Below are 126,492 nucleotides of genomic sequence, written 5' to 3'. Positions count from 1 at the left end.
ACAGTACACTCTCAATGTCACTAGAGACATAGCCAGATCACAGAAATCTCAGGAGACAGAGATAGTTGAACTCAAATGTTTATCTGAGTCCACAAAAAAATGGGAGCATTTTGAAACTCTCAAAACTAAAAGAACGGCACTGGCTGATCTTCTGGGAATAACAGCACAGGGAACGCTGGTCCGTTCGCGTTTTTTCAAAATCATGGCCAGCTCACATGGGACTCTGCTGCGATGCTCGATACTGAGCTGTCTCTGGGGGTGCTGTACGAGGCTCTGCAGGGCATAGAGAATGGTCAGGCGCCGGGTATAGACGGTCTCCCTGTTGAATTTTACAAAGCTTTTTGGTCATTGTTGGGTCAGGATGTGCTGGCGGTTCGTCAAAACAGTATAAAGGAGGGGTTGCTTCCATTGAGCAGTCGGAGGGCTGTCTTGACTTTGTTACCTAAGAAGGGAGACCTGACTGAATTAAAGAACTGGCGCCTCGTCTCCTTGTTATGTACAGACTGCAAGTTGCTTTCGAAAACATTAGCCTTGAGATTGGGGAAGGTGTTGGAGCAGGTGGTCCACCTTGACCAGACGTACTGTGTGCCTGGAAGGTCAATTTTTGATAATATATATTTAATTCGTGATGTTTAAGAAGTCTCCAGATCATTGGACTTGAAGACTGGTCTGATTTTTCTAGATCAGGAAAAGGCTTTTGACCGGGTTGAACACGAGTACTGTGGAAAGTTCTGCAGGTTTTTGGGTTCAACCCAGGTTTCTTAGCTATGGTCAAGGTTTGTATAGTGACATTGAGAGTCTACTTAAAGTTAATGGTGGTTTATGTGCTCCTTTTAAGGGATATAGAGGTATCAGACAAGGATGTGCTCTCTCTGGCATGCTGTACTCAGTCGCCATTGATCCTCTGTTGGGTAAAATAAGAGACTGTATTTCTGGTTTGATCGTTCCTGCTTGTCCTACTCCTGTGTGTGTGTCAGCGCATGCTGATGACACTGTGGTAATAACAAGCACCCAGACCGATGTGGACATATTAGTTGGGCTTTAAATTATTTTAATGTTTAATCATCTGCGAAAGTAAACTGGAATAAGAGTGAAGCTGTTTTAGTGGGGGAGTGGGATGGTGGGGACCCGAGGCTCCCTGATGGATTGACATGGAGGCGGGTGGTTTTAAATATTTAGGAGTGTATTTGGGGGACAGTAACTGGGCTGAGAAGAATTGGGAAGGAATTGTTGAGTTAAAGGTCGTCTCAGTAGATGGAATTGGTTAGTCCCCAAAAGGGTAGGGTACTGGTTATTAATAATCTTGTTGCTTCATCCTTATGGCATGAACTAGCTTGTGTGGGCCCTCCACCCAATCTGCTGGCTAATTTGCAGGCCATACTCGTGGATTTTTTTTGGGATCGTCTGCATTGGATTCCAGAAGGAGTTCTACATCTGCAGAAGGAGGAAGGCGGTCATGGACTGGTTCATCTAGCTAGCAGGACTGCAGCATTTCCAGTATATCCAGAGACTCCTCAACGGTCCCAGACAACTTGTGTGGAAGGCGGTATCTTGTAAGATTTTACAAGCAGTAGGGGGTTGCACAGGGTTTTGTTTTTAGATGAACACTAGAGCTCTGGATGCTGCTCAGTTGCCTGTTTTTATCGTGAACTTTTTAGAATCTGGAACTTTTTAAAACAGAAATACAGACTGGTCCATCTTTACACTGGCTTTTAGAGGAACCTCTGATCTATGGCTCACGCTTGGGCTTAGCGGGTGGAAACACCCCTGCACTGAATTAAGTGTTGTTGTCCTCAGGTGTCATAACCCTCTGTCACTTGGTGGACATCGTGGGGCCAGACCTCAACAATGGCTATATATGTCAGTCGTAAAAACAAGGTGTCAGGTAGCACTGACTGTGATGCCATAGGGATTCTCTCTCGACTGGTTAAATCAAATATTTTAATTGACTTTAATTATTATAAGTGTATGAATGATGTGGATGCGTTTAAAGCAATGTGGTGTTATAGTGAGGCTGTGTGCTCAGTGGATGATAACAAGCTGGTTTTCTCTCCTGAGTTCAGCTGAGACACACAGTGATGTTGTGTATTATGACTTGTTTTCTATTGCGTCTTTTTATATGATTTATAGATTGCTTTTATTTAATTTAATGTGATTTATCACAGTGTCTTACTGTTTACAGGTAAAATTGTTTTAAATAAAAGACTGTTAAAAGTAAAAAAAAAAAAGTCTCTGTCTCTTTCTCTCTCCCTCTCCACCCCCCCTCCCCCTCCCCCCTCTCTCTTTCTCTCTTTCTCTCTATGGACGTTGTGTTTGTGAGAGCGGTTGAATTCTATATTCAACTTTGTTTCCTTCTTTTTTGTTAGTTATGTGCTGTAGGGCTGTTATGTGTGTAGTTTATTGAACTGTGCACCGTTCTGCTAGTGGAGGGTTAGCGCAGGAAGGTCTTTGCTCCGTCTCTGTGGCGGGGTGTGGGAATGGCGTCTCACCTGAGCGGTGAGTCCCCGTCCCTCTCGCTCCGTCACGGGGTTCGGTGCGAAGCGGACCCTGCTCTGTCTGTGGAGAATGTGCTGTTAGCGGTGGGGGAGCGGGTGCGTTGTGAGAACATTGTCTCGGCGTCGCGGATGAACAAGGCCGTGGTGGTGTTCGTGAGGGAGCAGGAGTTGGCCCACAAGCTAATCGAGTAGTGATGTGTCGGTCGCGAACGAACCGGTTCAAAGAGCCGGCTCTTTTAAGTGAACGATGAGAGCCGGTTCCCGTCTAAGACCGAGCCATTTTTTCTAATGATTGTCATTCAACCAATCAGAGAACAACAAGCAAAGGTACCAATCAGCGAAGGGTTATACCATCAAGCAGGGAGGGGAGGGGTGGGTGGCATAACAGAGAGAAGAAACCGGATCAACCCCTCCGAGCTGAGACACTTGGTTTTCCTGAATGCCAATCTGCCTTCCAAAAAATAGTTAAAGAATACGTTAAATCAGTTAAATGTTTGTTGACAGTTGTGGTTGTTTTAATCACTATCGTTGAATGCTGCTGTTTTGCACTTTGCAGAGTATTTGTTTATTTTATTTCCCAGAAATGGATGATTATTTAATTTAATAAGCTATTTTCTAAAACCTACCTTTTGGGTTCCATTGGCTATATTTCAGAGTTTACACGTGATTTTTTATTAAGGTGTTTAAATAAAAATCCAGTTATTTATACAATTGAATGTGTGAGTGCAATCAGTGAGTTATTACAAGACAGCCATAAAAACAATTGGCCATTGCAACACTATTTATTATTTTTAATATTGAATAATATTTTTTCATATAGTCATGTAAAATGTAGGTAATATTGTTCTGTACCAGTGGAAATAAGTGGTAAAACAAAGAGCCATTTAGGAGCCGGCTCCTCAAAAAGAGCCGAAATTCCCATCACTATAATCGTGTACGGTCTCACGGTGAATGGAGAGTTTTATGCGGTAACTGAATGAAACACACGTTGAAGCTCTGGACTGCCGTACAGCAGCTTTCCTCCGGACGTTCTCCTGGCATTGACGGCCTGCCAGCCGAGTTTTACAAGCGCTTCTGGAATGTCATTGGACCAGATTTACTTGCGGTTTTTAAGTGGTCCCTGCAGGTCGGGCGACTGCCCCTCAGTACTCAGTACAGCACTAGAGCTGTACTCTCTCTTCTCCCTAAGAAGGGGGACCTGGGGCTTTTAAAGAACTGGAGACTGGTGGCGTTGCTGTGCACGGACTATAAAATCTTGTCCAGGTGTCTGTCAAACAGACTGAATGAGTACATGCATGTGCTGGTGAACCCCAACCAGACTTACTGTGTCCCACAACGGACTATAATAGACAATTTGTTCCTGGTGTGGGATGTTATTGACTTATGTACTCTCTCCTCTTGTGATGTAGGTCTTCTCTCCATTGACCAGGAAAAGGCCTTTGATAGAGTTGACCACTTTTATCTTTTTGATGTGCTGCAGTGTTTTGGTTTGGGGAATGGTTTTTTATCCTGGGTTTGCCTGCTGTACACAGATGCCTCGGTCCTGCTGAAAGTGGGGGGTGGACTCAGTTGCCCAATTAGGATGGTACCAGGTTTGGAGGAGAAATTTGTGTTGTCTGCGTACGCAGACGATATAACTGTTTTTATTAGAGGGGAGGGGGGCATTCACGAACTGACTAAGGCTCTGTGCGTTTACGCGAGAGCATCCTCAGCCAGAGTTAACTGGGGCAAGTCAGAGAGCTTTATTTTGGGACGATGGCAGGGAAGGTGGTTCCCGATGTTGCCAGAAGGCTTACTGTGGGGGGTGCAGGGCTTCTGAGAGGTACAGAGAAAAGAACAAGGAGGGGGTATTGGAGAAGGTATGCGCTAGGTTATCTAAATGGACCTGGGTCCTGCCCCGGCTGTTAGAAGAACCTCTTATTCATGGAGCCCAGCTGGATATTTTTAACCACATCTCTAATGATTTGTCCAGAGTCCTGAACCTGTCAGGAATTACAAAGTGGAGACATCTTGTGGAGTTGGCTGGTCCAGGACTCACTGACGGGGAGACTTTAGCTGCACGGCTGGGAATGAGATCACTACGTGTGGTCTTTCAACTCTTACAGGGGTGGAGATCAGCCCTCACTGCTGAGGACTGGTTTCTCCTGAACAAGTCTACCACAGGAACTGAGCCAGAGAAGAAAAAAACATTCCCTACGTGCACCATCACTCGAAACTTGGGCGACTGTGGGGGCCCGCTCCTGGAGTGTAAGGGGGAGACCAGCATAGTCATGGGGGTGGCTAGTGGAAAAACCTTATACAAAGCTTGTGTAAAAGCCTTGAACAAGAAAAAGCTGGATGGTAGGTCTGACTCTCCGTGGCGCAGGGAGTTAGGTTTGGATAATGACATAAAGCCAGAGCGGAGGGTCTTATACAAACCACCTTTAACCAAAAAAACTGCTGACCTTCAATGGAGAATTCTCCATGGCATTGTCTCAGTAAACTCTTTTATTTCTGTTTTAAATCTTGGAGTTTCACACAAATGTCCATTCTGTGCACAAAGAGAAACAGTGTTTCATGCTTTTACACATTGTTTTAGGCTCCGTCGTCTTTTTAATGTTTTACAGAATGTTTTTATACATTTTAATGTTACCTTTACACCACAGCTAAAAAGCTGTTAAAAAGGGGTTAAATACGTCTGAAGACAGAAAGACAAATGCCAATTAATGAACTTTGTCCTGGGTCAAGCTAAACTCGCTATTTACTTGAGCAGAAAAAAACGAAGTCACACTGGATGAGGATTATGACAACGTGCAGATTTTCATGAGGCTAATTAGAACGAGAATAAAGATTGATTTTAACTTTTATAAAAGCATGAATAACTTAGACTCGTTCGAGTCAGAGTGGTGTTATGGGGACGCAGTCGCTCAGTGGAGGAAGGGGAACTCTTATTTGCACCTGATTTCATTTAAAATGGTTTCTGTTTTTTGCTGTTGCAGTGTTTTAATTTGTGCACTTTTACACATCTATTTATTTATTTAACCTTTTTGGTTAATTAATTATGGTATTTATTATTGTACAGTTTTGAAACGTGGACTGATTTAATAAATGTGTGTTAAAAGTAAAAAAAAAGTCTCTCTCTCTCTCTCCCTGTCTCTCTTTTCTCTTTCTCTCTCTCTCAGATGAGGATGAGTGTGAGGATAAAGGTCGGTGTGGAAATTATTCGATCTGTCACAACACATTCAGCAGCTACTATTGCACCTGTGAGGAGGGATATGAGTCCAGAACCACGACCAACTTTACATCAGGGACTGGCCAGTGTAAAGGTGAGACACACAAGGACACACTTAAAGAGGAATCCCACCGTTGTTTTTAAAGTCCTCCTGTAAGTCAGTGTGTTTCAGATGTTACTGTGGTGGTGAATGGAACCAGACGTCCTCATTTCTACAGAACAAACCCAGCATTTAATTTCCTCTCCACCATCATCAGAGACCTCCTCCAGTCCAATTCACTGTATATGGAATAACGATGATGATGGTGATGAAGATGATGATGATTTCTTTGGGACAGTTTTAAATTAAAGAGCTGTGTACTTCTTCAGTCATGAATGGTGTAAAATGAACACAGTGATGGTCAGGCATCAGCAGCGTGTTCATAACTATTTCATGTTCATTTCTGTGTGTAGCCTTTAGACAACGACCTCTGCTTCCATTCACCAACACTGAACCATTCTGACTCTCTACATTTCTCCACAGTGGAGCATCTACAAATGAATTCTACAGAAATATTGGAAACACAGTGGAATTCCTCTTTAATTTCTCTAATCACATGTTGAATCATCTGTAATGAAGAACACATGACCTGCTTCTCCTGACACTGTAAATGTCTAAGGCTTCCTCTCTCCCTGATTCCTCTCTTCCACCTTTCAGATTTAAACGAGTGTTTGAGAGGTGAGGCTTGTTCCAACGTCTCCAACAGCAAGTGTGTAAACACTCTGGGATCATATAAGTGTGTGTGTTTACCTGGTATCCAGAAAGAAGAAAACAATACCTGTTCAGGTAAGAATACCATTTAACTTCTTAGAAAGAGACTTCCACATCACTGTCCAACAATAGATCGAAAAATGAAAACTATTTAGAAATTAAGAAAGTAAACGTTTTACAACTCTTTTTAACGGTCCATTCTGGAGCTAGTTGTTTTCTCTTCAGACAGAAACAGTGTAGAACCGAGAGATTGCAGAATTTCACAGGAATCTGATTCAGATGAAGAAAAGTAGCCCCATGAGGAAGCGGTTCTCGTTGTTGTTTTTTTGAGCTGAAAAAGGCCAGAACAAACGAATGACCCCATTATCTGAATCCATTTAACCAGTTCAGGACTGCAGTGGGCCCTACCTGGAATCACTGAACGTGAGGCAGGAGCACACACCCTGGAGGGGGCACTACTCCATCAGTTAGACCAGATTCATGATGTAATACAGGTTCAAGTTTGTCATAATGTCACTTCAACACATTTTTAACACAGTGCAGATATAAGCTGCATTCTGACTGTTACAGTGATGATGATTTATTTATTTCATTATTTATTTTATTGTAATATTGAAATACTATTGAATACTGAATTGATATTTTTATTGTTATAGTAGTAATTTATCTTTGGGGTTATTTTAATGTTATCAGACGTTATTGTTATTTCTGTGGAAATACTGGAATATATATATTTTTAAGTGGAACCTTCAGGAAAAATATTATTTGTTTTGCATTTTGTAAAAATAACTTAGACTTTCACACTTCATTCAGAAACAAACAAAACTCAAACTAGCAACACACTGAGTGTTTAATGATACACACAACAAATGTTCAATAGAATATCGCTTCATGGCTTTGGACTAGAGGAGATTTTTGCCATTTAAACAGTGTGTGTTTGTCCATTTCAGATATTAATGAGTGTTTGAGGAATTCCTCTGTCTGTGGTTCCATTGGTTCATGCAAAAACACACCTGGGAGTTACACCTGCATTTGCCCCCAGGGCTACCAGAACCAAGGCAACCAGAGTGCCCCCTGCACCGGTGAGGGGCTGTAGGACTGGAGTTTAAAATGCACACATTGTGATCGCTGTGGAATTTAATCAATTTAAATTAAAATCATGTCTCTAATATTTCACATTGTGAGATTGTTGTCAAATACAGTAACACTATTCAGCTTGCTTCTATCCATGGCTTGCAGCTGTAACAGGGAAAAGACTGAGACAGAGGAATACAGCACTTGTGTCTGTCGTCTCTTACACACCACAACAACACAGGAGTGAAATAAGATGATCACAATAAGACGATGATCTGAGTGTGAATAACTCACTCAAATTCAAACAGAAGAGCAGAGAAACACATTAGAGTCTGACGCTAACAGTTTTCCATTAGATCCTATGATGAAAATACTAATGTGGCTAACTGTTTTACTACACTGTGGGATCCTTTACGCCCCTGACACAAAGAGGCAGTGGGCCCCTGTGATTCTGAGTGCTGTGAGACTCTCTCCAGTGCAGGGAGAGGAACTGTGTATGAGATAAATGTGTTTCCTCTCTGTTTACTTTAGTACTGTGCTCTGAAACCAGACACTCGTTCCCCAATATAGTGCCCACCCCAAAAAAAAAAAAAATCATGTGACTGCAGCTCACGGATACACTTCTATTTGTTTTAATTGATTTTATTCCGTGAAAGTTTCTCATTGCAGTTCTACTACAGAAAGATGTTGGAATACAGAAGAATTTTGCATTTTAATCTGTGTGTGTGTGTCCATTACAGATGTTAATGAGTGTTTGAGGAATTCCTCTATCTGTGGTTCCTTTGGTTCATGCAATAACACACCTGGTAGTTACACCTGCACTTGCCCCCGGGGCTTCTACAAGGAAGGTGACAAGAGTTCCCCCTGCACTGGTGAGGGCCTGTATGGCTGGAATTTAACACTAACACACTGCAGGGGTGATGTCTTGTGAAGTTAAATCATCTTAAATTCTATATATAAATAAATGTCTCTAATATTTCTCACTGTGAGACTGTGGTGAGATACTGTAACAAGATTTAACTTGTTTTATATATAAAGCCCCCCTCAGCTTATATCATCTTATAAGCCTCCCCTCCCCCCAACCCCCCTTTGTGAAGACAGGACAGAGGTGAGAACGAGTTTGTCCATGACGCATCCACACACCCTCATTAACCCTCTGTGTTCCAGCTCAGTCTTTATAGTGTCCGTAAGTTGGGGTCTGTCTCAGAAAACTGGGATAAATTTAGACCAGGTTCTGAAATGTTTCACCTTCACAAAACCAGGCTTAGAGTCATTCTCCTAAAGATCCATCAAAAATATTATCCCTCTGATCGTGGTTTTTGTTTTCTACATTATTTAAACACAGTGTTATTGTATTTACTTTGTGTTCTCTGTTTCTCTCTCTCTCTCTCTCTCTCAGACACTGATGAGTGTAACAGTAAGGAACTAATCTGTGGAGAATATGGATCCTGTATGAACTCACAAGGCAGCTACAGCTGTAAATGTGAACCTGGATACACTAACTACGGAAACAACCAGAGCAAATGCACGGGTAAGAGAAGTGGCAGAAGACTCTGGAGCACAGAGAATATTACAGAAAGATCCTTGACCTGGTTGCTTCAGATAGTGAGCTTCCTCTTTTGGCCTTGGGTCCGCCAATCCTCTTCCTCGTGCTTTGATCCTTGTCCTGCCTGCTTCCCCTGCCACTCTGGCTGCTCCAAGCTCTTCAGCTCGTTTTTCCTGTACCACCAGATCTGTGCACATCCACCACTTTTCAGCTTCTCTTCTTTCTGGCTGCAGTCCTCCTGCTGCGACAGATGTGCAGATTGAACCTTTGACTCTCCTTTACGCCATCTCTAGCTGAACAGGCCTCCAGAATGTCCTCCAGGACCACAGCAGCCCTTTCACTAGTCCTGCTACAAGAGAAACATACTCTTCATTTCTCATCTCCACCACTGATACACAGACATCCTGCACTGCAATGATATCACATTCTCCTGTGTCTCGACTCTGCACTCACTGTTCTCTCTCCCACTTCTTTCTCCTTTGTTTGATTTTTAATCTCTACCCATCAAACACTTCATCTACTCCTGCTCTACAATCACGTCTGAGCTTGCTTCCTGATTTCAGACTTCATGAGCATGGTCCACATAAACAAAATGCTCAAAAGCGTATGTATACCTAATAAAGAAAATTTGTGTGTGTGTTCATGTAGAGCTGAAATGTGATGAAGCCAACACCATACACATGCTGGTAAGTCATCACCTGTCTTTAATTACTCTTAGAAAAGTCAATATATTCAAACCCGTTTCACTCAAAAATGTGATCTCTCTCTCTCTCTCTCTCTCAGGCTGGAGTGGGTAAACTGTTGAGTCTGTTTGTGTCGAGTTGTGAGTCTCTGAGAAATCACACTGCTCCACAGCTCTCAGGAGAGTCTTTACTGCAGGTAACGAGCCTCATTATTTACTACAGACGAAGGCCATTTTTATAGAATACCTATGTGTTTTGTGTTCCTCGTGTTCATGAACACACACGATCAAACTCACCATCCTGCTGCTGTCTGAGCTGAAGTAGTTGTGATAAACCAGGAAATCACAGAAATTTGCAGGACAGAATCGTAACTTAGTGGACCACTGTGTGTGGTGTGATTCAGGACCTGATGAAGGTCAGTGGTGAGGTTGTGTCCAGTGGAAATATCAATGACAGCTCCACGCTGAGTGTGTTCCTCGGAGCAATGGAGGACACCCTCCATCTCATCGGACCCCAGCTCAACGAGTCTGTTACCAGAGTGGAAAACAACATCTCAGGTACACACTCACAGACACACACACACACACCTTTGCTCTGCTGCTTCTGATTTGGTGGGGTGGACATTTCTGTTGTCTGTGAAGCATGTAACACCTAGTTGTCATGGTGATTGTTACACACAGAGGCGTGGCTTGTGGTGAAAAAGGATGTGACTCCGCCCACTGGCAGTGTGACTCTGGGCACCGATGATGTCCATCTGAACATCAGCTGGAAAACTGTAGTGGGGGAACAGTATCCAGGTAAAACACACACACACACACACGTTCTTTTTAATTCACTGTAGGACCAATGCAAAGAACAGAAACAGAGTTAATATCTTTGTCCGGACGCTCTCTTCAGGTTTTGCCTACGTGGGTTTGGTCAGTTATAAAGCTCTGAACTCCACCAACACCTCAGTCGTGGAGGAACCGAACACTGAGAGTAGAACCGCTGAGTACTACCTCAACTCTCCAGTGGTGACAGTCTGTGTCAGCAACATAAAGACAGAACACTTGTCTGAGCCCATTACCTTCACCTTCAAGCACAAGCAGGTAAACACACACACACACACACACACACACACACACACACACACACACACACACACACACACACACTTGCATGTTTTGTATTCAATTTATTTAATTATTTATTATTTAAATTTAAATATTCTTGTAACTAAAAGTATAACAGAGAACAGGTTTGTTGAATTAGACAAATGATAAGTGTACCCATACTTTTAACAGGCTGTGCTTTATGCCTCTGTAATTAACTAATCAGTCATGATTAAAAGTGATTTCCATAGACGGATCTGTCCAGGGGTGGCATGGTGATGCAGCAGGTAGTGTCACAGTCACACAGCTCCAGGGACCTGGAGGTTGTGGGTTCGAGTCCCGCTCCGGGTGACTGTCTGTGAGGAGTGTGGTTCTCCCTGTGTCCGCGTGGGTTTCCTCTGGGTGCTCCGGTTTCCTCCCACAGTCCAAAAACACATGTTGGTAGGTGGATTGTTGCCCTGTGAAGGACTGGCAGGGTGTGTTCCTGCCTTGCACCCAATGATTCCGGCTAAGCTCCGGACCCACAGCGACCCTGAACTGGATAAGGGTTACAGACAATAAATGATTTTTCCAGTGTCCTCAGTGACTGTTTCTGTTTGTACTCATTCATTTTTAATGCTCTTGTTTTCATAGAATTAGCAAAGGCTTTGTCCATGTGCTTTTGTTTTGTTTTCTACCTCCTCCCCATTTCACCTGAGAGCAGTAATTTGTCATGTTTCTAATCACTCTCAGGTGTTTCTGTCTCTTGTCTTGGGTTTTTAAGCCCTATGTTTCCATCCTGTCCTCAGCCTGGTGTTACATGTATTACTCTGCACTGGTTCCCACACCTACCATCCCCATCACCCTACACACCATGTTTCTCCTCACATGCTTTGTTCACTCCACATCTGTGGCCCCTGTCGTCCTTATGCAGCAGGTCTGATCCACAAACACAATTGAACACAGATTCCTTGATTTACCAGCTGCTACAAGAATTCTGAAACATCTGTTTTAACACTGCATGGTATAAGAGTCTCAAACTCATAACTGTTCTCTTCTGTGTAGGAAGATGTCTCTGAGAGTAAACCCTCCTGTGTGTCCTGGAGCAACACTAAATGGACTAAAGATGGCTGTGACCTGCTCCAGTCCAACATCAGTCACAGTGTGTGTTCCTGTGTTCACCTGTCCACCTTCGCTCTCATCATGCAGACAAGACCACGTCCAGATGTTGAAGTAAGAGCAACTGTAGTTGTACGTACAGGAATATATTTTAGATCAATCAGAAGAAATAACATACTTTACAGAGAGATGAAGTGTGCAACAACACACACTAAAGGTAAATGTAACCTGTGTGACTTCTGAGCATTAAATTATAAGAACCTTAGAGCTACCCTGCACCACCAGACTAAGCTCCGAAAAAGTAGAGCAGGTGGAACATGCACCTTTACATTTCTGTCTGTACAGATGTTGGGTTAATGTTTAGAAATGTAAAGGTGCACTCTACACTGGTGAAACACAGAGAGACAAAAACATAAAGGCAGCAACTAAATTAATAAAAAACTAATCTTTCTCCATAATTAAGAGACTGAGTAGGAATCAAATGCTGGATTAAAGCAACAAAACAGCTTTTGTCAAAAATATGTTGAATCTTTGAGAATGTCACGCCACCCTCTCACTCTGTCTCTGAGTGTAACACAGTGTCTATCTCCCAGGATGCCCCGGGGAGTCAGGAGGACTGGAGTGAGAGTTCCTGCACTAATCAGGGACTTAGACTACACTGCCCCTCTCCAGAGTTCTGATACATGGCATGTTTTCATGTGTTATTTAAGTGGTGTGTGGAGAACACTTTCTGTTTGTTAAATATATTTTAGAAAACAAAAGGCTGTGTCACAGAAACATTCTCCAAACTACGACGGAGTTTTAGGGCCACGGCGTTGAAAAAAATAAAGATTCCGAGATTAAAGTCAGAATTCAGAGAAAAAATCTCTGAATAATTGAGTAAAAAGATCTGTATAATTCCGAGAATATAATCAGAATATGTAGAGAAACACTCTTTGGGTTATTATTGATTATAATATGTAGACAGACAGACATGAGTGAGTTGTGAAAGAAGCAGTCAGTGAAGTAACAGTTATTTATTAAACGCATCCACACGACATGACCCCGTCAGTGCAGCCCCTGACTGCGATGCATACGGCTGTAGTCTATTGTACGAGTCCGAGCCGTAACCCGATGGAGCCTCGAGGGCACGTCACAGATCCACTCGCTCTGGATCCAGCATTTTCATGATCATTAATTGTATCATGTGAAACTACATGCCATGGGTTCGTGCACCGATTCAGGGTTAAACACTAATCACACTGTGGTCCTGATGTGGAAGAGAACTGAGTGTTTATTCCTGAAATCTACACCATAGCACGACTTCAGCAACACACTGCATTTCACAGTTACACTGTGTCTGCTCCATTACCGTGCAGCGCATTAATCAGAGAATATTCTCAGAATTCTGACTGTTATCTCGCTCGTGTCAAACATAAAGAAGAGACGGATAAATAATACCTCAACAACGTCCACCACATTTCAGTTCGTGGCTCCAGTAAAACACGGAGGAGCGCTGAAACACCGCGAGTGTGTCCCAGTTCAGCTCTCAACACTGACCACTGGAACACACACATTTTAGGTCTCAAGAAGAAGACTTGTGCAGGGAAAAGAGGACCTCTGCTCTCCGCCGAATGGTTCCAAATTTAGTTCACGAACAGCAATGTGAAATAAGACTGAACTAACAACAGACGGTGTACTGGCGCCATCTTAATTTCTCGCTGTGAAATACGGCCGAATTAACAGCTCCTACTCTACTCCTTTCAACATTAGGAGTCAGTCAGTACGTGCAAATGCCTCTTCTAAGCCAATGCGGTAATAATAATAATAATTATAATTAATAATAATGATGATAATAATATAATAAATATTCCCAGACATGGAGCATATATCAGTCCACTGGCATAAAAAAGCTGGCACACCACTGACTGTAGACCATCATCGGACCACTCAGATTACTGTCCTGTACATGATATAACTCATTATTAATCTCCTCAAACAAATTTTGCATTCACAGAGACTTTTATTCTGGAAAATAAACTAATACAAATATTACCAACAACATTGAGAGATGTAATAATGAGAATAAGCCTGATATGAAATGGTTATGATAAAAAACCAAAGGGTTTGATTATGTTTCCCTGTATTTTTGTGGATAAGATATTCACAATATTTTAAAACACAATCCTTCAGCTGAGGGCCAAAATAAATCTCACTCTGCCTGCTACAATTCAGCTGACTAGTTCTGATACATCAACCCTTCTGGGACCAAACTGATATTAACACAGGACCCAACATTTCATCAGGAATTTTCCTCAGAGACATAGTGAATTAGTCAAATCTAAAACATCTGAGATTGGTTTGGGCTTGAGTGAATACATGAGCAGAAAAAGGTGTCACATCTGAATAAGACTACACTTATATATGTTTATTCATGATTTAAAATCTAATTATTAATGTGGTTCGTTAGGTTGTAAATACATTAAATGTCAAGATCAAGAGAGTTTTATTGTCAATTCTGCATATGTACAGGACATACAAAGGATGGACATTACATTACTCTCCTCTCCAAGATGCAGTAACATTTAACAAAAAATAGACTAAATTCAACTAAGCTAAGTATATAAATAAACAGAAGACAAGTGCAGGACATACGATACCAACAGCTCACTGATAGACATACATGAGACAATTGGACACTGACTGGAGACAATAACCTGATTTGGAGGTAGGATAATGGATGTACAAGGCAGAGTAGACAATAGTGCAAGATAAACGTATGACAACTAAATAATGTGAACAAATGTATACAGTTCTATTGAAAAAGTCACATGTCATTAGTAATCAGTTATAACACACAGAAGGGAAGGGTAACAGTGACCTGCTCTTTGCCAAATAGTGAACCCACATCAGTCTACAGTTAAACCTCAGATCTCGCTGAATACTGACCACACTTTATATTCTCCATCAGGTGAAATGAACCCATATTTGTTAATAAGTTTGGTTTGGTTGTAAATCTTGACACAAGCTTGTGGCGAATAAAGCTGTACCAATGTTTGCAAACGAGGATGAACACGTGTACCAACACAACATACAAATAAATATATGTAAATCATGCTTTATTTTGTATTTAAAAATATGATCTATTTGTTGGTTAAGTGCAATATATTAGACAAGAGTTCTGTATTTATCTGAAAGTGACTTATGCGTTTTATAACAATCACCTTTTTACTTTTAAAGCACACTGTATTAGTTGTGTTTTGGATTGTACACTATTTTTTGTTTTTTATTATTATTTATTTATTTTTATTTTACAAATATGACATTTAAAGAATATCCTAAGTTATGAAATTTTAGCAGTTAATTAGCTCCTGTGCTTTATTTTTCATGTAAATCAGCCTTAAGCTCTGACGAGGAGAGTTAGGGCTATAAAATAAATGATTTATCATCATCATCATCATCATCATCATTATTATTATTATTGTTAGTAGTAGTAGTAGTAATACTCACCATTAAAAATCTCTCAGATAAAGATTCATTCATTCATTATCTGCAACTGCTTATCCAATTCAGGGTCGCGGTGGGTCCAGAGCCTACCTGGAATCATTAGGCGCAAGGCGGGAATACACCCTGGAGGGGGCGCCAGTCCTTCACAGGGCAACACAGACACACACACATTCTCAGATAAAGATTCCTTCAGTTAATTTGTAAAGAAAAAAAAAAAAGAAAAAAAAATACAATCTTCACCACCAGCAGTAATCCACATGAGGAGGTTCTCGTCTGTTATAACAGTTTCCTGAGTGTTGTTTCTTCAGAACAATACCGTGATGATGGTGATTGGGATCCTAGCTGTATCAGTGGGGCTGGTGTTCCTGACCTTATCCCTGGTGACCTTTGTTAATTATCAACGGAGCCCAAGACTGACCAACACCGCTCTGATCAACCTGTGTTTAACCCTGCTGCTGGCTCACCTCCTCTTTCTGCTCACACAGATATTCCTGCGTTACATAAAACCTCTGCAGGTGAGTGGAATTACCCTTTTAACGGCAGGGGCAGCTTTCCAAAAATGTTTAGGCTGCTGGAGGGAAGGAATGGTACACATTGCCATATGAAGTAAGCTGTCATACTTTTGATAGATACTAACCACTGTAGACAAAGGACATCCCACAAGACCTGTCTTTTTGGAGACACTCTGTATACAGCAACACAAAGAGAGGCTGAAGGCTAAGAACATACCTCACTGTTGCTTATCCTCACTTACCAGCAACCAGCCATAAACATTATGTTCATTTATTGTAAGCTCTAAGACCTGCATTCTTCTAAATTTACCAGGCAGTATATCAAGCTCATAGTAAATAAATATTGGCCCCAATATCACTGTCAGGATCATGGGGGGTGGACTGACGGAGCGGACGCACACGCTAAAGCACAGAAAGTTTAATTATGAAAAATAACAAGACAAAGATACTTTTAACAAAAGACAAGAAACGGGGATCCAAGCAGGCTAAACGGGAAACGGGGAGCTAAACAGGACTAATGGGACAGACAGACTAAAGAACTAAACGACAGAGGAAATACAACGACAACGTGGAAACCAGTAACGGAGAAACTTTACAGAGACAGACTAGAGAACACGACAGACTTGACATGGTACAAAGAACGAGTGAGAACGAGGACGAAAACAATACAAAGAACGAATGACCAACAAACAGGAAGTGCAGGAAGGGGACACTGACGAGATGCACCTGAGACAGATAACAAGGGGGCAGGGTAACAAATGAGACGAGGAGGCGGAACAAAGGCGGAGACTAGAACATAAACAAACATAGCCATGTGCTAAAAGAGCACATGGCCGGGGGAAAACGGACTTGACGAGACGAGGGCGTGACAATCACTGTGCTTTATTATTAATAGTCAGTAATTATCAGCATCAGCCCTGAAAGTGCAGAGGTCGACCCCTACATTTAAAGGAACATTATGTAATATTTTTTACTTTAGAATTATAGTTTCAAAATGATGGTGATGCTCCACTGACCTGTAATAGCCAGAATAGAGTCTCACTTATTTCTACTCTGCGTTCAGCACTGCAGAAACTGCACTATGCAAATTTTGAAGGAGGGTGATCTCCAAAGAAAAACTCGGTTAATGTCTTTCCTCAAGTTCTCACGCCAGACAAAAATTTGTATTTTGAATATTGCCTGTCAGTTTTGTACGATGACATTATATCAGGTCGTACCACAGCCTGCTGGGCCGACATCGACTGTCACCAGCTGTTCCATTAGACTTACTTTAAATTACCTGCTTAGGTGCTCTGTTAGGTTCTTGCCACTAACTCTTTTCTGCTCTATGTCTCTCTCTCTCTCTCTCTCTCTCTCTCTCTCTCCAGGTGTTGTGTGCAGTGCTGGCAGGTGCTCTACACTTCCTCTTCCTCTCTGCTTTTGTGTGGATGTTCATTGAAGCTGTGCTGCTCTTCCTTCTTGTGAAGAACCTCACTAAGTTAAGATCAAAGAAGGAGGGGCTTAACTGGAAATACCTGGTTCTGATTGGATACATTATTCCTCTGTTGGTGGTGGGTGTGTCTGCTGGACTAGTTCCTAAAGGATACGGCAGTAAACAATGAGTGTGGACTGGGTGGGGTTCTCTTCTATAAGGGATGAAGCTCAGTTAATGGAGTTTAATTTTGAGAAAGACTTCATCAAAATAACTGAAGTAAAACGGGTATCACATCTGTGAATGTGTTTTTTTTTTCTTGTCATTGTAGGTGCTGGCTTAAGACAGATGAAGGCTTTGTGTGGAGTTTTCTGGGGCCTGTTTGTGTCATTCTCACTGTAACTAAATCATATCTAAACATTTTAATTTTCTTTTGGTTTTTGAGAGCAGGGGTCTATAATGAATCAGCCATGTATAAAGACATATGTGTCAAATCAAAACTGATTTTCTGAATCATTTTCATGAAAGAAGCAAGTACACAGATCACAATGGCAAGTGCATAACAAAAATTCAAATGACAAAAAGTAGAGGTGTATAAAATCATGAACACAGACAGGGAACACCTGGAGACAGTTACTGGGTGTGGCTAGAGGAAGATGAGTGACAAAGTGATTTAGTGCTTTAAGTCTTATTTGTGGGGGACACTCAGCATTGTTATTCTTCTCCTTATTTCATTGTCCAACGTGTGAAAAGGAAAACTCGACTAGACAGACAGCTATCCCAGAATAATAAGTGCTGGGGTGAGAACTTTAGGGTTAATCCCATTTCTTAGTTTTACACCTACCCTTTGTTTTCAAATGTCACCTTGCCCCTTATATAGTAGTTAAAAGATGAAGTGGTTAAAATCCTCCCCTATGGAACAAGCACATTAAACTAAGGTAATACACTGGTTGGTAGTTTATAAAAGAGAAAAGGAGAAAATGGTTTCTTTGGTCACTTGCACTACCATCTTTCCATTGATTCACAAGGGTCTCATAGCCCTTTGTTTGAAATGTGTTTGTGATTTTTTTCTCCTTTTCAGGCCAACACACTTCTCTTCCTGAGCATCTTGATCATCATGACCTCAACTCTGAAAAAAGTGACGAGTGAAAGTCTGAAAACCAAATGCACTGAGCGTGACCAGCGACTCTGTAAAAGTGTGTTGCTGAAAACCATGCTCCAGTTCATCATCCTCGGCTGCCCCTGGGTCCTGGGTCTCTTCATGGACGGCAGTAAGGTGTTGGAGATGATCTTCCTGCTCCTCAACTCCCAGCAGGGAACATTCATCTTCCTCATCCACTGTGTCTTCAACCAAGAGGTCTGTCTTTATCTGCTCCACCTTAGGGTCAATCCCACTGACCCACCATTTCCCAACAAACACCAGCATTACCCTGTTACCATCTGTGTGTTAGGATGATGAATGAGGAATGTAGAGTAATAATTCATCCAACAGTCACAAACATTATAGCGAAGGAATGAAATGAATTCATTTAAACACTTCCTAAAAGCCTCCAACATTATGTAATGTTACATTTATCAATATTATATTCATATCCCATTTACGTTATAGAACCTAGCAAAAGACTATAGTTGTGTCCCTAATACACCTGAGGTCACAAAAGATCAAATTTTTCCTTCATGATCAATTTTAAAATTTCCTCATTCTCACTCTGATGCCTCTCTGTTTTCTTCTACTTCCAGGTGAGGCTATTGTATGTGAAGTGGTGGCGAACTCTCTGTGCAACCCATACTCCAAAAACTGAAGATCCTGAAACCACAACATCACAGTTATAGATTTATTGAGCATATTCAGGTTTAATCTGTTTATTTCAGTGTAATTGGATTATTGAGAATCTTACTAGTTTTATATCAGAGTAAATTCATAATGTTTCATTGTCTGTGACCGCTTATCCCATTCAGGGTCGCATTGGGTCCAGAGCCTACCTGGAATCACTGGGTGCAATTTTTAATCATTATAATTCATAAACTGTTTTAACTGCTGAAGTCTTTTGAATAAAAATAAAACGGTTTTGAATTAGACCACATTATTCCATGATTTAAATCCAATTTTAAAACACTTTCAAGCATTCAATCATTGCAAGGTTTTGGTTGAATGGTTGAATTTTAGATTGTCAAGCTGCTGTCACTTAATGGTTGATGAGGCGTCTGGGATGGCTTTTAATGCTTTTACTTTTAATGCTTGGTATATGTAGCGTAGTAACAGTATTTAAGTTAGTTATGTTTAATGATGATTATCACTTATAATAATTACTATTGTTATTATTACTGAATTTAGATGACAACAATATTAATAATTTATCAGAGATTGAAATACTGTCAACGCTAGGGGTGAGTTTTCAGGATTTTCAGACTCTTAGGAATAGACTCCACACACCGTATCATTTCAAATAATGGAAACACTTTATTAAGAGGAATGATAATAAGTTGATAAACATAGCACACTCATCAAAATCTCACGCAATCAACGCAGGTGAAACCAGTTCGAATTTAATAATTGGCTAGGCTATATGATTTGTGAACAATAGGTGTTGTTAAATGATTTAATTAATATTTAAATTTATCAAGAAACTTCATTAGACATCAGCTTCTAAAAATGAGGAATTTTATGCTTGCTTACTTACTTTTGTCGCAACTCCACCAATCGATGGGTACAGCAGTACGTTGAGGTGATTGTAGAGAGGCCAGCCTGGCTCCTGCAGTTCTGTTAGTGGGAGCGTTGAGGCTGGGTCAGCGTAGGAGTCTCACTTACGAGGCAGGCCGCTTCAGGCGCCCTCAGAGTTGAAGAATTTCCTCTGGCTCGCTGTCCTGATTGGGATTCTCTTCCAGAAGGAAGAGGCATCAGAATAAAAGCTCGCTGTTTCCTTAATTCACAGAAGCGATGTCCTCCAAAGTAAATAACTAATACTAATTTCAAATTTCCAACTAATTTCAGCAGTGGCTCTTATTCTGGCCAAAATAAGTTTCACCTGCTTTATTAGTTTGTTCATTCCAGATCCTACCTGGAATCATTGGGCACAAGGCGGGAATACACCCTCGAGGGGGCGCCAGTTCTTCACGGGGGCAACACAGACACACACAGACATTCAAACCTACGGACACTTTTTGAGTCGCCAATCCACCTACCAACGTGTGTTTTTGGGCTGTGGGAGGAAACCCACGCGGACACGGGGAGAACACACCAACTCCTCACAGACAGTCACCCGGAGCGGGAATCGAACCCACAACCTCCAGGTCCCTGAAGCTGTGTGACTGTGACACTACCTGCTGCGCCACCGTGCCGCCCTTCACCTGCTTTATTATTTATAAAATTAAACTTGGATTGGGCTACAAAACAACGAACACAAATTAAAAGTTGAAAGTTACTGACAGAGCTAATCGACCTTTTCACCGTTTTAACTTCTGTATTGCAATGCTAACTGACACAAAGCATCCCCTGTTAGTTCACATGAAAAGTCTTTTAAGAGTCTTGGGAGAGTCGGCTCCGTCAGCGTAGAGGGGAAAAGCATAGAGAAACAGGGAAAAAAAACGAGAGAGAGGGAGTCCAAAAGCCGAGCGACTCATTTTTCATAGGTGGTGCGGTCACGCCCACTTGGGATGTCGCCGTTCTCCGATTGGTTCCTGGGTTTGGGGAGTCCATGTGACCGTCTCAAGTTCCAGAGAAATAAAAATCACTTATGGTTTGGCGAAAATAGAACATCCTAGAATTAATACTTCGTACATACCTGAATATAACATAATGGGTATACTGGAGTATATTATCATATATATATATATATATAGGTGGTAATATACTCGAGATATCTCGAGTATATTACCACCTATTGTAGATGTTAGAGATTAATTAATTCTTCTAAATTGAGACAGGAATCTTTCTTCGTGATTAAAACATTAATTCACATCACTCGATTAGTTAGTAGACAGTCACCTGAGAATAACAGAGGACAACATTAATAACACATTGCATAATACATGCTTAGCTTCAGCAGAAACATATGTCCAAGATGATTCTTTTTTGAGATAAGGAAATATGATTAGGGTGGCATATGATTTCACAAATGTCCACTTGGTGGCACTTTTGGTCCATGCTGTTTGTCTAGTTTGAACTCGACTCAAGGTCGACTCAAGGTCACCATTAGGCTGTGCTCAGGGCCATCTGCCGATCTTGCGATAAGAAATATTCAAAGAAACCTTGTCACGCCCTCGTCCTGTCATGTCTGTTTTCCCGGCCATGTGCTCGCTCTCAGCACATGGCTCTGTTTGTTGTTGCCCTAGTCCCGCCTTTGTTCCGCCTCCTCGTCTGTGTCTCATTTGTTACCCTGCCCTCTCATTAGCTGTCCCAGGTGTTTCTTGTCTGTGGTGTGCATTTAAGTTCCCTTGTCTCTGTGTGTGTTTGTTGGACATTCCGTGTTTGCATGTCTGTCTTGTTGGTGCTTTGATTCAGTCCATGTTTGTATGTCTGTCTTGGTTCTTTGATTGGTTCACCTCCATGTGTATCTGTCTGGTCTATCTGTTTCTCTGATGTACTTTTGTGTTCCCATTAGATTTGTCTGTTTTAGCTTTCTGTCTAGATTTGTCTGTTTAGCTCTCTGTCCAGTTTTTGTCTGTTTAGCTCTCTCTGTTCAGGTCTCTGTGTAAGCTCTCTTTATCAAGGTTTGTCTCTTTAGCTATCTGTCTGTCTAGCTCCCTCTGTTTAGGTTTAGTCTGTATCTGTCTCTTTAGTCTAGGTCTCTGTTTAAGTCTGCCTGTCTAGGTCCTTCTTTGTCTAAGTATGCTGTTGTGTGATCCAAGTCTGTCTGTCTTTGTTTTGGTATCTTTTGTTTAAATAAACATCACTGTGTTTTAGCAAGTGCGTCCGCCTTTGTCAGTCCGCCCCGTGATCCCTGACAAACTTGTGATGGAGAAAACACGGTTTAGAGGCTCAGTCTCCTCGTGCACATCATAAAGATGTCAGAGAAGATGATGATGGTGGTATGAAAAGAAAAGAATGCTTAAAACAGGTGAAACAAGCTTGCTGGTAAATTGGCATGGACCATACAAGGTCTTGTACCAAATCAACTAGACCACTCATGAACTGTTGGACACTATAAAAACTGTAGGATATCAGTCATTCCACATAAACATGCTTTGACCACAGAGAGAGAGCAAGAACAAAGCTGAGCAGTCGGAGGGGAGAGTGAGTGTGTGGAGCAGTGTCTAGACCACCTGAGATCAGAACCAAAGGAGGAGCTACAGAATATCATTCGCAAGAATCTCATCAAAGAGGAGCCTGGGAGTCCTTGAACAGCTATGTCTAAGCTTTCAATTATTCTGTATTTGTTTATTATCAGCAGCTGTTTCTCTCAAATTCACAACCATGCAAGACTCCACACTCTTTAACATCGATGAAGCAACAAACAAAACCATGATGTCCCCTGTGGTTTCTGTCACACTGCTGAGAACCAACATCACACAGTTCACCAAACCAGTCAATCTCACCCTGAAACATACTGCAGTGAGTTATTACTTTTCTAATGCACAGGTATCCAGCTTTATCCACAAAGGGCCAGTGCAGCTGCAGGTCTTCATTACAACACAGGATCTCAGCTGATCAGGTGTTTAGACAAAGACCAACTGGAAAGAAGTGTTGGGTTTGATGACCAAAAAGCTGCAGCAACCAGTGCAAACAAAATTTGTCATTTTAAAATTTACCTCTGCTTTGCTTTCTTTAAATTCTGACAACACACAGAAGACAAAAGCAGTAGATTCCTTAATCGATAAGCAAAGGCTTTTGAACTCACCTGTGCCTTAAACCCCTTACCTGTAGAAAGGAAGCATCACTCATGTTGAAGTTATCAGTTATATTGCAGACTCTGGATTGAAGGTATGCGTTCTCCAAATTCAGTTTACTTGTCTTCTCTGCTATCCTCAGATTCTTCTCCTTCTTTTCAGTGATATTCTTTATCTTCTTTACACCTGTTGCACACACTCATCCAGTCACTCACTCACACACACACAACTGTGGGTTTATCAGATCAAGTAGTATTGATGTTTTCAGCTGTGCATGAACTATTTAGATGTCATGATATGATAATTCTGCTTCACATGTTTAGTTATTGATTCAATAATAAATTGATTAAATATTCATTTATATTGTTGCAAATGCTTTACTGTAATGGAATAAATAAGTATTATATGTCTGCGTTGTGGGTGCTCCGGTTTCCTCCCACAGTCCAAAAACACACGTTGCAGGTGGATTGGCGACTCAAAAGTGTCCGTAGGTGTGAGTGAATGTGTGTGTGTGTGTGTGTCTGTGTTGCCCTGTGAAGGACTGGCGCACCCTCCAGGGTGTATTCCCGCCTTGCGCCCAATGATTCCAGGTAGGCTCTGGACTCACCGCGACCCTGAATTGGATAAGCGGTTACAGATAATGAATGAATGAATGAATGTCTGCATTGTGACTGCACATATGATTTATTTTGTTTGTTTAATCAATTTTTATTTTATTACTCTTCTCACTTTTTTCAAGAAAAATAGACAGAACACACAGACAATTCATTTTACATTATTTGGTCAAGTCTTTTTTATTGTGTCACATGAGGCCATCACTCAGAACAAACTGCCCATTCCATGTAATAAATATTAAAATTCTAATTAAAATCAGCACAAATCATTTATAATTACAAAAATCATTGTTTTCTTAAAAAAATAACTAAATTATGCATCCTCCGTGTGCAAGCACAGTGGCCAATAAAGTGATTCTAATTTTAAGTATTTTCTCATAAACTAAAAAAGGTGTGTGAGCTTATTAACAAATTTAATTAATTGGAAATATATTCAAAGAGATATGGATGTGGATGTGGATGAATATCCATTCAATAATCCTATAATGACTCTTATCTTCTGCACAACATTCTTGATTAATATCCCTGATTATTGGTTATTGTCAGCAATGTTCCTCAATAATGACACTAGGTTGTAATTCTGTCATTATATTATTTACATTCATTCAGGATTCAGGATTGAATTAAGTCTGGAGTCTACCCGGAATCACTGCGCACAAGGCGGGAACACACCCTGGAGGGGGAGCCAGTCCTTTACAGGGCAACACACACTCACACATTCACTCACTCACACACACACACACCTATGGACACTTTTGAGTCGCCAATCCACCTACCGATGTGTGTTTGGACCATGGGAGGAGACCGGAGCACCTGGAGGAAACCCATGCGGGCACGGGGAGAACACACCAACTCCTCACAGACAGTCACCCGGAGCGGGGCTGGAGGTATATATAATGAATGGTACAAATTTAAACTGTAAAAGTGACTTATGTTTTTAACTGATCTATTGCAGACTCAGTGTGGATTGTTTCTTCCAGAAATAAACATATTCCAGATTGTATCATAAAAAGAGAAAAAATTATCCACATCATAAAATTGTTTACATTTATTTGTAATAAATTTGTAATAAAATTTTACTGTGTAGCCCTGATTTTCATTCCTATTGGAAAAAGCTTGTATCTTTACATTTGAATCATATAAAAAATGTAACTAAATAAAATGATACCGCTTTAAAATAAGACTACAGTTTCATTCATTCTCTGTAAGCTTTAGCCAATTCAGGGTCGCGGTGGGTCTGGAGCCTACCCAGAATCACTGGGCGCAAGGCGGGAACACACCTTGGAGGGGGTGCCAGTCCTTCAGACTACAGTTTAATAAAATGTAATAATTGGCTTAAAACTTGTTTAAAACAAACATTTTTACAATTTTTGTCATTTTGGCCTTTTTCCTATTTCTTAATATGACTTTATACTTATCTATTACTATGATCCTTTCCCACACTCTGTATTTAATGTTCCCCAGATGTGTGTGAAAGTCCAGCTGTGGGTCCAGCACCCTGTAACGAGTTCTAAAGATCCAAACACAAACAGTCACACAGGGACACCAAATATACTGAACAAACATATAAACACAGCACTTTGTTTTGCTCCCATTTTTCATGAGCTCACCTTAAAGATTTAAGACTTTCTCTATGTTCACAACAGGCCTTTTTTCCCTTGAATATTGTTCACATATTTGTCTAAATCTGTGTTAGTGAGCACTTCTCCTTTTCTGAGGTAATCCATCCACCTCACAGGTGTGTCATATCAGGAAACTGATTGCATACATTTTACAGTAGAAACAATGACTACTTTAATATTACATAATGTCAGGACTGCGGGGCGGACGCAAATGCAATAACACAGACTTTTTATTTAAACAATAGATTACAAAACAGATAGACAAACTAGGACAACATGACAGGAACCTTAGATAAAGAAAGACCTAGACAAAGAGAGACTTTGAAATAATGACAGAGAGACATGGACAGAAAGAGAGAGAACTGGACAAACAGGGAGCTGGACAGAGAGAGCTAAACAGACAGAGGGAGCTAAAGAGGCTAAACTAGAACACAGAGAGCTAAACAAACTAAATTAGAACTAAACAGAGTAATGCAAATAGACAAACCAAACAAGCTCACAAAGCAAATGGCAGAAACAGACAGATACACAGGGATGTGAATCAAATAGAAAAACAGACAAGCAAACATGGAATGTCCAACTTAAATGCACACCACAGACAAGGAACACCTGGGACAGATAACGAGGAGGAGGAACAAAGGTGGGACTAGGGCAGAGACACGACAACAACAAAGAGCCATGTGCTATGTGAGCACTTGGTGGAAAAAACAGACAAGACAAGGCCAGGGCGTGACAGATGCCCCCTCCTAGACACGCAATTTCCGGGGTGCGTAAACCTAGAACCCCCAGGAGCAGGTGCAGGAGAGGAGCAACGAAAACAAGATGAACTTACGAATTTTCCACAAAGACACAAAGATAAGAGTCATCGCTCTGTCGATTTTTTGCTTTATGATGCAAGCTGAGATCTGAGTTACGAATCAGTGCGCTTATGCCACCTGCCACAAGGTGGGCCAGCAAGCGTTCAGTTCACCTGGTTACCTTGCCGTGCAAGCATCTCCGTTGTACCACTGTTCTTTGTAGCATTGTACCATTAAGTGTGTAACGAGTAAGTTATAGTAAGTGATAGAGCACAACATGAATAACTCCCCCAATCTCCTCCACCTCCACCAGCATCTTCATCTGATCTTCAAGGTAAATACACTTAATAGAACCAGTTTATTTCTTAACATTCTCTTTAATTATGTAATATATTTGTATGCATTTTGTTTTTTATAAAGTACATTTTTCGTATTTAAAAACAAAAAAATTGGTCTGGTTTTTGAGGGTCTGGAACAGATTAATCACATTTCAACTTATTGTAATAGGGGAAATTAATTTGATATACAAATTAAATTCGTAAGTTAAGGTTGTACTGTACACTACAGAAATTTACAACTAACTATTAGGTATCTTGAAATGTGACTTGATTAGGAAGGTTTGACAGTCGAAATATATTTAAGTTTTTAAATGTAAAATCACCACAGCATGGCACACTGGCAGCATTATTGTCTCTTTCATACAGCCCAAGGCTGTCCCTCATAAGTTGGTAGGTGAATTGGCTCAGTAAAATTGTCCACAGAGTGTGATGCCCTATGATGGGTTTTTACCCTTGCGTGGCTTGCAGCTCATGAAAACCAGAAGTCTTGTATCTCTTGCTTCGATTTTTATTTTGTTTAATTTTAGACGTGGCAATATATTGTGTCAATGTGGGACTGTTTTCATGTGCTTTTAGAGCTAAGTACTCAGTGCCGAATCTAAAGATGGATGTTGGAGTTGATGTGGACAAGCATATTGGGAACCTTAGATACAACGTGTGGGAGAAGATGAAGGACATCATAGAATGATCCAAATCGCATCAAGCGACACAATTAAAATAAAACCAAGGAAAAATAAACCTGACCTGTCAACGACAGCGTCATAAATCACAATGATTTTCAATTAATCACAACTTGTTAGCACTTATTAGCACTTTCTGTAACATTAACCATGTTTACAATTGAATGAAGAGTCGTTTAACGCTACTCTTTAGAGTTTAAACATTCACCATTTCACTCATATTCTTAATTTACAATATAAACAATTTCTTTAATCGCCCTTAGGAACATTTTACTCGCACTAAACTCATGGAACTGCAAATTAACTATAGACAGAGAAAACAGTTTGCTCATCGATCTCACAAGAGGACAGCGCAGCAGCACAAAAATGGCGCCGCCTCTAATCTAACTTTCTTTTTTCAGCAAATCTCTGTCTTCTTTGTTCAATAAGCCCGCTCAACACTGAAACTGCAGCCGGAAAAGAGAGAGCAAGGCCCGCAGTGGGTGGGACAATACGCCGTTTGACAGCAACCCATTGGCCAAGAGCGATACCCCTTTTCAGAACTTCAGTTAACTATTAACCAACAACTCTTTTTGTGTTTTACAAGATCAAAAATATTTTTTTAGTTACAACCATAGTTAACTGTGGGTTACATAATTGTGCCCTAGAAAGCACAATGCATACACCGACCACTTGAGGGAGCCTCTACAACACGTCTTCAACGTGTCGATCCTGCATCAAACTGAGACTTGATGTGGAGGTGGTCAGGACCTTCAAATATCTTAGAGTACATTTGAATGACAAGCTGGACTTGTCAGTGAATACTGACTTCCTCTACAGGAAGGGACAGAGCAGGCTTCACTTCCTGAGGAGACTCAGGTCCTTCAGAATCTACCAGAAACTCCTGCAGATGTTCTACCAGTCTGTGGTAGCCTGTGTTGTCTTCTGTGCATTAGTATGTTGGGGAAGCAGCATTAAGAAGAGGAATGCCAGGCGACTCGACAGACTGGTGAGGAAAGCTGCTTCTGTTCTGAAAACAGAGCTGGAGTCTCTTACATCAGCGACAGAGAGAAGGGTCCTCAGTAAACTGCTGACCATCATGGACAATGCTGACTATCCTCTGCACAGTTCCATCATCAGGCAGAGGAGCTCATTCAGTGGCAGAATGCTGTCCTAGTCCTGCTCCACACTGTAAAATTTTCACCTAAAATAAGAATTGGTTGCTGTCAAATTAATGATATGCTACTGTGGTAAAAATGTACAGCTAAATAATGTGAAACCCTTAAATTAATGACATCATACTATTGTAACAATGTAATTCATGACTTTTCTTGACAGGTAAATCTACAGATGTTACCTGTAAAACAATATAGTTTTCCTATGAAAATCTAACCAGGTATCCTACCACACTGAAGACAGTTAACATGGCATTTTCAGTCAGGACTTCAGCAATGAGACACAAACTGTACATATTGCAAAACACGTCATATATATACTTTTCTGTGAATATCATATAAAACCGTTTATTAAACATTTCAGCAACAGTAATTTCAGCATAGCAGTTCTCCAGTATCATCTATGCTCAGCTTCTATCAGACGCCCATCAGGAACAAAGGAAAGTGTAAGTGAAGAGGGGTGAAGAAGTTAAAGAGAGAATTATACAAAATAAAAAGGGAAATTTAATACAAATCAGATTACAGTGTGTACAGTAGAGAGATTCATTACTTAAACAATGTTTATCACAGTTAATGCACAATGCCCAAATTAATATTTTCTTTTCATGATTTTCTGAGTGTCTGAGCTCTGATCTATAGATCAGGCATCATCCAGTCTGATACAGAATATGTCCATGTTGGAAATGTATATGGCACGTAGTTGTATGAACTGTAGATTGTGGAAGGTTTGTCTACATTATCAGATCAATTTTCTTTGTGTTTGTTGCTCATACTTCAGACCCAACAAGAGGATCTGTCCAATCAGCTACAATGTAAACTCCAACACCAACCAATCAGATTCAGATATCACACCTCTACACCAATCAGCACAGGGCCACATTTGTGATGTGTACATCTCTGGGGTTTCAATGCACTGCTTAATATGGTCCTGTGGCAGTAGAGCTACACCACAAAGGGAGATGGCTTCACATCCTCTGTGATGAAGCTGGTGTGTGGTCAGTGAAACTAAAAGGAACTGTTCATTTTGATCAACTCTGATATATTTCAGAGGAAGGAGGCTCAGAGAGAGCAGAGGACATAGAGACGACAAAACATTTCAAAGAGAAGTAGAACTGAGGAGAACAACACTCACACAATCTTAAAGACAGTGGACTGGAGTTTGGGTGAACATCAGTGAAGCTGGAGCTCAGTTCAGGATGAAGACCCTCCTCATCTTCACCTTCTTCCTGATCTCAGGTCAGATGTTCTACTTCAGATTAAAAATCTTACACTAGTGTCACTCTCACACAGCTGCAGGGTCCTAGGGTTATGTGTTTAAGCCCTGCCTCTGGCCTCTCTCTGTCAGGAGCGTGGTGTGTTCTCTCTGTGCCTGTGTGGGTTTACGCCAGGTACTCTAATTTCTGCTGAAATAGTGTCCATAGATGCATGGATGTATGTGTGAGAGTGAAGGTGTGAGTGTGTGTGATGCCTTGTGAAGGACTGGTGCTCCCTCCAGTGTGTTCCTGCCTTGTGCCCAGTGATTTTGGGCAGGCTCCCACTGTGACCCTGAACTGGAGAAGCACTTACAGACAACGAATGTATGAATGGAAACTGTGCAGATCTATTCATGATTACATTTAATGAAGGTCATCTGGGACCCTGTGTGTTGATGTGTCTGATCACACTTTGTCTATCACCACTTTATTTTGAAGAACAGATTTATCCTAATAACAGTATAACAGAGAGGTTATTTCCATGGACCCCATCACCCCAGAGCTCAGTCTTAGAGGGGAAAAATGAGGGGAACTTATAACTCCTCTTAGAAACTCAGGTCTGATTCAGATGGAACTAAATGTCCATGGAGTCTGGAAATAGGTTCTTCTTTATATATATATTTACTTCAACCATGGATTGAGGCAGGAGGACAGCACTGTTCCTTCACTCCCACAGCCCCCAACTTACTTTCCATTCATAGGAATTGAACCAATGATTTTGCAGTCCCAAGCCCACAGACAGACGCTGAAGCTAACCTGGCTAGACGGGGTTTGAATGCCCCTTCAGGGGTGTGTGCTGAAATATGACTGAATATGAATCTATTCTGTTCTCCCATGACATTGTACTGAGAAACTAGTGTTGAAGTGTAGGATTCAACTGGAATTTTGGTGACTGCAGGTAGGAAGAGCGTGTGGTGGGCCCTGTGTGAAGCTCTAATGGATTGACACAGGATATTTTACATTTTATCCTGTGTATGATTATGATTACTACCAGAGGCTGAATGTTTTATTGAAGAGGAAAGCAATGGTGGAAGTATTGACAATTTGAAGTAATAATAAAGCTTTATAAATGTGTTTTTAAGTTTTTATGTCACTGATAGACTTCAAGAAGTTCATTCCCAGCTCACTGGTAACTGCAATGCTACAACACACTTTTTGCACCACTTTAAAATAAGACTCCTCTTATAAAGGCATATAAATTGTTTACAGGTTTGTTTATTACATGGTTATTAATTAGGTTGTAAACACATTCGCTAACAGTCATTAGTCATTAGTAACAATAATCATTTATAACACAGAGATAGTGAGTGTGAGAGGGAGTATTTATCTAATTTTTAAAGTGTGAGAGCACTTACTGATAATATCAAGGGAAAGAACAAGATCAGACATGAGAATGTGAATTTAGTCCTTTCACATATCAAGTTACAACACTGTGTGTGTGTGTGTTTGTGTGTGTGTGAGAGAGAGAGAGAGAGAGAGAGAGAGAGAGAGAGAGAGATATAAAGAAAGAAAGTGTGTGTGTGTGTGTGTGTATGAGAGAGAGAGAGAGAGAGTAAGTGGGTGAATGTGTGGAACTATCCACAGTGGGTGAGTGTGTGAGTGACTGGGTGAGTGAGTGAGTGACTGGGTGAGTGTGTGAGTGACTGGGTGAGTGAGTGAGTGACTGGGTGAGTGTGTGAGTGACTGGGTGAGTGAGTGACTGGGTGAGTGAGTGAGTAACTGGGTGAGTGAGTGAGTGACTGGGTGAGTGGGTGAGTGAGTGAGTGACTGGGTGAGAGTGTGAGTGACTGGGTGAGTGACCAGGTGACTGTGTGAGTGACCCGGTGAGTGTGTGAGTGACTGGGTGAGTTTGTGAGTGACTGGGTGAGTGTGTGAGTAACTGTGTGACTGTGTGAGTTTGTGAATGACTGGGTGAGTTTGTGAGTGACTGGGTGAGTGTGTGAGTGACTATGTGACTTGGTAAGTGTGTGAGTAACTGTGTGACTGTGTGAGTAACTGTGTGAGTGTGAGTGACTATGTGACTTGGTAAGTGTGTAACTGTGTGAGTTTGTGAGTGACTGGGTGAGTTTGTGAGTGACTGGGTGAGTAACTGTGTGAGTGACTATGTGACTTGGTAACTGTGTGACTGTGTGAGTTTGTGAGTGACTGGGTGAGTGTGTGAGTAACTGTGTGAGTGTGTGAGTGACTATGTGACTTGGTAAGTGTGTAACTGTGTGAGTTTGTGAGTGACTGGGTGAGTGTGTGAGTGACTGGGTGAGTAACTGTGTGAGTGACTATGTGACTTGGTAACTGTGTGACTGTGTGAGTTTGTGAGTGACTGGGTGAGTGTGTGAGTAACTGTGTGAGTGTGTGAGTGACTATGTGACTTGTTAAGTGTGTGAGTAACTGTGTGAGTGACTATGTGACTTGGTAAGTGTGTGAGTAATTGTGTGAGTGTGTGAGTAACTGTGTGAGTGGCTATGTGACTTGGTAAGTGTGTGAGTAACTGTGTGACTGTGTAAGTGTGTGAGTAATTGTGTGAGTGTGTGAGTAACTGTGTGAGTGACTATGTGACTTGGTAAGTGTGTGAGTAACTGTGTGACTGTGTAAGTGTGTGAGTAATTGTGTGAGTGACTATGTGACTTGGTAAGTGTGTGAGTAACTGTGTGACTGTGTAAGTGTGTGAGTAATTGTGTGAGTGTGTGAGTAACTGTGTGAGTGGCTATGTGACTTGGTAAGTGTGTGAGTAACTGTGTGACTGTGTGAGTAACTGTGTGAGTGACTATGTGACTTGGTAAGTGTGTGAGTAACTGTGTGACTGTGTGAGTTTGTGAGTGACTGGGTGAATGTGTGAGTGACTGGGTGAATGTGTGAGTGACTAGGTGAGTGGGTGAGTGTGTGAGTGACTGTGACTGGATGAGTGTGTGAGTGACTATGACTGGATGAGTGTGTGAGTGACTAGGTGAGTGGTATCATGTCCAGGGTGTTTTTTGGCCTTACTCCCACTGATTCTGGGAATGGACTGGACCCACTATGACCCTGATCTGCGTTCACAGAAGTTAAATGAAAGATGTAATCCAAAATCTAGCTTTGAATTTGTTTATTCTAAGGATAAATTAAAGGGAGTTTTCACCCATTCTTCAATCAGAACCAAAATAGCGGGTGTGAAATGTGCATCAGACCAGATCAAAGCACCAAGTCTGGATCAAACTAAACCCTGTTTCAGCTCGAGTTCAGAGTGAAAACACTTGTCTGGACGTCTGACCAATCATTCCAAAAGGAGTAGAAACCTTTAATGTAACTGAAAAGACAGATCCACACCTGCTCATTTCCAAAGGTAACATATTCTCTCTGTATTCTTTCAGGTCTGGCCCAGTTTGAGGTCTCTGTACAGGCTTGTTCCCCTGGGTTCATAAAAAATGGAACAACGTGTGCAGGTGAGTCTCTCCCTCCTCACTGTAATGTTATAAAGCCCCCAGCACTGAACTGTGGAAAAGAGGAAATACGTTTTCTGGAGAGATGGAGCCCCAGATCATTCCACATCCATGGGGTGGTGCTGTGTCACTCCTGAGAACACAGTTCCACTGCTCCACTGCCCAATGCTGGGGGCTTTATAGACCTCTGACCTAAGCTTGGTAATCAAATTAAGCTCATGGGCAGCTGTTCCAGAGTGTGTATCCATGCTCATCTCTTCAATCTCTCTCTCTCTCTTTCTCTCTCTGTTTCTCTTTCTGTCTCTCTCTCTGTGCGCATGTGCGAGTGTGAGCGGTTGAGTGACGTCAGTGCAGTGAATGAGGTCCGAGAGTGATGGCTCTCTGTCTGATTCGGGCTGGTCTGTGTGTTCACAGGAGGAAACTATGTCTGTGCTTTACTCAGTAGATGACATTAGAAAGTTTCTGAGGGTCACTAAGGGAGAGAAAGGTGTCTGAGTTGAAGAGCACTTTCCAGACAGCACACAGTTTATTCATGATGTTAAACATTGTAGGAGGGAGGGGGCTTTCACTGCGTTAGAGATTTTTAGACTGAAGAAATTACTGACCAAACTTAATAGAGCACACATTGAAGACAATGCCTGAATGTTTCTCTTTCCTGGGGGTTATAATGATGTCTGTGTTGAGTTTTGTTTTATTTCCTTTCTTGATGGCTGAGGTTAGAATTGCCACTGTGAATATTAACGGGGTGAAAGACTGTGTTAAGAGAACAGAGCTGTATGAGTTACTGAAACTGAAAGGGGTTTATGTTATTTTTTAAAGAAACTCACAGTGACGCTGGTAATGCAGCTGATTGGGGGAGAGAATGGGGAGGGGTGGCTTTTTTGAGCCATGGTTCCTCTCTTAGCGGTGGGGTTGCTGTTCTTTTAACACGTAATTTTAATCCCTACTCTTACACTGTGGAAGAGGTTATAAAGGGAAGGCTTTTAAGTGTCGGCGTGTTTTGAAAATGATGTTTTTGTTTTTTTAGTATTAGGGGGGATTTGAACTGCACTGCAGACAGTATGGACAGGAACCGCATGCTGCTTCACGTAAGCGATTGTGTGAGATGCTGGAGGCCCATGATTTGTGTGATATTTGGAGGAATTTTCACAGCAGACAGAGGCAATACACATGGGCTCATTCAAGGGATAATGCACTCCCTGGCGAGGTTAGATCGTTCTTATGGGTTTAGTTATCAGAGTTCTGCATTTACCAGCTGTTCCATTTCCCCAGTTGTTTTTTCTGATCACTCTACAGTAGAGTGTACAGTGAGGAGATGTAATGTAAAGCCACAGAGTGCGTACTGGCATTTTAATACTGTACTTTTAGATGATGCAAATTTTAAAGAATCCTTTGCTTTCTTTTGGAATGTTTTTAGTTTGAGGAAAAATGAATATATTTCTCTTCAACAATGGTGGGGTGTAGCTAAAATACAGATTAAGATTTTTTGTCAACAGTACACTCTCAATGTCACTAGAGACATAGCCAGATCACAGAAATCTCAGGAGACAGAGATAGTTGAACTCAAATGTTTATCTGAGTCCACAAAAAAACGGGAGCATTTTGAAACTCTCAAAACTAAAAGAACGGCACTGGCTGATCTTCTGGGAATAACAGCACAGGGAGCGCTGGTCCGTTCGCGTTTTTTCAAAATCATGGCCAGCTCGCACGGGACTCTGCTGCGATGCTCGCTACTGAGCTGTCTCTGGGGGTGCTGTACGAGGCTCTGCAGGGCATAGAGAATGGTCAGGCGCCGGGTATAGACGGTCTCCCTGTTGAATTTTACAAAGCTTTTTGGTCATTGTTGGGTCAGGATGTGCTGGCGGTCCTTCAAAACAGTATAAAGGAGGGGTTGCTTCCATTGAGCAGTCGGAGGGCTGTCTTGACTTTGTTACCTAAGAAGGGAGACCTGACTGAATTAAAGAACTGGCACCCCATCTCCTTGTTATGTACAGACTGCAAGTTGCTTTCGAAAACATTAGCCTTGAGACTGGGGAAGGTGTTGGAGCAGGTGGTCCACCTTGACCAGACGTACTGTGTGCCTGGAAGGTCAATTTTTGATAATATATATTTAATTTGTGATGTTTTGGAAGTCTCCAGATCATTGGACTTGAAGACTGGTCTGATTTTTCTAGATCAGGAAAAGGCTTTTGACCGGGTTGAACACGAGTACTGTGGAAAGTTCTGCAGGTTTTTGGGTTCAACCCAGGTTTCTTAGCTATGGTCAAGGTTTTGTATAGTGACATTGAGAGTCTACTTAAAGTTAATGGTGGTTTATGTGCTCCTTTTAAGGTATATAGAGGTATCAGACAAGGCTGTGCTCTCTCTGGCATGCTGTACTCAGTCGCCATTGATCCTCTGTTGGGTAAAATAACAGACTGTATTTCTGGTTTGATCGTTCCTGCTTGTCCTACTCCTGTGTGTGTGTCAGCGCATGCTGATGACACTGTGGTAATAACAAGCACCCAGACCGATGTGGACATATTAGTTGGGCTTTTAAATTATTTTAGGGTTCTATCATCTGCGAAAGTAAACTGGAATAAGAGTGAAGCTGTTTTAGTGGGGGAGTAGGATGGTGGGGACCCTAGACTCCCTGATGGATTGACATAGAGGCGGGTGGTTTTAAATATTTAGGAGTGTATTTGGGGGACAGTAACTGGGCTGAGAAGAATTGGGAAGGAATTGTTGAGTTAAAGGTCGTCTCAGTAAATGGAATTGGTTAGTCCCCAAAATGTCCTATCGGGTAAGGGTACTTGTTCTTAATTATTTTGTTGCTTCATCCTTATGGCACGGTTTAGCTTGTGTGGGCCCTCCACCCAGTCTGCTATCTAATTTGCAGGCCATACTCGTGGATTTTTTCTGGGATCGTCTGCACTGGATTCCAGAAGGAGTTCTACATTTGCAGAAGGAGGAAGGCGGTCATGGACTGGTTCATCTAGCTAGCAGGACTGCAGCGTTTCGTCTCCAGTACATCCATAGACTCCTCGACGTTCCCAAAGAACTTGTGTGGAGGGCGGTATCTTGTAAGATTTTACACGCAGTAGGGGGGTATGGGGTTGGACAGAGTTTTGTTTTTAGATGAACGCTAGAGCTCTAGATGCTGCTCAGTTGCCTGTTTTTTATCGTGGACTACTGGAGAAGAGAGTCAGACTGATAGTTGAACCTCAGATCCAGGAGGAACAATGCGGATTCCGCCCCGGTCGTGGAACACAGGACCAGCTCTTTACCCTCGCTAGGATCCTGGAGGGTGCATGGGAGTTTGCTCAACCAGTCTACATGTGTTTTGTGGATCTGGAGAAGGCATTCGACCGTGTCCCTCGGGGTATTCTGTGGGGGGTGCTCAGGGAGTATGGGGTACTGGGTTCTTTGCTACGAGCTATCCAGTCCCTGTATAAACAGAGCAGGAGTCTGGTTCATATGGCTGGCAGTAAGTCCGACTGGTTTCCAGTCGGAGTTGGACTCCGTCAGGGCTGCCCGTTGTCACCGGTTCTGTTCACAACTTTTATGGACAGAATTTCTCGGCGTAGCCAAGTGGCGGAGGGTGTCCGGTTTGGTGGTCTCAGGATTCCATGTCTGCTTTTTGCAGATGATGTGGTCTTGTTGGCTTCATCGAGCCGGGACCAGTTTGCAGCCGAGTGTGAAGCGGTAGGGATGAGGATCAGCACCTCCAAGTCCGAGTCCATGGTACTCAGTCGAAAAAGGGTGGAGTGCTCTCTCCAGGTTGGAAGTGAGATCCTGCCTCAAGTGGAGGAGTTTAAATATCTTGGGGTCTTGTTCACGAGTGAGGGAAAGATGGAGCGTGAGATTGACAGGCGGATCGGTGCAGCATCAGCAGTAATGCGGGCTCTGTACCAGTCCGTTGTGGTGAAGAGAGAGCTGAGCAGAAAAGCAAAGCTCTCGATTTACCGTTCAATCCTCCCAACCCTCACCTATGGTCACGAGCTTTGGGTAGTGACCAAAAGAACGAGATCACGGGTACAAGCGGCTGAAATGAGTTTTCTCTGCAGGATGTCTGGACTCTCCCTTAGAGACAGGGTTAGGAACTCGGACATCCGGGAGAGACTCAGAATGGAGCCGCTGCTCCTCCACATTGAGAGGAGCCAGTTGAGGTGGTTCGGGCATCTGGTCTGGATGCCTCCTGGACGTCTTCCTGGTGAGGTGTTCCGGGCATGTCCAACGGGGAGGAGGCCCCGGGGCAGACCAAGAACACGCTGAAGAGACTACATGTCTCGACTGGCCTGGGAACGCCTCGGTATACCCCCGGAGGAGCTGGAGGCAGTGGCTGGGGAGAGGGAGGTCTGGGTTTCTTTGCTCCGACTGCTTCCCCCGCGACCCGGACCCGGATAAGCGGTGGATAATGGATGGATGGATGGATTATAAGTGTATGAATGATGTGGATGCGTTTAAAGCAATGTGGTGTTATAGTGAGGCTGTGTGCTCAGTGGATGGTGGATGCTCAGCTGGTTTTCACTCCTGAGTTCAGCTGAGACACAGTGATGTTGTGTATTATGACTTGTTTTCTATTGCGTCTTTTTATATGATTTATAGATTGCTTTTATTTAATTTAATGTGATTTATCACAGTGTGTCTTACTGTTTACATGTAAAATTGTTTTAAATAAAAGACTGTTAAAAGTAAAAAAAAAAATGTCTCTGTCTCTTTCTCTCTCCCTCTCCACTCCCCCCCCTTCCCTCTCTCTCTCTCTATGGACATTGTGTTTGTGAGAGCGGTTGAATTCTATATTCAACTTTGTTTCCTTCTTTTTTGTTAGTTTTCTCTGGGTTTCTGGGCTGTTATGTGTGTAGTTTATTGAACTGTGCACCGTTCTGCTAGTGGAGGGTTAGCGCAGGAAGGTCTTTGCTCCGTCTCTGTGGCGGGGTGTGGGAATGGTGTCTTAAGAATTAAATGTTCTTTTTAGACCGTTCCCAAAGTAATTAAAATTTAGAAGATCTCCAAAAGATCCAAAATACAACCTTCCTCCTCAAGGAGGCGTGCTCGTTCCGGAAGTTTCACAAAGACCAGTCGAGTGAAGTTCGAAGCAAATCAAAGTATTTATTTTAATACTGGAACCAGGAGAACTAATACATAAGAAACGCAACCTAGTGCCCTTCCACGCAAAGTTCTGACCTTCCCTTGTGACTCCACAGTTTTTATACCCCAAATGACGAATACCCTGCTGGCAAGGCGTTTCTGGCTGATTAACATATATTAATATGCATAATTAGACATGTTAGTACTCAGGTTTCTCGCGTGCAAGTTTCACATGCACCTATGACCCCAAAACACTCATCATGCCCTTCTGATTCTGTAGGTTTTATTACCCACATTACTTTTCTGTCACCAAGATTCAGAGGGGTCACTAATGGACTTAAGGTCACTGATAGACTTAAGGTCACTGAGATGCCCTAAAGTTCAACTCCCCCTTTTGGCTAACAGTTGTAATTTATGCTAAAAGCCTTAGTGTAGATCTGTTCAATGTTAGAGGTCTAAGAATTTAGAAAGGTGGTAATACTGAGTCAACATGCCAGTTAGTGTGCAGATTCTAAACTGTTTAAATGCATAGTTAAAATACTGGTTAATCATTCATATGAATACAAGGTTTCATACAATGAATATGTAATTATACTTTCTAATTTTAACTAATCATCATTTAAGGATATTTGTCCACTAACACAAAGTAATAAAATTATTTTTCACAACAATTCCCCCTTTTGACCTGTCCAACTGACAGGTCAATACATTTAGATAAATGGTAAGCAATTAATGTTAAATTGGTCTGCCTAGGTCACCCCCGGCTTGGCGAGTGACTTAGGTAGAGCGTGATGGCAGATTGTGGTGGTAGCGGGCAATTACACCGCTCCTGTTAGGAGTGGACACCTCTGTCCTACCACTCACTCTCTGGACTAAGAGATTACAATGAGCCCTATATGTGTATGTGTTAAAGTGTATTCTTCATCCGCTGGTAGGGATCTGCGCTGGGGGCAAGGATAGACTTTCCTTGTCGTGCCCCTGCCTCAGGGGATTATTCTGCCCCTATGTTGGTTGAGGCTGCTTGATCAGCCTCTTCTGAGGTGTTGTTTTCCTTCAGTGAATGTTTGATGTTAGGTGTCAGTGCGGCTCTGCACTGTGTGAGGTGGTACCACTATAAGCCTTTACCCTTCAGCCGGACTGCACAACTGGTTCTCTCTGTCCCCTGGCAGGGTCCTGTCCAGCGAGGTTCATACCACTTCCGCTTGATAACCTTCAGGAGGACCCAAGGTGAGACTGTCACTTCTGGATCCTTCTCCTCCGTTTCTTCTCCTTCTCTCCTTTCCTGCACCTGTATAGAGAAATCTTTACAAACAGCTTTTAGTTCTTCATATAGCTGTCGGTACTCTGCTTGAGGTAGTTTCTGGGGGGACACAAGCGCGCTGGAGGGGCCTTGAAAAGGTATGCCCCTCCCTAATTCAAAAGGAGTGAACCCTGTATTTCTGTTCACTTAACTACGGACACTAATTAAAACAATTGGAAGGGCATCAAGCCAATTCATGCCCGTGGCCAGTTTGATCTTTGCTAATTTAGATTTCAAATTTTGATTCATCCTCTCCACCTGACCTTATGAGGCAGGATGATACACACAACCATAGCTATGGCGCAGCCCCAACGACTGCTCCACCCACTGCAGTGTTTTACTCGTGAAATGACTCCCGTTATCTGAAAAAATATAAAAAAAAATTAAAAAAATTTTCCTATGAAACCCATGGTTCGGAATCCAACAATTAATCAGAAACTTACAGACTGATTTTGCATCTTCCCTCAGAGTGGGAGTGCCTCTACCCACCCCGAGAATCTATCTACAACGACCAGGAGATATCTATATCTCCTAATGGGGTCAATCATATCTGTTTAATCCATTTTAATCTCATGTCCATGAGAATCTGGCAATGGAAACCTTCCTGGAGCTACTTTAAATGCTTTTGTTACGTTCTGAGTGTTACAAATCTGACATTTAGTGATGTAATCAACCACTAATGCTGACATGTGTGGGTGCCACCATTGTTTTAGATTTTCCAGTGTTTTGTTGTTTTCCTATATGTGAAGTTCTACCTTCTGCGCCGATGGGTTTTGTTTCACTTCGTCTGCAATAACTGTCTGAAACTCATGTGCTTACCCCTTCGCTTCCTGAACTACTACGTATCCTGCTCTGACTTCACCTGTATCTGCCCTGTACTCACACCCATCCGTCCATAAATTCCATGACCCTGGAATGGGTGTGGCTTGTAAGTCTGGCCAAGTCAACTGCAACAGATAAGGCTTGTTTAACGTCTATAAACGCCTGTTCCGACTCCACCGTCCAATTCAGCTTACCAGACAAATTTCTCATCCCTATAAATTTCACCATGTCCCTAAAAGGTTATGTTCGTCCGACAAAGTCAGTAATGTATTGTCTGCTGTAACCAGTCAGTTCTAAAAATGCTAACATGTCTTACACAGTCTCTGGTTTTTTGTTTATATTGGGCAATCCAAATTGGTTGTTTAATATTCATACAAAAATAGACAAATTTCTGATTAGTCTATCATACATCATCTGGTCCTGTGGACCACAATGTGTCAGGTAGTGATGCTAATAATACCTCCATCTGTAGATAATCACAGTCCTCACAACCATGGTGTCTAGGCAGCAATTGATGGTGCAATGTGACTAAGATGGGTGAGTTATCAGTGATGTGATATGTCTATGTTGACTTTGAAAACATGACACCAGGCAGCTAGGTCCAGACCCAATCCGTGGCCTCATTTGCTCTTTTTACCATAGGGCCCAACTGCTTGGCCTCGTGTCTCTGATTGAGAACTAGTGAAATGTGTATTGCCGCCATGTCAGACAGTTTTTACCAATAATGTTGTTGTCATGTTAGTGAAACAGGAGAAGCCACCCCTTCAGGACCCACATAAATCCCTGTGGTGTCAACCGACCACTGTGTACCCTCTAATTCTGTTTGAAAAAATTCATAATAAGTTAAATCTCCCCCTACATCATAGAACAGGGTGACATGGAATGGGTCGGGCAGAGGAACGTAGGGTGCCATGGCTGTAATCCAAGGCGACCACTGGTGGAACAAGGCAATAAGTCGTGGTGACAGGTCCGTCTGTCCAGTCACTAAACCCCAATAAATGTCTACCGACTCATCCTGCTGAGGTCTCATCAGGTACATACCATCAGTGTACCCCACCACTGCCACAGTTTTTTGTCCGTCCAACCACGTAAGTGTGATCCCATCTGGTTGTCATAAAATACAGACTCCCATTTCCATCAACAAGTCTCTACCACAAATGTTCAAGGGTGCTTGTGGTGCAATTAAAAATGAATGTGACACAGTCGGTGTACCAGTACTTGACTGGCAAATGTCTTGTTTTTGGCAGTGATGTAGATGTCCCCGAGAAGCCCCTTACTTGCACAGTGTGTTCGCTCATCAGATGTGCAGGTAATACAATGTTGATGGCTGACCATGTGGCTCCCGTGTCAACCAGAAAAATGATTTTGGAGGCACCCACAGTTAATGACAGCATGGGTTCTGCCCTGGCCCTGCTGTCCTGGTGCTCCTCATGGCCCCGTCAATGTCCACCCCACGGCTCCATGCTGTATTGGCCAGCAGGAAGATGTGATGGCTCCGGTTTTGGTGCCGCCTGTGGGTGTGGTGCCTCACATTGTGCTACCCAGTGGTCCAAAGCTCCACATCTTAGACACGCCCCTGTCCGACGGCGGGCCCTGCCCCTCCACCTGCCATTACCGCGCCCCCTGCCCCATGAGTAGGGCTGATATAAGAAATATGGAGTTGGTCCATAATTATACGGTGGGTTTTGTGGTGGCCCAGATTGAGTAGGCATGTATGTATTTTTGTTCATAAATATTTGTGGTGATTGCATATGTGGCAGTGCAGTCATAGGCATCATGGTGTCAGACTTTGTTTGCTTTTTATTATCATTTACAGATTTCCTGGCTTCTGCTAGTTGAACAGTTAGTAGGTCTCTTTGTAACTTAAGTATCTCCTTGTCTTTATTATCTAATTTTTCCTTATGATTGTTCATATAGAAAAGATCATAGTTAGGTTGAGTAAATGTCTGAGCCTGTTTCTCTATTTCAGCTGCTTCCATGGAAGTAGTCGATCTTTTAATAATGTTTCTAAAATCCCCAAGTGCTACAGTCATGCCACCAGTCAGACTGTCCAGCTTTCTAATCCAAGCAGCCGCTCCACTACATAAAGGCGGAAGCTGATCGACCAAAGTCTGTGCATCAGTTAATGATAATGGTACATATTTATATGTTCCTGTGCTAGTGGCCACTAATGGAAGCATAGTATCAACGTTAGTGTCAGACATATACCTGTCAGGCGGGTGTCGGGGTCTGGTGCTTCGTCTCAAAATGTCCGTTTTGTCTGAAGTTTGCATGTCGCATTCTAAAGTCTGTTTTTTTTAAGTCCAATTGTCTCTGTTCTTCTAATATGAGTTTTTCCATGGCACGCAATGTTTTGTTCAAATCAGAAATCCGTCTACCACCACGACGTTCATTCGCACTGTCCTCATCATCTGCTATAAGTCCCTCATCTTGGTCAGAGTCATCCGTTGTGACATGGCCCTCTAAATCAGCTTTAATCCTGATTTTTTGTTTATTTTTACGTGGCATCGGGTTCTTAAATGGTGTTGTTAGTGTTTGTTTATCGACAAGGCGCGGATTATCCTGTTCTACATGCTTTCCCGTGTCATCTATAATGTCATAACAGTTGGTGTTAATATCCGTGTGTGTATTTAAAATTGACTCATGTGGCTTTCGCAATTGGAATGGGACGTCTGTGTGTGCGTTTGTGTGTTTGTCACTTTGAACTGGCTGCTCACAAGCAAAATCCCGGCCTCTTGTGTCTGTCTGTACGCTCACTTTGCCGGAATCAACACTGAAAACAGGGAGGATATTATCAACTGGTGGGACATTATCAACTGGTGTGACGTGACCTATGTTATATGGGGGAGGCGGAGCTGTAGGAGCTGTAGGCTCCTCCCCCTTGTGGTTCATATACTCAATTTCCACTTCCGGCTTCTTGGCAGTGAGTGATAGAGCGCTCAAAGGTGACGGACCTGGTGTTTTCAATACCACGAGCTGTGGTGTCAAGCTGAGGAACGCCATTTTAAAATTTTGAAGCTCCGCAATGTCCGTTTTAGCTATTTTTAAACTTTTGTTTGCCTTAGGTCTTTGGAAAAGGCTAGCCTTACTAACCTCTGCTTCAGCCTAAAATAATATTTCCTCCAACTCTCTTTTTAACTGATTAATACCGGTAATTAAATAAGTTTTCTCCCCTGTATGCAATTTGGCCCACATTTCAAATCTCTGGAACACACTTTTGTGCACAACATCCCGCTTTTTCAAATGTATTTCTCCCTGTTTTAATCCCTCAGTTATTATTTCAATTTGTTGTACAAACGGTTTCCATTCCCAATTCCCCATGCCGTAAATGGCGTTTAATTCATTATGTAAGTCTCTAGTAGTAGCCATAATATCTGTAAGAAGCTGATTAAAAAATTTGACCTTACCTGAATTGGTCTTCGTTCTAATTCACCCTTTAATTGCAAATCAATTATCACCGCTAGGTTTCATCGCAATTCAGAGTGAATTAAAACAGTTTCCCAACACCCACGCAAATCGCCCACGCAGCCGCCGCTGCTCTCAGCACAGTCCGCCTTAGTTTATATAAAAGAAAAAGTCCAAAGTTTTAGAGTCAAGTTTACAAACTCAGCCAAGAAAAGCAGAACCTCCTCAACCCTGTGAAGAATTTCACAGGTGGATAGAAAACATAAGCTTGTCTTCAAACACAGTATTGAATTTAAAAGCAAGTCAAGCTTAATTTCCATGAACTATAAAACCGACCCACGGACCAAAAAAGCTTATAAGTCAGAAGCAAATAACACGCCAATATATGAAATAAAATTTTTACTCAACAAAAAAGCTAACAAGACAGGACAGTGAGCTCACAACACATAATTAAACAAAAGACTATTTTTAAGGTACTAAAACAAATTTCCAGACACACTTAACATTCAAGAAGCCACAGTGAAATCGCAAGATATATTCTAGCAAGAAAAAACAAAATTTTATGAACTACTGAATTTAGCAAGCAAGTTACAAAATATGTTATGATGAACGAAAAAATTGAAACCGAGGCAGAAAATAAATTTTTAGACGAACTACCATAGTTAAAAAATGCAAACTAAACCGGAAAAATAATATTCTTAGGACAATAAGCAGTAAACAAAATACAAAATATATTTTATCCACCACAAGTCTAAATTAACCCCAATATCAAAGAAACCAGATTCAAAATTACAGCAAGTGTTCAAGTAACAATTTTCCCTTTAATTCCCATGTTTAAACCTTACAGTTTCCCCAATGTATCCTATTAATTACTCAGCTTTACACCTTGCTCTCCTTTCTCCTAATCTCAACCTCTAAAAACATCTTTCTGGAGCTCATTGTCTATATTTTCTTAATGTATAGTCTCCAAGAAAGCTCATTTAATTTACTTTATATATTTTGTTTTAAATCGTCTTCCGTTCAGGCTCATTGTCATAGATAAACAAACCCCTCATTTTATTGAGGTTCATATACTTTAAATAACTGTCCTTGAACGAAGCTCATAATTTATACCATTACAAATTTCTTTCCCTATTAATTTATAAATTTCTCATTCTTTATCACATTACCCCTTTTTTCTAAACACACCCACAAAAAATGTATGGCTCTTTACAGCACATCAAAAGAGTAGTTCTCCCCAGACACACTCTCAAGGGCAACCGCAGAAGAAAATGGGGTTGATCAGTCCCCCACTTTCTCCTTTTTCTCCCAAAAAAAAAATTCTTTCAGCTGACACACACACATACACATACACAGCAAGACACTCCTGTATCGCCCTCTAGCGAGCAAAAACATACACGACAGTCACATAACAGCCTGTAAGAATAACCGGCAATTCCAAACAGACATAAAACATGAATACACAATCAAATTTCATTAAAATATACAACAAATTGTGGCGGGAACAACATCCGCTCTTTTAATGTAATAAATACGCGGGGACAACTTCCGCTCGCGGGCACGGCATCCGCGAATATTAATAAACTTCTGAGGAGACGAACTCTCACGGCCTACCCTTAGACCAGGCAATTAACACGAAACCTCGTCAGGTTTCGAGCTGAGGACGCCACCACTCTGTCTCAGATGGGCACAACATCCATCTATACCATTTTTAAATTCCATAACCAAGCAACCCCAAAAGTATAAACCAATAACAAAATATAAAAACATATTCAAAATAAATTGATTTGCTCATTACCTCACTCCAGACCGCCTTCAGGCCTCCGCACCACTCTGATTTAGAAATTCCAATATGCAGAATTTGAATAAAACAGGGTCTGCTCACCCACCTCAATAAATTGCGGCCGCGAGTGGAAAGGAGTCCGAAGTCGGTCTTGTTCTCACACTTCCGCACGTCTGGGGTCACCAATTGAAGAATTAAATGTTCTTTTTAGACCGTTCCCAAAGTAATTAAAATTTAGAAGATCTCCAAAAGATCCAAAATACAACCTTCCTCCTCAAGGAGGCGTGCTCGTTCCGGAAGTTTTACAAAGACCAGTCGAGTGAAGTTCGAAGCAAATCAAAGTATTTATTTTAATACTGGAACCAGGAGAACTAATACATAAGAAACGCAACCTAGTGCCCTTCCACGCAAAGTTCTGACCTTCCCATGTGACTCCACAGTTTTTATACCCCAAATGACGAATACCCTGCTGGCAAGGCGTTTCTGGCTGATTAACATATATTAATATGCATAATTAGACATGTTAGTACTCAGGTTTCTCGCGTGCAAGTTTCACATGCACCTATGACCCCAAAACACTCATCATGCCCTTCTGACTCTGTAGGTTTTATTACCCACATTACTTTTCTGTCACCAAGATTCAGAGGGGTCACTAATGGACTTAAGGTCACTGATAGACTTAAGGTCACTGAGATGCCCTAAAGTTCAACTCCCCCTTTTGGCTAACAGTTGTAATTTATGCTAAAAGCCTTAGTGTAGATCTGTTCAATGTTAGAGGTCTAAGAATTTAGAAATGTGGTAATACTGAGTCAACATGCCAGTTAGTGTGCAGATTCTAAACTGTTTAAATGCATAGTTAAAATACTGGTTAATCATTCATATGAATACAAGGTTTCATACAATGAATATGTAATTATACTTTCTAATTTTAACTAATCATCATTTAAGGATATTTGTCCACTAACACAAAGTAATAAAATTATTTTTCACAACACGTCTCACCTGAGCGGTCAGGCCCCGTCCCTCTCGCTCCGTCACGGGGTTCGGTGCAAAGCGGACCCTGCTCTGTCTGTGGAGAATTTGCTGTTAGCGGTGGGGGAGCGGGTGCGGCTCTCTCTCTCTCTCTCGCTTTCTCTGGCACTCTGTCTCTCTCTCTCTCTGTGTGTCTCTCTCTCTCTCTCTCTCTGTGTCTCTCTCTCACTGTCTCTCTCTCTCGCTTTTTTGGCTCTCTCTCTCTCACTGTCTCTCTCTCTCGCTTTCTCTGGCTCTCTCCATCCCTCTGTCTCTCTTTCTCTCGCTCTCTCTCCCTCTCTCTCTCTCTCTCTCTGGCTCTCCCTCTCTCGCGCGCTCCCTGCCTCTCCCTCGCTCTCTCTCTCTCTCTCGCTCTCCCTCTGTCTCTCTCTCCCTCTCCCTGCATACTGGGAGTGGGCGGAGCGTTTGTGAGTGTGTAAGAGCGTTGGTGTGTGGCGTTGAACTTGTGCTCTTTTTCCTTTTTGATAATTACTTTTAACTCTGGTGTTTGGTTTTTCCGAGTTTTCACACTTTATTCTAAGCACTAGTGTTATCGATAATCCGCCTCGTGCGGTGTGGGGCGAGTAATGGTCTCTCGCTTCGCGGCGGAGATGCCGTCTCTCTCCCGTACAAACGGGTTCAGGTGCGTTCCCCCGGCCCAGGCCTCAGTGGAGAACGTGCTGCTCGCGGTGGGAGGGAAAGTCGGGAATAAGATCTGTTCCGCGTCGCGCATGAATAAAGCCGTGGTGGTGTTTGTGAGGGAGGAGCGGCTGGTTGCTAAACTTGTGGAGAGTGGGATTGAGGTTTTGGAGAGTTTTGTGCCGGCGTCGAGGGTCACCATCTCCAGTGTCCCACCTTTCGTTTCTAACGAGTCACTCAAACAGGAACTGAGCCACTTTGGAAAGTTTGCAGGTGAAATGAAGATGATTCCTCTGGGCTGTAAGAACGAGGCACTGAAACACGTCATGTCTTTCAGGAGGCAGGTGTTTATGTTCTTGAACAGCCCAGACAAATCACTCGACGCCGTGTTCCGTGTGATTCATGATAATGACTCTTACACCGTGTACGCGACCACGGACAGTCTGAAATGTTTTCAGTGCGGGAGCAGTAGGCATAAGCGGTTCGAGTGCCCTTTAAATGAACAGAGGGCCGCACAGGAGGACCAGGCCTCTACTGCAGCTGAGACGAGTGTGGTTCTGGAGAAGGGTGCGGTGAGTGAAGCTCCTGCGGATGCTGGTGAAGGTTCGTCGGGGACTCTAGCTCCGGAGGCAGGTCGTGGACAGGAGGTGAGTGAGCGGTTGGAGGGCAGTGTTGAAGGTAGTGGGGATGGTCAGGTTCAGGCTGAGCAGCCCACCGCTGGGCAGGAGGGTGAAGGGCCTACCACCCTTATTAGTGGGGTAGGTAGCAGAGCGGGTAGTGAGGTGGGGGCTGGTGCTCAGGAGGTAGAGGTAGTTGGTGATGGGGTAGATGTTGTTGTTGTTGAGACCAGTGAAGAGGTGAGTTTGGGACCTGGTGGTGGTATGGATTTGGGGGTGGTTCAGATTAGTGATCACTTGGGGAGTGGAGCTGGTTCTCAGGAGAACGTGGGGGTGGGAGGTAGTGTAGTCACAGGGGGTGAGTTTATTGGTCAGGTGAGGAGCTCAGGTGAGCAGTAGTGTAAGAGCTCAGGTGAGCGGAGGTGTTAATGCTCAGGTGAGCAGTGACTCTGAAGAGGCTGGACCGAGTACTGCATGTTGTAGTTTTCAGGTGCTGGTACCAGAAGGTATCAGTGAATCTCAGTCTGGTTCAGCCTTGTCTCAGGAGGAGGCTATGGAGGAGGACAGGATGTCTGAGGTGTCTGATTTTGGAGGGAGTCAATCTGGAAGTGAGATGTTATACTCTGTGGAGCAGATAAACTCGTTCTTAGATGCTACTAATGGCAGACCTGTTGAGGTCAAGGATTTTTTCCCTGACCTGGACAGGTTTGTGTGTTCGGTTTTAATGGTACAAAAGACTACTGGTTACGACATTCTCTCAAAACAAAAGTGTTTCCGTTTAAAAAAACTCGTCACTGCGATCAGGAAAGTTAAAAAGTGCTAAGTCTACTGTGTCTCGTGGTACCGTTCGTAAAAATGTCTGAACACGGAACACGTAGGAAGAGGGTCTCTCTTAATCGTTCTGCTTGTTTCCTGCTCTATTACTGTTTCTCTCTCTTTTCTATCATCATGGGTTTTCTAAGGGTGGGCTCTTTGAATGTTAGTGGTTTTAGAGACAAAGATAAACGGGCCCTTTTTTATGAATTTTTTTCTCTTAAGAAATTAAATATATGTTTTTTACAAGAAACACATAGTGGTGACGCCTCAGCCTCTGAGTGGGGCCTGTGGTGGAAAGGGGAATGTTTTATTAGCCACGGTTCGAATGTTAGAGCAGGGGTTGCTATTCTTTTCTCTCAGTCCACTAGAGTGAACCTTCTGTCTGTAGATGAAGTTGTAGCTGGACGACTTCTCATAGTTAAAGCCAGACTCGGTGATCATGTTTTTACTTTTATTAATGTGTATGCCCCAAACAGAGTAGCAGAAAGAGGTGAGGCTGGAGCTGTTACTGCAGTCCCTACCTTCAGACGGCACTGTTGTCCTAGGAGGGGATTGGAACTGCACTTTGGATTTTGTTAATGACAGAAATGGTGAAGAGCCTCATCCTCAGTCCGGTCAGACTTTGGCCACGGTTTTATCTGGTTTTAATTTAGTTGATGATTGGGGGGAAAAACACCCTTCTGTCAGACAGTACTCCTGGGTCAGGGTTTTTGAGGGGGGTGTGTATGCGGCCCGTTTGGACTGTTTTTATGTTTCTGATGGTGCTCGTAACATGATCAGTCAGTCTACCATTCAGCCCACCTCTTTTTCTGATCATCATTTATGTACTGTGGTCTTTTCTGTTGCTCCTCAGACCTCTGGCAGCCCAATGTGGTATTTTAATAAGACACTTTTAGCAGACAAATCTTTTTGTGATCATTTTAAACTGTTTTGGGGAGAGCGGGTCGGTAAAAAAGGTGACTTTGTTAAACTTATGCAATGGTGGGAAGTGGGGAAGGCCCAAATTAAGGCCTTTCACCACCTATTCCACCTCCAAACTGAGGGCGGCAGTGAGAAATCTGGAACAGGACATTTCTAATATACATGACTTCATGATTCTTCAGAATTTACTGGATCTGCGGGCCGATCTCACAGCAAAGTTACAGGAACTGAGTGATATTTTAAATGAGAAGGCAAAGGGAGCTCTGGTGCGGTCCAGGTTCATGTCAGTACGGGACTTGGATGCTCCTACTGCCTTCTTTTTTAATCTAGAGAAATCTTCTCACTAACACAAATCACTGGTGTCTGTCCGTAAAGCTGACAGAACCATCATGGCAGACCAGGTGGAGGTGAGGAGACTGGCTGTGCATTTTTATTCCGAACTTTACACAGCAGGTGCTCGGGATCAGCAGTGCTCCAGGACCCTGCTCGAGGATCTCCCTCAACTTGATGATCATCACAATCAGGACCTGGATGTGACTTTGACGTTTGAGGAGCTCACCGCAGCCGTTACTCAGCTGTCGTCTGGGAAAGCGCCTGGAATCAACGGTCTGCCGGTGGACTTCTACAAGGCTTTCTGGGGGATCCTCAGGAGGGACTTGTATGAGGTTCTGCTGGCTAGCCTCGATGCTGAGGTGCTCCCAAGTAGCTGCCAGCGCGCCGTTTTATCCCTCATGCCAAAAAAGGGAGACCTCTGCCTTTTAAAAAAACTGGAGACCCGTTTCACTGCTATGTTCGGACTATAAGATACTCTCCCGCTGTATAGCAAACAGACTCAGGTGTTTTAAGTACGATTGTTCATAAGGACCAGTCTTACTGTGTGCCACGACGCTGCATCTATGACAATCTGTTTTTAATTAGAGACTTATTTGACTTTGCAAAAATGTTTCATTTAGAGTTTGGCTTTTTATCATTGGACCAAGAAAAAGCATTTGATCGTGTAGATCATGATTATCTTTTTACAGGTTTACAAGCTTTTGGTTTTGGGGATGTTTTTATGTCCTGGGTGAAACTGCTCTACTCAGGGGCCTCCTGTCTGATTAAGGCGGGAGGGGGTCTGAGTATTCCTGTTCCTGTCAGTAGGGGGATACGGCAGGGCTGTCCTTTGTCTGGACAGCTCTACGCACTTGCAGTGAAACCCCTTCTGATTTTAATTAGGAAAAGACTCTCAGGTTTAAATATTATGAACGTTTTATTTAAAGTCTCTGCCTATGCTGATGACATAACAGTAATAGTTAAAAATGACCAGGATGTTATATCCCTACAAAACACTCTAAATGTTTACAGTAAGGCCACCTCTGCCAAACTTAACTGGGACAAAACTGAGGCTTTGTGGTGTGGCTCTGAGTCGCAACAGTATGTTGCCATCACGCCCAGGAGGGGTTCGGTGGAGCAGGCACGGCGTTAAGTTTTTAGGGGTTTGGCTGGGCACTGAAGCAGCAATGGAAATGAACTGGGAAGGTGTTGTGGAGAAAGTTTGTGCCAGGTTGTCTTCATGGTCCTGGATGCTCCCCCAGTTATCGTACAGGGGTCGAGTGTTGGTTGTGAACAACCTCGTTGCGTGAGCTTTGTGGCACAGGTTCACTGTTCTCAACGACATCCAGAAAATACTTGTCAACTTCTTCTGGTCTGGACAACACTGGCTCAGAGCAGCGGTCCTGTCTCTGCCTGTGCAGGAGGGGGGACAGGGACTTATCGACATCCAGTCCAGAATCACAACCTTGCGTCTGCAGGCTGTGCAGCGGTTGCTGTACGGAGGAGAGCGGGGCTGGAAGGTCGTGGCCTGTGCTATATTGCGGCGCGCTGGTGGTCTGGGGCTGGACCGGCACCTGTTCTCCCTTCTGCTGGAAGGGGTGGATTTGACGGGGCTGACTCCATTTTACAGAGCAGCGCTGGAGGCATGGCGCCTGTACTCTTTTTCAAGGGACAATTCCACAGAGCCTTCAGCGTGGATCTTCGAGGAGCCACTGTTCCACAACACCTCTTTTCCATCGTTACAGCTTGTCTCAGGAGCTTTGAGGACTGCCCTGCTGGAAAGTGGACTTTTTAAGGTTCGTGACCTGCGGAGGGGTGGAGACTGGGTGCCTGCGGAGCGGTTGGCTGAGATGGTCGTTCTGAGGTCATTGCGGTTAGCTTCAGCAGCTGCTGGACCGGCTGAGGCCTACCTCTCTGCTGCTGCCTGTGAGTACCTGGACGCCACCCCTGTGGAACAACATCTGAGTCAGCAGGTCACGTTCCCTGAGCTGGTGATGGACATGGACCGGGAGGAATGGCAAGAGGGGCAGGGGACACCCCTGCTCTTGGGATTTTCAGTGTTCTACACAAGCGGACCCTGTACCAGGCCTGTGTCAAAACAATCCATCTCCGCAGCCTGAGGGACGTGAAGGAGTCTGGGTGGACCGAGGTTGTTCCGACTGATGCTTCCCCTAAACGTAGCTGGCGGTCCCTGTACAAACGACCCATCAAGAAGAGGGTGGGTGACCTCCAGTGGAGGATTGTGCATGGGATCATAGCCATAAACAGACACGTGGCACGGATTGATCCCGCACTTGAGGACGGCTGTCCTTTCTGTGGTGAGACCGAGACCTTGTCACACTTGTTCTTGCTGTGTGCCCGGCTACACCCCATTCTGGGTGTGATTAAAGAGTGGGGCATGACATTTTTAGGCTCTTTTACTGATGGTCTTTTCTTTTATGGTCCTGAGTACTCAGCTTCCAATAAGGACAGAGTAGTGATTTTAAATTTTATATACGGTGCTGCGAAACTGGCCATCTGGTGCACTAGAAAAGATAAAATGAAAGGTACTGGGGGTACTGACCCCGTCCTGATGGTCAGGGGTTTAATTCTAAAGAGGCTCACTGTGGAGTTCAGCTACTACTCTGTGACTGATAATGTGGACTATTTCTTTGCCATGTGGGGGGCTGTGGGCCTGCTCTGTGAATCCGATGGTCTGGCTGGTTTTGTGCTGAATCTGTGACTGGATATTTTTTATTCATTTATTTATTTGTTTTCCTTTTTTTCAGTTAGTTGTGCCTTTTAAACTTGGTTACTGGTTTTATTTGTAAATAATTTTGAATTAAAGGTGTGTTAAATAGTCTCTCTCTCGCACTCTCTCTCTCTCTCTCTCTCTCTCCCTCTCTCCCTGTCTGTCTCTCTCTCTACCCCTCCCTCTCTCTCTACCACTCACTCTCTCTCTCTCTACCCCTCTGTGTCTCTCTCTCTCTCAATTTCAATAAGCTTTATTGGCATGACCATATTTAGACAGTATTGCCAAAGCATCAATACAATAACATGGAATATGAGTATCACAACTTTCTTTTCTATTATTATTAATATAATAATTAACAACAATCTTATAGAACTGTAGTAGAGCTGTATACATCTCTCTCTCTCTCTCTTTCTTTCTCTCTCAGATGAGGATGAGTGTGAGGATAAAGGTCTGTGTTGGAAATATTCGATCTGTCACAACACATTCGGCAGCTACTACTGCACCTGTGAGGAGGGATATAAGTCCAGCACCACGACCAACTTTACATCAGGGACTGGCCAGTGTAAAGGTGAGACACACAAGGACACACTTAAAGAGGAATCCCACCGTTGTTTTTAAAGTTCTCCTGTAAGTCAGTGTGTTTCAGATGTTACTGTGGTGGTGAATGGAACCAGACGTCCTCGTTTCTACAGAACAAACCCAGCATTTAATTTCCTCTCCACCATCAGCAGAGACCTCCTTCAGTCCAATACGCTGCATATGGAATAACGATGATGATGATGATGAATACGATTTCTTTGGGACAGTTTTAAATGAAAGAGCTGTGTACTTCTTCAGTCATGAATGGTGTAAAATGAACACAGTGAGGGTCAGACAGAAGAAGAAGAACAGTGTTCTCCTGACACTGTAAATGTCTAAGGCTTCCTCTCTCCCTGATTCCTCTCTTCCACCTTTCAGATATAAACGAGTGTCGGAGAGCTGAGGCTTGTTCCAACGTCTCCAACAGCAAGTGTGTAAACACTCTGGGATCATATAAGTGTGTGTGTTTACCTAGTTTCCAGAAAGAAGAAAACAATACCTGTTCAGGTAAGAATACCATTTAACTTCTTAGAAAGAGACTAACAGTCTAACAATGAATTAAAAATTAAAGACATTTTAGAGATTTTTAAAAACATTTTACAACTCTGTTAAACTGTCCATTCTGGAGCTAGTTGTTTTCTCTTCAGACAGAAACAGTGTAGAACCGAGAGACTGCAGAATTTCACAGGAATCTGATTGAGATGAAGAAAAGTAGCCCCATGAGGAAGTGGTTCTCATTGTTTTTTTCAGCTGTAAAATTGATATGATATTTTTTATTGTTATAGTAGTAATATATTATTTGGGTTATTTTTATGTTATCAAATGTTATTGTTATGTCTATGAAAATACTGGAATAAGTTTTTATTTGTTTTACATTTTGTAAAAATAGACGTTCACACTTCATTCAGAAACAAACAAAGCTCAAACTAGCAACACATTGAGTGTTTAATGATACACACAACAAATGTTCAATTGAATATCGCTTCATGGCTTTGGACTAGAAGAGATTTTTTGTCATTTACACACTGTGTGTGTGTGTGTGTGTGTGTGTTTGTGTCCATTTCAGATTTTAATGAGTGTTTGAGGAATTCCTCTGTTCCTTTGGTTCATGCAATAACACACCTGGGAGTTACACCTGCATTTGCCCCCAGGGCTACCAGAACCAAGGCAACAAGAGTTCCCCCTGCACCGGTGAGGGACTGTAGAACTGGAGTTTAACATTAACACACTGCAGGAGTGATGTCTTGTGAAGTTAAATCATCTTAAATTCTATATATAAATAAATGTCTCTAATATTTCTCACTGTGAGACTGTGGTGAGATACTGTAACAAGATTTAACTTGTTTTATATATAAAGCCCCCCTCAGCTTATATCATCTTATAAGCCTCCCCTCCCCCCAACCCCCCTTTGTGAAGACAGGACAGAGGTGAGAACGAGTTTGTCCATGACGCATCCACACACCCTCATTAACCCTCTGTGTTCCAGCTCAGTCTTTATAGTGTCCGTAAGTTGGGGTCTGTCTCAGAAAACTGGGATAAATTTAGACCAGGTTCTGAAATGTTTCACCTTCACAAAACCAGGCTTAGAGTCATTCTCCTAAAGATCCATCAAAAATATTATCCCTCTGATCGTGGTTTTTGTTTTCTACATTATTTAAACACAGTGTTATTGTATTTACTTTGTGTTCTCTGTTTCTCTCTCTCTCTCTCTCTCTCAGACACTGATGAGTGTAACAGTAAGGAACTAATCTGTGGAGAATATGGATCCTGTATGAACTCACAAGGCAGCTACAGCTGTAAATGTGAACCTGGATACACTAACTACGGAAACAACCAGAGCAAATGCACGGGTAAGAGAAGTGGCAGAAGACTCTGGAGCACAGAGAATATTACAGAAAGATCCTTGACCTGGTTGCTTCAGATAGTGAGCTTCCTCTTTTGGCCTTGGGTCCGCCAATCCTCTTCCTCGTGCTTTGATCCTTGTCCTGCCTGCTTCCCCTGCCACTCTGGCTGCTCCAAGCTCTTCAGCTCGTTTTTCCTGTACCACCAGATCTGTGCACATCCACCACTTTTCAGCTTCTCTTCTTTCTGGCTGCAGTCCTCCTGCTGCGACAGATGTGCAGATTGAACCTTTGACTCTCCTTTACGCCATCTCTAGCTGAACAGGCCTCCAGAATGTCCTCCAGGACCACAGCAGCCCTTTCACTAGTCCTGCTACAAGAGAAACATACTCTTCATTTCTCATCTCCACCACTGATACACAGACATCCTGCACTGCAATGATATCACATTCTCCTTGACTCTGCACCCCCTGTTCTCTCTCCCACTTCTTTCTCCTTTGTTTGATTTTTAATCTCTACCCATCAAACACTTCATCTACTCCTGCTCTACAATCACATCTGAGCTTGCTTCCTGATTTCAGACTTTATGAGCATGGTCCACATAAACAAAATGCTCAAAAGTGTATGTATACCTAATAAAGAAAATTTGTGTGTGTGTTCATGTAGAGCTGAAATGTGATGAAGCCAACACCATACAAATGCTGGTAAGTCATCACCTGTCTTTAATTACTCTTAGAAAAGTCAATATATTCAAACCCGTTTCACTCAAAAATGTGATCTCTCTCTCTCTCAGGCTGGAGTGGGTAAACTGTTGAGTCTGTTTGTGTCGAGTTGTGAGTCTCTGAGAAATCACACTGCTCCACAACTCTCAGGAGAGTCTTTACTGCAGGTAACAAGCCTCATTATTTACTACAGACGAAGGCCATTTTTATAGAATACCTATGTGTTTTGTGTTCCTCATGTTCATGAACACACACGATCAAACTCACCATCCCATTACCTGCTGCTGTCTGAGCTGAAGTAGTTGTGATAAACCAGGAAATCACAGAAATTTGCAGGACAGAATCGTAACTTAGTGGACCACTGTGTGTGGTGTGATTCAGGACCTGATGAAGGTCAGTGGTGAGGTTGTGTCCAGTGGAAATATCAATGACAGCTCCACGCTGAGTGTGTTCCTCGGAGCAATGGAGGACACCCTCCATCTCATTGGACCCCAGCTCAACGAGTCTGTCACCAGAGTGGAAAACAACATCTCAGGTACACACACACTCACACTCACACACTCACAGACACACACACACACACATGTTTGCTCTGCTGCTTCTGATTTGGTGGGGTGGACATTTCTGTTGTCTGTGAAGCATGTAACACCTAGTTGTCATGGTGATTCTTACACACAGAGGCGTGGCTTGCGGTGAAAAAGGATGTGACTCCGCCCACTGGCCGTGTGACTCTGGGCACCGATGATGTCCATCTGAACATCAGCTGGAAAACTGTAGTGGGGGAACAGTATCCAGGTAAAACACACACACACGTTCTTTTTAATTCACTGTAGGACAAATGCAAAGAACAGAAACAGAGTTAATACCTTTGTCCGGACGCTCTCTTCAGGTTTTGCCTACGTGGGTTTGGTCAGTTATAAAGCTCTGAACTCCACCAACACCTCAGTCGTGGAGGAACCGAACACTGGGAGCAGAACCGCTGAGTACTACCTCAACTCTCCAGTGGTGACAGTCTGTGTCAGCAACAAAAAGACAGAACACTTGTCTGAGCCCATTACCCTCACCTTCAAACACAAGCAGGTAAACACACACACACTGTCTCTCTCACACACACACACTTGCATGTTTTGTATTCAATTTATTTAATTATTTATTATTTAAATTGATATATTCTTGTAACTAAACGTATGACAGAGAAAAGGTTTGTTGAATTAGACAAATGATAAGTGTACCCAGACTTTTAACAGGCTGTGCTTTATGTCTCTGTGATTAACTAATCAGTCATGATTAAGAGTAATTTCCATAGACGGATCTGTCCAGGGGCGGCACGGTGGAGCAGCAGGTAGGTGTCGCAGTCACACAGCTCCAGGACCTGGAGGTTGTTGGTTCGAGTCCTGCTCTGTGTCCTCAGTGACTGTTTGTACTCAATCATTTTTTAATGCTCGTGTTTTATAATAGTTTAAATGTATTATTTGCATACCTGATGTCACCATAACCGAGACAGATCTCATGAGATAAACCAAGACGGGCTCAGCTCAGTGAGACCACTTCCCTCTACAGCCTCCACAGTGCAGAATAACTAACATCACTGGTTCCACATTCACCTGCTGTACATACTCTCTCTAAAAACAGGTCATGGGTTAGCATTGGTGCAGCATTCTGCTCTCCTCCCTGACCACACCATTCAGCTCCTCAGGCATTGGTCTTACCAAGAATAGCATAACAACATTCACAAATTCAGCATCACCAATAAGCCTCTGAGTGGCTGATGTCATTGTACTCAGGAGTTCTTTTGGTGCCTGTCTTACTGAACCCCACCCCAGGTTTCTCTCAGTTCTCCTCATATCTCTCAAGATCAGCTTGGTCCGTGTGATACACAAACACAATTGAACACAGATTCCTCGACTTACAGCTGCTACAATAATTCTAAAACATCTGTTGTAACACTGCATGGTATAAGAGTCTCAAACTCATGACTGTTCTCTTCTGTGTAGGAAGTTGTCTCTGAGAGTAAACCCTCCTGTGTGTCCTGGAGCAACACTAAATGGACTAAAGATGGCTGTGACCTGTTCCAGTCCAATATCAGTCACAGTGTGTGTTCCTGTGTTCACCTGTCCACCTTCGCTCTCATCATGCAGACAAGACCACGTCCAGATGTTGAAGTAAGAGCAACTGTAGTTGTACGTACAGGAATATATTTTAGATCAATCAGAAGAAATAACATACTTTACAGAGAGATGAAGTGTGCAACAACACACACTAAAGGTAAATGTAACCTGTGTGACTTCTGAGCATTAAATTATAAGAACCTTAGAGCTACCCTGCACCACCAGACTAAGCTCCGAAAAAGTAGAGCAGGTGGAACATGCACCTTTACTGTTCTGTCTGTACAGATGTTGGGTTAATGTTTAGAAATGTAAAGGTGCACTCTACACTGGTGAAACACAGAGAGACAAAAACACAAAGGCAGCAACTAAATTAATCAAACACTAATCTTTCTCCATAATTAAGAGACTGAGTAGGAATCAAATGCTGGATTAAAACAACAAAACAGCTTTTGTCAAAAATATGTTGAATCTTTGAGAATGTCACGCCACCCTCTCACTCTGTCTCTGAGTGTAACACGGAGTCTATCTCCCAGGATGCCCCGGGGAGTCAGGAGGACTGGAGTGAGAGTTCCTGCACTAATCAGGGACTTAGAATACACTGCCCCTCTCCAGAGTTCTGATACATGGCATGTTTTCATGTGTTATTTAAGTGGTGTGTGGAGAATTCTTTGCATAGTACTACCTGTTTTGTGTCACACTAGTGTGTACTGACTTGATTTTGACTGTCTTTATCCTAGCCCTTCAGTGTTTGTTCTGTGTGATTTTGAGTTTTTTTTTTTAAATATCAGACTGTATTCACATTTCTGATTCTCTGATTGCCCTCAATATTTCATCTACTCACAAAACATTTTTCGGCACAAATATAATAATAACAAGAGCAAAGAGAAACTAGGCAAGACTCGTTTAGCCCAACCGCCATATAGCCATTGTCACAGGTTTTTCTGGCATTTCAAAAGCAGGAAATGCCCAAAATATATCCCCTTGTCATCGGAAGGTCTGGAGAAGCTTTGGTGCTTCATATCAATGTCTTTACAATAATAACAAATAACAAACTATAAAAAGAGTTTATCTTGTCAGTTGCTGACAGTGTGTGTGTGATCAGGGAAAGCCTGTTATTTTCTCTTCATACAAAGCTACAAAATGACATTAAAGCAACTTGTTCACACCAGAAAACAACAAGATAACATTTTAACATTTACGTTTTTGAACATTTCTAAAACCAAGCGCCCTAACGTTTTTTCAGTAAAGTAATCTACACTTGATAAAGGAACAGAGCATCGCTGGAACTAGATATTTATTACTGACATACATTTCTATAACGGTCCAACTGATAAAACTGTGCTGTAACTAATCCACAGACTCGTTTATTTTGAGTAACACCTGGCTCTGGTGTTCTTTAATAATCCGGAGATTTTCCCCGTTTTCGTGTAAAGTTAATGAAAAAGCTGCAGATGTAATTTACTCGTCAGAAAGTCAGTAACGGTGAGGTGGATCCGTGTATTCGGGTCGTCATAGGGACCGACAAGATGACTTTCTGTTTCTAAGTGTAACACAGAGTCTATGCTCTGGGGAGTCAGGAGGACTGGAGTGAGAGTTCCTGCACCAATCAGGGACTAAGACTACACTGCCCCTCTCCAGAGTTCTGATACATGGCATGTTTTCATGTGTTATTTAAGTGGTGTGTGGAGAACACTTTCTGTTTGTTAAATATATTTTAGAAAACAAAAGGCTGTGTCACAGAAACATTCTCAGTTTTAGGGTCACGGCGTGGAAAAAAATAATAAATAAATAAAAAAATAAAAACAAGATTCCGAGATTAAAGTCAGAATTCTGAGAAAAAATCTCTGAATAATTGAGTAAAAAAGATCTGTATAATTTCGAGAATATAATCAGAATATGTAGAGAAACACTCTTTAGGTTATTGTTGATTATAATATGTAGACAGACAGACATGAGTGAGTCAGTGAAGTGAACAGAATTATTTATTAAACGCATCCACACGACATGACCCCGTCAGTGCAGCCCCTGACTGCGATGCATACGGCTGTAGTCTATTGTACGAGTCCGAGCCGTAACCCGATGGAGCCTCGAGGGCACGTCACAGATCCACTCGCTCTGGATCCAGCATTTTCATGATCATTAATTGTATCATGTGAAACTACATGCCATGGGTTCGTGCACCGATTCAGGGTTAAACACTAATCACACTGTGGTCCTGATGTGGAAGAGAACTGAGTGTTTATTCCTGAAATCTACACCATAGCACGACTTCAGCAACACACTGCATTTCACAGTTACACTGTGTCTGCTCCATTACAGTGCAGCGCATTAATCAGAGAATATTCTCAGAATTCTGACTGTTATCTCGCTCGTGTCAAACATAAAGAAGAGACGGATAAATATTACCCCAACAAGTCCACCACATTTCAGTTCGTGGCTCCAGTAAAACACGGAGGAGCGCTGAAACACCGCGAGTGTGTCCCAGTTCAGCTCTCAACACTGACCACATTTTAGGTCTCAAGAAGAAGACTTGTGCAGGGAAAAGAGGACCTCTGCTCTCCGCCGAATGGTTCCAAATTTAGTTCACGAACAGCAATGTGAAATAAGACTGAACTAACAACAGACGGTGTACTGGCGCCATCTTAATTTCTCGCTGTGAAATACGGCCGAATTAACAGCTCCTACTCTACTCCTTTCAACATTAGGAGTCAGTCAGTACGTGCAAATGCCTCTTCTAAGCCAGTGCGTAATAATAATATAATAAATATTCCCAGACAGCGAGCCTATATCGGTCCACTGGCATAAAAAGGCTGGTACACCACTGACTGTAGACCACTGCTGCTCAGATTACTGTCCTGTACAGGATATAACTCATTATTAATCTCCTCAAACAGATTTTAAATTCACAGAGACTTTTATTCTGGAAAATAAACTAATACAAATATTACCAACAACTATGAGAGATATAATAACGAGTATAAGCCTGATATAAAATGATTAAATGCTAAAAATATTAACACTGTGCTGGATTAACATTATTTACTGATCTTATTTATAAAGAATAACAAAATAACGTAATGAAGGAAAAAAATGTAAATTTGACTCTGAGTGGAAAAGTGCTAAAATGTGCATTTTGTCTAAAATTCTGTTTAATCACCAGCGGTCCGCCCAGAAAACACTGTACAAAACACTAGTGGACCTCCAACTTTGCCCTCAGTGGGTCAACAGTGGTCTGCCATCTCCTTGCTGTCAGGGTTAACACAGCTGCATTTACACAGTCAACCAGCACATGCTTGAATGGCTCATCAATAATTGTAATAGGACCCACAGGAGCCAGGAAGAGGGTTTGGTTATGTTTCACTGTATTTTTGTGGATAAGACAGTCACAATATTTTAAAACACAATCTTTCAGCTGAGGGCCAAAATAAATCTCACTCTACCTGCTACAATTCAGCTGATTTATCCACCTCTGACTTTATTCATCTACTCTTTTGGGACCAAACTGATATTACCACAGGACCCAACATTTCATCAGGCATTTTCCTCAAAGACTTAATGAATTAGTCAAATCTAAAACATCTGAGATTGGTTTGGGCTTGAGTGAATACATGAGCGGAAAAATGTGTCACTTCTGGATAAGACTACACTTATAAATGTTTATTCATGATTTAAAATCTGATTATTAATGTAGTTAATTAGGTTGTAAATACATTAAATGTCATTAGTAATCAGTTATAACACACAGAAGGGAAGGGTAACAGTGACCTGCTGTTTGCCAAATAGTGAACCCACATCAGTCTACAGTTAACCTCAGATCTCGCTGAATACTGACCACACTTTATATTCTCCATCAAGTGAAATGAACTCTGTCAGCTCCAGCACATATTTGTTAATAAGTTTGGTTTGGTTGTAAATCTTGACACAAGCTTGTGGCGAATAAAGCTGTACCAATGTTTGCAAACGAGGATGAACACGTGTACCAACACGACATACAAATAAATATATGTAAACCATGCTTTATTTTGTATTTAAAAATATGATCTATTTGTTGGTTAAGTGCAATATATTAGACACGAGTTCTGTATTTATCTGAAAGTGACTTATGCGTTTTATAACAATCACCTTTTTACTTTTAAAGCACACTGTATTAGTTGTGTTTTGGATTGTACACTGTTTTTTGTTGTTTTTTATTATTATTTATTTATTTTTATTTTACAAATATGATATTTACAGAATATCTTAAGTTATGAAATTTTAGCAGTTAATTAGCTCCTGTGCTTTAATTTTCATGTAAATCAGCCTTAAGCTCTGACGAGGAGAGTTAGGGCTATAAAATAAACGATTTATCATCATCATTATTATTATTATTATTAGTAGTAGTAGTAGTAACAAGGAAACGCGGAATAATAAGAATAATAATACTCACCATTAAAATCTCTCAGATAAAGATTCCTTCAGTTAATTTGTAAAAAACAATCTTCACCACCAGCAGTAATCCACATGAGGAGGTTCTCGTCTGTTATAACAGTTTCCTGAGTGTTGTTTCTTCAGAACAATACCGTGATGATGGTGATTGGGATCTTAGCTGTATCAGTGGGGCTGGTGTTCCTGACCTTATCCCTGGTGACCTTTGTTAATTATCAACGGAGCCCAAGACTGACCAACACCGCTCTGATCAACCTGTGTTTAACCCTGCTGCTGGCTCACCTCCTCTTTCTGCTCACACAGATATTCCTGCGTTACATAAAACCTCTGCAGGTGAGTGAAATTACCTTTTAAGGGGCAGGGGCAGCTTTCCAAAAATGTTTGGGCTGCTGGAGGGAAGGAATGGTACACAGTGCCATATGAAGTAAGCAGAGATGCATCACTTTATACTTTTGATAGATACTAACCACTGTAGACAAAGGACACCCCACAAGACCTGCCTTTTTGGAGACGCTCTGTATACAGCAGAACAAAGAGAGGCTGAAGGCTAAGAACAAACCTCACTGTTGCTAATCCTCACTTACCAGCAACCAGCCATAAACATTATGTTCATTTATTGTAAGCTCTAAGACCTATATTCTTCTAAATTTACCAGGCAGTATATCAAGCTCATAGTAAATAAATATTGGCCCCAATATCACTGTGCTTTATTATTAATAGTCAGTAATTATCAGTATCAGCCCTGAAAGTGCAGAGGTCGACCCCTACATTTAAAGGAACATTATGTAATATTTTTTACTTTAAAATTATAGTTTCAAAATGATGGTGATGCTCCACTGACCTGTAATAGCGAGAATAGAGTCTCACTTATTCGAACTCTGGGTTCAGCACTGCAGAAACTGCACTATGTAAATTTTGGAAGAGGGCGGCACGGTGGCGCAGCAGGTAGTGTCGCAGTCACACAGCTCCAGGGGCCTGGAGGTTGTGGGTTCGATTCCTGCTCTGGGTGACTGTCTGTGAGGAGTTGGTGTGTTTTCCCTGTGTCCGCGTGGGTTTCCTCCGGGTGCTCCGGTTTCCTCCCACAGTCCAAAAACACACGTTGGTAGGTGGATTGGCAACTCAAAAGTGTCTGTAGGTGTGAGTGAATAAGAGTGTGTGTCTGTGTTGCCCTGTGAAGGACTGGCACCCCCTCCAGGGTGAATTCTCACCTTGTGCCCAATGATTCCGTGTAGGCTCTGGACCCACCGCGACCCTGAATTGGATAAGCGGTTACAGATAATGAATGAATGAATGAATGATCTCCAAAGAAAAACTCGGTTAGGGTCTTTCCTCAAGTACTCACATCAGACAGATTGATTTTGAATATTGCTTTAGTCAGTTTTGTACGATGACATCATATCAGGTCGTACCACAGCCTGCTGGGCCGACATCGACTGTCACCAGCTGTTCCATTAGACTTACTTTAAAATACCTGCTTTGATGCTCCCTTAGGTTCTTGCCACTAACTCTTTTCTGCTGCATTTGTCTCTCTCTCTCTCTCTCTCTCCAGGTGTTGTGTGCAGTGCTGGCAGGTGTTCTACACTTCCTCTTCCTCTCTGCTTTTGTGTGGATGTTCATTGAAGCTGTGCTGCTCTTTCTTCTTGTGAAGAACCTCACTAAGTTAAGATCAAAGAAGGAGGGGCTTAACTGGAAATACCTGGTTCTGATTGGATACATTATTCCTCTGATTGTGGTGGGTGTGTCTGCTGGACTGGTTCCTAAAGGATACGGCAGTGAACAGTAAGTGCGGACTGGATGGGGTTCTCTTCTATCAGGGATGAAGCTCAGTTAATGGAGTTGAATTTTGAGAAAGACTTCATCAAAATGACTAAAATAAAATGGGTATCACATCTGTGAATGTGTTTTTTTTTCTTTTCATTGTAGGTGCTGGCTTAAGACAGATGAAGGCTTTGTGTGGAGTTTCCTGGGGCCTGTTTGTGTCATTCTCACTGTAACTAAATCATATCTAAACATTTTAAGATTTTCTTTTGGTTTTTGAGAGCAGGGGTCTGTAATGAATCAGCCATGTGTAAAGGCATATGTGTCAAATCAAAACTGACTTTCTGAATCATTTTCATGAAAGAAGCAAGTACACAGATCACAATGGCAAGTGCATAACAAAAATTCAAATGACAAAAAGTAGAGGTGTATAAAATCATGAACACCTGGAGACGGTTACTGGGTGTGGCTAGGGGAAGATGAGTGACATGACAAAATGGTGGAGCATGTGACACGTCAAGGAACAAACCACTAAACAAATCTGTATCAGAGAGGAACACCAAGGCAGGGCAGGATGTTGTGGGGTTCTCAGACAGGAAGGTTGTGAGTGTGATTCTAAGAAACATAGAGCCAGGGTTCCTAATCTTTTAACAGTATGGATTACAGTCATTTTTAATGGAGCTATTTCAGCTATTTTTCTTTTTGTTTTTATAAAGAAATAAAACACCCAACCGGTGCTTATTGAGAATTTCATTTTCTGATCTTTTGTCTTTAGTGCTTTAAGTCTTTTTTTGCGGAGGACACTCAGCATTGTTATTCTTCTCCTTATTTCATTGTCCAACGTGTGAAAGGAAAACTTGACTAGACAGACAGCTATCCCAGAATAATAAGTGCTGGGGTGAGAACTTTAGGGTTAATCCCATTTCTTAGTTTTACACCTACCCTTTGTTTTCAAATGTCACCTTGCCCCTTATATAGTAGTTAAAAGATGAAGTGATAACAATCCTCCCCTATGTAACAAGCACATTAAACTAAGGTAATACACTGGTTGGTAGTTTATAAAAGAGAAAAGGAGAAAATGGTTTCTTTGGTCACTTGCACTACCATCTTTCCATTGATTCACAAGGGTCTCATAGCCCTTTGTTTGAAATGTGTTTGTGATTTTTTTCTCTTTGTCAGGCCAACACACTTCTCTTCCTGAGCATCTTGATCATCATGACCTCAACTCTGAAAAAAGTGACGAGTGAATGTCTGAAAACCAAACGCACTGAGCGTGACCAGCGACTGTGTAAAAGTGTGTTGCTGAAAACCATGCTCCAGTTCATCATCCTCGGCTGTCCCTGGGTCCTGGGTCTCTTCATGGACGGCAGTAAGGTGTTGGAGATGATCTTCCTGCTCCTCAACTCCCAGCAGGGAACATTCATCTTCCTCATCCACTGTGTCTTCAACCAAGAGGTCTGTTTTTACCTGCTCCACCTTAGGGTCAATCCCACTGACCCACCATTTCCCAACAAACACCAGCATTACCCTGTTACCATCTGTGTGTTAGGATGATGAATGAGGAATGTAGAGTAATAATTCATCCAACAGTCACAAACATTATAGCGAAGGAATGAAATGAATTCATTTAAACACTTCCTAAAAGCCTCCAACATTATGTAATGTTACATTTATCAATATTATATTCATATACCATTTACTTTATAGAACCTAGCAAAACAGCCTATAGTTGTGTCGCTAATACACCTGAGGTCACAAAAGATCAAATTTTTCCTTCATGTTCAATTTTAAAATTTTCTCATTCTCACTCTGATGCCTCTCTGTTTTCTTCTACTTCCAGGTGAGGCTATTGTATGTGAAGTGGTGGCGAACTCTCTGTGCAACCCATACTCCAAAAACTGAAGATCCTGAAACCACAACATCACAGTTATAGATTTATTGATGTCAGGACATAACAGAAAGCTGACAGTCGCGGAACACAGTTAACAGTCTTTTTAATGTCGTTATCCAAAAGAGTAATCACAAGGCAGGCAAAGTTCAAAAACAGGAGCAAACAGTACCTCAGAGGATGGACAAAAACCGTAGTCAAAAACAGGCAGAGTTCGAAAACCAGAGAATGCAGACAATACCAATAGGGACAAGACAGGAGACGTAAATCGGGAACACAGGCAGGAAGTAGGCAACAGGAGACCGTCAGACAAAGTACAAGGGAACGCGTTGTATGCATGGGAGAACCAAAGCAATACTCGGCAGGGAACAGTTCTCAGAGTGAGGTATATATAGGGAGACAAACAGGTGTGTGTAATTAGAATTCTGGTGAGGGAGACCGGCGGGTAGTCATGTGACTGACAGGTGCATTCTGGGAATTTGAGTCCAGAGATGTAGGCGTGACAGTTGAGCATATTCAGGTTTAATCATTTGTTTATTTCAGTGTAATTGGATTATTGAGAATCTTACTAGTTTTATATCAGAGTAAATTCGTAATGTTTCATGTTTAAATGCTGCCCCTTGGAAGAATTATCCGCTCTCGTGGCCTCAATCCCCACTGATATGTTGATGATGCACAGAATAGTTGCAGCATTATACCCAGAGTTACATCCTTCCTGCTGATAACACTCTAGTTAGCCCATCGCCTTCTGATCAAAATCTTGGTGTTATATTTGACTCGTGCCTCTCCTTTGCTACTCATATTAAACCTGTGATGAATTCTGCATTCCTCCATCTTTGCAATATTGCTAGACATTGTCTTGAACTCACACCTAAAACTGCTGAGATCCTCATACATGCCTTCATCACATCTGGATGATCTAGATTAGATTATTGCAATACTCTATCCTATGCCTTACCAACCAAAACTGCCTGTTCTCTTCAATACATCCAATTTCTTCAGCAAGAGTCTTGGCATCCACTAAGAGGCCTGCTCATATCACTCCCATCCTTCACAATTACACTGGCTACAAATCACAGTGCCTCCAATACAAAATCAAATTTGTTTAAGCCTCCTGCTAACCTTTAAAGACTTGCATGATCTCCCTCAAAGTATTCTGATTATGTCCACTTTTTCTGAGAAATGCATTATTTCCCTTAAACTGTTAAGCATCCTTGGGTTCTTTGAATGGCAACATGTAAACCTACATGCTCATTTTTATAATAATAATCATCTTCAATTTCATATTTTGTTTTATCATTTATGAATTTGTTTTTATCATTATATTTCATAAAATGTTTAAAATCTTCTGAATAAACTGGCAAAGCACAGCTTTGACTTAGACCACCTTATTCCATGATTTAAGTCAAAAATTGAAACAATTGTGAGTCTAAACCACATTACCAGTCATTCAGTTTAATTATTCCAGAGCATAAACCCCAAAACCAGCCAGTCTACCAGAGTCTAATCCCCCAAATCTACAAATGAGTTTTATTGTAGGAGATCTTTTCTGTTCATTCATTCTGTATTTCATTAAGACTTAGATTAAGAGCATTTCCTATCCTGGCAGAGGTAAATGATTTCATAGTGATTTAAATGGAATTTTAAAGTCCTAGGGTAAATTTGGGTATGCCCAGTGTTAACCATATCACTACAAGAATGAATGATTTACTGTGGCTTCTGGAAAAACCCTGAGCTGACCCATGCTGTCTCACCTGAGTCTAGTCTAGGTTTGGATGTGCCTGCAGCTGACAAGAAATAAGAGACAGCTGATCATGAAACTGTAGTCTGTATCTTGTGACTGCCAGAGTATGACAAATGATGTCAAAGGTTTTCATGTTTTCAGGAAAAGCCTGGTCTGGTTCATTATAGTTAGGGTCGAACCAGTCTTAAGCTCTCTCAAAATCTGGACACTCAACGTGGAGTTGTGCAAGCTTGTTAGTAACAGCTGTGTCCCATGTATGTAATGGCTGGAGGTTGACAACATGAAAGACACCAGCATCATGGCCGGTATCCAACTTTCCCAGCCTGTATGTCACATCAGAAAGTTTTTGTGTTATGTGAAATGGTCCACAGTACACTGGGGCCAGCTTGGCTGTGAAATATGTGATGGCATCTAACCTAGGGTGAGCCTTGACTCTGACAAGGTCATTCAGCTGATACGATATAGGTCTAAGTTTAAGGTTGTAGTAGTGTTTGCGCCTTTTCTGGCTTGTCTCAAGCGCTTCTCTAGCGTGATCATGTGCTTCCCTCAGTGAGGATGTTAGGCACTCAGGGTATGGGACCTCAGATTCTTCAGACCCCTCATAGGAAGTCTGTGTGATGAGGTCGAGTGGGGTTTTCAGTCCTCTTCCGTAGAGCATCACTGATGGGCTGAGTCCAGTATTCTCATGTGGAGTAGTTCTCAGCGCAAAACAGATATGAGGGATATACTTATCCCATGAAGAGTGTTTGCCACCCATGTACCCACAGATTGCTGTCTTCAGGATACAATTAACACACAATTGTGTTTGTCTGTGGGTGGTATGCCGTTGTAAGTCTGTGTTCAGACCACACGTTCAAAGAGATCCATGAAAAAGTGTGTACCTCGGTCGGAGATGAGGTATTTGATCAAGCCACCAAGAGACATGAAACAATTGGGCCATGCTGAACGCTGCCGATACCAGACCAGACCAGACCAGACGCCCCGGAAGAGGAACAGGAAGTGCATCAGCAAGCAGCCCACCACTGCCAATACATATAACACAATAAAGACTCACCCCCATAAACTGAAAGTACCTCACCCAAATCCTCAGCAGGGGAGCATAGTAGGTAGAACCAATAACAGAAACCCATGCTACACATACACAAAGCATTCTGGGATGTCACAGTAACTGTAGGGCAAAACAAACATGGGCAGGGTTTGGATTGGATTGGCAAGGGTGGGATTAAAATGCACATATGGCCATCCCAACTGTGAACACAATGTTGGTGTGGCTTTTACTCTGCTTCACTTCACTGTCTTTATCACTCAGGAACATCGTACCTTCAAGAATGAAAGAAGAGAGTGTAGCTGCTCAGATGTTATTAAGGGCACAGTTTCAGGAGGTGGAGTTTAATTGAAGTCACAGCTCTAGTTTAACCTTACTATTCTCAGTGTAATCCTGCCCTCTAGGGGGTTAAAATAAGAAAGGCAATTGTGTTTCCAGTAACTTCCACCAACTTTTAAATACTCAGCATTATAAAGTGTCGGGTTGCAAACAAGGTTATGGAAAATGACTTAGTTCTAGAAAAACTTACTGAGTCAGGGTTATTCAAAGTTGTGGTGAATGGAACCAGACATCCTCCTCTCAAAGTTCCTCACAGGAAGTGACTATATGAAATTATTATACATGGCATTGTTTTACCAGAGTTTTGAGAAACACTGAAGTTTTGTCAGAAGCATAGAGCAATTAGCCACCAGATTAAAACCAATGACAGATAAAGTAAATGCAAGTATTGGCAAGTTTAATTGCATCTGACAGATCAGTTGTTGCATATGGGTTTAGTAGCTTCAGACAGAGTCAGAGTTCCCCTGCTGACCACTGACCTCTGCCAAAAACAGCTATGTTGAAATAAATATCTTTTAAAATCTCTGAAACTTTTAGCACTACCTGCTCTATTAGCCTTTTTTTTTTTTTTTTTTTTGTATGTGTTGGTGCTCCCCAACATTGTTTTCTTTTACCTTACATTGCTTTTGTACATTTTGGTTAGAGATTCTAGTTGTTGATTCTATTATTCTAGTTGTTTAGGTCATTTTTCTTGTTTGCTTTTTTGCTCTTTGTTAGAATAATCTCTTACTGTCTGTCTTTGTGGTGTCTGATGCTAAGGCAAGGAGGTGTGACTATTAAGCAACGTTGACAGTCTCTAGGGAAAGAGGAAGCAACTAAAGCAGAGAGAAGAGCACAAAATAGAGAGAGAGAGAGAGTATGAGAGAAGTAGAACTGAGCTATAAAGAGAACAACACCACACTCACACAGTCTTAATGACAGTGGACTGGATTTTGGGTGAACATCAGTGAAGCTGGAGCTCAGTTCAGGATGAAGACCCTCCTCATCTTCACCTTCTTCCTGATCTTAGGTCAGTTTTTCTGCTCCAAACTGAAGATGTTCTGTGTTTAATTTTAAGATTCTTTTACACAGAAACATATGGTTCAGATTTTACATCACAGCTGAAGGAGATTTAGTGCTGCAGGGATTTTGCTGCAGATCTGAGAGAATTTACTGGAATTATAGAAGGTGATCTGCTATTTTTAAATTTGATTGGCAGGTCCAGTGTGCTGCTTCGATGTGATTGGCTACCCAGGAGGAAGCCTCAGAATCTATTGTAAACATGAAGGACATGGACAAAATAAATATTTCTGTAAGATTGGAACAGATGAGTGTATAAATGTACAAACAGAGAACACATGGGTTCATAAAGAGAGACTTTCTCTATATGGCAGTTCTCAAAGTCTAAAAGTGTTCTTCAGAAACCTGAGTTTACAGGACTCTGGATCATATCGGTGTGGAGAGACTGGACGGTGGAGTAATGATGTGGAACTGAAAGTGAAGAGAGGTTAGAAACATCAGTATCTCACTAATGATATTCATCATGAAATTCTGTATAAACTGAGATATTTCTGAAAGAATAAAGAGGTCATAAGGTCATTGAGAAACTCCACCTTAAATAAATAGATGATGTCATTTATTTTGTATGATTGACAGATCCGTGTTGTTTGGGTCCAAGTGCTGTGACTGGTTTTCTGGGAGAGACCCTCACCATCAACTGTTCATCTCCAGAGGAGTTTAAGACAGAAACTAAAGGTTTTTACAAAGAGGATGGTAACAATGTTATTATAGTGATCTCTACCACAGAGTCTCAGAGAAACAGATTCTCCATCTCTGAAGACAGACGCTCTAAAGTTGTCAGTGTGAGAATCAGTGATGTGAGAGAAGAAGATGGAAGACTTTATTACTGTGGAGTGTGGATTAGATGGGACTCAGTCAGTTACCTCTCCCTCTTCTCAGAGATCCAGCTGCAGGTCACTGGTGAGAGACATGATCTTGTCCTATTGGTCAGAGAGTCCTGAGTGTTTTTCTGATTGTAAGATGATTTAGAGCCTTTTTGTTTTTAATGTTTGTCAAAAAATATCTAAACCTCCATAATGTTATTATTGGGGAAATGTGTTTAGTGTAAATCTATAATGAGCATCATTTGAACAACACACTGAATGTGAGGGTCATCTTCAGACCACAGAGTACACGGCAGTAACAGAGTCTGAGATCAGTTTGTCTGTCTGGGTTTTATCAGATGTTTCTAGTGTGTGTGTGTCCACATGTGAATGTACAGAATTACTAAAGATTTTACTGTGTTTTTATGTATTTTATTGTATAAAACATCTACTGCTCCCAGAGAGACCACCCACAACTCTGAAACCAACAGCAACTTCATCTGAAGAACATCTCAGTAAGAACTCTGTCATTATTATCAGCTGAGGGAGATTTTCTTGGCTTACTTACCTGGGGATTATTGCATTCCTTACATTTTTACATTTCCTGTCAAAACGTTGTCTTTACCAGAATTCTGTGAGACTGCTTTGTGACAACATCAGTTGTAAAAATTTCTATACAAATAAATTTGATTTGGTTTGATTTGATTATTATGTATTAGGTTCTGGTATATACTGGTTGCTTGGTATATGTTTTGGATTATGGGTACATACACAGATCAGCCATAACATTACTACCAACTTTTTCTACACTCACTGTCCTTTCTCTAAGCTTCACTGACCAGAAAGGAGCACTTTACCCAGACTGTACTGCATCTGCATGCATTATTTTCAGTGGACATAGGACACCACTCACAGGATGTGCATGTCTGAATAATTTAATTGGATTGGGTTTTCTATCCATAGAATTTTTGTGAATTATGGAAATGAACATGAAATATCTTGAATGGAAGGCCAAAATAAAAAAAAGAAACATCCAAATATCACAAAACAAGAGTTTTACTTGGTGGAAAAGTTAGAATATCACTTAAGTGCAAATGCACCAGAGGGCGATGGAAAAGGGATTTTTGACAGTGATATTTCAGCTGGTTTACACACACTGTGCATATGACATGGTGCCCAAAATATTAAATCAAGCATTTTGATATAAAGTGTTTTTGATATAAACCACCCACTCAGATCTTTCCTTCACCCTTGTTTCTATGCCATCCCTGATCAAATCAAATCAATTAAAATTATATTTATATATCACTTTTCACAACATAAAGTTGTCACAAAGCAGCTGTACAGATACAGAGATACAGAGAGGTCCAAGCCTCTTATGTGCAAGCCAAGGGCAACAGTGGCAAGGAAAAACTCCCTCACCGCATGAGGAAGAAACCTTGGAAGGAACCAAAACTCATAGGAGGAACCCATCCTCCTCGGGTCGACACCAGAGACACAACAGAGAACAGAACAGAAGTAAAAGTGAAGTGATGACAGATGAATGGGTTATAGTAATGTGAATGTAGAATATTAATGATATATGAGTCTGAGGAAGGAGGTGGTGGTCATTGATTCTGTGGAAGGGTAAACGCAGGTGAGACTGTAGGTGAGACAAGGCCAGGATGTTGTACAGGACGCACAGGGTCAGGGGCTGGATCAGGGCAACACCTGGAGAGCAGCAGAAACAGGACATCTCAAAGCATGAGAGAAACAGGAAAAAGAAAACCAGACAAAGGGTAAAAATTAAAATAAAGGGGTTATTAAGTTTGTGGATAAAGCAGGGGCAAATTTGTCCTGCAACAAATCATCCATGGGCCAGGCAAGAGAACCCAGCAACAGGCAAGCAGGAGAGAGAGAGTGTGAATGCCATTTGGTTGGTGGTTTCCAGAAAGCTAACTAAACAAAAAAAACCTGTAATGATGGTAGTAAGACAGGGTTAATACAAATTAGTGATAATATGAAAACTAGCTCTAACACCAGTAGAGGAGGAGTAACCTGAGGGTGAGTGATTAACTAAAAGTTTGTTTGAAAAGGTAGGCTTTCAATCTAGATTTAAAGATTGAGATTGTGTCTGCCATGCAATTCTGAAACATTCTAGATTTGTGTGTCTCCATTTACGTTCATGGTTACGAGCAGCCAATTTTAAGGCCCGCATGCTGTCACTGAACCATGGAGCTAGCTTTTTCTCTCTGAATTGTTTGGTCTTGACTGGTGCAACACTATCTAGGTTTGTAAACAGTGCTGTCGGTAGGTTGTTTGTAATGGGCTCCATGTCAGGTAAGATTAGGGTGAGCTGGAGAAGAAAGGTGGAGCTAGAGATCACAGAGCCTACATCATCTGAAGTTCATTCACAAAAGTGCAATGAATGTAAACACTCATTTTGTATTTTTTTCTCAATATTTCATTATTATGCAAAACATATGCAAAGGTTTTGGATGAAAACCCACCTAGTGACACTGAGGAGTTTAAAAACTCTAGCAGCACTGCCGTTTCTCATCCACTCAGCACTGAGTGCTGGAAATGATCCCCACACAGATCATATCTCCTCTCTTGGAGTATGCATTGCTACAGGTTGACCACAGTCTGAAATTGTAGAACTACAAAGTGTACAGAGGCTGGAGCTAAGAGAAGGAACACTAAATGTAGAAAAAGTTCTTAGAAACAAACATGTGAAACATGTAAAAATAGAAATAAGTTTACAAGTCTTTAGCTGGTAGTAAAAGACCATAGCTTGTTATGCTAATATTTCATTCTAAGCTTGAATCAGGCCGCAAGTGTGCAGTCCAATAACCACTTGTTGCTGGTGTAAAACACTTAGTTATGGTAGATATTTATAAAAATACTTCTTCCATGAATCACCAGTGTCATAATAAATTATAACCATTACTGTACATGGTTTCATTTAGCTTTTACTCTTAACACAAGATACAGTTAAGAAACAGTTGTTGGCTTTATTTAAGTAATTGTTATAAACATTTCCCACTTTAAATAAGTTATCCTTGTCTTTCAGTTCAGATGACCACAGTGTCTCCAGGATTGCAGGTTTGTTTCAAGTTCTTCCTAAATAAGTCTGTTCATAATTCTGTTAATGCAGTATTGAATATTTTTCTTTATCGTTAATATTCAGGGATGAAAATGTGCAGAGGCAGAGAGTGTTTGTAAAATCCATCTTTATTTAGCTACAATCCAGCCACAAAATGGAAGTCCAGTCTACACCTAGGGCCCTCAGTCTTTCTGCTAATGGTTCATAGTGAAGGGTCTTTCAATGGGAAACAGCAGAAAACTCACAGGTGTTTTTTTTATGTTTGGCTTCTAGGAGAAACACTGAGAGCTCCTGAAATGCATTTTTATCCTGAATATGGCAAATGTACTGGACTGAAGTGTTTATTTCAGTAGTCAGTTTTGTTTAAAAAATAAAAAAAAGCAGCAGCACTAGGTCTGTTAACCCTACCTTTATCACTGTGTTTTAAAAGTGATAAACTTCACTGTGTTCTGATACCCCTTTAAAGAGGAGCTGAAAATCATCTAAGCTGCATTCAGGCAGTGAACCAGATCCCCTCAAATTGCCCTGACAAAACAATCCTGACAGATTAAGTTGGATATGTGTTATGAAGAAATCACCACTGTGCTGATGTTCAGTATGAAGGCATCCCTTATATTGCTTAAATTGAAATAATAAAAGTCATGTATAAGTTTATATATCCAATTGTAAAATATTCAACAAACAGGCTTTTAAGTATATACAATTATTTTGCCACAAAAGAGTGAAGGGTTCTCCTTAGTAAAACCTGGCCATTTCCACCCCTGACAGCATGTATAAGCAAATGAGTTGTAGAAAATTTCTTGAAAGGGTAGTTCAATGCCTGAGTGTGTTTTTATGGGTAAGCTTAACAACACTTTTATTACAGACAACAGAAAGAAGGGTTGTGTTTGAAATGACCAAGGACAAAGAATGTTTACTTTTATTTCAAGTTGTAAACCATTCTACTATCCGTATACTGTGTTCAGTGTCATTGCATTATTTTATAATTGATTCTCTGTTCTGTTTATTTTACATCAGTGTCAAGGCTGATGTATTTAACTCTCTCACTTAACTGAATGTTTATTACCTGGAACTCCTGTTCATTTTTGCAAAGGTTTAATGTGTGAAACTCACTAAATTTTTCTTTGTGTTGTTCTTTAGGATTATTTTAAAGAAACATCTGCAGCTGTCCTTTCAAAGGAGATTCTGAATAAAACATTTACAGAACTACCACAGAAAGTGAGGAACACTCAGTTTATTGATTTTCTGAATGCATAAATTTGATGGACATTGTGGCTTGACTTAAGGTGTCTAACCATGTGTATATTTCTGGGCATGGGCTATAGGTTGTAGTTGATGCTTTGAAATCAGTCATGAATGAGAGTATTGTACATGAAGAACTTAACAAAAACAATGTGGTACATGCCAATGACATATTGATGGCGACTGAGAAACTGGTGTCTGCTCTGGTGGTGCCTGTAGAAACCTACAACATCACACCCATAACTGTCCCAAATTTAGGTAAATATCCAGCTTCCACTGTCACAGACTCAGTATTTACTATTCCATAATGTTTTTCTTTAATACTTTAGTAGTGTGGTGTGTTACTGTCAGGGTCACAGGGCGGACTGACTGAGCCGGACGCACTTGCTAAAACACAGTACTTTATTTACAAATAAATATAACCAAACAAAGACAGACAGACTTGATAACATAACCGACTTAGACACGATACAAAGAACGAATGACCAACAAAAGGAAGTGAAGGAAGGGGACTTAAATACAAAACACAGACGAGACGCACCTGAGACAGATAACGAGGGGGCAGGGTAACAAATGAGACAAATGAGGAGGCGGAACAAAGGCGGGACTAGAACAATAACAAAACAAAGCCATGTGCTGAGATCGAGCACATGGTCGGGAAAACAGACATGACGAGACGAGGGCGTGACAGATGCCCCCCCCCTGAACGCGCAACTCCTGGGGCGTGTACACCTAAAACCCCCAGGAGCTGGCACAGGAGAAGGCACGGAAAACAAGACAAACTAGGACAAGACAAGGAACCATTAGGAGACAGGACTCAGGACAGGACGGGAACAGACACAGGAAATGGAGCTGGGAATTTGACAGGACTGGAAACTGGGGGCTGGACCTGGGACAGGACAGTAGACTGACAAATGGGGGGTGACAGGAGACTGGACTGGAATGGACTAGATAGGACGGGAGTGGAAACACAAGACTTGACATGAGACTGGGGTTGTATATAAGACAGGAACTGTGACATGACTGGGGACTGAACAGTTTTGGGGACAGAAGACTGGACATTAGCAGGTGACAGGACAGGGGACTGGAATTGAGACAGGACTGACGCTTGAGACAGGACGGGTGACTGAACTTGAGACAGGATAGGTGACAGAACTGGGTACTGGGACTGGACTTGAGACTGGACAGAGGGTTTAAATGGGGACTGGACAGGAGACGGGACTTGAGACAGGACAGAGGGTTGAAACAGGGACTGGACAGAAGAAGAGACAGGTGAAAGAACTGGGTACTGGGACTGGACAGGGGACTGGACAGAGGGTTTAAATGGGGACTGGACAGGACTAACAGGGGACTGGACAGGACATGGCAGGGGAACAGGGACCAGAACATTTATGGGAACAGACACGAACACAGTGACAGGGACGGGAACTGAGACAAAGACATACACAGGTACAGAGATGAGGACAGAGACAGGAACCAGGACAGGAACAGACAGGGGAACCAAAATAACTGGTGGGTGCCCAGGACTGGCAATTGTCTGTGTGGAAGTCTGAGGAACCAGCCTGGGCACAGTTCTGGGGGAGACAGGAGTGGCAGGCGATGCCTTCATGGAGACAGGAGCTGTTGGGAGGTCCTTGGGAGCTGGATGCCCAGTGGCGACGTCCACGGAAGCAGGAGGCCCTGCGACGACATCCACGGAGGCAGGAGCTTGTGTTGCTCGCAGGGCATGTGCTGGAGCTGTAGAGGGTTTAGGGGGTTTGACGGGCACACTCATGAGATCCCCCAGAGGTGCGCCCCTGTTAGCCTCACCTCCGTTGTCTTGAAGTTGGAGGCTAACAGCCCCTACCCTTAACCCCCCCAAAAAAAATTTCCCCGGACCTGAGGGGATAATCCTCCAGTGAGGGGGAGACTCCAGCCCGCTTTTTTCGCTGACTCCTTCGACCCGCGCTGGCGCAATCACTGGATTCACGAGTTGACTCCTCCGGTAGGGGATAAGGAACTGCGCCAGGCATGAGCTGGAGCCGGCTATTCCATTCCACAGCCCTCTCAAACAAAGTCTTTGTGCTAGCTGCGTCCTTGAAGAGGTTGGTCATTCTGTCAGGGTCACGGGGCGGACTGACTGAAGCGGACGCACTCGCTAAAACACAGTACAGACAGATAACGAGGGGGCAGGGTAACAAATGAGACAAACGAGGCAGGACTAGAACAACAACAAAACAAAGCCATGTGCTGAGATCGAGCACATGGTCGGGAAAACAGACATGACGAGACGAGGGCGTGACAGTTACTCTGCAGAGAGCGTGACTGAATACCAGCCTCATATCTGAACCAATGTAACAGAAACTGATCCTGTGGTCTAATAGACTAATGTGTTTTTTACATGTCAGAGATACAACTGTTGATGGTGGGACCTAATGCCTTCACAGTAAAAATCCCTCCACTCACCACCAGCACAGTTCATTTGGATATTGACCTTATTGGGATTGCAGAAAAAAACCAAGGTACGTTTTCTCCTGTCCATTTTCTCTCATAAAATATTTTTTAATAAATATGTTTTTTCTGTATTTATGGATTATAAATGTAATGCTGTATATAAACTGTATCATCCAAAGGAATTAGCTCTCTTTAAAAAAAAAGTTAGGCTAGTCCTTGAACAGCCATATCTAAGGTGTTTTAGTTCTGCTGTATTTTGTTTATTTTATCAGGATCAGCAGCTGTTTCTCTGATGAGTTACACCAACTTCACCACCTTGCAGGACCCCACCCTCTTTAACACAGATGAAGCAACAAACAAAACCATGATGTCCCCTGTGGTTTCTGTCACACTGCTGAGAACCAACATCACACAGCTCACCAAACCAGTCAATCTCACGCTGAAACACACTGCAGTGAGTTATTACTTTTCTAATGCACAGGTGTCCTTGTTCATCCACAAAGGGCCAGTGCAGCTGCAGGTCTTCATTACAACACAGAAGGAGCTCAGCTGATCACCTGTTTAGACACAAAGACCAACTGGAAAAAAGTGTTTTTTGGTTTAACGACAAAAAGGCTGCAGCAACAGGCCATTTGAAGAGAAATGTAGACCAAAAGAAGTCTTAAAGTAATATTTCTTGCTACTCACTGGTTCACTCAAGCTGCCTTATTTAAGTCTTATATAAGTCTTATTTTTTCCCAACCTCCTCTCAGCCCTTTCTCTTTGCTTTCATTTGAAGTCAAACATGTTTCTGAGGGTCATTATGGCATGTCCGATATTGACATCTTCCTTGTTTTCAGTCACATTTACAGCCCAAAGATTATTGACACCATGACTCTGTGTTTGTTTGTTTCTCAACAATATCTACAGAGAGATCTGTGAGGTCCACCTTCTTGACAACTTCCTTGTAGTTTATGTCTTCTTTTTCTGTATATAACGAATACGTGATCTTAACTTGTTTTTGTGGAAAAACCTACTATTCTTTGGATCCAGCACCTATTTATTTGTGTTAAAAATGCACCAGTATTGCAAAATTATGTTCATGAACTGCAGTTGAACCCTATCCACATCAATAAAGGCTATAAGTAGCTATTCTCCAGAAGAATTGTCAGGTCAGATGACTGGAGCAGCATTCTCGGCCTCTCAGCACAAATTTCCTGACCACACCAAGAATACGATACCTACATATACACTTAAATTCAAGATCCCTGACATACACTAACATCATTGTACTCTGGTGTTACATTGGGGACCTGGCTGGATTTTCCCACAGGAATGTCACTGAGTAAAACCCCAAGTTACTCAGATTCGTGGGGTATGATCTGAACACACAAATACTGATACCTTGACGTATCAGCTGCTGCACTTGGAGGTTTTTGACATGTCTTTTGTAGCACTGCATGCTATTGACACCAGTTTTAAACTCATGTCTGTTTTTTTTTACTTCTCTTCTGTGTAGGAAGTTGTCCCTGATGGTGAACTCTTCTGTGTGTACTGGAAAAACACTGAATGGGTTGTAGACGGCTGTCTCCTTCTCCAGTCCAACAGCAATCACAGTGTGTGCTCCTGTGTTCACTTGTCGACCTTCGCTCTCATCATGCAGACAAGACCACTCTCAGATGATGAAGTAAGAGCAACTAAATCCCTATAAACTGAAAGAGAATTAAGGTCAAACAGAGAAAGTAACAATTTGTATAAAGATTTGTATAAGTGTTCCAACACAAACTAAAGTACATGCCACCATTGTTTACTTATTATACATGATACTTTATTAATAATCTCAGTTATACAGTCATGGCTGGAAGTGTAGGCACCCCTGAAATCTTTCCAGAAAAAGAAGGATTTTTCCCAGAAAATGATTGCAACTGCATGTTTTGTTATACACGTGTTTATTTCCTTTGTGTGTATTGGAATAACAGAAAAAACTATATCCAAAATTGATGTAATTTCATGCAAAACTCCAAAAAATGGGCCGGTCAAAATTGTCACCCTCAACAGAAATCAAATACTTCTTATAACCATCAACAACCTTCTTAAACCTCAGCTGGAATTTTGGACCACGCTTTTTTGCAAACTGCTCCAGGTCTCATATTTGAAGGGTGCCTTCTCCCAACAGCAATTTTAAGAACTCTCCACAGGTGTTCAGTGGGGTTTAGACTTGGACTCACAGCTGGCCACTTCAGAATTCTCCAGCACTTTGTTTCCATCCATTTCTAGGTGCTTTTTTGAAATATATTTGGGGCCTTTGTCCTGCTGGAAGACCCATGACCTAGGACACAAACCCAGCGTTCTTACACTGGGCTCTACATTGTGACCCAAAATCCTTTGGTAATTTTCAGATTTCATGAAGCCTTGTACACAGTCAAGTCGTCCAGTGCCAGAGGCAGCAAAACAATCCCAAAACATCTTTGAACTTCAACCATGTAGACCTCATTTTGGTTTTGGTAAAGAGTAGAATGATGTGCTTTACCAAAAAGCTCTATCTTGGTCTCATCTGTCCACAATCTGTCTTCCCAGAAGGATTTAGGCTTATGTCTCTGTCAGCAGTGGGGTCCTCCTAGAAAAACATTTCAGGAGTGCCAACACTTTTGGCCATGATTGTAACCACTTGCTGCACAATTAAATATAACTTTTACTAGACTGCTTGTTATTTTTTTTGTCACATCTTTAGTCTACATTTTAACCTACTTTCATTTCAATAAAATAATTTAAATAGTTGTTAGAAGTATGTTGAGTTTGTTATTAGGCAAAGATCTAATAGTGCAGCAGAGCAAAAGGGCAGTGTGACAATGTGACAGACTTAATTAACAGCAATGTGGTGAGAGCTGTGACACCCCATATAACCCAAACTGCTTTTTTTATCCCAGAAGCTCTGCAAATATTCGCCCAGTGCTAAAATACTGAAACACTTGTTTATGTTTTTATGGTTCCTCTATGTGGTTTATGGCTATTTGGTGCTTAAATGTTCATGCAAGGGTGGCACGGTGGTGCAGCAGGTAATGTCGCAGTCACACAGCTCCAGGGACCTGGAGGTTGTGGGTTCGATTCCCGCTCCTGGTGACTGTCTGTGAGGAGTTGGTGTGTTCTCCCCGTGTCCCCGTGGGTTTCCTCCGGGTGCTTCAGTTTCCTCCCATAGTCCATAAACACACGTTAGTAGGTGGATTGGCGACTCAAAAGTGTCCGTAGGTGTGAATGAAAGTCTGAGTGTGTGTTGCCCTGTGAAGGACTGGCACCCCCCCCAGGGTGTATTCCTGCCTTGTGCCCAGTCATTCCAGGTAGGCTCTGGACCCACTGCGACCCTGAACTGGATAAGTGGTTACAGATAATGGATGGATAGATGTTCATGCAACTAAGCCTTGAGCTCTAGAGGGTAAAAAAATAAATAAATAAATAAACAGTTATTGTTATAATTATTAATTATAAATAGACATGACAGAAACATTTTATAAAAGATAAACAATCTTCACCACCAGCGGTAATCCACACATGGAGATTCTGGACTCTTATAACAGTTTACTTTGTGTTGTTTTTCAGAATAATATTGCAATGATGGTGATTGAGATCCTAGCTGTATCAGTGGGCCTGGTGTTCCTGAGCTTGTCCCTGGTCACCTTTGTAAATTATCAACGGAGCCCAAAACTGACCAACACCGCTCTGATCAACCTGTGTTTAACCCTGCTGCTGGCTCACCTCCTCTTTCTGCTGACACAGATATTCCTGCGTTACATAAAACCTCTGCAGGTGAGTGGAATGATGTTCATTGGGGGAAGGGTGAACTTTCCAAAATGTTCTTTCAGTGTAGTCACTAAAAATGTAATTGTCAACCCCTATTTTAATTTGAATCCATAGCTTTCAGTAGGACACTAACAGCTTATAAATCTCCTCCAAAAAAATCAGTATTTGCTGAGCACCCGCTGACATTTTTACTTTTGTCCATTCTGAGTGGTGACACTGGAAAAGAATAATCCTATCATAGTCTGAGCCCGTTCAACATGGGCTGTCACAAGCTATTTCAGTAGACTTTTTAAATTTTTGATTAACTGTATTGTTTCTAGCGCAGCACGGTAGCACAGCAGGTTAGTGTCGCAATCACACAGCTCCAGGGACCTGGCGGTTGTGGGTTCGATTCCCGCTCCGGGTGACTGTGAGGAGTTGGTGTGTTCTCTCCGTGTCCGTGTGGGTTTCCTCCGGGTGCTCCGGTTTCCTCCCACAGTCGAAAAACACACGTTGGTAGGTGGATTGGAGACTCAAAAGTGTCCATAGGTGTCTGTGTGTGTGTATCTGTGTTGCCCTGTGAAGCACTGGCGCCCCCTCCAGGGTGTATTCCCGCCTTGTGCCCAGTCATTCCAGGTAGGCTCTGGACCCACCGCGACCCTTATCTGGATAAGCGGATACAGATAATGAATGAATGAATGAACTAATTAATGTATTGTTTCTGCATAGCATGGTGGGGCTGCATATAGTGTCTCTGTCACAGCTTCAGGGACCTGGAGGTTATGGGTTCGAGTCCCACTCCTGGTGACTGTCTGTGAGGAATGTGATGTGTTCTCCCTGTTTCTGCATCGGTTTCCTCCAGGTGCTCGGGTTACATCCCAAGGTCCAAAAACACACGTTGGTAGGTGAATTGGTGACTCAGAAGGTTTCCAAGTGTGTGAGTGTGTGTCGCCATGCAATGGACTGGCATCCCCTCCAGGGTGTGTTCCCACCTAGCTCTCAGTGATTCCGAGTAGGCTCCAGACCCACTGCGAACCTGAAGTGGATAAGAGTTACAGACAATGAATGAATGGTTTCTCAGTGAGTTTCTATGGAGTGTCTGTACTGCACCTCTACATTTTAATCTCTCTCTCTCTCTCTCTCTCTCTCTCTCTCTCTCTCTCTCTCTCTCTCTCTCTCCAGGTGTTGTGTGCAGTGCTGGCAGGTGTTCTACACTTCCTCTTCCTCTCTGCTTTTGTATGGATGTTCATTGAAGCTGTGCTGCTCTTCCTTCTTGTGAAGAACCTCACTAAGTTAAGATCAAGGAAGGAGGGGTTTAACTGGAAATACCTGGTTCTGATTGGATACATTATTCCTCTGATTGTGGTGGGTGTGTCTGCTGGACTGGTTCCTAAAGGATACGGCAGTGAAAAGTGAGTGATTTACAGAATTTCCGTCTGAAATTACATGGACAAATTCAAATGAGTATTACTTTCTAACTGAATAAATGAAATTGGTTGTTTTTCTTTTTGTAAAATAACCATTTAAAGTAGAACAATATGTGGATTTTGACTATAAGAATGTTAACACATGCTTCCAATAATTTACTACTGAATGACAAAAAAATTTAGAAGTTATTTTTACACTTTCTATGACTGTAGAGACATCATCAGGGATCCAGTTAGTGGCTCAAATGTAGATTTATATGTAAACATTTACCAGAAATAGTTTTGAGTGTTTTGACTTTAATTATTTGATATGTATTCAATTCTAAATAGAGAATCACATGTGATGTTTCAAAGTGTTATTTTGGGCATCTCCAAGTGTTGTTTGGGAAAAAATACTGTATGTTTTATGAATTGTTACAAATACACATTGCATGGCTTATGTTTGGGCTATGAAAAGCCATATTAGGCAAAATTAGGTTCTAGCAATAATAGACTTACTAGGTATGTTGTGTCAAACAATTCTCCATTACCTTGAATAAGGCGTTAAATTAAAGCTTAGGGTCCCCTCTTTTGGCTGTTGAAAGGTATTGCATGATAAGTTGCAATTCACCATATTTACATGTGAGTAAACATGAGGTCTCCATAAAATTAAGGTTTTTCTTATAACATTCATATTTCTTGGGCACGTGGTTTGCTTGAGGCAAATTCCTCATTCCTTAATATTTACATAAATTACACAATTCTAATGGAAATAGGACAGTTTCAGCTTCATATGGCACCTTCATCTTGTGTTACATCTTATACAATATGAAAGTTATGAAGCAGAGAATGTGAAAATTACATGTGAAATTAACTATGAAAACAGCAGCAGTTTACCAGAGCAGTTGTGTGGGGAGGACATCAACAACATCACTGGCACAAAACACATATCAGCTTTGTGAATTTGACTGTGAATGTGTTTTTTGTCTTTTCATTGTAGGTGCTGGCTTAAGACAGATGCAGGCTTTGTGTGGAGTTTTCTGGGGCCGGTTTGTTTCATTCTCGCTGTAAGTAAAACATATCTAAACGTTCTGAGATTTTCCTTTGGGTTTTGAGAGCAGGAGCCTGTAATGAAGCAGGCTTGGAAGGAGAACATGTGCAAGCTGTTTTTGCAAAGTCCACAAAAACACCAAACAAATCAAAACTGACTTGTGAAGCAAGAACACAGATCACAGAGGCAAGCATAGAAAAATGAAAAGTAGAGGTGTATAAAATAACAAACACAGACAGGGAGCACCTGGAGATGGTTACTGGGTGTGGCTAGAGGAGGATGAGGGACAGGACAAAATGGAGGAGAATGTGAGACGTCAAGTAACAAAACACTAAACAAATCAGGATCAGAGAGGAACACCGAGGCAGGATGTTGTGGGGTTCTCAAACAGGATGGTTGTGAGGGTGATTCTATCTTTTAATCAGTATGGACCACAGTGATTTTTCTGGAGCTATTTCAGCTATTTCTCAGAAGCAACTTCTCTATGGGGATGATTTTATAAAGACTGAAAACTGCTGATTCTGTTTGTTTTCCTGATTGTGCTGCTTTGAGTTTATTGCTCTTTCTTCTGTTGGTTGCTGTTCTGCTTTTTCCCTCTCCAAGTGAAAAAAAAAAAAACTAAAAAACTAAAATACACTGTACTAGATAAATATGACCTGCAAAAAAGGTGATAGGAGGGAACCAATGAGAAAAAAAGGGTGTTCTGTAGTTTGGCATCACTCAACTTTTCATCAGATATGATACAGTATTTCATAAGAATATATTACAAGAAAAAAAAAGAACTAAGTTCCATCATATTTCTCAGAAAAGTATCAATTCCCACAGCAAATGCACTTTCACTGCCCTGTCCACAACAACTTTATCATCCTTGAGCACTATATTCTGTCCATGTCTATGTTCAGTTCCTTCCACAGAAAGCCCACATGAGCCTAAGGAATAATGTGATAAATTTCAGCAGGTTGTCAAACCCCTACCTGGGAGTTTGCGGATCAATTTTATAACTTTAGAACTGTACATAACAGAATAACAGAATTAATACTTGTCAGTAACAGTGTGAATGTTATGATAGTTTTTACAATAGAGTGGGTTTTTTAATGTGTTTAGTATACTTAGAATGAACTTTGATATATATATATATAATGAACACTGATATATATAGAATGAAAGCTGATATATATAGAATGAACTTTGATATATATAGAATGAACGCTGATATTTATAAAATGAACTTTGATATATATAGAATGAACTTTGATATATATAGAATGAACGCTGATATATATAGAATGAACTTTGATATATATATATAGAATGAACGCTGATATATATAGAATGAATTTTGATATATATAGAATGAACACTGATATATATAGAATGAAAACTGATATATATAGAATGAACTTTGATATATATAGAATGAACACTGATATATATAGAATGAACTTTGATATATATAGAATGAACGCTGATATATATAGAATGAACTTTGATATATATAGAATGAGCTTTGATATATATAGAATGAACGCTGATATATATAGAATGAAAGCTGACATACAGGGTTTGGACAATGAAACTAAAACACCTGGTTTTAGACAACAATAATGTATTAGTGTGGTGTAGGGCCTCCTTTTGCAGCCAATACAGCGTCAATTCGTCTAGAGAAAGTCCTGTACAGTGGTCAGAGGGATTTTAAGCCATTCTTCTTGTAGGATAGTGGCCAGGTCCCTACGTGATGCTGGTGGAGGAAAACGTTTCCTGACTCGCTCCTCCAAAACACCCCAAAGTGTCTCAATAATATTTATATCTGGTGACTGTGCAGGCCATGGGAGATGTTCAACTTCACTTTCATGTTCATCAAACCAATCTTTCACCAGTCTTGCTGTGTGTATTCGTGCATTGTTATCCTGATACACAGAATCGCCTTCAGGATACAATGTTTGAACCATTGAATGCACATGGTCCTCCAGAATGGTTCGGAAAGTCCTTGGCCATGATCATTCTATATATATATCAAAGTTCATTCTATATATATCAGCGTTCATTCTATATATATCAGCGTTCATTCTATATATATCAGTGTTCATTCTATATATATCAGCTTTCATTCTATATATATCAGTGTTCATTCTATATATATCAAAGTTCATTCTATATATATCAGTGTTCATTCTATATATATCAGCTTTCATTCTATATATATCAAAGTTCATTCTATATATATCAGCGTTCATTCTATATATATCAGCGTTCATTCTATATATATCAAAGTTCATTCTATATATATCAGTGTTCATTCTATATATATCAGCTTTCATTCTATATATATCAAAGTTCATTCTATATATATCAGTGTTCATTCTATATATATCAGTGTTCATTCTATATATATCAAAGTTCATTCTATATAGATCAAAGTTCATTCTATATAGATCAAAGTTCATTCTATATATATCAAAGTTCATTCTATATATATCAGCGTTCATTCTATATATATCAATGTTCATTCTATATATATCAGCTTTCATTCTATATATATCAAAGTTCATTATATATATATCAGCGTTCATTCTATATATATCAGTGTTCATTCTATATATATCAGCGTTCATTCTATATATATCAAAGTTCATTCTATATATATCAGTGTTCATTCTATATATATCAAAGTTCATTCTATATATATCAGTGTTCATTCTATATATATCAGCGTTCATTCTATATAGATCAAAGTTCATTCTATATATATCAAAGTTCATTCTATATAGATCAAAGTTCATTCTATATATATCAGCGTTCATTCTATATATATCAATGTTCATTCTATATATATCAGCTTTCATTCTATATATATCAAAGTTCATTATATATATATCAGCGTTCATTCTATATATATCAGTGTTCATTCTATATATATCAGCGTTCATTCTATATATATCAAAGTTCATTCTATATATATCAGTGTTCATTCTATATATATCAAAGTTCATTCTATATATATCAAAGTTCATTCTATATATATCAAAGTTCATTCTATATATATCAGCGTTCATTCTATATATATCAGTGTTCATTCTATATATATCAAAGTTCATTCTATATATATCAGTGTTCATTTTATATATATCAAAGTTCATTCTATATATATCAGCGTTCATTCTATATAGATCAAAGTTCATTATATATATATCAGCGTTCATTCTATATATATCAGTGTTCATTCTATATATATCAGCGTTCATTCTATATATATCAAAGTTCATTCTATATATATCAGTGTTCATTCTATATATATCAAAGTTCATTCTATATATATCAATGTTCATTCTATATATATCAGCTTTCATTCTATATATATCAAAGTTCATTATATATATATCAGCGTTCATTCTATATATATCAGTGTTCATTCTATATATATCAGCGTTCATTCTATATATATCAAAGTTCATTCTATATATATCAGTGTTCATTCTATATATATCAAAGTTCATTCTATATATATCAAAGTTCATTCTATATATATCAAAGTTCATTCTATATATATCAGCGTTCATTCTATATATATCAGTGTTCATTCTATATATATCAAAGTTCATTCTATATATATCAGTGTTCATTTTATATATATCAAAGTTCATTCTATATATATCAGCGTTCATTCTATATAGATCAAAGTTCATTCTATATATATCAGCGTTCATTCTATATATATCAGTGTTCATTCTATATATATCAGCTTTCATTCTATATATATCAGTGTTCATTCTATATATATCAGCGTTGATTCTATATATATCAGTGTTCATTCTATATATATCAAAGTTCATTCTATATATATGAGCGTTCATTCTATAAATATCAGCGTTCATTCTATATATAGCAGCGTTCATTCTATATATAGCAGCGTTCATTCTATATATAGCAGCTTTCATTCTATATATATCAGTGTTCATTCTATATATATCAAAGTTCATTCTATATATATCAAAGTTCATTCTATATATATCAGTGTTCATTCTATATATATCAAAGTTCATTCTATATATATCAAAGTTCATTCTATATATATCAGTGTTCATTCTATATATATCAAAGTTCATTCTATATATATCAAAGTTCATTCTATATATATCAGTGTTCATTCTATATATATCAAAGTTCATTCTATATATATCAGTGTTCATTCTATATATATCAGCGTTCATTCTATATATATCAAAGTACATTAAATATTTCCTGTTTGGCTTGCCATAATATATATAGGGCAGCACGGTGGCGAAGCAGGTAGTGTCATAGTCACACACCTCTAAGTGCCTGGAGGTTGTGGGTTCGATTCCCACTCCGGGTGACTGTCTGTGAGGAGTTGGTGTGTTCTCCCCGTGTCCACGTGGGTTTCCTCCGGGTGCTCCGGTTTCCTCCCACAGTCTAAAAACACACACGTTGTTAGGTGGATTGGCGACTCCAAAGTGTCCATGAATGTGTGTGTGTGTCTGTGTTGCCCTGTGAAGGACTCCAGGGTGTATTCCTGCCTTGCGCCCAATTATTCCAGGTAGGCTCTGGCCCCACTACAACCCAGAACTGGATAAGGGTTACAGATAATGAATATATATATATATATATATATATATATATATATATATATGTGTGTGTTTTTTTTTTTCATTGTCAGGCCAACACTTTTCTCTTCCTGAGCATCTTGGTCATCATGACCTCAACTCTGAAAAAAGTGGCTAGTGAAAATCTGAAATCCAAACGCACTGAGCGTGACCAGCGACTCTGTAAAAGTGTGTTCCTGAAAACCATGCTCCAGTTCATCATCCTCGGCTGCTCCTGGGTCCTGGGTCTCTTCACGGAGGGCAGTAAGGTGTTGGAGATGATCTTCCTGCTCCTCAACTCCCAGCAGGGAACATTCATCTTCCTCATCCACTGTGTCTTCAACCAAGAGGTCAGTCTTTACCTGAATTAAGTTTCTGACATTGTCAATTTTTTTGTTTCTTATTCACACTTTTACTCCTTACTCCTCTCTCTTTTCTTCCAGGTGAGGCTGTTGTTTGTGAGGTGGTGGCGTGGTCTCTATGTGACACGTGCTCTGAAAAGTGAAGATGATCCTGATACCACAACATCAAAGGCCTAGGTTAAAGAGCTATTGAGCATCTTCAGGTTTAATCATTTATTGAGGTGAATTGTTGATTAAAGACATTTACATGTCTTATTGTAAGTTTAAATTCATGATGTTTTCATATGCTGCCCCTTTGTCACAGTAGCACAGCAGGTAGTGTGTTGCAGTCTCACAGCTCCAGGGTCCTGGAGGTTGTTGGTTGAAGGCCTGCTCTGGGTGACTCTCTTTGAGGTGTTTGGTGTGTTGGAGACTCAAAAGTGTCCGTAGGTGTGAATAAATGTGTAAGTGTGTGTCGCCCTGTGAAGGACTGGCACACCCTCCAGGGTATGTTCCCACCTTGTGCCAGGTGATTCTGGGTAGGCTCAAGACACACCGCCGCCCTGAACTGGATAAGAGTTACAGACAGTGAATGAATAAATATAGCCTGCCCCTTCAAAACAAAACTTTAATCTATTTCCACTCCATGTAAGGAATGTGTTTATTTCTCTGAAACTGTAAAGTGTCTTTTGTTTTTTTTTTTGTTTTTTTTTTAAACAGCACTATGTACAAACCGGATTCCAAAAAAGTTAGGACACTGAACAAATTGTGAATAAAAACTGAATGCAATGATGTGGAGGTGCCAGGTCAACAGACATCTGGGGACAGAGGAGACCAGTTTATCAAGTTTAGAAATAGGAATGCTCTCCCATTCATGTCTAATACAGGCCTCTAACTGTTCAATCGTCTTGAGCCTTCTTTGTCGCACCTTCCTCTTTATAATGTTCCAAATGCTCTCTATAGGTGAAAGATCTGGACTGCAGGCTGGCCATTTCAGTACCCGGATCCTTCCCCTACGTAGCCATGATGTTGTGATTGCTGCAGAATGTGGTCTGGCATTATCTTGTTGAAAAATGCAGGGTCTTCCCTGAAAGAGATGACGTCTAGATGGGAGCATATGTTGTTTTAGAACCTGAACATAGTTCTCTGCATTAATGGTGCCTTTCCAGACATGCAAGCTGCCCATGCCACAAGCACTCATGCAACCCCATACCATCAGTGATGCAGGCTTCTGAACGGAGCGTTGATAACAACTTGGGTTATCCTTGTCCTCTCTGGTCCGGATGACATGGCGTCCCATTGTTCCATAAAGAACTTCAAATCGTGACTCATCTGACCACAGAACAGTCTTCCATTTTGCCACACTCCATTTTAAAAGCCCCCTGGCCCAGTGCAAACATCTGAGCTTGTGGAGCTTGCTTAGAAATGGCTTCCTCTTTGCACTGTAGAGTTTCAGCTGGCAACGGCGGATGGCACGGTGGAATGTGTTCACTGACAATGCTTTCTGGAAGTATTCCTGAGCCCATTCTGTTATTTCCTTGACAGTGGCATTCCTGTTTGAGGTGCAGTGACGTTTAAGGGCCCGGAGATCACGAGCATCCAGTAGAGTTTTTCGGCCTTGACCCTTACGCACAGCAATTGTTCCAGATTCTCTGAATCTTTTGATGATGTTATGCACGGATGATGATAACTTAAAAGTCTTTGCTATTTTATGCTGGGTAACACCATTCTGGTATTGCTGCACTATCTTTCTGCACAACAATGGTGGAATTGGTGATCCTCTAACCATCTTGGCTTCAGAGAGACACTGACACTCTGAGAAGCTCTTTTTATACCCAATCATGTAGTCAATTGACCTAATTAGTGTTAATTGGTCTTCCATCTGTTCGTTATATGCTCAATTTCCTTTTTCCAGCCACTCATTGCTACTTGTCCCAACTTTTTTGGGATTTGTTGACACTGTGAAATTTTGAATCAACACATTTTTCCTTTAAAATGTTACATTTACTCAGATTAAACTTTTGATCTGTCATCTGTGTTCTATTACGAATAAAATATTGACATTTGCCATCTCCACATCATTGCATTCAGTTTTTATTCACAATTTGTTTAGTATCCCAACTTTTTTGATATCCGGATTGTACGTTTAAATTATCAATATTATTATCATTATCATCATGTTTTAGTTCATCAGTTATATCATTTATGATTCTGTTTCATTTTTTATCATTATATTTCATAAGAAGTTTGAAATGCTGAAGTCTTTTAAAAGAATAAAAGATTTTTATTCTCCAGGATATTCCATGGTGCCAGTTACAGCAGACTCACCTGGTCAGCTCTAGGAGGCTTCAGATAGTTTACCAGCTGCTTTTATATTTTCCTTTCCACTTTAAATTCTGCTTCTAACACTGAGCATTTATTAAAATACTGTGCAAACACCATGAATGAAAAAGGACACAGAGAAAAGGTACAAGTTTAATTTTAGCATCATTTAAGATGGAACAGGAAATGTGAAAATGGAAAATAAGAAACTAACTTCAGCCACACAGATCAGTGGGAGAGAGCAGGCTTTTATCTGGTGAAAACAGCTATAGAATCTATATAGAAATCAGGCTTTTCCAGTCTGCTCTCCCAGTCCATAAGCACTTCACACATAAGCGGGTGAGGAGGCAACCAGTTTGGGAGCAGAGCCCATGGAGTTACGCACTGAGGAGTTGAAACCCACATTCTGTCCTTAAGGAGGTTTCAGCTGTACTTTTTTGCCGCTGTAGTTTCAGCTGTAGGTTTTTTGCTGGAAGAATTGGACTGTCACTTTCTCTGAAGTTTTCACATTGCAATCCGCCATCATGCATGCACAAAGGTTTGTTGGCAATCACCATCTTGTTGGAGAGAGCAAGAAAAATATGGGGAAGGCCAAAGTTTCCAAAGGTTTGGATTAATGTGCACACAGGGCTTAGCATAAAACACAGTGTGTGAGGATTCTTCCTCTGCTCATGACCGATTTTACTATATCTTTATCAGTCAGGAACATTGTATCTTTATATTTTAGTATGAAATTGATGCTGTAAAATGCACAGGTTCAAGAGGTCAAGTTTAATCCATGTGCCAGACTTCAGTCCTGGCAGATCACAGATATGTAGACCTGTCACGGTTAGATCGAGGACAAAGATGCAGATGTAAACGCAAGGGAATCTTTAATTAAACAGAACCAAGGCAAAAACAACAGAAAAGACATGAGCTTCACTAAACGAAACAGAATTTAAAAGAAACAACAACCATGAACTTGTGGTATTGTGAGAGACACAGAAACACACCACACAAGAACAGACAATGGAGCACTGAAACAAAGAGGCTATATATACACACAGAGCACAGACTAGGAACACCTGGAAGAGATCAAGAGGGCAGGGCAACAATGGAGGCAGAGGTGAAAACACCAATGAGAGGGTGGAGCTAAGGCAGAGATAAAGGACCAAAACAAATAGAGAGCCTTAGCACATGGCAAACAAGGAAACTCAGACACAGACAGAGCAGAAACACACGAAACAGGGCAAAAGCATGACAAGACCTCAGTTTTCATTCAACATGTTCATTAATTCATTGATCAAATCAAATAAAATGTATTTATATAGTTCTTTTTAACATGACCCCCCACCACCATTCAACTTTACCTAGAACTGTGGCCTGGAAGAAGCCTAATTTAACATGTCTACTTTTCTCAGTGTACTTCTAAGGGTTAACAAAAGAATGGCAAGTGTGTCTGCAAGAACGTCCACCATCTTTTAAAAACTCTGCATTTAGAAATAATCAGACTGTAAACAAATTGATGCAGCCTCCTTTCAAGGCCCCTCGTATGAAGTGACTACATGAAATGCTATAAACATGACATTGTTCCACCGGGGTATTGAGATGGTTTTGGCCTAAAGCATAGCACAATCAGCCACAAGATTAAAACCACTGACATGTCAAATAAGTATTATGGTACTTTTAATAATCAGTGCATCCCAGCTTGCTGCATATGGGTTTAGTAGTTGCAGACAGAGTCAGAGTGTACAAGCTGACTATGGACCTCTGCCAAAAACAGCTATAATCAAATACATTTCTGTATTTATAATAATTCAAGTTCTAGAATCACCTGCCCCCCTGTTTGCCTTATTGTTGAAGTGTATGTGTTGATGATCCTCAGTGGTGTCTACTTTTCCCTTACATTTACTTGTACATCTTGATCAGATGTCAAATATTTTTTACTTTCCTAATTGTTTTGGGACATTTTTATTAATTACTATTTTCTGTGGTGTTTCTTAGCAATATTTTTCCACTTTAATCATTTCTCTCCTGAACATGACCTTAATCATTTACGCCTGTGATAAGCGGAGTATTAAGCAACTTTGACAGTTTCCAGAGAAAGAGGAAGCAGCTAAAGCAGAGAGAAGGGCACAATATAGACACAGAGACAGAGAGAGTATGAGAGAAGTAGAACTGAGCTATAAAGAGAACAACACCACACTTACACAATCTTAATGACAGTGGACTGGAGATTGGGTGAACATCAGTGAAGTTGGAGCTCAGTTCAGGATGAAGACCCTCCTCATCTTCACCTTCTTCCTGATCTCAGGTCAGTTTTTCTGCTCCAAACTGAAGATGTTCTGTGTTTAACTTTATGATTCTTTTACACAGAAACATATGATTCAGGTTTTACATCACAGCTGAAGGAGATTTAGTGCTGTAGGGATTTTGCTGCAGATCCAAGAGAATTTACTGGAATTATAGAAGGTGATCTGTTATTTTCATTTTGATTGGCAGGTCCAGTGGACTGCTTCGATGTGATTGGTTTCTCAGGAGGAACTGTCATGATTTACTGTAAAAGTCAGCAATATGGACAGAAGGAAAAATATTTCTATAATAAGAGAACAGCTGAGCGTATAAATGTACAAAAAAAGCTCACATGGGTTCAGAAAGAAAAACTTTCTCTGCGTGACTCTGGGGCAGATCTTACAGTGGTCTACAAAAACCTGAGTTTACAGGACTCTGGATCATATCGGTGTGGAGAGACTGGAGGGTGGAGTCGTGATGTGGAACTGAAAGTGAAGAGAGGTTAGAAACATCAATATCTCACTAATGATATTTATCATGAAATTCAGTATAAACTGAGATATTTCTGAAAGAATAAAGAGGTCATAAGGTCATTGAGAAACTCCACCTTAAATTATTAGATGATGTCATTTTTTTTGTATGATTGACAGATCCGTGTTTTTCGGGTCCAAGTGCTGTGACTGGTTTTCTGGGAGAGACTCTCACCATCAACTGTTCATCTCCAGAGGAGTTGAAGACGGACATCAAGTCCTTCCACAAAAAATATGGAGACTATATAACTGAAGTGATCAGCACCACAGACCCTCCAAAACACACATTCTCCATCTCTGAAGACAATATCTCTAATGTTGTCAGTGTGAGAATCGGGAATGTGACGAATACAGATGCAGGATCGTATTTATGTGGAATTAAGAGTGAACAGACATTGTTCACTTATTTCTCCTTCTTCTCAGAGATCCAGCTGCAGGTCACTGGTGAGAGACATGATCTTTTCCTATTGGTCAGATAGTCCTGAGTGTTTTTCTGATTGTAAGATGATTTTTATTTGAACAACACACTGAGTGTGAGGGTCAGACCACAGAGAACAGGGCAGTAACATGAGTCATATGAGGACAGGCCCTTATATAATTTACTTTATTAATAAAGAATTCAGTAAAAAGTCAGTCATTATTCAGAACTCCCTCTTTCACTCTATTTTCATGTTAAATGAGAAACGGCAGTGGTTCAGTGGTTTAGCTTCAGTCAGACATGAGTCATTCTCAATACCCAACTTCATGTCACTGCTCACTCTGGTTTTTCATGCTTGTCAAAAATTCCATAATGTTATTATTAGGGTGTTTAGTGTAAATCTATAATGAGCATCATTTGAGCAACACACAATGGGCCTCATTCATGAAACCTGAAATATGTGGGCATTCCCGAAATATTTCCGCCAGATTCATGACCGCTGCTGGAAACACCAGCTTTTTTAGTAGAATGTGTTCATGTTAGGGGATAACAAATGTGCTCAAATTGGGTGGGCGTGCATGTTTCTTAGTGATTAACATACTATTACGGTAATCTTCGCCCCATGTATTTCAAATTACCACCCTATAAAGAAGCACTAGGACTGAGGAATCACAACCAAAAACTTAAAGAAAAACAAAAGAAAACAAATATTCTGAGCAGAAATTGACATTTTATTGTAGTGTGTTCAAATTCCTTCTATATGTTTTTTGCTCACTTATAACGAGACATTAGATGGATTATGCCATCTAAAAGTTGTTACACAGTACTGTGCAAATGTTTTAGGGGCCTGAGAATTAGATTTAAGAAGCTATTTATCTGAATATTAAGATATTATTTGCTCCAAAAAGAAAAACTAAAATCAAGTAACAATTTTCCAGTAAGTAGTGAGGTTCTCTGTGAATTTGTTTAATAAATCCCTAGTTTAATAAATACTTCATTATGCTGTTGATTTATCAAATCCATACGATCAAAGAGAACATCTGTAAAACAATCTTTGTTCTTCACACTCGCTCACAGCACATTCTTTGTGTTGATGAAGAGAAAAAGGGTCTATTCCCGCCTTGCGCCCAATGATTCCAGGTAGGCTCTGGACCCACCGCGACCCTGAACTGGATAAGCGGTTACAGATAATGATTGGATGGATGGATTTTAAAGAAGAGAGGGAAGAACAGAGAGGGAGAGATATGGGAGGTAATGTGTTCCATAGTTTTGGAGCCATTAGAGAAAGCAGTCTAAATTTGGGAATGAAAAGAAGACCAGCAGAGCACCTAAGTCTATGGGGAGGGCAAGAAGGAGTTCTGCTAAAGAAGGAGGTGCCAGACCATGCAATGCATTGTGTGTGAGCAGGAAGAATTTAAACTGAAACAGGTCACCAGTGTAACTGATTTTTTAGAAAGTAAGAAAATTCTGGCACGAGAGTTTTGGACACACTGATGGTTTTATTAGGTAAGCCACAGAAAAGAGAGTGGCAGTAATTAAGATGGGAAGAGACAAAAGCATGAACAAGAATTTTAGCATCATGTTTGGGGAGGTGCAAGAAGGCATTTTAACCAGTGACTTGATGTGATGCTCAAAAGAAAATGAAGAATCAAAAAGAACAGATGAGAGTTTGACCATGGCACCCTCAAGGCTGAGTCTAAAGTCAGAAAGTTTAGAAATAATGGATTTAGGAGAAATGTGTAGAACTTTTTTTGGTCCAGATTTAATTTTAGGAAATTAATGCTCATGCAGGGCAGTCACACAACTCCAGGGAACTGGAGGTTCTGGGTTCGAGTCCCGCTCCGGGTGACTGTGTGTGAGGAGTTTGATGTGTTCTCTCTGTGTCCATGTGTGTTTCCTCCGGGTGCTCCGGTTTCCTTCCATGCTCAAAATACCATGCTTCTAAGTGGATTGGCAAATCAAAAATGTCCACAGGTGTGAGTGTTTGTGAGTGTGTCCCTGTGAAGGACTGGAACCCCCTCCAGGATGTGTTCCTGCCTTGCACCCAATGATTCCAAGTAGGCTCCGGCCCCCCGTGACCCTGAACTGGATAAGCGGTTACAGATAATGAATGAATGAATAATGCTCATCCACATTTTAAGATGTCAAATGCAGGACAGCAGTACAGAGGGTTGTAGCAAAGTGGTAGGTTTGGTGCTTTCTTGTGCTATATGTATCGGCAGTGGTGGGCTGCTTGCCAAGGCATTTCCTGTTTCTCCGTATCGGCAGCGTTCAGCGTTGCTGAAGTTTGTGCCTCATGGTGGATTGCTCCTTGACGATTGTAAATCGTTGGCTTGTGCTTGGATTGCCGGTGTTGGATGGTTGGGTTCCTGTGTCCGCATCATAGCGAGGGTATGTTGACTCTATTTGATATGTTTTACAAATGATCAGATTGGGAGATAATTATTTATTTTAATCTGGTGGGTGATAGTAGCAGCCGTGCTGCATGGTTGGGTCGCTACTGCTGCTTTATCCTCTTTGATTTTGACCGCAGTGGGGAACGCTGTACTACTGTCTCCTGGTATGTATGCAGATTATCTTCTAATTTTTTCAAATTAGATTTTAGTCAAATGTTTTGTTAATGTTTGTATTTTTCAGTTGGTTTGTGGAGTCCTGTTCACTCGTCCTGCAGTGTAGAGCACTTGGTGTGTAACCTGTGTGGTGTGATCATGTATGGTGGAAGTATAGGGGATTCCTTTGAGCTCATAAATTTCTCTGCTGTGGTAAGCCTGGCCTTGTTCTACAACTTGGTATGGACTAGGAATTATTTTAGTGTTGATATTCATTACAGTCCTGTCGGTTACATGAAACATTGTTTTAAAATTGATGGTTAATAAATTTGGAAGTGTTGGAAATATGTCTCTGGCCTCTTGGTGTGAACGAACCCGAGTGTCTTTTCTATCTTCTCCTCTGGGCTTTAATGCCCCCCTTTTTATTTCCTAGGGGTGAAAGTCTCTTAGGTGGCGTCGTCGTGCTACTTCACTTTATTGTACATTCCTCCTGACCACTACCATCTCGCCACACTTGGATGATTGGGGGCTTAAAAATCTAGGTTTTAGTGTTCAAGGCACATACAGCTCCATACAGTTAGAGCACATACAGCTCCTGCCCAGGTTCAGAAAAAACGAGGATCTATTGGACTCCCTTCTCAAAGCTGGCTCTAAAATGTGACGCAAATACAAAATAATGGAACTTGATTATCAGTTGACCAGCGAGACATAGTTTCAACACAGTTGAGCAGCGTAACATCAGCCGTTAACACAGACCCTAAACATTTTATATTGCAATGATCCACATGAATTAACTGTCGGACAACATGAGTAATAAAATAATTTACAATTGTTGTTTAACTACTAGAAGATGCTCTGAATAACATCTGAATTTCTAGTGATTATTAATTGATCTATTATTTATATATTAAATTTGTGAGCTGTAATTCTCTTTAGTACATTTTATTTAAAGTTCAGTCATGTAAAGTGAAATGTTTATGCATTTTCAGAAGCAGGTATAAATTTAGTTTTTACCTACAAAGATTTTGAGACAACAAACATTTTGATAAATCCAAATATTTACAAAAAAGTGATTTACGAACAATTTACGTGCACATTCATTTAGCTCATGTTTCATGAATGAGGCCCACTGAGTGTGAGAGTCATCTTCAGACCACAGAGAACAGGGGCAGTAACAGAGTCTGAGATCAGTTTGTCTGTCTGGTTTTATCAAATGTTTCAAGTGTATGTGTGTGTGTGTCCACATATGAACGTACAGAATTACTAAAGATTTTAATTTGTTTTTGTGTGTTTTGTTTTATAAAATATCTACTATTCTAGCAAGACCACTCACAACTATGAAACCAACAGCAGCTTCATCTGATGCAAAACATCTCAGTAAGAACTCATCCATTATTTAGGGCATATTTATGAGAGTTTTGTTCCTCTAGTTATTCTGTAATTCCCTCATGCAGCAATAAATAAATAAATAAATTCCACCTGGTTTGGCAATTCATTAGCAGCTCATATTTCATTGTGTGAGTCAATTTAATTAGAAGTAAGTTTAATTAGAAGTAAGTTTAATTACATTCTAGTTCTACCATGAGGGATATTATCTCAGGAGTTGTGTTAAGAGGGTGTTAAATAATACGTCAGTTTCTCTTCTGTACTGCTAGCATTGTATAATATAGGCAAAGGATGCTAGTCATGTTTAAGTTTACATATAGGTAACTATACAGGTTGAGTCAAAATCTGAATCTGTATCTGAATGCCCCATCTGGTGATCAGTGAGGGAGCCTATCTTTTAGGCTATGTCTGGAATATGGCCACCATCTTGAAAGCCAAGGCAATTTTTTTTCCAATGGGAATGTGGTCATGTAGCACATCAAAGAAAGAAAAGGGTGCCCTGTGACTTTTGACTCACCCTGTATATGTTTATTCATGTTATGTTCATGCAGTATGGATGTCTACTACCTCACTAGCAGATAATTGCAAGTGTACTGCTCCACAGTACAGGGTGGACCATTTATATGGATACACCTTGATAAAATGGGAATGGTTGGTGATATTAACTTCCTGTTTGTGGCGCATTAGTAAATGGGAGGGGGAAAACTTTTCAAGATGGGTGGTGACCATGGCCGCCATTTTCAAGTCGGCCATTTTGTATCCAACTTTAGTTTTTTCAATGGGAAGACAGTCATGTGACACATCAAACTTCTACTACTGTAGAATTACTGCTCCTTTGTAGTTCATTTGTTCAGAATCTAATTATGCAAAAGATACTGTTAACTTCAGATTTTTTTTTATATAGCATGCATTGAGTGCCGAGAACTTACTTTCAAACTACAAGCCAGTGATTGATCTGCTGACTTTGATTCCTGTAACAAGACTTTAGATGATTTACATTTACATTTATGTATTTGGCAGATGCTTTTATCCAAAGCGACTTACAAAAGGGGATCTAACATTCAAACTACAGCACAAATTATACAAAATACCTTACACTAAGTGCAATATGCCAGGAAGTAATAAGTGCATTAAAGAAAGACTTTTAGTGCAAAAGACACTCTCGGAAGAGTTGGGTTTTCAAGGATTTCTTGAATGCGGAAAGGGTTTCTGTTGCTCTGATAGTGCTTGGAAGCTCGTTCCACCAGCATGGTACCAGAGATGAGAATAGCCTCCACTGACCTGTACGGGGGTTTGGCCGTGTTAGTTGGTGCTCCTTTGAGGAACGGAGAGGGTGGGCACGAACATATGGTTTTAAGAGTCTATTGAGGTAGATGGGAGCAGAGCCAGTGAATATTCTGAAGGCCATCATTAGTGATTTAAATTTGATGCGAGCGGCTAAGGGTAGCCAATGCAGCTCCGCTAATAGGGGTGTGACATGTGCTCTTTTAGGCTGGTTGAAAACCAGGCATGCTGCAGCAGATGATATCCAAAAACCTTCATTCACACTAGAAGCCTTGGGTAGTTCAATAGCCACCTGTTACTGGTGCAAAGAATTTAGTTCTAGCAGAAATAAATCATAATAATTTTTCAGGACTCATCAGGGTCATCATTTATCATAACCACTATTGTACATGGTTTCAGTTCAATTTTCCTGTTAACTTGAGGTACAGTAAAGAAGCTGTTGTTGGCTTTATTTAAGTAATTGTTATAAACATTATAAAAGTTATCCTTGTCTTTCAGTTCAGACATCCACAGTGTCTCCAGAATTGCAGGTTTGTTGCAAGTTCTTCTTAAATCTGTTAATCTGGTTTTAATAGACTTTACCATCTTTAAGTTTGGCTTCTAAGAGAAAATGCTGTGAGCTCCTGAAATGCACTGTTATCCTGAATATGGAAAATGTACTGGAAAATAGTGTTTTAGCACTGGGTCTGTTAACCATACATGTGTCAAAGTTTAATGTGTGAATCTCACTTAATTTGTCTTTGTGTTGTTCTCTAGGATTATTTTAAAGAAACATCTGCAGCTGCCCTTTTAAAGGAGATTCTCAATAAAACATTTACAGAACTACCACAGAAAGTGAGGAACACTCAGTTTATTGCTTTTCTGAACGCATAACTTTGATGAATATTGTGATTTGAGTTTGTGTCTAACCATGTGTATATTTTTGGGAATTGTCTAGGTAGTAATTGATGCCTTGAAATCAGTCATGAATGACAGTATCTTACATGCAGAACTTAACAAAAACAATGTGGTACATGCCAATGACATATTGATGGGGACTGAGAGACTGGTGTCTGCTCTGGTGGTGCCTGTAGATACGTACAACATCACACCCATAACTGTCCCAAATTTAGGTAAATACCCAGCTCCCACTGTCACAGACTCAGTATTTACTATTCCATAATGTTTTTCTTTAATACTTTAGTAGTGTGGTGTGTTACTCTGCAGAGAGTGTGACTGAATACCAGCCTCATATCTGATCCAATGTTACAGAAACTGATCTCTGGTCTAATGGACTAGTGTATTTTTTACATGTCAGAGATAAAACTTTTGATGGTGGGACCTAATGCCTCCACGGTAAAAATCCCTCAACTCACCACCAGCACAGTTTATTTGGATATTGACCTCATTGGGATTGCAGAGAAAAACCAAGGTACATTTTCTCCTCATAAAACGTTTTTTTAAAAATATGTTATGTTTTTCAGTATTTATGGATTGTAAAAGTAATACTACACTCACTACACCATTTACATGAATTTGTATTCTGTAAAAAAGTCCTTGAACAGCCATGTCTATAGTATTTTAGTTAGCTTTTTATTTTGTTTATTTTATCAGGATTAGCAGCTGTTTCTCTGATGAGTTACACCAACTTCACAACCTTGCAGGACCCTGCCCTTTTTAACACACATAAAGAAACAAGCAAAACCATGATGTCTCCTGTGGTTTCTGTCACACTGCTGAGAACCAACATTACACAGCTCACCAAACCAGTCAATCTCACCCTGAAACATACTACAGTGAGTTATTACTTTTCTAATGCATGGGTGTCTAGGTGGACGGCAAGGTGTCGTAGCAGGTAGTGTCACAGTCACACAGCTCCAGAGATCTGGAGGTTGTGGGTTCTAGTTATGCCCCAGGTGACTGTCTGTGAGGATAGTGGTGTGTTCATCTCGCGTCTGCGTGGGTTTCCTCCGACAGTCCAAAACACATGTTGGTATGGGTTACAGATAATAAAAGAAGGAAGGTGTCCAGGTTTTTCCATGAAGAGCCCATTTAGCTGAAAGTGTTCAGTACCACACTGCAGGAGCTCAGCTTTGGCTTGATGACCAAAAAGCTACCTTCCCTTTGAAGATAAACCTGGACAACCACGTTCTAAAGAATAATTGTAATGATTGTCAGGCTCTCAGAGTGTAACTTAATAGAAACTGAGGGCATAGGCAGTTCAGTCAAAAACCTGACTCTGACTCATTTCCGGCCTAACATTGTCTGGAAGAGCATGATTACAACTCTTGTGTAATCCAGTTGTTTGACTGCGATGCACCAAACAAAGTCCTGAGCCACTTTCACAATGTCATCTGCATCATCCCTGAGAGACACTTTCTCACGTTTGTCTCACACACTCATGTCACTTTTTCAGTTCTTTTTTTTTTTTTTTTATTCTTTTAGTCATGAAGATGATGTAAGCACAAGTTTTGGGAACCAAGGTCATCTATAATGGGCTTTGCAACATTTTTCGTCTAAGAGTTGGGGGATATGATCCAAGCACACAATCAAATACTGATTCCTTGACGTAACCGCTGATACTCGTTGAGGCTTTTTGACATGTCCATTGTAACACTGGTTCATATAAACACCCGTTTTAAACTCATGACTGTTTACTTCTCTTTGGTGTAGGAAGTTGACCCTGATGGTGAACTCATCTGTGTGTACTGGAACGACACTGAATGGAGTGTAGATGGCTGTCTCCTGCTCCAGTCCAACAGCAATCACAGTGTGTGCTCCTGTGTTCACTTGTCGACCTTCGCTCTCATCATGCAGACAAGACCACGCTCAGATGATGAAGTAAGAGCAACTAAATCCCTATAAACTGAAAGAGAATTAAGGTCAAACAGAGCAAGTAATATTTTGTATAAAGAAGACAAATGTGCAGGTTTGAACCTAATTACGAGTATTCACTGCTAATACTTTATAAGTGTCAGATAAGATAGAAGACACTTTAGATTAAAGGTAGACACTTCTGGAGAGCTGCTTTTCTGACAGCAAAGAAGCCGTATGTACGGTTGAGTAAGAAGCTGAATGTATGTTGTACGGTGGTGCAGCAGGCAGTGTCGCAGTCACACAGTTCCAGGATCCTGGAGTGAATTTGAATTTGATACATAGCATGCTGAGTTTCTAAATAGACAAAGATCTAATAGAGCAACAAACAAAAGGGTAATGGCAACTGCAGTGAAGAGTACAAATTCAATCAGTGGCAGCAAGGAAAAGATAAAGAGATAATTGCTTACCAGCTAAGGCATACTCTACAACAGACCTATCAACTATGTTTCCCTCAACATAGTTTGGTCAATGTATTTCTATCGTTCCTGCCCTGGTGAGTGTGAATAAAAACTGCCCTAAATTCTAATGTTCTTAAGAAAGTTGTCTTACTCTGATTTGAAGATTGTTAGAAAAAAAAAATCCACTAAGCACTGCAAAAAAAACAAAAAAAAAACATAGAACTTATTGTTTTTCAGAACAATACCGTGATGATGGTGATTGGGATCCTAGCTGTATCAGTGGGGCTGGTGTTCCTGACCTTATCCCTGGTCACATTTGCTAATTATCGACGGAACCCAAGACTGACCAACACCGCTCTGATCAACTTGTGTTTAACCCTGCTGCTGGCTCACCTCCTCTTTCTGCTCACACAGATATTCCTACGTTACATAAAACCTCTGCAGGTGGGTGGAATGATGTTTATTAGGGACAGAGAGAGCTTCTCTCAGTGTGGTGAATGAGTTCTAAAAAGCCCTATTTTTAAATGTATCCACATCCACTTTTTGGTAGTAGATAAATAACTAATCTCCAAAGAAGAATTCAGTTTCTTGTCAGCACCAAGTGATCTTTTTGATATTCCTTTTGCCATTTTCTCCTATAATACCCATTTGAAACAACATAGACTGTAGAAGCTATTTCAGTAGATTTTTAAATATTAAGTATTGTTTCTATGTGAGTTTCTATGGTTTGGCTGCATATAATGCAACTCTACCTTTTAATCTCTCTCTCTCTCTCTCTCTCTCTCTCTCTCTCTCTCTCTCCAGGTGTTGTGTGCAGTGCTGGCAGGTGTTCTACACTTCCTCTTCCTCTCTGCTTTTGTGTGGATGTTCATTGAAGCTGTGCTGCTCTTCATTCTTATGAAGAACCTCACCAAGTTAAGATCAAAGAAGGAGGGGCTTAACTGGAAATACCTGGTTCTGATTGGATACATCATTCCTGTAGTTGTGGTGGGTGTGTCTGCTGGAGTGGTTCCTAAAGGATACGGCAGTAAACAGTAAGTGTGTGAAGTATGGGAGGAAAATCCAATCATAATAGAAATAAAAATAAAATAGAAATGCAAATACATTTTTGCTATTTCTTTTTTCTAAATGCGTGCACAAATACATTCATTCATTATCTGAAACCGCTTATCCAATTCAGGGTCTCGGTGGGTCCAGGACCTACCTGAAATCATTGGGTGCAAGGCGGGGAATACACCCTGGAGGGGGCGCCAATCCTTCACAGGGCAACACAGACACACTCACGGACACTTTAGAGTCACCAATCCACCTACCAACGTGTGTTTTTGGACCGTGCGAGGAAACCGGAGCACCCGGAGGAAACCCACGCGGACACGGGGAGAACACACCAACTCCTCACAGACAGTCACCCGGAGCGAGAATCGAACCCACAACCTCCAGGTCCCTGGAGCTGTGTGACTGCGACACTAACCTGCTGCACCACCGTACAGCCCGTGCACAAATACAAAAATAAAAAAATATATTTTAAATTGCAATTTAATTTTTCACTCAAGCACGAGTTATTACTGGCAAAAATAAAATAAAAAAGGATGTTCTAAGATGTCATTTAATTTTCAACACCATGCTATTTCATGGTCAAATCAAATTGGCTTTACTTTTTCTTCATTAACTGTTTTATAAGCGTCAAAATGAAAAATGCAATATGTGTAAAACTTTACATTTTCAACTGAAATATGAAACAGATTAAAAAAATTCTTTAATAAAAAATAGATCAATAAAAGTCAAACTGTTCATTTTAAGTTTCTGTTTTCAGCCCTGAACACACATTCAGGGACAAAAAGAAAAATGAAACCAAAAAGGGCCACCTACTGCCGAATTCTTATTTAATTTTCCATTATGCCTTTTTATGAAACAGTTCATGAAGAAAAAGCAATGCCACTTATGCTTAAATATCCTTTTTCTAAATGTGCTTTTTCATTTCAGATTTGACCATGGAATACCAAAATAGATTTTTTTAATTAACCATTCTTGAATACAAATTTGATTACACACAAACACATTTCATTCATTCATTCATTCATTATCTGTAACCGCTTATCCAGTTTAGGGTTGCAGTGGGTCCAGAGCCTATCTGGAATCATTGGGCGCAAGTTAGGAATACACCATGGAGGGGGCGCCAGTCCTTCACAGGGCAACACAGACACACACACACAGTCGCCAGTCCACCTACCAACGTGTGTTTTTGGACTGTGGGAGGAAATTGGAGCACCCATAAATACCTTTCATTTATTTTTCATTTTGTCATCACGAAATAACAAGTTACAGTATTTGCATTTTTCATATCATTATTTTCATTTTGCTTATGATTTGCTTTATATTCAATGGATGAGGGTTCTTTAAACAGAGGTTGAGAGCACTTGACCTTTGCATGCTGTGATTACTTGTGTGTCTTTGTAGATGCTGGCTTAACGTAGATGAAGGATTTGTGTGGAGTTTTTTGGGGCCTGTTGCTTTCATTCTCGCTGTAAGTATGACACAACAAAAACATTTTATGGATCTGTTTTGTTCTATTAGTGCAGGGGACTGTAATAAACTAAGTACTCCACTCATGTTTTGTGGATTTGGAAAAGCCATATGATCATGTTCTCTGAGATATTCTCTGGGTCACTCAGACAAGCCGTTCTGTCCAAGTGTGAATAATTTTTGCAACTCTGTGGGCCTCAGATCCCTTCAGCTGATCCAGAATGCAGCTGCACTGCTTGTCTTCAATCTTCCAAAGCTCACCCAAGTCACTCCACTGCTGCGCTCTCTTCACTGGCTTCCTGTAGTTGCCTGCATCAGGTTTAAAACTCACACGCTGCCTACAAAGCCAAAAGCAGACCAGCTCCTCCCTACCTTATGGCAATGGTCAAGAGTTGGACTGCACCTCGAGCCCTTATAGCTTCAAGTACGGCTTGACTTGACCTGCCATTCCTAAAGTCACATGAAGGACTAGTGTCAAGACTCTTCTCAGTCTAGGTGCCCAGATGGTAGAATGAACGTCCACTGGCTATTGAACAGTGGGCTCTCTCGCGGTCTTCAAAGGTGGACAGAAGACCCATCTTTGTCACCCACTTAGGCGACCATTAATCTAAGTGCTAGCCATCTCTTTTTGCAATTAAACTGTGCTTAACTGCTTTCTTTCTTGGTATGAGCACTGACTATTTTTGTCATTCTAGGTTTGAGCACTGACTGCATTGTACTGTGTATTGCACTTACTATGTTTTGTTCTTCCTATTTATCAGCACTGGCCCTTGTTCTAACAAGTGTTTGAGCTCAGAAGGAATTTGGACCCTAAAGTATTAGCTAGGATACACATTTGGTCTGAATGCTAAGCACTTTTGTGAGTCGCTCTGCATAAGTAAATGTAAATATTTAGCAGTAATTCTGACTTTTTCAAGGCTGGCATTGGTCTCTGTCAGGATTGTGCTTAGTCTCCACTCCTGTTTAGACATTCTTGGACAGGGTAGCAAATCATAACCAGGGATAGGAGGGCCTCTGATGGGGGACATGTGATCACTGCTATTTATGAATGTTGTTGTCCTCCTGGTTTCTTTATATGGAGACTAGCGTGCCCTTGAATGATTTGCAGTCCAGTGTGAAGCAGTTGGTAAACAGATCAGAACCTCCAAATATGAGGCCATTGTTATCTCCCAGAAACAAATGGCAGCTCCCTTCATATATATTGAGTGAGAGAGAGAGAGAGAGTGGGAGGGTTATATATATATATATATATATATATATCAGTGGCGGATGCTGGTCTTTCAAGGAGGGGAAGCTGAATTTCGGCCTATATCATAAAATGTGTCGGTTTATTTATACGTAAATTCTACCCTCCGTTCCTTTTCAAGAAAATGATCTGTGACCCTGTCGTACCAACAAGGGACTTTTCCAGGGACTTGACTAGTGTCCTCTCAATGGCCAGCAGAGCTAGGCTGCTTAAACGGCCTTGGCCCATGTGAAGTGTGTCCGCCTGTGAGTGCTTGGTGACGGTGGAGGGGCTCAGCAGCACCCGCTGGACAGAAACTGCGATAGAAGTCAGAAAGAGTGATAGAAGTCAGTCTCCAAACACAAGCAGCTACAAAAAAAACCCACCAGAAATAGAAGCTCGATTTGTCGCTAGTCGTTTTTAACGTTTTTAAAATGCCGCTAAAAGGATTAAGATAGTCTGGTTCAACTCAGAACATAATGAAAATGTAATGCTCCCTCGGATCGTTACACCAAAGGGTCGCTGATTCGCTCTTTTCGCTGTCAATCAAAAAGGGATTCAGCCTCAGACAGATCATCCAATCATCATGCAGAAGCTGAGCGTCCGGGCCTGCCGAGGCTAGCCCACTGCCCCATAGACCCCCAGAGATGCTGAGCGTCCGATGGGCGGGACAAAGCCCAGCATTTATCCAATCACTCGTCTCGTTTCCCTGCACTTCGCTGCTTCTCCATTGAACTCTGTGGACACTCAGCATCCGCACTGTTTAAATCACTGTTAATCTGCGCGAATGACTGAGAGGAAAACCGCGTCTTTACCAGTGATAAGAAGCTGATTCTGAACAAAAGTTAATCGCGTTGTAGTGCATATTTATTCAATTACAGGTCAGTGTATAGCCTCATCCTCACATACTTTCATGAACTTTTGGGCAGTGACTGAAAGAGATCATGTATAAAAATGAGTTTTCTCTGATGGGTTGCTGGCCATTGTCTCTGTAATCAGATGAGGATCTCAGCTATCCAGGAGGAGCTTGGAGTAGAACTATTGCTCTTTCACATTGAGAGAAACCCGTTGATGGGGTTTGGGCATATGATGAAGATGCCCCCTTGGCGACTTCTGCTGAAGGTGTACCAGGCGTGGCCAACTGGATGGAGTTTCAAAGGAAAACTCAGGACCCCGCTTTGAGATATTTTATATATATTTTGGCTGACCTGGGAATGTCTAGGGATCTCCCAGGAGGAGTTGGTGGAAGTTTTAGGGCCAGGGATGACTGGGATTCATGGCACATCCTGTTGCTACTGTGATTTTGAAATGTATTACACAGAAAAGAAGACAGCAAGGAGAATGCTCATGACTCAGACATGACTGGAATATAAAGCCCATTCAGGATAGTATGCTTAGCTTTACACAAGTTCTTCCACCAATATTGTCACGCTTTCCAAAGGGTCTGTCTAAATTGAATATGGTGGTGTTTGGACAATGAGGGTCTGATAGTATGTGTGAAATTTCCCCTTTTAATCTTTTTACCATCTAATCTTAAAAATGTGGATGAACTTGCAGAAAGTGAGTTTTTTGAGGTAATAATGAGGTTAAGTGTCCTCATTGTGGGCTTTGTAGGATTAGTGTTAATGGGGTTAAAAAGTTAAAATAATTAGCATTATGGTGTTAAAAAGTAAATAGAAGCACAGATCATAGAAACAAAAACATGAACTAAACAGTTTTTAACTTGCTAGGCCAACACACTTCTCTTCCTGAGCATCTTAATCATCATGACATCAACTCTGAAAAAAGTGTCAAGTGAAAATTTGGGAATCAAACGCACTGAGCGTGACCACCAGCTCTTTAAAAGTGTGTTTCTGAAAACCATGGTCCAGTTCGTCATCCTCGGCTGCTCCTGGGTCCTGGGTTTCTTCACGAATGGCAGTAAGGTGTTGGAGATGATCTTCCTGCTCCTCAACTCCCAGCAGGGAACATTCATCTTTCTCATCCACTGTGTCTTCAACCAAGAGGTCAGTCTTTACTTGCTCCACTTTAGGATCAATCCAACTGACCCACCAGTGTTGTTTTTTTCAGAATAAATAAAGGAACACTCAAATTGTCCACTGGTTTCTCCTTTACACTCTCATTCCTCTCTCTTTTTTCGTATGTCCAGGTGAGGCTGTTGTATGTGAAGTGGTGGCGAGGTCTCTGTGGTACCCATATTCCGAAATCTGAAGACGATCCAGTTACAGCGATATCAAAATTCTAGATTAAGGATTTATGTATCTTCAGGGTTACTGGTTATCTTTCATTTTTTATTTCAGATTTACTACTTTACTGAGTATCTTACAGTGTTTATTTCAGAGACAATGGTTTATTCTTATGTTTATGGAATTTATTTAACTTTTAATGTGGTTTTAAGCATCTATTTATTTCAGGTTTAACAGTTTATTGAATCTTATGATGTTTATTTCAGAGTTAATAGTTTAATGAACATCTTGCAGTGTTTGTTTCAGGGGTGATGTTTTTCAAAGTCTAGTTCATTATTATTTCTCTTTTAACATTTATCATTTTTATACATTCATCTTCATTTTAATTCATAAAGGTTTTCATCTGATAACAACTTTGGAATAAACTAGCTAATCACAATTTTGTCAAAAATGTTTTTTCTAAGATTTTCCAGACAAACTTTGAACCTTGTTCAAGATTAAGTTTAAACCCAATACCAATCAGTTCTTCCAGGGCCTAAATCACAACCCCAACCAATCAGGTTCAGTCTACAAGAGTCTAAACATCAGCAGCAACAAATCAGCTTTAGTCTACCAGAGTCTAAACCAAACACCAACCATCAGGCTAAATCAAACTATAAAATCTATCAGAGTCTAAATGTTAAGAATTATAGTCAGAATCAGTCTACTAAACTCTAAAACCAACAAGATATTGTTGTCCTTGGAGAGGTAATTTAACTGTCATCCATACAAATTATATAATGAATCACATAAATGATGATAAGCTACAGACAGTTTCAGTTTAGGGTTTTACTTCTCTACCACCCACCACTTAGTTAAAAATAACTTTTCTTCATCATCTCGCACATTTTTTCTACAGTGTAAGTAAGAAAAAGTAAGTCCTGAATCAGTTTGGAAGGGAATACCTGAACAAATCAGTTTTTAAAATCAATTTATACTTAGTCTCTACCTGATAAACCTGTAGAAGAGATCAGGGAGGGGGTTAACTGAAGGAACAGAAGGATTTGAAATGACAGTAAATATGCTAAATATATAAATCATGCATTTATTATTATTGTATAATGTTCATATTTAACCCATCCATGGCAGTTAGCATAAAAACACCTGAAGCTGTGGACACCCAGGGAGTAGTTGGGGGTTAGGTACCTTGCTCAAGGGCACCTCAGCCCTGGATTGAGAGAGAAGGATAATACTGTTCCTTCACTCCTGTGCCCCAGTTTTCCTGACAGTCTTGGGGATCGAAGTGGCAGTAATGGCCATTGATTGGCCAGATGTTTTACTATATAATTTTTCATTCACACATTTTGAACCCTTTGGTCCATTGTAATGATCAACACTTTCTATCCATGCATCAATCTAGCCATCGCAATTGTTTGGAAAGTTTTGTAAAAGTCACATTTTGGAGGGTTCTACTACAGTTCTACTGTATTTGCTGCTGCACAAAAATAAAAGTGTCATAATGGACAGAACTATACTGACAAATTAAATTAAAAATGTGTTTGAAAATTATGGCACTCAAAACAAAAGTAACTCTTCTAAAGGAATAATATTCCCTTCAGAATTGATGTACTCTCAAGCCCCAGAAAGGTTCTCCTTTTGGAATTATTTGATCCACATTAAATGTTACAACAGTTATACAGCAGTGCCTGAAGCTAAAAGCTTCCTCAGAAGATTTCCGGACATGTTAGCGCCGGACACTGTGTTATGTTAACGTGCGGTTATTTGTCATTTTACAAAGTACAATGAGCACACTCCCAGAGCAGTGAGCAGCCATCCCCGGCGCCCGGGAGCAGTTCTGTGCCTGAAGTCACCACAATGTAATATCTGCTGCATTTCACATGCAACTTAATGGAAGACAATTCTTTGTCATGCAGTAATGTGTTGTGGTGAAGCTTACAGTTTCCAAGATGTAACTAAATGCTGCACCATTTGATGCTGAAGAGAACATTCAAATATGATTCCAAACTTAGCTTGTGAAAAATACACAATGTATCAGAACAGGCTGAACATGGGGATGGAAAGCTGGAGGGACTTCTCACTTGCTGGTATAAGCCTGTGTTTGTCCCTCCTATTTCGTGGTCCCTGGCCTGTGGTCCCTCCCACATGCTGGTCTCTGGCCTACAGAGATATATAGTTGAGGCCCAAGCAGAGATGCATTCTTGCCATCTAGTGTTTAATGTGAGAAAGGCAAGTGTGTATGCAGGAAATGTTCAGAAATTCTGCTTTGAGTTTTGTGGTCTAAGAAATACAGGAATGCAGCCACAATTATACCACTGCCAGGTGAAGTGAGTAACCAGCTTAACCAATCAGCTTATGATAGATTCTGTTGAGGGGTGCAAGTGAACACTCAGGTCCTGAATTTAATGTTGGAAGAAGTGGCCAAGTGTAAGGATCTGAGGAAAAGGACCACACTGTGACAGTCATAAAGTTTTGGTCATCTAAAAACACAGCATGTCTTGTGGTGTTCTCCTAGGGTGCAGTGATCAAAACTGACCAAAATGATTTAAAATTTGTAGGTTATTTTCAATGTTATGAAGAAGATGATGAAGAAGACTCTATGCCGACATGATTGTTTATTACAAACACTTATTACAAAGAAAAGAACACCATATAAACCAAGCACTGTGGACTGCTTGCACAACTTGTTTATATGGGTTGTTTTCTTTCTATGTAAGGTATTGGTGCTTATTTACATTATCTCATACTCTGGTACTGAAATGAACAAAAATAAGGAGTTTCCTGTCCTCCCTGCTCTAAGACATGGAGACAGAAACCATATTTATCAACTCAGAACAGTAAAACATTGCCTATGTACTGCACCTAATAACATGAGTGCATATATGGACAATACAATACACTTCAGATTCAAACTGAAATCTAGTGAACCAGCAACAGGTTCATGGGCTCAGGTCTGGTCCGATCTCACAGAAAAGTGACTGTAGAAAATGCTACTGATTTATTTGATGTTATCCCTCCTGTAGAGATATCAGAAAACAGTTGTGAACTTTGCCATTTACCTACCCCCGGTGCATTGCTGTAGATCTTCATGGCAGCCTAAAACATCCATCCATCCATCCATTATCTGTAACCGCTTATCCAATTTAGGGTCGCGGGGGGTCCAGAGCCTACCTGGAATCATCGGGCGCAAGGCGGGAATACACCCTGGAGGGGACGCCAGTCCTTCACAGGCCAACACAGACACACACACATTCACACCTACGGACACTTTCGAGTCGCCAATCCACCTGCAACGTGTGTTTTTTTTTGGACCGTGGGAGGAAACCGGAGCACCCGGAGGAAACCCACGCGGACACGGGGAGAACACACCAACTCCTCACAGACAGTCACCCGGAGCTGTGTGACAGGCCCCTGGAGCTGTGTGACTGCGACACTACCTGCTGCGCCACCGTGCCAGCCCCCCCCAGCCTAAAACAGCAGAGCAAAATTCAGCAGGATGATGAACCCTGTCATGCTGCAAATATTGTTCAGGAATGGTTACAGGAACAGTAAAAGAGGTCAAGAAACAGACTACACATTCCCCAGATCTCAATCCAAACAAGCATCTGTAGGATGTGTTGGTCTAGTTGAACACGGTGTCCCCATCACTGCACTCTGGCTTTGGGATCCACACAAACCACCAACACCATTTTCAGCAGCCACCAAAGTGTTCAAAGAGTTCCATCCAGAGCATCATTCTAAAACTGGCAAGGTCCAAACCTGCTTATCTTCAGTGGATTTGGATATTCTTGGGTTCAGGTTCTTTGGCTGCTAACTTCTTGGTGCCAAACACCAGAGGACACAATCATGTCAGTTCCTCAAGAGGGTTTCAGGATAATTGGTGTGTTTACTCAGACTTAATGTTCATGTTACTTAATTTAGTTATAGGTCAGTGGTCACTTATAATTTATTTTTCTAATTTGTTGAATTATTGTCTTGGTTTACTGGTACCTTATCTGCATCTGAGAAAAGCTTTCAGCCTTCATTGTTTCTGTCCTGGACATGACCTTAACTATCAGTGCCTGTGATAAGCTGGAAAAACAGTAACAAATGCATGTGTTACTGGGGTTTAAATGCACTGAAAAATATGGACCTGTGATTGTGGAGTTGTGTAAAAATAACACAAAAGTGAAATTAACTCCTATCCATTGTGTTACACTTAGCGAGTGGTGAATGAAAATAGGAAAGATGAAGATCACTTTACAGAGAAAGAGGAAAGAGTGTGAAGAGGATAGAGGGACACAGTTAGGGTGAGAAATCCCAAAGAAGAGCAGAATTGACCTCTGAGGAAAACAACTACACAATCTTAAAGACAGTGGACTGGAGTTTGGGTGAACATCAGTGAAGCTGGAGCTCAGTTCAGGATGAAGACCCTCCTCATCTTCACCTTCTCCCTGATCTCAGGTCAGTTTTTCTGCTCCAAACTGAATGCTGCAGATCTGAGAGAATTTACTGGAATTATAGAAGGTGATCTGCTATTTGCAATTTGATTGGCAGGTCCAGTGTGCTGCTTCGACATGACTGGCTACTTAAGTGGAAGTGTCAGGGTCTACTGTTACCATCAGCAGTATGGACAGAATAATAAATATTTCTGTAAGAATGTAACAGATGAGTGTATGAATGTACAAACACAGAACACATCAGTCAAAACTCCTGGAGCTCTTACAGTGGTCTGCAGAAACCTGAGTTTACAGGACTCTGGATCATATCGGTGTGGAGAGACTGGAGGGTGGAGTCATGATGTGGAACTGAAAGTGAAGAGAGGTTAGAAACATCAATATCTCACTAATGATATTCATCATGAAATTCTGTATAAACTGAGATATTTCTGAAAGAATAAAGAGGTCATAAGGTCATTGAGAAACTTTAAATTATTAGATGATGTCATTTATTTTGTATGATTGACAGATCCGTGTTGTTCGGGTCCAAGTGCTGTGACTGGTTTTCTGGGAGAGACTCTCACCATCAACTGTTCATCTCCAGAGGAGTTTAAGGCAGACACTAAAGGTTTTTACAAACAGGATGGTGACAATGTTATTATAGTGATCTCTACCACAGAGTCTCAGAGAAACAGATCCTCCATCTCTGACGACAGAAGCTCTAAAGTTGTCAGTGTGAGAATCAGTGATGTGAGAGAAGAAGATGGAGGAATTTATTACTGTGGAGTATTAGAGGGGACCCAGTCAGTTATTACTCCCTCTCCTCAGAGATCCAGCTGTAAATTTGAAATACAGTAGTGTTCCTGTAAAAATACGGTAAATGCCTGGGAACTCTGCTGCCAGTATTTTACTGTAAAATTTACAAGAAATGTTTTACAGTGCAGTCAATCTCACCCTGAAACATACTGCAGTGAGTTATTACTTTTCTAATGCACAGGTGTCCTTGTTCATCCACAAAGGGCCAGTGCAGCTGCAGGTCTTCATTACAACACAGAAGGAGCTCAGCTGATCACCTGCTTAGACACAAAGACCAACTGGAAAGAAGTGTTTTTTGGTTTAATGACAAAAAGGCTGCAGCAACAGGCCCTTTGAAGAGAAATGTAGACCAAAAGAAGTCTTAAAGTAATATTTCTTGCTACTCACTGGTTCACTCAAGCTGCCTTATTTAAGTCTTATATAAGTCTTATTTTTTCCCAACCTCCTCTCAGCGCTTTCTCTTTGCATTCATTTGAAGTCAAACATGTTTCTGAGGGTCATTATGGCATGTCCGATATTGACATCTTCCTTGTTTTCAGTCACATTTACAGCCCAAAGATTATTGACACCATGACTCTGTGTTTGTTTGTTTCTCAACAATATCTACAGAGAGATCTGTGAGGTCCACCTTCTTGACAACTTCCTTGTAGTTTATGTCTTCTTTTTCTGTATATAACGAATACGTGATCTTAACTTGTTTTTGTGGAAAAACCTACTATTCTTTGGATCCAGCACCTATTTATTTGTGTTAAAAATGCACCAGTATTGCAAAATTATGTTCATGAACTGCAGTTGAACCCTATCCACATCAATAAAGGCTATAAGTAGCTATTCTCCAGAAGAATTGTCAGGTCAGATGACTGGAGCAGCATTCTCGGCCTCTCAGCACAAATTTCCTGACCACACCAAGAATACGATACCTACATATACACTTAAATTCAAGATCCCCGACATACACTAACATCATTGTACTCTGGTGTTACATTGGGGACCTGGCATTTTTCCCCACAGGAATGTCACTGAGTAACCCTAAGTTACTCAGATTCGGGGGGTATGATCTGAACACACAAATACTGATACCTTGACGTATCATCTGCTGCACTTGGAGGTTTTTGACATGTCTTTTGTAGCACTGCATGCTATTGACACCAGTTTTAAACTCATGTCTGTTTTTTTTTACTTCTCTTCTGTGTAGGAAGTTGTCCCTGATGGTGAACTCTTCTGTGTGTACTGGAAAAACACTGAATGGGTTGTAGACGGCTGTCTCCTTCTCCAGTCCAACAGCAATCACAGTGTGTGCTCCTGTGTTCACTTGTCGACCTTTGCTCTCATCATGCAGACAAGACCACACTCAGATGATGAAGTAAAAACCTATAAACTGAAAGAGAATTAAGGTCAAACAGAGAAAGTAACATTTTGTATAAAGATTTGTATACGTGTTCCAACACAGACTAAAGTACATGCCACCATTGTTTACTTATTATACATGATACTTTATTAATAATCTCAGTTATACAGTCATGGCTGGAAGTGTAGGCACCCCTGAAATCTTTCCAGAAAAAGAAGGATTTTTCCCAGAAAATGATTGCAACTGCATGTTTTGTTATACACATGTTTATGTCCTTTGTGTGTATTGGAATAACAGAAAAAACTATATCCAAAATTGATGTAATTTCATGCAAAACTCCAAAAATGGGCCGGTCAAAATTGTCACCCTCAACAGAAATCAATACTTCCTATAACCATCAACAACCTTCTTAAACCTCAGCTGGAATTTTGGACCACGCTTTTTTGCAAACTGCTCCATATTTGAAGGGTGCCTTCTCCCAACAGCAATTTTAAGAACTCTCCACAGGTGTTCAGTGAGGTTTAGACTTGGACTCACAGCTGGCCACTTCAGAATTCTCCAGCACTTTGTTTCCATCCATTTCTAGGTGCTTTTCTGAAATATATTTGAGGCCTTTGTCCTGCTGGAAGACCCATGACCTAGGACACAAACCCAGCGTTCTTACACTGGGCTCTACATTGTGACCCAAAATCCTTTGGTAATTTTCAGATTTCATGAAGGCCTTGTACACAGTCAAGTCGTCCAGTGCCAGAGGCAGCAAAACAATCCCAAAACATCTTTGAACTTCAACCATGTAGACCTCATTTTGGTTTTGGTAAAGAGTAGAATGATGTGCTTTACCAAAAAGCTCTATCTTGGTCTCATCTGTCCCCAATCTGTCTTCCCAGAAGGATTTAGGCTTATGTCTCTGTCAGCAGTGGGGTCCTCCTAGAAAAACATTTAAGGAGTGCTAACACTTTTGGCCATGATTGTAACCACTTGCTGCACAATTAAATATAACTTTTACTAGACTGCTTGTCATTTTTTGTCACATCTTTAGTCTACATTTTAACCTACTTTCATTTCAATAAAATAATTTAAATAGTTGTTAGAAGTATGTTGAGTTTGTTATTAGGCAAAGATCTCATAGTGCAGCAGAGCAAAAGGGCAGTGTGACAATGTGACAGACTTAATTAACAGCAATGTGGTGAGAGCTGTGACACCCCATGTAACCCAAACTGCTTTTATTATCCCAGAAGCTCTGCAAATATTCACCCAGTGCTAAAATACTGAAACACTTGTTTATGTTTTTATGGTTCCTCTATGAGGTTTATGGCTATTTGGTGCTTAAATGTTCATGCAAGGGTGGCACGGTGGTGCAGCAGGTAGTGTTCAATTGTGGTTGTGGGTTCAATTCCCGTTCCTGGTGACTGTCTGTGAGGAGTTGGTCTGTTCTCCCCCTGTCCGTGTGGGTTTCCTCCGGGTGCTCCGGTTTCCTCCCACAGTCCATAAACACACATTTGTAGGTGGATTGGCGACTCAAAAGTGTCCGTAGGTGTGAATTAAAGTGTGAGTGTGTGTGTTGCCCTGTGAAGGACTGGCGCCCCCTCCAGAGTGTGTTCCCGCCTTGTGCCCAGTCATTCCAGGTAGGCTCTGGACCAACCATGACCCTGAACTGGATAAGCGGATACAGATAATGAATGAATGAATGAATTAATTAATGTATTGTTTCTGCATAGCATGGTGGGGCTGCATGTAGTGTCTCTGTCACAGCTTCAGGGACCTGGAGGTTGTGGGTTCGAGACCCACTCCTGGTGACTGTCTGTGAGGAGTGTGATGTGTTCTCCCTGTTTCTGCATCGGTTTCCTCCAGGTGCTCGGGTTACATCCCAAGGTCCAAAAACACACGTTGGTAGGTGAATTGGTGACTCAAAAGGTTTCCAAGTGTGTGAGTGTGTGTCGCCATGCAATGGACTGGCATCCCCTCCAGGGTGTGTTCCCACCTAGCTCTCAGTGATTCCGAGTAGGCTCCGGACCCACTGCGAACCTGAAGTGGATAAGAGTTACAGAAAATGAATGAATGGTTTCTCAGTGAGTTTCTATGGAGTGTCTGTACAGCGCATCTCTCTCTCTCTCTCTCTCTCTCCAGGTGTTGTGTGCAGTGCTGGCAGGTGTTCTACACTTCCTCTTCCTCTCTGCTTTTGTATGGATGTTCATTGAAGCTGTGCTGCTCTTCCTTCTTGTGAAGAACCTCACTAAGTTAAGATCAAGGAAGGAGGGGTTTAACTGGAAATACCTGGTTCTGATTGGATACATTATTCCTCTGATTGTGGTGGGTGTGTCTGCTGGACTGGTTCCTAAAGGATACGGCAGTGAAAAGTGAGTGATTTACAGATTTTCCGTCTGAAATTACATGGACAAATTCAAATGAGTATTACTTTCTAACTGAATAAATAAAATTGGTTGTTTTTCTTTTTGTAAAATAACCTTTTAAAGTAGAACAATATGTGGATTTTGACTATAAGAATGTTAACATATGCTTCCAATAATTTACTACTGAATGACAAAAAAAATTAGAAGTTATTTTTACACTTTCTATGACTGTAGAGACATCATCAGGGATCCAGTTAGTGGCTGTCAGGAGCGAGGGGCGGACTGACGGAGCAGACGCACACGCTAAAGCACAGATAAACTTTAATTTACAAATAATAACAAAACAATGAGACTTTAACAAAAAGACAAGAAACGAGGAGCTAATCAGGGCAAACGGGACAGACAGACTAAAGAACGAAACGACAGAGGAAATGAAACGACAACGTGGAAACCAATAACAAAGAAACTTACAGAGACAGACAGACTTGAGTACACGACTGACATGACAAGGTACAAGAGAACAAATGACCAACAAGTGCAGGAAGGGGACTTAAATACAAGACACTGACGAGACGCACCTGAGACAGATAACAAGGGGGCAGGGTAACAGATGACAGACGAGGAGGCGGAACAAAGGCAGAGACTAGAACATAAACAAAACATAGCCATGTGCTGAGAAAGAGCACGTGACCGGGGAAAACAGACACGACGAGACGAGGGCGTGACAGATGCCCCCCCCATGAACGCGCAACTCCCGCGGTGCGTACACCTAAACCCCCCAGGAGTTGGCACAGGAGAGGGCACGGAAAACAAGATCACGGAAGACAAGACTCAAGACTAGACAGGAACAGACACAGAAACTGGGGACACGACAGGACCGGATAAATGAGATGGGACATGGGACATGACAGGAGACTGACAAAGGGGGGCAACAGGAGACTGAAAAAGAGACAAGAACGGACTGGACAGGACGGGAGTGGACACATGAGACTTGAAGGGAGACTGGACAGCGTTTTTGACATTGGACATGACACTGGATGGGAACAGGGACTGGACAGAAGACGGGACAGGTGACTGGAATGGAGACAAGACAGGTGACAGGACAGGGGACAGGAATGGAGACAAGACAGGTGACTGAACACTAGACGGATACGGCGACTGGACATGACTAACAGGGGACTGAACATGAGACAGGACAGATGACAGGACTGGTTGCTGGGAATGGACGGGAGCAGAGACTGGTGACGAGACAGGGGACAAGACACTGGACCGGACAGAAACGTTAGACTGGACAGGGGTATGTGACTGGACAGAAGACATGACACTAGACTGCAACGGGGACTGGACTGGACTAACAGGGTACTAGACTGGACTAACAGGGTACTGAACATGAGACAAGACAGAGGGTTGAAATGGGGACTGGACAGGACTAGGCAGGGGAACGGACAGGACTAGGCAGGGGAACGGACAGGACTAGGCAGGGGAACGGACAGGACTAGGCAGGGGAACGGACAGGACTAGGCAGGGGAACGGGGACAGGACTAGGCAGGGGAACGGGGACAGGACTAGGCAGGGGAACGGGGACAAGAACATTTACAGGGACTGACACAAACACAGTGACCGGGACTGGGACAGAGACAAAGGCAGACACAGGTACCGGGACAAGGACAGAGACAGGAACCAAGACAGGGACAGACAGGGGAACCAATATAACAGGGGGGTGCCCAGGACTGGCTAATGTCTGTGGGGCAGTCGGAGGAACCAGCCTGGGCACAGTTCTGGGGATCGGCCCCGTAGTCCTAGGGACCGTCCCTCGGACACGACCAGGAGCGGCCGGAGCCACAGTCACAGGTGGCGAAACAGCCGTAGCCACAGTCACGGGGACAGGAGCGGCCGTAGCCACAGTCACGGGGACAAGAGCGGCCGTAGCCACAGTCACGGGGACAAGAGCGGCCGTAGCCACAGTCACGGGGACAGGAGCGGCCGTAGCCACAGTCACGGGGACAGGAGCGGCCGTAGCCACAGTCACGGGGACAGGAGCGGCCGTAGCCACAGTCACGGGGACAGGAGCGGCCGTAGCCACAGTCACGGGGACAGGAGCGGCCGTAGCCACAGTCACGGGGACAGGAGCGGCCGTAGCCACAGTCACGGGGACAGGAGCGGCCGTAGCCACAGTCACGGGGACAGGGCCCACGGAGGCAGGGGAACCTGCGACGACGTCCACGGAGGCAGGGGAACCTGCGAAGACGTCCACGGAGGCAGGGGAACCTGCGAAGACGTCCACGGAGGCAGGGGAACCTGCGACGTCGTCCACGGAGGCAGGGGAACCTGCGACGTCGTCCACGGAGGCAGGGGAACCTGCGACGTCGTCCACGGAGGCAGGGGAACCTGCGACGTCGTCCAAGGAGGCAGGAGGACCTGCGACGTCGTCCAAGGAGGCAGGAGGACCTGCGACGTCGTCCACGGAGGCAGGAGGACCTGCGACGTCGTCCACGGAGGCAGGAGGACCTGCGACGTCGTCCACGGAGGCAGGAGGACCTGCGACGTCGTCCACGGAGACTGGAGAAACTGCGACGACGTCCACGGAGGCAGAGGAATCTGCGACGTCGTCCACGGAGACATGAGAGGCAGGCGTCGCGCTCACGAAGACAGGAGAGGCGCACAGCGTGCTCACGAAGACAGGCGCGGCAGGAGGCGCCGCGTTCACAAGGACAGGAGCGGTTGTTGGCGCCGTGTTCACGAAGACAGGAGCGGCCGTTGGCGCCGCGTTCATGAAGACAGGAGCGGCTGGAGGCGCCGCTTTTACGAGGACAGGGATTTGTGTTGCTCGCCGGGCTCGCGCTGGAGCTGTAAAGGGTTTAGGGGGTTTCACAGGCGCACCCATTAGAGGGTGCCCCCTGTTAGCCCCACCTCCGTCGTCCTGAGGTTGGAAGCTAACAGCCCCTACCCTTAACCCCCCCAAAAAAATTTCCCCGGACCTAAGGGGGTAATCCACCGTCGAGGGGGGGACTCCAGCACACTTCTTCCGCCGACTCTTTCGACTCCCGCTGGCGCAACTACTCGATTCACGAGTCGACTCCTCCGGTATAGGAATCGGAACAGCGGCAGGCAGGAGCTGGAGCCGGCGACTCCATTCCGAGGCCGCTTTCAAAGCCTCCCCCACAGGATCTTTGGGGCCTGTACGGAATGGAGTTCGGCGAATGGCACACCCCTTAAGATAATAGTCCGTGCTAGCTGCGTCCATATATCGGTTGGTCATTCTGTCAGGAACGAGGGGCGGACTGACGGAGCGGACGCACACGCTAAAGCACAGATAAACTTTAATTTACAAATAATAACAAAACAAAGAGACTTTAACAAAAAGACAAGAAACGAGGAGCTAATCAGGGCAAACGGGACAGACAGACTAAAGAACGAAACGACAGAGGAAATGAAACGACAACGTGGAAACCAATAACAAAGAAACTTACAGAGACAGACAGACTTGAGTACACGACTGACATGACAAGGTACAAGAGAACAAATGACCAACAAACAGGAAGTGCAGGAAGGGGACTTAAATACAAGACACTGACGAGACGCACCTGAGACAGATAACAAGGGGGCAGGGTAACAGATGACAGACGAGGAGGCGGAACAAAGGCGGAGACTAGAACATAAACAAAACATAGCCATGTGCTGAGAAAGAGCACGTGACCGGGTAAAACAGACACGACGAGATGAGGGCGTGACAGTGGCTCAAATGTAGATTTATATGTAAACATTTACCAGAAATAGTTTTGAGTGTTTTGACTTTAATTATTTGATATGTATTCAAGTCTAAATAGAGAATCACATGTGATGTTTCAAAGTGTTATTTTGGGCATCTCCAAGTGTTGTTTGGTAAAAAATACTGTATGTTTTATGAATTGTTACAAATACACATTGCATGGCTTATGTTTGGGCCATGAAAAGCCATATTAGGCAATATTAGGTTCTAGCAATAAAAGACTTACTAGGTATGTTGTGTCAAACAATTCTCCATTACCTTGAATAAGGCGTTAAATTAAAGCTTAGGGTCCCCTCTTTTGGCTGTTGAAAGGTATTGAATGATAAGTTGCAATTCACCATATTTACATGTGAGTAAACATAAGGTCTCCATAAAATTAAGGTTTTTCTTATAACATTCATATTTCTTGGGCACGTGGTTTGCTTGAGGCAAATTCCTCATTCCTTAATATTTACATAAATTACACAATTCTAATGGAAAGAGGACAGTTTCAGTTTCATATGGCACCTTCATCTTGTGTTATATATTATACAATATGAAAGTTATGAAGCAGAGAATGTGAAAATTACATGTGAAATTAACTATGAAAACAGCAGCAGTTTACCAGTGCAGTTGTGTGGGGAGGACATCAACAATATCATTAGCACAAAACACATATCAGCTTTGTGAATTTGACTGTGAATGTGTTTTTTGTCTTTTCATTGTAGGTGCTGGCTTAAGACAGATGCAGGCTTTGTGTGGAGTTTTCTGGGGCCGGTTTGTTTCATTCTCGCTGTAAGTAAAACATATCTAAACGTTCTGAGATTTTCCTTTGGGTTTTGAGAGCAGGAGCCTGTAATGAAGCAGGCTTGGAAGGAGAACATGTGCAAGCTGTTTTTGCAAAGTCCACAAAAACACCAAACAAATCAAAACTGACTTGTGAAGCAAGAACACAGATCACAGAGGCAAGCATATAAAAATGAAAAGTAGAGGTATATAAAATAACAAACACAGACAGGGAGCACCTGGAGACGGTTACTTGGTGTGGCTAGAGGAGGATGAGGGACAGGACAAAATGGAGGAGAATGTGAGACGTCAAGTAACAAAACACTAAACAAATCAGGATCAGAGAGGAACACCGAGGCAGGATGTTGTGGGGTTCTCAAACAGGATGGTTGTGAGGGTGATTCTATCTTTTAATCAGTATGGACCACAGTGATTTTTCTGGAGCTATTTCAGCTACTTCCCAGAAGCAACCTCTCTGTGGGGATGATTTTATAAAGACTGAAAACTGCTGATTCTGTTTGTTTTCCTGATTGTGCTGCTTTGAGTTTATTGCTATTTCTTCTGTTGGTTGCTGTTCTGCTTTTTCCCTCTCCAAGTGAAAAAAACTAAAAAACTAAAATACACTGTACTAGATAAATATGAGCTGCAAAAAAGTGATAGGCGGGAACCAATGAGAAAAAAAGGGTGTTCTGTAGTTTGGCATCACTCAACTTTTCATCAGATATGATACAGTATTTCATAAGAATATATTACAAGAAAAAAAGAACTAAGTTCCATCATATTTCTCAGAAAATGATCAATTCCTACAGCAAATGCACTTTCACTGCCCTGTCCACAACAACTTTATCATCCTTGAGCACTATATTCTGTCCATGTCTATGTTCAGTTCCTTCCACAGAAAGCCCACATGAGCCTAGGGAATAATGTGATAAATGTCAGCAGGTTGTCAAACCCCTACCTGGGAGTTTGCGGATCAATTTTATAACTTTAGAACTGTACATAACAGAATAACAGAGTTAATACCTGTCAGTAACAGTGTGAATGTTATTATAGTTATTATAACAGAATAGGTTTGTTTTTAATGTGTTTAGTATACTGAAGTTATGAAAACACACCATAAATGTTTTAGTAAACTGGAGCACATTTTAAAACCTGTAAAAAAAAAAAAAAATATATATATATATATATATATATATATATAGTCCATCAGATACGCAAAGCACTTCCGCTACTGTGCACTCTGTCATGAAGCTCCAAGGTAATAGGAATTTTAAGTGTCAGTTGTAACTATCCAAGTAAATGGTGGAACAAATGTCTCAAAGTACCAAAAGACTGATATTTAAAACAAAAAAAAAATTCTATTTTTTTTCATTGTCAGGCCAACACTCTTCTCTTCCTGAACATCTTGATTATCATGACCTCAACTCTGAAAAAAGTGGCGAGTGAAAGTGTGAAAACCAAACGCACTGAGCGTGACCACCGACTGTTTAAAAGTGTGTTCCTGAAAACCATGCTTCAGTTCATCATCCTCGGCTGCCCCTGGGTCCTGGGTCTCTTCACAGGCTGCAGTAAGGAGTTGGAGACTATCTTCCTGCTCCTCAACTCCCAGAAGGGAACATTCATCTTCCTCATCCACTGTGTCTTCAACCAAGAGGTCAGTCTTTACCTGCTCCACCTTAGGGTCAATCCAACTGACCCACCATTTCCCAACAAACACCAACATTACCCTTTTTACCATCTGTGTGTTAGAATGATGTGAAAGAACAGAGAAAGGGAAGAATCCATCCAGCAAAGTTGAAATGTATTGAAACATCATTGCAGAGATTAGAGGATGTTGTTTTCTTTGTGCAGGTTTCTTTGCTCTAGATAAATTTGAACATTTCCTAAAAGCCTCCAACACTGAGTTATATTACAATTATCAATATTACATTCCTATACTATTGAATTTTTAGCACCTAATAAAACAGCTAAATGTTATGTGTGCCCATAATACACCTGAAGTCACAAGAGATTTGAATTAAGTTTCTTTTTTTTTGTTTCTTATTCACACTTTTACTCTTTACTCCTCTCTCTTTTCTTCCAGGTGAGGCTGTTGTTTGTGAGGTGGTGGCGTGGTCTCTATGTGACACGTGCTCTGAAAAGTGAAGATGATCCTGATACCACAACATCAAAGGCCTAGGTTAAAGAGCTATTGAGCATCTTCAGGTTTAATCATTTATTGAGGTGAATTGTTGATTAAAGACATTTACATGTCTTATTGTAAGTTTAAATTCATGATGTTTTCATATTTGACGCCCTGTTCCTGGTCTCTTGCTATTAATTTTATCTATATGCTGCCCCTTTGTCACAGTGGCACAGCAGGTAGTGTGTCGCAGTCTCACAGCTCCAGGGTCCTGGAGGTTGTTGGTTGAAGGCCTGCTCTGGGTGACTCTCTTTGAGGTGTTTGGTGTGTTGGAGACTCAAAAGTGTCCGTAGGTGTGAATAAATGTGTAAGTGTGTGTCGCCCTGTGAAGGACTGGCACCCCCTCCAGGGTATGTTCCCACCTTGTGCCAGGTGATTCTGGGTAGGCTCAGGACACACCGCCGCCCTGAACTGGATAAGGGTTACAGACAGTGAATGAATAAATAAAGCCTGCCCCTTCAAAACAAAACTTTAATCTATTTCCACTCCATGTAAGGAATGTGTTTATTTCTCTGAAACTGTAAAGTGTCTTTTGTTTTTGTTTTTTAACAGCACTATGTACGTTTAAATTATCAATATTATTATCATTATCATCATGTTTTAGTTCATCAGTTATATCATTTATGATTTTGTTTCATTTTTTATCATTATATTTCATAAGAAGTTTGAAATGCTGAAGTCTTTTAAAAGAATAAAAGATTTTTATTCTCCAGGATATTCCATGGTGCCAGTTACAGCAGACTCACCTGGTCAGCTCTAGGAGGCTTCAGATAGTTTACCAGCTGCTTTTATATTTTCCTTTCCACTTTAAATTCTGCTTCTAACACTGAACATTTATTAAAATACTGTGCAAACACCATGAATGAAAAAGGACACAGAGAAATGGTACAAATTTAATTTTAGCATCATTTAAGATGGAACAGGAAATGTGAAAAAGGAAAATAAGAAACTAACTTCAGCCACACACAGCAGTGGGAGAGTGCTGGTGTATCTAGAGAATCTATATAGAAATCAGGCTTTTCCAGTCTGCTCTCCCAGTCTATAAGCACTTCACACATAAGCGGGTGAGGAGGCAGCCAGTTGGGAAGCAGAGCCCATGGAGTTACGCACTGAGGAGTTGAAACCCACATTCTGTCCTTAAGGAGGATTTCAGCTGTACTTTTTTGCCGCTGTAGTTTCAGCTGTAGGTTTTTTGCTGGAAGAATTGGACTGTCACTTTCTCTGAAGTTTTCACATTGCAATCCGCCATCATGCATGCACAAAGGTTTGTTGGCAATCACCATCTTGTTGGAGAGAGCAAGAAAAATATGGGGAAGGCCAAAGTTTCCAAAGGTTTGGATTAATGTGCACACAGGGCTTAGCATAAAACATAGTGTGTGAGGATTCTTCCTCTGCTCATGACCGATTTTACTATATCTTTATCAGTCAGGAACATTGTATCTTTATATCTTAGTATGAAATTGATGCTGTAAAATGCACAGGTTCAAGAGGTCAAGTTTAATCCATGTGCCAGACTTCAGTCCTGGCAGATCACAGATATGTAGACCTGTCACGGTTAGATCGAGGACAAAGATGCAGATGTAAATGCAAGGGAATCTTTAATTAAACAGAACCAAGGCAAAAACAACAGAAAAGACATGAGCTTCGCTAAACGAAACAGAATTAAACAACAAAAAAAAAACAACAACCATGAACTGGTGGTAATGTGAGAGACACAGAAACACACCACACAAGTACAGACAATAGAGCACTGAAACAAAGAGGCTATATATACACACAGAGCACAGACTAGGAACACCTGGAAGAGATACAGAGGGCAGGGCAACAATGGAGGCAGAGGTGAAAACACCAATGAGAGGGTGGAGCTAAGGCAGAGATAAGGGACCAAAACAAATAGAGAGCCTTAGCACATGGCAAACAAGGAAACTCAAACACAGACAGAGCAGGAACACATGAAGCAGGGCAAAAGCATGACAAGACCTCAGTTTCATTCAACATGTTCATTAATTCATTGATCAAATCAAATCAAATGTATTTATATAGTTCTTTTTAACATGACCCCCCCCCCCCCCACCACCACCCTTCATCAGCTGAGTTCAGATAAACAGATGAAGATCATTCAACTTTACCTAGAGCTGTGGCCTGGAAGAAGCCTAGTTTAACATGTCTACTTTTCTCAGTGTACTTCTAAGG

The 126,492-nt window shown here is 41.4% G+C and overlaps 6 protein-coding genes and 1 long non-coding RNA gene across 7 annotated transcripts; 6 read left to right on the top strand and 1 right to left on the bottom strand.

The window, feature by feature from the left end:
* Positions 1 to 8,279: 8,279 nt before the first annotated feature.
* Positions 8,280 to 17,570, top strand: LOC136686590 (adhesion G protein-coupled receptor E3-like). The gene is made up of 10 exons (XM_066660482.1): positions 8,280 to 8,403; positions 8,931 to 9,062; positions 9,726 to 9,763; positions 9,861 to 9,956; positions 10,164 to 10,317; positions 10,441 to 10,557; positions 10,658 to 10,848; positions 11,896 to 12,063; positions 15,744 to 15,950; positions 17,315 to 17,570. The coding sequence occupies exons 2-10, from the start codon at positions 8,984 to 8,986 to the stop codon at positions 17,546 to 17,548; spliced, it is 1,284 nt and encodes a 427-aa protein (XP_066516579.1). The 5' UTR covers positions 8,280 to 8,403; positions 8,931 to 8,983; the 3' UTR covers positions 17,549 to 17,570.
* Positions 17,571 to 17,645: 75 nt separating this feature from the next.
* On the top strand, positions 17,646 to 19,394 carry LOC136686601 (adhesion G protein-coupled receptor E3-like). The gene is made up of 3 exons (XM_066660496.1): positions 17,646 to 17,756; positions 18,440 to 18,715; positions 19,099 to 19,394. The coding sequence occupies exons 2-3, from the start codon at positions 18,476 to 18,478 to the stop codon at positions 19,189 to 19,191; spliced, it is 333 nt and encodes a 110-aa protein (XP_066516593.1). The 5' UTR covers positions 17,646 to 17,756; positions 18,440 to 18,475; the 3' UTR covers positions 19,192 to 19,394.
* A 28,251-nt stretch (positions 19,395 to 47,645) lies between these two features.
* On the top strand, positions 47,646 to 66,009 carry LOC136686588 (adhesion G protein-coupled receptor E3-like). The gene is made up of 15 exons (XM_066660480.1): positions 47,646 to 47,732; positions 52,910 to 53,053; positions 53,443 to 53,571; positions 54,783 to 54,914; positions 55,572 to 55,609; positions 55,699 to 55,794; positions 56,009 to 56,162; positions 56,306 to 56,422; positions 56,517 to 56,707; positions 57,622 to 57,789; positions 62,287 to 62,493; positions 63,710 to 63,939; positions 64,084 to 64,150; positions 65,098 to 65,373; positions 65,759 to 66,009. Exons 4-15 carry the CDS (start codon positions 54,836 to 54,838, stop codon positions 65,849 to 65,851), a joined length of 1,716 nt encoding a protein of 571 aa, XP_066516577.1. The 5' UTR covers positions 47,646 to 47,732; positions 52,910 to 53,053; positions 53,443 to 53,571; positions 54,783 to 54,835; the 3' UTR covers positions 65,852 to 66,009.
* LOC136686606 (uncharacterized) lies at positions 56,036 to 60,286 on the bottom strand. Its single transcript, XR_010800336.1, has 3 exons — positions 60,142 to 60,286; positions 56,494 to 56,640; positions 56,036 to 56,398 (listed from the first exon to the last, which is right to left on the bottom strand). It is a non-coding gene; the product is annotated as an uncharacterized lncRNA (long non-coding RNA).
* Positions 66,010 to 69,819: 3,810 nt separating the features above from the next.
* Positions 69,820 to 88,944, top strand: LOC136686586 (adhesion G protein-coupled receptor E3-like). Its single transcript, XM_066660478.1, has 15 exons — positions 69,820 to 69,943; positions 70,133 to 70,420; positions 70,570 to 70,893; positions 71,258 to 71,311; positions 73,849 to 73,880; positions 75,022 to 75,099; positions 75,207 to 75,381; positions 77,511 to 77,624; positions 77,829 to 78,010; positions 79,055 to 79,222; positions 81,130 to 81,336; positions 82,492 to 82,721; positions 83,716 to 83,782; positions 88,439 to 88,714; positions 88,808 to 88,944. Exons 1-15 carry the CDS (start codon positions 69,904 to 69,906, stop codon positions 88,901 to 88,903), a joined length of 2,331 nt encoding a protein of 776 aa, XP_066516575.1. The 5' UTR covers positions 69,820 to 69,903; the 3' UTR covers positions 88,904 to 88,944.
* Positions 88,945 to 93,197: 4,253 nt separating this feature from the next.
* Positions 93,198 to 108,972, top strand: LOC136686585 (adhesion G protein-coupled receptor E3-like). The gene is made up of 15 exons (XM_066660477.1): positions 93,198 to 93,320; positions 93,509 to 93,799; positions 93,949 to 94,272; positions 98,116 to 98,172; positions 99,964 to 99,995; positions 100,222 to 100,299; positions 100,403 to 100,577; positions 100,763 to 100,876; positions 101,059 to 101,240; positions 102,118 to 102,285; positions 102,957 to 103,163; positions 103,524 to 103,753; positions 105,177 to 105,243; positions 108,198 to 108,473; positions 108,617 to 108,972. The coding sequence occupies exons 1-15, from the start codon at positions 93,281 to 93,283 to the stop codon at positions 108,710 to 108,712; spliced, it is 2,337 nt and encodes a 778-aa protein (XP_066516574.1). The 5' UTR covers positions 93,198 to 93,280; the 3' UTR covers positions 108,713 to 108,972.
* A 4,081-nt stretch (positions 108,973 to 113,053) lies between these two features.
* On the top strand, positions 113,054 to 124,337 carry LOC136677265 (adhesion G protein-coupled receptor E3-like). Its single transcript, XM_066654759.1, has 8 exons — positions 113,054 to 113,093; positions 113,187 to 113,453; positions 113,598 to 113,803; positions 115,080 to 115,247; positions 117,360 to 117,589; positions 122,060 to 122,126; positions 123,496 to 123,771; positions 124,201 to 124,337. Exons 1-8 carry the CDS (start codon positions 113,054 to 113,056, stop codon positions 124,294 to 124,296), a joined length of 1,350 nt encoding a protein of 449 aa, XP_066510856.1. The 3' UTR covers positions 124,297 to 124,337.
* The last annotated feature ends 2,155 nt before the right edge of the window (positions 124,338 to 126,492 follow it).

The sequence above is a fragment of the Hoplias malabaricus genome, chromosome 2 (genome assembly GCF_029633855.1).
Source record: "Hoplias malabaricus isolate fHopMal1 chromosome 2, fHopMal1.hap1, whole genome shotgun sequence".
NCBI lineage: Eukaryota > Metazoa > Chordata > Actinopteri > Characiformes > Erythrinidae > Hoplias > Hoplias malabaricus.
This window is presented reverse-complemented; position numbering and strand designations above follow the sequence as displayed.

Coding starts and splice junctions, on each gene's coding strand:
- LOC136686590 (XM_066660482.1), top strand. CDS start 8,984: ATGAACTCACAAGGCAGCTACAGCTGTAAATGTGAACCTGGATACACT. Junction 9,063..9,725: donor CAACCAGAGCAAATGCACGG/GTAAGAGAAGTG, acceptor GTGTTCATGTAG/AGCTGAAATGTGATGAAGCC. Junction 12,064..15,743: donor GACCACGTCCAGATGTTGAA/GTAAGAGCAACT, acceptor TTGTTTCTTCAG/AACAATACCGTGATGATGGT.
- LOC136686601 (XM_066660496.1), top strand. CDS start 18,476: ATGACCTCAACTCTGAAAAAAGTGACGAGTGAAAGTCTGAAAACCAAA. Junction 18,716..19,098: donor ACTGTGTCTTCAACCAAGAG/GTCTGTCTTTAT, acceptor TTCTACTTCCAG/GTGAGGCTATTGTATGTGAA.
- LOC136686588 (XM_066660480.1), top strand. CDS start 54,836: ATGAACTCACAAGGCAGCTACAGCTGTAAATGTGAACCTGGATACACT. Junction 54,915..55,571: donor CAACCAGAGCAAATGCACGG/GTAAGAGAAGTG, acceptor GTGTTCATGTAG/AGCTGAAATGTGATGAAGCC. Junction 56,423..56,516: donor AGTGGGGGAACAGTATCCAG/GTAAAACACACA, acceptor CGCTCTCTTCAG/GTTTTGCCTACGTGGGTTTG.
- LOC136686586 (XM_066660478.1), top strand. CDS start 69,904: ATGAAGACCCTCCTCATCTTCACCTTCTTCCTGATCTTAG. Junction 73,881..75,021: donor CAGTGTCTCCAGGATTGCAG/GTTTGTTTCAAG, acceptor GTTGTTCTTTAG/GATTATTTTAAAGAAACATC. Junction 83,783..88,438: donor CGGTTTGTTTCATTCTCGCT/GTAAGTAAAACA, acceptor TTTCATTGTCAG/GCCAACACTTTTCTCTTCCT.
- LOC136686585 (XM_066660477.1), top strand. CDS start 93,281: ATGAAGACCCTCCTCATCTTCACCTTCTTCCTGATCTCAG. Junction 93,800..93,948: donor GGAACTGAAAGTGAAGAGAG/GTTAGAAACATC, acceptor TATGATTGACAG/ATCCGTGTTTTTCGGGTCCA. Junction 100,877..101,058: donor GATTGCAGAGAAAAACCAAG/GTACATTTTCTC, acceptor TTATTTTATCAG/GATTAGCAGCTGTTTCTCTG.
- LOC136677265 (XM_066654759.1), top strand. CDS start 113,054: ATGAAGACCCTCCTCATCTTCACCTTCTCCCTGATCTCAG. Junction 113,094..113,186: donor CACCTTCTCCCTGATCTCAG/GTCAGTTTTTCT, acceptor TTTGATTGGCAG/GTCCAGTGTGCTGCTTCGAC. Junction 123,772..124,200: donor ACTGTGTCTTCAACCAAGAG/GTCAGTCTTTAC, acceptor CTTTTCTTCCAG/GTGAGGCTGTTGTTTGTGAG.